Source organism: Rhinolophus hipposideros (assembly GCF_964194185.1).
Source record: "Rhinolophus hipposideros genome assembly, contig: HAP1_SCAFFOLD_173, whole genome shotgun sequence".
In the NCBI taxonomy this organism is placed as follows: Eukaryota; Metazoa; Chordata; class Mammalia; order Chiroptera; family Rhinolophidae; genus Rhinolophus; species Rhinolophus hipposideros.
The window spans coordinates 1-142,681 of NW_027668831.1; the positions used below are offsets into that span (position 1 = coordinate 1).

Below are 142,681 nucleotides of genomic sequence, written 5' to 3' on the forward strand. Positions count from 1 at the left end.
AGATCAATAAATTGGAAAAGATGATCCAAAAATTAACCCTCATATATACAGTCAAGTGATTTTTGACAAGGGTGCCGAAAAATCCAGTTGGGCATGAACAGTCTTTTGAACTAACGATACTGGGTCAACTGGATATCCACATGCAAAAGAAAAATTAAACCTCTACATCATACCATATATAAAATTATTTCAAAAGGTAAAACCAAAACTATAAAAGCTTTGAAGAAGCTTCATGTCTTCATGACTGGAGTTGGCAATTGTGTCTTAGATATGACAGTACCAAACAAAAGTAGATAACTGGACTTCATTAAAATAAAAAATAAAAAACTTTATGCTTTAAAGGACACCATTGAAAAACTGAAAAGGCAAGCTAATGAAAGGGAGAAATATTTGAAAATCCTATATCTGATAAGCGATTTGTATCTAGAATATATAAAGAATTCTTACAATTCAACAAGAAAAAGACGAACCCATTTTAATGGGCAATGGAATTGAATCATCAGTTCTTCAAAGAAGTTATACAAATGGACAATAAGTATGTGAAAAGATAGCTCAGCATCATTAGTCATCAGAAAATACATCAAAACCACAATATGGAGCAGAGAGTTCACTAGTGGTTCCCTAGGGCTAGGAAGAGTGGGAAGGGCAGACTGGCACACAGTGAAGGCTAACAGTACACAGATACTTTCCAGCGTGATGAAAATGTTGTAAAACTGATTGTGATGATGACTGCGTAAAGCTTTGAATACACTAAAAGCCACTGCACTGCATACTTTAAATGAGTGAACTGTATGCTATGTTCATTACATCTCATTGAAGCTGTTACGAAAGAAAGGAAGGAAGGAAGGAAGGAAGGAAGAACGGAAGGAAGGAAGGAAGGAAGGAAGGAAGGAAGGAAGGAAGGAAGGAAGGAAGAGCAGTGCTGGAACCACCAGAGACCAGTAGCAGCAGCAGAAATACTTCTCCAGCCTCCACCCACAGCACAGTGCTACCAGGGCCACAGGGAACCAGGTGGGCTCAGTGGACTCAAGACAGGCTCTCCCTGACCACCCCCTTCCCCTGTTCCCTCCCACGGTGCTGGTGCCCAGAGTCCCTGGTGATCTGGATACAGCAGCAACACCCATCACCCTGGTCACCCAGGCCAGCACTCCCACACTCACAGCTAAGCCCCCACACCTGGACCCCCCAGGCTCAGGTAGCACCAGTGAGAGACAACAGAAACTGTGCTATTGCATCAGCTACTGAAAAGCAAAACAGAGACGTCTAATTATCTAGCTGCTGAATTGCTCGAATCAAAATGTACATAAATTAGAAAGTGTTCACTATTTCAAATGAGCCTGCAGAAGAACAAGCTATCCAGCAGCATGAACAACCAAGGTGACATGGTAACACTGAGAGAAGATGACACTTCTCCAGAAACCAAGTCAAAGTCATGAAGATTGTGATCTCTGTGACCGAGATTTCAAAACAGCAGTCATGAAGAATCTCAATGAGATACAAGAAAACTCACAAGGCAGTTCAACGAGTTCAGGAGTAAAATTAACGAACAGAAGGAGTACTTTATCTAAGATATGAAAACTATAAAAAAGGTCCAAACAGAAATCCTGGAGCTGAATGAAGAACTTAAGAAATGAGATCAAAAATGGACATTTTAATAACAATATTACACAAAGAAAACAAGTTGCTATTAAAGATGCCATATCATTGCCACCTCAGTCATCAATTATTCAAGTGATGCCAAAATGTAGATATTGGAGTATTACGCAGCCATAAAGAAAAAAGAAATCTTACCATCTGCAACAACATGGATGGATCTAGAGAACATTATGTTAAGCGAAATAAGTCAGAAAGAGAAAGACAAGTACCATATGATCTCACTTATATGCGGAATGTAAAGAAAAGAATAAGTGAATGAACTAATCAGAAACAGTTCTGGGGACAAAGAGGAAAAAGCTGAAGGTTGTTAGATGGGTGGGGGGGGTGGGGATAAGGGGGAAGGTGAGGAGATTAGAAAACAGTCGGTAACCACAAAATGGCCTCAGGGTTTTTGAAAAATAATTTCGGGAACGTAATCAATAATGTTGTAAAGATTTTGTAGGGTATCTGATGGACACAGGTCCCATCTGGGAGACCACCTCAGGGAAGATGTAGATGCTTGATCAATGTACTACTGTACACCCAAAGCGGAACAATAATGAATGCCAACTATAATTTTATATATATAATGTGAAGGCTCAGTGCAAGGTCGGAGGGATAGTGAAAGGGGAAATGGGGGAGGGGGGGTTCACAGTGTGAGGGATATAAATGATGAACGTCTAAGTATTACCTTGTCTTGTGCACCTGAAACTAATTAAATTAAATTCTAGAGCTACAACTTCCATTTCTTTTTAATCTCCTTAAATCTCCATTTAAAAGAAAAGATGTACAGATATAAGTGAACTTCATTTTAAAAATTCAAATATTTGCTCAATTTACCTCTTTAGAAAATGTACTGTTGCTTAGCAAGATATTTTATTTTATTATTACTTTTTAAGCAAAACAGTTTAACTCATCAAAATAAAAAATGCTATAAGTAAAATAGAAATTAAGGATGTACTATTATGTACAAAGAGAACAACTTTTAACTTAGAAAGAACAAATTAATCTTTTCAGTGTTACAAGTTTGCAGAATTCATAACAAGGATTTACCTCGGTTTCATGGAAATAAGAAACATCAACATATAGTGAGTGAATGTCAATCATTCACTTACGCTTAGGGGTGGCAAAACTGGGCTGTAGGACAACTAAAATTGTTATAAACCATCGCCAAATTAAAACCAATGCAGAAGTAAGCCAAAGCATCTCAAAGCATACCATTCGTTGTTAGGCAATAACATTTCATTTGTAAAATCTAATTGAAAAGCAGCTTTTCCAGAAATTTAAAATGTGTCAGTCAATTACATTTATTGAATACAGTTAATGACAGTTAGCTCTTAAAACATGGGAGATGCAGGGACTTACAAAAGATTGTAAAATTTCTGTCTCCTTCCTACATTAGCACACATAATTATGCCTTTCACATTGTGTGCATTAGTCAATGAAACAACTCAGAATCTCACCAAGTTAAGAACAAGAATTATATCGGACAACTGAAACCCAAAGGAAAGAAGATAACTAACCTTCATGAAGTAGGTGAACGTGTCATTATTATTAGAAGTCTGTGGGGTTGACCTAGGAATCACTGACTGTTCTCTTGGAGCGAGATTTCCTCGAGGTAGGAACCCATCACTTATCCTTCCAATACAAGGTGGCAGCAGGACAGGCCTCCCAGGAGCGCGGCTGAGTAAAGTGTTCCGTGGTGTCTTCATGAGAAGCTGGGTTCTCATCTCTGCCAGCGTATCATTAGCACTGTGAAGATTGTAAGAACAAAGGCTTAGTATTTTATTTTTCCTGAATGACTTGCATTTTTTTCAAGTTGCCATAATAAATAGTAAATAAATTTCCCATTAAACAGCATTTTAACATTGAAAATGCGTCAGGGCAGACCTACCATGCACAAGGATAGCTTTCAAATTATCCTAAACAAGCACATGTGTTTCTATGGGGATGCCAGACTAAGAAGAAATTCAAAGTAGGGAGGGGAGGACACGGGCTATCAGTGACATCCACGGCTTCACAGATAATACTTGCTGCCTTCTGCAATGGCTGAACCAATAAGATTCTTGAGGATTGCCATGAGACATACATAGCAAACGAGTTTAGAATTTTTTAAAAATCCCACCAAGATATTTTCAAGCCTTTGCAGTCACCGCCCTTGTGTAATGCGCTCATTACCCTGAGGACTGAGGTGTCATGTAGAACAACAGCCTCTGGGGGAGAAGGAGGGAGCCTGGTTGGTGATCCTACTGAATGAAACCTCTCCGCAGGCATGTAGCTTAGAATATAACACTGTGACCAAGGCGCTGGGCGTGGGCTCTGCCCTTTCTGTCTTCCACACACCCCCTCAGGCTCACCACATTATCTTTTTAGCCACTTCTTGGGTTATACTACCCTCACCCCTACGTTGTTAACCCTCTGCTATATTTCACAAATATGCCTTTGTGGACATCAGAAAGACTAGAAAGAAGAGCTTGTCTGAAAGCGACCTCTAGAGATAATAACACAGAGCACAATGGAGACAGTACATGTACCAAGTGCCAGAATATGCAGAGTACTTAACCCTTTGGGTTTAAGTTGTTATCTTATAATAAATAGTTACCTCATTAAAAACTATTTAGGGGAATTCTGACAAGCAATTTTATAATAAATAGCGTTGTCTAAATCATAAAGCTTCAAAAACACTTTGCTTAAAGACTGGTAGATCAGATTAACTCTATGAAAACCGCGAGAAGGAAAAATACAATCATGTAAAACCAAAAATGGAGAGAGATGCAAATGTCCTGAACTAACTAACATTTTAAAAGTAATTTATTCACTAACATCATTTTCCAAAATTATACTATTTAGTAAGCTTTCATTTCCTATCAATCTCAGGAATCTGCCTGGACAAAAATTATACTTTAGAGGCAAATTAATGAGCTCGATTGATTTTCTCTGACTCTGGACTTACTTGTTTAGTTTGTTTTCCAATGATGTTATAAGTTTTAATTCTTCTAGGTAGAGGTGTTTACATTCTTCCAATTCTATTTTACAAGAAGTTTTCACTTTGAAGAGTTCAGATTCCAGACGTTTAATTCTGAGTTCCATGTCACTTATGGAAGCGCCAACATGGTCATTTAACGGGTGTAGGTTTTTTTGAGATGCTGCTGGTTCCTAAAGCCAACGGAAAGGATACATTTTAAAAATAATTATAAACTGAATAATTACAGTCTATTTGTATTCTTTAGTTTTAAGTCAATGATTTGGACGGCAATTTAAATGTGAAAAAAGCTGAAGTTTAAAATATTTATCATCAATACGGAATAAAATAAATCTGAATCATGAAAATATTTTGAATCATCTCATCTAACTATTCCAATAAGAGAATCAATATTAAATTTTAAAAATTGAACAATATGACTGAATATGACCAGCACGATGCTCTAACCATGGAGCCAACTGGCCACCCCACAGATGGAGACATTCTGAAGATGCAGTTTCCAGTTTTGCTTTGAGAGCATCATTCTGAATGAGTAAGATAGTATGATTTCGTTACGAAGGAAGTTGACTGAGAATAGTCTAACCCCAAACCAGTATCAACTTGTGAAATAAACTCAGTTGCCATAAAATGTCATCGATACTGTAGTAGATCCTTAGATTGTGGAAACTTGAATTACTCAGAATGAAGAACAAAGAGAAAAGCACCAGGAGACTCAAAAATGTATCCTTTATTGTCATCGACTTTGCCACACAACATCTGTACTTGATTTTCTACGATTTCCTGAATGATTGGTTCATGTTTTTCTTCTATAAAATGACTGTAAGTCACCTCTGAGTTGATAGTCTCTCACCTGTTCCCCATTTTAACTCTCCATAATTTCTTACGAAGTTGTAGGGAGTTACAAGTAACTCATCTTGAGATAGTTAGGCCTCCGTCAGCTACAAAAGTTTCATGGTAATTTGAATTGCTTTCAAGAAGAAATGATTCCCAAGGTTAAGGAGAAATCACATCTCACACTGTGAATGTTTAGTGAGATGATCGCTACATTTTTTTCAACAACAAAAAAGTGTCTTAATTCGATAATGCTATCTTGTAATCCTCTCTTTCCACAATATACAAGAACATCCTAAACAGCAATAATAACAACAAATCTGCTGGGATTGCAGTGATACTGAGTTGGGTAGAACTACTTTCCTGTAGATACAATGCTTATTTGGTAAGATGAGGAGAGTGGATGGATGTAGTGTTTTTAAAACATGGCTACAAATTCTTGACATTTCTCCATGAAATTTCCTCCCTTTTAATATGTGCTGGCCTTAGGAAGTAACTGGATTCTAGTGCATGGAATAGGGCAGAACTGCTGTGAGAATGCTATGCCTGCGGCAGAAAATGTGATACAGCTTCCATCTGACTTTCTCTCGGGAAGCTCGCCCTGAGAACCCAGCCAGCATGTTGTGCAGATGAAGAAGCCCAGGACACACAGTGAGGCCTCCTACAGATGTTCGCGCTGAGACGGCCCCAGTGGGCGTCCCGGCCAAAACCCCGCTTCAACTGCTACACGTGTGTGTAACAGCCTTTAGATGATTCTCATTCGCAGCTTCATGGCAACGCAGCTGATGCCAAGTGGAACAGAAATAAGCTAGTCTCACTGAGCTTCACTCAACTGCATTACTGATGAACAAAACAGATGCTGTTTTGAGCCACTAGCTTTTGAGTTGGTTTCTTGAGCAGCAATGAACAATTGGCATTGATACTGATATTCAAAATGCTGTGAGGCCACAAAGAAAAGCAATCTAAAACCTGTAGGAGTGCCTTTCCACCAGGAGGTAGGTGGAACCCGAAAGGATGTGGAGAAGAATGAGAACGACACCCACAAGAGCCTCCAAGAGACGGTTATTGGGGGCTTGCGGGCCCCTAAAGAGGCTGGCCACAAAGACTTCTCAGCTAGTGAAGAAAATGGGTCTGACATCCGGATGAAAGGGGACTCTTGCTGTGAAGTAACCAAGTAAAATCCATGAGATACATGAGCTAACGAAAGACTTTGAACTGTAAAGGAACCAGGACTTATTGTGTTCAAATGTGTTTCCCATTTACAGCCTCTCCCACATGCCCTGTTGTCAAATCATGCTAAAATAAAGAAATGGCTTCTGAGTGAAGATCAAATTCGCTGTGCTCCCAGGAAGACATGATCTACGGATGAGGACAAGACTGTAAAGCCTTCCTCAAGACTTCGAAAGTGTTAAGGTGGGGCCTTAAATTCCTGGAAGGCTCTTCAGAGGAAAAGAATTTTAAAGGCATGGTCCTACAACAGCTACAGGAAGCCCAAGAGCTTATCTCAAAACAATGTATGACGGTGGCTTTTCTAATGGCACGAACCCCAATAAACTCTCACGCAACTCCAAGTTTTTAGGATAATCAAGTAGCAAAAAACCACCTTGTTACCTTGGACTAATAAAAACCAAGAGAGTGAAAAATAAGAGGAGGCCTGTGGGTCTTAGGCATTTGGGTGGAGGAATGACGCTGAGGGAAGAGCTGCAAGCACAGGTCATTTCTTATGAAAAGGACAGAACAAAGAGCTCACAGGGGACAGCAAAGGGCCATGGAGAAGCATTGGCATGATTAGGACTAAGTCCTAATCAAAGAACGGACAGCACACATCAGGCTGTATTTCAGAATTGCTATGGACCAACGTGCCTTCCACTTTCTATTTCTGCAGGGGAAACTTCAGCAGTCGAGCAGAATGTTGGGTGTGTGGGTGGTAGATAACTTGTCTCTTCCTTTCTCATGTTTTCATATTGAAAGGAATTGTCCTCAAGGGGCTTTATCCTAGAAACGAAAACCCAGGCCCTTCATCCCCATTTGCACCAGACTAAGATGGTAAAATCTTAGATTCGGACCTGAGCCTGACGCCATTAAATTGAGACTTGTGGCGAGTATTGTGTAGGGATGAGTGTATTTTCCATGTGGGGGGAATATAAAAAATTGTGGCCAGTGGAAAGATCAAGGTGGTTTTTAAATGTGTCCGTAAATTTTGAAATATTCATTGCATAAAACCACTAGAATATGGGTCAACATTAGTGACTTGCTCCTAATGAACAGAATATGTTGAAAGACATTCCGTGTGAATTCCAAGACTCCTTCACAAAGGGCAACACAGCTCCTGTTGGTTATGTCTCTGAGGATCTGAACCTTGGAATCCAGCCCCGTGTTGTGGGGAGGCTCGGGCCACAATGCGAGCCGGGTGTTCAGGTGTAGGTGTTCCTGCCGTCTGCTCCAGCTAGAGAGCCGACCAACAGTAGGCACCAACTACCGGATACATTGCTGTACAAACTTTCAAATGATTCCAGCCTCCAGCCATCGAGCTGCCCCAATTGGAGCTGAGGGGAACGGAGACAGATGGCCCTGGCCACACTCTTCTTAAGTATGGATCTGTGAGTCAAATAACTGTTGTTTATTTCAACCACTCCATTGGAGAGTTAAGGAAAAAATAGGCACACCTTCTGGATTAAAAAAAGAGATAATAGTAAAAGTAACTTTTAAGTTATTAATTACAGATATCTTCTTTTATTGCACTTTGCTGTATTGTATTTTGCAACTATGTTTTACAAATTGAAAGCTTTGGACAATCATGCATTTAGCAAGTGTATGAATACCACTTTTCCGACAAAGTAGGATTACGTTTGGCAGTTTAGCAATGAAGTACTTTTTAATTAAGGTATGTACACTGTTTATTTAGACATAATGTTACCACACACTTAATAGACTACAGACTAGTGTAAAATAAATTTATATGCACAATTCTTGTGATTCACTTTATTGGGTTACTAGTGTATTGCTGTGGTTGGAACCAAATCTGCAATATCTCCGAGGTATGCCTTTAGTCTCCTTTATAGTGGAATCTAAGTAATGTGGAGATTGACTTATTAATGACACACAATGCTAAAGAGAAGAAGCAGTGAATACAAGAAAGGCATAAGAAGTTTCTCAAGGGTTCCCTTCAATGACAGCTAGGCAGGTAGGCATCTTTAGAAGCTTCCCTCAACGTACAGGATTAGGAAGACTGGCAAGGAGACATATGATTTCTAGTATGATAGTTGTAAAACTAGAAATAGCCAGTTAATAACCAAAATCAAACCTTTTTCCTGATTTCCATTCCCTAAAATTCTAAAAGAGATAGGCAGCTTTCAATATTTATTCATCAATCTAGTACTCAATCTTCACTTCCTTTTCCTCGCTGAGGAAATGGAGTGCAGTATGGAATCATTTTTAATCTCAGTAGTAAAACAATCATAGTGTCCTCTGGCACTATTTAAATACAATCTCTCCTTTACCGTACTTCAAGCTTGTTTGTATGGGAAGGGAAGACCATGTCTTCTGTATCTTATACCGAAATGCTTCTCCGTATCACACAAAAAGGCTTTGACATTTCATAATTCACATCACGAATCTATTATTTGTTTCTGATTAATTACTTCCTGAATTTTAACAGCTGTACTCTTGAAATGTTTTCTTTGGATGGGATGAAATATTTATTCCATTAATTATATATGAAGCTAAAGGTACAACTATGCATCTCAATGTGTTTCTGAGAATGTAGGATCTATGCCAAGAACAAGATTGGCACCAGTGTTTCAGAAAAGAACCGGGTCAAACAGAATCTACTTTTCAATTGCAAGATGATGGATTAGAGAGATTTCTAAGAAGGAAAGCAGATGGTCCAGGTTTCATCTTCTCCTTCCTAGACAGTGAAATCTATGGAAGAGGCTATGGATTAGGAGATAGACAAAATGAAGAAAGTTGTCCACCAAGTATCAGATCCTATTACCGACATTTGATGGAAATGGGAGTGAAAGGGAGGCACTGGGTTAAAGATTAATGTTTTGAATGAAGAAAACAAAAGAAATGAGTCGACTTTGTAAGCCTAATATCCCATCATGTCATAAGGTCACCAAGGTCTGCGGGCCACAGGCTCCATCCAGAAGCAAAACATCTCCACAGAAGTGGAATTAAAGGTAGTCCCCTACATTGACATTTTATTATTCCATAAGGCATCTGGTAATATGCAAGATGACTGGGGAAGTGTTCTCATAACATTTGATTTGGTAATGGCGTAAGGACAGATCTATAGATCAATGAATCAAAATTAAGGATCCGAAAATTAACCTCATATGTAGAGCCGAGTGATTTTTGACAAGGGTGCTAAAAAATCCAATTGGATGTGAATAGTCTTTTGAGCAAATGATACTGGGTCAACTGGATATCCACATGCAAAAGAAAAAATTAGAGCTCTACATCATACCAGATATAAAAATTATCTCAAAATGTAAAAGCTAAAATTATAAAAGCTTAGAAGAAAGCATAGGTATATGTCTTCATGAAAGAGTTCGTAATTGAGTGTTTAAAAAAATAGATTAACTGGACTCCATTAAAATAAAATGTTTCTGTGCTTTAAAGGATACCATTGAAAGACTAAAAAGGCAAGCTAATGAAAGGGAGAAATATTTGAAAATCCTATATCTCATAAGCGATTTGTATCCAGGATATATAAAGAACTCTTACAATTCAACAAGAAAGAGACAGTGCAATTTTAAAAGGGCAAAGGAATCGAAACAACAGTTTTTCAAAGAAGTTATACAAATGGATAATAAGCATGGGAAAAGATTGCTCAGCATCATTAGTCATCAGAAAAAACTACATCAAAACCACAATATGGAGCAGCGAGTTCACTAGTGGTTCCCTAGGGCTAAGAAGAGTGGGAAGGGCAGACTGGCACACGGTGAAGGCTAACAGCACACAGATACTTTCCAGGGTGATGAAAATGTTGTAAAACTGATTGTGATGATGACTGCATAAAGCTTTGAATACACTAAAAGTCACTGCACTGCATACTTTAAATGATGGAACTGCATGCTATGTTCATTATATCTCAATGAAGATTGGAGCCAGTGCTTTGGGGTCATGCAACGGTGTCCTTCTTGGCTTTAGATCACTAGCCAGGGTTGAGACATAGGAGTGGTAACAGTATGCCCTTTTATAGAAAAATGATATAGAAAATAAGCTATATTTTTCACTGCTTGAGTCTGTACAATTAAGAGAGAAATCAATATTGTACTGCTCAAAGCATTGAGTGGTTTATATTTCCCCAAATTAAGTGATTTCTGGGTCCCAAACGGATTACAAATTACCTTCTGTTTTAACCTAGTCATCTGAATAGCCATTTCAGATTGATTGGGTTCTAAATCTCCAAGGAAACTAACCTGTCCATTTTGACTGTCATGTAGCATCCTTGTATTCTGAAAGAGGGTCTTCAGTCTGCAGAATTGTAGAAAACGAGTAAGTCAAATTCTTTAAGAGTAAATGTTTAGTAATTATTTAAAGAGATGATATGTCTATCATACAAAATAAACAAATCTATAAATTATGATCCTCTCCTATTTGTTCCAGTATAAGAGTTTGAAAGCATACTAATTAAATTATAATCTTAGGTAAGTAACATAAAACAATTGTGATACATATGATACAGACTTCATATTGTAAAAATGTAAGGCTCTTATAATTAAAGTATTATTAATATCCACTTAAGATTGTTAGTATCAAACATATTAAATATCAGCTATAAACCAGAGATTAGTATCCAAGGTGAAGAAGAAAAGTATAATATATGTGGATGTTTTGAAAAGACACCAAAATACCATTCGGTGCCTACTGACCACAGTCTACCAGAAGAAAAGAAAGTACGTACCAACAAGAGATCATTCAAAATAGAAAGAGAAATCGGAAAGAAAAATCTGAAGTCTGAGTGGAGGGGAAAGGAAAGGGGCAGGGCTTTAGAAGAAAGGAAATTGGAGAGATAATGTGTCACAGTCTCTTCGAGTCTGTTTTACGAAGAGATCTTTGCTAGCACAAAGTTAACAAAATGAGAAGAATACAAAACAATGCAGAGAAAGACAGTGACATGGGAGAAAAAACACTGAGGAGAATCAGAGAAAAAACTTCATTCAGTAAGCAGCAAGTAAACAGAAAGCAAGCCACGTGCGGGCTTCCCAGACGTTGGGAAAGATTCCATTATTATCTGAGTGAGATGATTACTCATCTCATTCTTTTTTAAGTCATACATATGGTTTGGTATGTATGACATATTTTATAACTGAAAAAAAAGTAGAAAGAACATAGAAGCCAAATCAATAACAATTCTGATGTTGTTAAACAATACCACAGATAGGTTTTTAGACATTAAACTGTTAGAATGCTGAAGGGAAGAACACTACCAAAAGAAGGAAAGATCACCAAAGAGAGCACAGACATCCTGCAGAAATAAAGATTCAAGGGAGACCAGGAAGAGTGCAGTTGACAGTATATGCAAAAGACACGGTCATTATAGTTTTAGGAATCATTCAAGAGTAGGTATAATATTTTGGCATTCACACAAGTTTGTGCTGTGAGTTTCTGATGTAAATTCGTAAGTAGGATAACTTGTTTAATTATGAAAATTACAGGTATGAAATACATTTGTACTTAGGTTTTCATAAAGTAAGAATTATAATGAAATAGTAATTAATGGTTGACATGATCTGAAATATTAAAACCTTACCTGGTAACCTCTGTCTCTAATTCATCATTTTTCTTCTTTTGTTGATTCATATTATATTGCAGAGATTCTAACTTCTCATAGTACTTTAATTGTTCCTTTTCATCCTCAGACTTTGAAAAACATTTTTAAAGAAAGTTAATTTTAAAAATCTAGAGACTCACTCTTCTTTCTTTAAAATATGATTCCTCATGAGCTCATGAGTAATATGTGTACACAGGTGTATAAAATGTAGTTGTAGACCTGATGCCAATAAGGACAGAGTTCAAAAACAATGACATTTCTTAAAGCAGCTGAAATGGATTTTACAGTGTCATCATTGGTTTCCTGGAATTTAAATTGCCAAACTTTCTTAAAAACAGAGGCTTTTACATGTAAAAATACTAAGTGTTAAAGAATAGATTTAAATAGTGGTTCTCTTTACATTTTAGTTTCAAGAAATGCTCCCAGAGACATTTTCATCAACATTTCAAGATTTTACAGGGTTTATGGAATCACATTTTCGTATGATAATCTTTGAAAACTTCCTGTGCAGTCCCCCTTACATTGTGATAATCTGACATGAGCATCAGATGAAGACTCTCATTCTCTGTAAGCGTTCTTCCATAGGTTTCAATTTCTCCTTTTCTAGTAAATATTTTTCTCTTTAAAGTTTATCTTCTCTATATTATGTAAAAACATAACTTTTTCTTGATTCCTGTAACTTTTTCTGTCATCCTGTTTTTCTCCTTAGACTCTAACCCTCTTTAATATGTGGTCTCATCCCCAGGTCCATATTTTCGCCACTTAATCTCTTCTTTTACATGAGAGCCTGACTTTCTGTCCTTATAATTGCGCGAAAACATTTTTCAGGGTCATCTCTTTTAGTCCTTGTCCTGCTTTACTTCTCAGCAGCAACTGATAAGGATGCCCACACCCTTTCTATAGTCTTCTCAGCCCAACTCATCTCTAAACAGCAGTCCTGGTGGTCAGGCCTTGACCCTTTTCTCTTCCTCTTTTTAAATGCTCTCAGTTCCTTACATCCCAGTGCTTCAAACCACATTCCCTCATCTACAGTGGCAGCCTTGACCCCTTTACTGAGGTCATCTGTACTTTCCTTTTTCCCCTGGAGCTCCTCATAGACAGTGTCCCTCAACCACACACTCATACACCATGACTTGCTGTGGATCAGCTCATCTGGTACATTTCATGGGGATTCTTATCACTGTGACTGTGAACATAGCGTTATTTTCAGATCTTGGCAGCTCCTCACCCTTAGGATGTTGACCAGCATACTTTGTCCTGTTTTTCTCTCAGAATGCATACGTTTTTCATAAGGTTCACATTATCTACTATTCGCCTTTCCATTTTTGTTTGCTCTATTGAATAACTTCCTATTCCTTGGGACCTGACCTGACCTATGGAAGTGTTCTGAAATTCCTTTCGCAAGTACACTCCACCATCTTGTTTGAAGGCTTAAGTCAGTTGGAGCTATCCTTTCTTCCCAGTCCAGATGCTTCCTCTCACATTGTGTGAATCAAATATCTTAACCCAGGTACTATCTCACCTGGGGGGCTATTGATCGAATTCGTTGAAACCTGTCGTAATTAAACTTTTGATTTACAGGGTAGACCTTATGGTGGCTGATAATTCTGTCGAGATCCTAATTACTTCCCCTAGGAACCTATCGTCCCTCATTATTTTGGTATAAGCTTCATCAGTTTTGGGTGTGCTTACAAATTTTTCAATTTTTTGACATTCAATATTATTTTATATTAATTTTAGGTGTACAGCATAGTGGTTAGAATTTAAGTAATTTAACAAATTGATTCCCCTGACTCATCCAGTACCCACCTGGCACTATACATAGTTATTGTCATAGTATTAACTATATTCCCTATGCTTTACATTACATCCCCGTGACTATTTAGTAACTACCAATTTGTACTTTTTAACCCCTTCACCTTTTCCACCCTGCTCCTAACTCCTCTCCCACCTATCACCCTAAATTACCTAGTACTCATCTGATGCCATGTGTTGTTATTGCAATATCATTAATACATTCCTTGTACTATACCCTGGATCCCCATGACTACTTTGTAACAACCAATTTGTACTTTTTAATCTCTCCCCTTTTAACCCACTTCACAAACCCCCTTCCAGCTGGCAACCAACAAAATGTTCTTTGTATGTATGAACTTTTTTCTGTTTGTTTGTTCTGTTCTTCAATTCCACTTAGAAGCACAGTCACAGTGCATCTTTCTCGGTCTGACACACTCCACTCAGCACTGTACCCTCCAGGTCCATCCACACCGCCACAGATGGCCAGAGCCCATTTCCTTCTGTGGCCAAGCAATATTCCATTGCATACATGTATCATCTCTTCTTTATCCATTCATCCATTGATAGGCTGCATGCCCATCTTGGCCATTGTAAAGAATCCTGCAGTGAACATATTGATGTACACATCGCCTCGAATTGGCATTTTTCGGTTTCTTTGGATAAATTCTCTGAAGTGGGATATCTGGGTCATTCTTCAACTCTTGTGATAGCCTTTGTTTAAAAGTCTATATTGTGTGATACAAGTATTGCTCCCTCGGCTTTTTAAATTTTATTTTGTTTTCATGAAATATCCCTTTATTTTCAGTCTCTGTGTCTTTTGATCTGAAGCAAGTCTGTTGTAGGGAGCATATGTAAGGATCTTATTTTCTTATCCTTTCAGCCACCCTGTGTTTTGATTGGAGAATTTAATCTATTTACACATAAAGTAATTGTGCATAGATATGTAGTTACTGCTATTTTATGATTGATATTTTTGTTCTTCCTTTTTTGTTACTTTTAAAGAAGTCCCTCTAATATTCCTTGTAATACTGGTTTGGTACTGATGAACTCCTTCAGTTTTTTTTTTTTTTTCCTCCAGAAAGCTCTTGATCTGTCCTATGATACTAAATTATAGCTTTGCTGGGTAAAGAAATCTTAGTTGTAGGCATGTCTTTCATCACTTTGAATATTTTGTGCCAATCCCTTCTGGCCTACAAAGTTGCTCTTGAGAAATCACCTGCTAGTCTTATGGGTGCTCCTTTACAGGTTACTAACCGCTTTTTTCTTGCTGTTTTAAAAAGTCTTTATTTGCCTATAAACTTTGGCATTTAATTATGACGTATCTTGGTATGGGCCTGTTTGGGCTCATCTTCTTTGAAATTCTGGGCTTATATGTCCATTTCCTTTACCAAGTTAGGGAAGTTCTCAGTCATTATCAAGTACATTTCGAATTCCTTCATTTCTTCTTCTCGTAGTACCCCATATGATAATGTTGGTATGCTTGACATTCTCAGAGGTCCCTTAAACTGTCCTCATATTTTGGATTCTTTTTGCTGTTCTGACTGGGTATTCTCTGCTACCGTATCTTCTAAATCACTCATTCGATTCTCTGCTTCATCTAGTCAGTTTTCATTCCCTCTAAGACATTCGCTTTTTCAGTTATTTTATTCTTTACTTATGACTGGTTCATTTTTATGTTTTCTATCTTCATTTTTATGTTTCCTATGTCTTAGTGGAAGTTCTTCTTGAGGTCCCTGAGCATCCTAATAACCAGTGTTTTGAACTCTGCATCTGATAGATTGCTTGTCTCTATCTTGCTCAGTATTTTTCTGGCGGTTTCTTCTGTTCTTTTAGTTGGCATGTTTCTTTGACTCCCCATGTTGGCTCCCTCCTTCTGAATGTTTCTGTGTATGAGGTAGGACTGCTGTGTCTCCCAGGCCTATCTGAGTGGCCTTATATAGTAGGTGTCCTGTGGGGCCGTGCGGCACAGCCTCCTTGTTACCCAGAGCCGGGGGCGGCAGCTCTGCCCCTTGTGTGAGTTCTCTGTGCTCTCCTGTTGTAGTGCAGCCTTGGCTGCTGTTTGCATGTCAATGGGAGGGATTGATGCTCAGACTGTGTGGTTGTGAGGACTGACCACGACTACAGTGGAGGAGCTGTTTTTGCAGGGGCTGCCCCTATAGAGCAGGATTTGCTTTAGCAGGGCACTGGTGTCTGCCCTGTGTACACTTTGGTTGTGTCTTTCTGGGAGGCACCAGAGCGGTGATGCTCCTGCTCTGTCCAAAGATGGCCACCAGGTATGTCAGCCCTAGGGACTCCTAGAAGTGGCCCACCCCCAGGCCTAGTTCAGCCGCAGCCTATGTCCTGCAGAGGGCCACCTAGCTTGACCACAAAGCAGGATGCAGATGGCGCCACCTGCACCGGCTTTGGAGGTGCCTCAAGAGTTCCAGTTATGAACCATAGCCAGCTTCCATTAGTGCCATCTTGGGTCTACACAGCAAGAAGTAAAGGACAGCTGAGGCCACATAACGCTTGTTTAGGTTTTGTGAACCTTTGAGAGATTTTAGGCAAGTCTGCAGCATGAGCCAAGACAGGATGTTTTTTTTTTTGGAAAAGTCACTGGAAGAAGCTTGGGTTGGCTCTCAAGTTAGGTGGGGCAGGTTCTCAGGGAATCACCAGGGTGGGTGGACAGTGTTAGCCAGGTTGATGTAGACTCAAGAGATGGAGGCCGTCTATGTCTCACACTGCAACAGGTGATGGATCAGTACAGAAACAATGGATTCCACAAGCACCTCTGTGTGGGAAGAAGCTCCCCTCCAGCCATCACCCTAAAGGCAAAAAACTTAGTTCCTCCCCTTATATCCCTGAACTACTGCCCAGTGTTAGAGTTCAGGGCAAATGAATCTGTCAGTTAGTAAGCCCATTCCAAGCCCTATAAAAGAATCAACTGGGACTCTAGCCACCCTTTTCATCTCACCCAACCAGAATGACCAGTGGTTTCCACAGCCAGAAGCTATGGGGACATCTCTCTCTAGCATTGGAATCCTGGGCTAGGATGCCTGGTGTGGAGCTGGGACGTCTCACACCCCTAGTGGACCTCGACAAGCAAGATATCCCTCTAGACTTCTGACAGTCGCACAAGGGTCTGGCATCAGCTCGTTCTGTTTTTCTGCTCCTCCTACCAGTCTCGAGGTGACTTCTTCTGTATGTCCCTAGAGGTAGGACGACTTTGGTTGAGCTAGACTTCAGGTGATGCTCAGTGATGATTGTTCTGTAGTTTAGTTGTAATTTTGATGTGGTCGTGAGAGGAGGCAAGCATGGCATTTACCTACTCTGCTATCTTGACCACAAATCCCCAATTTTTCAATTTTTGATGCCTTAATATAATAGATTTCTCTATAAAGCTGTGATGTGACAACTCATGGAACTCACATTCATGTAAGACTCCTTATCAACACATTATCATGTCACTCATATGAAAAGTATGTTAGCAACATAATGTGACTTAATTGACAAGAAGTCTAGACAAAAATTTTTTTTCAAAGTTTCTTTGGCCACAAGAAGGACCATCAGAACAATCTTCTGTTTCCCTTGATGGGCATGACTGTCTAATGAAATTGCTTAGACCTGGCTACTGTGACTGAAAGACACCAGCTGGAAGGTACATCTATGTCATTGGTCCACCTCAGGGGTCACAATGCGATCTTATGATGAGAAATCCTAGGGAGCCTCTCCTACAGAGGACAGGAGGATGGCAGAGGAATGTTGCTCTGCTTAGGAAAGATAGTGACACGTTTTTCACTGTCCATCAGGAAATTGTCATCCTGGATGACACATCAATCTTTTCTGACATCGAACTGTTCAATCTTTAAAAGCGTATGATTAACTCAAGTGAGTGGAAAAAGATTAGTTTCTAAACTTGCAAAGCTAGAAGCACTATGTTACTATGTAAGGACTTGATTGGGCATTCATTTCTACTTTTACACTGGCATCTCTTTTCTTTTTCAAAATCCAACAAGGAGAAAAGTATATTCTTTTCAGGAAACATTTGCCTAATGACCCAGTATTCGTTAATGATGAAGAAAACAAATTAGAACATTAAAAGTAATTCATTCTCCAAATCTCACTAAAGGGTTTAGATTTCAAGGGAAATTTAGAATTCTGGATCAAATCATTACTCAAATGCCTGGACTCAAACAGATATTTGTAGTCCGATGTTTGTGGCAGCATAAATAGCAATAGCCAACAGTTGGAAAAACCCAAATGTTGGACAAACGAAAGGATAATTGAAACATGGTGTATGTCAAATGTTGCCTTTAGACTATCACAATCTTTTTCTATAAAAATCTTACTACAAAAATCATTAATTTTATGAACTGAGATTTCTTTCTCTGTGGAGAGGAATTACGTTACTCCCAGCAAGTAGTATCAACATGAATACAGTACTTTTATTAATGAGACTGTTCTTATTGTCTAAAATATCCTTATATGGTACTATGACAGACATAGAAATTCCTTTGCAGTATGACAGAAATGAAGAGATTCACTTACCAAACTTGTACCTGACAGGTGCCTGTGAAGTTGTTCGATTATGCCCATTAGCTTTTGAATTATCAGTATTAGGTCAGTATTTTCAGCTTCAAGCCTAAAGTGAATATTTTGACATAATTATTCTCACACATTGACTTTAAAGCATACCACATAATCACTGAACAAATATCTATGGTGCAACTACATAAAATCTTACAATTTGAAAAGCGCATGATTTGGCAATTGTGCTATTTTTCTAGTTGTGAATTTTGCATAATGTGCAAAATTAGAGATAATGTACACAAATTATTCTTTTCAAGGTAGCTCAAAGCTGACATTTTGACCCAGCTTCACACTCATGTGTTTATTGTTATAACTGATCTAATGGTCATACTACACTACACATCTGCTTTATAAATACTCAAGTTATTTTCTGTGCTGCTTTAACTTATACTTTTGCACGTGATCTTGCATCTTCTCAGTGCATCGTGCATCCTCTGGATGTCGAGCTCCTGCTTCTTGCAGCTAAAATAAAGAAAAAGTTATGTTTACTGATGATCTATGACATCTGACAATTAAGTTCGCAAACCTGTTGCAATGATGTTGCTCCCCTTTTTTTATATATATGTGAGGGACTGTTCATTATGAATTTCTACCAACTGGACACACAGTTAACCAAGTTTACTCTTTGGAATTGCTTAAAAGATTGTGTGAAAAAGTTAAGACGACCTGAACTTTTAGCCAACGACTCATTGCTCTTGCATCACGACAATGCACCAGCTCACAGGGCACTGTGTCTGAGGGAGTTTTTAGCCTGTAAACAAATAACTGTATTGCAATACCCTCCCTACTCACCTGATCTGGTCCCCAGTGACTAAATATGTCATTATCCAAAGATAAAGAAAATATGGAAAGGAAGACTATTTGATGACATTCAGGACATCAAGGGTAATATGATGACAGCAATGATGGCCATTCCAGAAAAAGAGTTCCAGAAGTGCTTTGAACTGTGAACTAGGCGGTGGCATTGGTGCAGAGCTTCCCAAAGGGAGCTTTGTGACCGCAGTGATAGTCAGCAACGAGGTATGGAGCACTTTTTCTTGAATGAGTTCTCACAATTATCATACCTTGTGGTACAAATACCCAAGAAATCAAACATACTGTATTCCAAGCATCCCATCAACTCTAATTTTAAATATTCACATAAGTGAATTACCAGGCTAGTCCAGTGATTATGAAAGTTAACAGGCTACTCTTGGGGGCAGTCAGATAGTCATGGAATAGTTTGAGGGGCAGTAACTAAATAAGAGCCCAAATGCCTGGGTTTTTATCCCAAGTCCACCAGTTATTAGCTGGGTGACCTTGAGCAAAATACTTAAATTTTTTGGGTCTCAGTTTCTTCATGTATAAAATGAGACAATAGTGGCATCTACCTCACTGGGATATTGGGAAGATTAAATTAGGGAACATATGTAATAGAAAAGGACATGGCACACAGTAAAATCAAAGGGTTTGCAGTTAGCATTATTGTTGCTGTATTTTAGGTTCTAATAAAATTTGATATTTTACACAGATGGGATGCGAATGGAAGTGGTCTCTTACACCAGTTACACTGAAATCATTCATCAAACTATCAGCAATGTCAAAAAATGGGGAGCATTAAGCCCAGAATATAACCCCAGTACTAAAATCCTTTTACCAATTCCAAGAGCCAACAGTACATTTTCTCTGCTTGTAATAATGTATACGTTCCTATGTACACTCAGTGTAGTCCATAATGAGTATGGACTACAATGCAAATACCACCTCCTGGATTGAGCATACAATTTATATGACCGTGAGAGGCAGGGTAAAGCCACTGATATGGAAATAACGGACTCTAGTGCTAAAGCCAACTTTCCAAATCAATTCCTTCCCAGCAACTGGTTCTGTGGGGATGTGTCAGAACTCAGAGGAGCAGATGGAAGCAGCACGCTCTGGCAGATCAGAAAAGCCGTCCTCCGAGCTGTAGTTAGAATGTGCTATCGACCTGTACACCCTGGCTGGCTGCAGACAGGAAGGGCTGGCTCCCTTTTATTTTAGTTTTTTATTTTTATGGACAGGGGGAACATGAGCATTTCACTGAACAATTTTCTATTGGAGATGTGCTTTCAGTTTTATATATAATTGTGAGAAATATTTTCAGAATAAAAGTTTAATTATATCAATGTCTCCAAGGGGAAGTATTGGTTTGGTATAAAATATTTAATTTTATCCTAACAACTGTTGAAGAAAACATTTTCAATTTATGCAAGGATAGGTGCCATCACATCAAATACTATTTCCCCTTAGACAAACTTATACTTAGAAAGACAGAATTCTCTCTCATGAAAAATTGAAACTATGTCAAATTTAGGGCTTGATTGCTCTGCACAGACTATCCGACAAGTGCTGAGGAACACGGGTTCAATGAGAGTTCAAACAGTCAGAGAAAGCTTCATGGAGAGGCCAGATTGGGAGCCAGAAATCCGGGGGCAGGGAAATCAAAACACTGGCTCCCACCATAACTTGTAAACTCGTGTTCATAGCAGAATTATTAACAGCCAAAAAGTGGAAACAACACAAAGTTCCATCAGCTGATGAATGGGTAAGTATTTTGTCCACAAGGTGAAGCAACATTGGGCAATAGGAAGAAATAGCTCACAACTGATGTGTGCTACAACACGGTGGAACCCTGGAAACGTGATGTTACGTGAAAGAAGCGAGTCACAAGGGACCTCACATCGTGTGATTCCATTTACATGAAATATCCAAAGTAGGCAAATCTACAGAGACAGAAAGTAGATTGGTGGTTGCCTGAGGCTGGGAGAGACAGGAAGATAGGGTGACAGCTAAGGGATGTGGGGTTTCTTTTGGGGGTAATGGAAATGTTCTATAATTGTGGTGATAGTTCCACATCTCTCTGAATGTAACAAGAGATATTGAATTGTATATTTTAAATGGTGAAATATGATATGGGGATTGCATCCCAATGAAGATTAAAAAACACACAAATATAGTGAATCTGGATTATTTTCTTAATTCTCTATTGTGGGTGTGCATACTATAATGATCAACATATTTCTACACTTTTACAATATTTCAAAAATGAAAACAAAATGAAGGAAATGCCTACTTCAACTGGTTTGTATACTGAACTTTCTGTACAAGTTAGTTTGAAGTCCATGAAATATATACCAATGCTGTAACCATTTACAAAAGTGATGATAAGAAATAAGACAAATTTCTGAATCGTTCTAGTAAGCATTATCTTCTGATTTTAAATGGCTGCTTCATCCTGGTAATGGAGATATCACTACAAAATATTGTTTAGTAGGAAGAAAGTCTCTCGATTTCTATGAGGAATGCTGCCTATTTCTCAACGTTACCAAGGGTATAGATATAAGAAAAAACATACGTTGCAAATAGCAGGATGGAAGCCAGAGTTTAAGGAAGAAGTGCATTATAAAGATAATAAAATTATAATAAATTAATTACACCGAAAACACAAAAGAAAGCTGCCCTTGAAAATCAGGGTCTTAAAACACTTTATATTAATCAACTATAGATGAACTGTTGACAGGTTACATTTCACACATACCTGACTCCTGATATGCTCTAATGTCTTGAAATCCTGTGTCTCAGCTTCTGAATTCATACGGTAACGTGATCTATCCTCCAGTGAAGCCTCTGACATAGACAGTTTTTTTGTGGAGTCAGGTAGCTCTTGTTGAAATCGTCTCCCAAGCATCTAGAAAGATGATTCTGTTAGTGATCTTATAATCACATCTATTAAATTATGTTAAAATTTGCTAACTCTAACATATTAATATAATATGTAACTCGAAAAAGATCACCCCATGCATCAGTTCACCTTGTTTTCTTCTTTTGGACACAATTCTGTCTACTGAATCTGGGTAACACACAGAAGGTGTTATCCTGCTGCCCACTCACTATTACGAAGGTTACTTGAACAACAGATTCAGCCCCACTCTCCACTTCCCCTGATGAAGCCGCAGAGCTTAACAATCTACTGACATCTCAAGGGGAAATTGGTATGTCGGTGGGACTAGCGGTCGTCAAGTATACATTGTGGAATGTTTTCCCCCTTTTTTTATCACAGGCTTAAATTGACTTCACAGGTCCTCACATATGCAGTCCACTGCTCACAACCTTCCAACAGATTCCTGTATCTTAGAAGAAAAGCAAACTCATTCCAGTGGTCTTCATGGCCTGGACCTCCCTTCCTGCTACACATGAATCCTGCCTCCCCTCACTCGTCTGAAAATGGAGACCCAGTGCCAAATTAATAAATCAGAGACTGCTAAATTCTCTTTGAAATGGACAAACTTATGTCCAAATGATAGTAAATGGGCCTTGCGATGAGAAAAATGAATTTGTAAAAATATTCAAGGACAATTATAGATAGCAATGGGAAGATTAAATCAAGTAGAGTTTTGATAAAACTCCTCACATTTGTCCCAAATTATGATTTAATGAAAAATTAGCTGCCTTTAAAGAGGTCACAGGTCCTAAGAATACATTATTTGAGACTGAAATAGTTCCAATTTATATCAAATTGACATGAATAAAAACAAAATTATACCAACTAAAATGTGGAAGAAACTACTGAGGGAAAGGGACAGCATCTACACTTCAGTTCATGTGGGAAATCTAGAATTAACTCTCTAGGTAATCCACTTAATTGAACCTCTATCTCTAAAAACTCAGTTTGCATAGGAGCATTTCCATTTATCTGCTTCATAATGGTATTACAATGTGGTAACAGAAAGATGAAAATTATTATTGTAGCAGTATAAGACTAAATCATTCATATCAATATGTATCTAATAACAATTTATACCTTAAAATTTCATAGTCAACACAATGCCTTTACTCAAAGTAAAGCACCTCACAGGTCTAAGTTTTGTTTGCTGGATACAATGTATGCTTTTAAGCTGTTAGAGCAAATACATTTGTAATCTATATATTTTTAATATTCTGCTAGATTCAACATTTAGCCATCATCAAATATTTGAACATTGAATTTTCTTTCAGGAAATGTGAAAACTATCTTTCTGGATACTTACCTCTCTTTCTGATTTATCGTTTTCATACTGGCACATTCTTCCTTTCAAGTGATTCAATTTGCTGACTAACTCCTTAGGGCTCTCTTTCACCACTGGATCTTGTTTTTCACATTCAGCTTGACGCACTGTTCTAAGCCCCTGAAGCTGCTCTTCAATATTCATTCCTGACTTTTCATTATTGTCACTTTTGTGGAATGCATCATCCAGTTGCCTTCGAAGAAGCATGTTTCCACTCTGTAGGTCAGATCTTTCCTCCTTTAGGGATTCCAGCTTTCCAGTATACGGGTTCAATTTTTCTGGTTCCCTTTGATTCATGTGTTCAATTTCCTCCTCTTGACACTGAGTTTGGTTTAGGTCTTTCAGTACAGGTTCAGAAACCAATGTCCTTTCTCTGACATCATATCTTGCGTGAGGGAGCTCAGTGTCTAAGCTATTGGATTTACTTCCAGCTTTAGGAAGTTGCTGAGAATGAATCTCACTGTTTTCTTTTAGGTTACACATAGCAAACCCGATGTTGTCCACGAAATGCAAGCATTTATCTCTTAATTCCTGGAAAGAATTTTGTAGGGGTCTTAATTGCTTACTAAACTCATGATGATGGTCGGATTCCGCTTCTGTTTTCAATCTTTCTTTGCTTTGTCTTTCATTCTCCAGTTGAGAGTTCAGCATTGTATTCTCAGCTGTTGGGACATTAAGCTGTCTGTTATATTCAAATACTGTTTCTGTTAGCGTTTCGTCATTCTGTTTTATTGTCTTTTGAAGACGGTCCTTCTTTTCTTTTACATTTGCAGTGTCCTCAAAGTATTTTTTTTCCATTTCCTGCTTCTGAGTTATGAGTGTGTCCCTTTGTAGTCTTAGTATGGCGATTTCATCCTGCAACACGTGATTTTCATGCAACATGTCTTTTGCTTTTTCGTAACTCTCAGAATCCTAAGTAAAACAAAGGAGACTTGTAGCTAGCACTCAATGAAATGACATATCATGATATCCTCTGAAATTAAAGAAGAACCTAAGTGTTTATATAATGAAAAGGTTGCAGTACGTGGATATCCCACTGTAAAAATACAATGCTGAATCCAAACCTCCAACTTTATACGAGCATAAATTCCCCAAAGTTAAAAAAATAATAATATAAGATGCTGAATCCATGAAAGTGAAAAAGAGAATTTTAAAATCATCAGAGAATTTTAAGAGTCTCAGAACTGGAAAGGCAGCAAACCCAGAAGGCATCAAATAGAAGATTAAGAAGTCTGACTACATTTTAAAATAGAGGTCACCGTGTGAATATACACCTATCCCACAGTAAGAGTATTCACTCTGCATACATTTGGACTGATTACATTTCCTAGAATTTTTTTTCCCAAGAATACTCAAAAGATATTCTACTTTTCTAATATTTTCAGAGTCAGTTGTAAGATGAAATCTACTAATCACTGATAAATCTAGGCATTACGCTAAGCACTTCTTTATACATCAATGAACTCTTCGTTATCACAATTTCAAATAGAATGATTACAAAGATGAGCAAGTTCAGGATTTTTTCCCAGGACTTTGGACTCTACAATAGGGTGCTTGCTGCTCTTCTAGTGTAAATATATAAATTCAAAAGAAGCCTTAGATTTCAAAAAAAACTCAGGGTAAATAGGCTAAAAATTATAGAGCTCTTCTTAGAAAATAGAAAATTATTGTTAGAAAATATTTGCTGCTGCTTAAGTGTTGTTTCCTTTTCATAATGTTTAAAGGAGAAATAAATGAGAAATAGGGGAAAACACACTGACTTCTTTGAATAAAACACTCACCAATAAATTATCACTAAGTATGCATCATGGCATACAATTTTCTTCAAAAGTTCCTAGCACTGAAATAGGACTCTACTTGGAACAAATTGTTCCTTTTCTCAAAAGTAGGAGAATGAGATCTAAAAGATGGTCTCTGCACTGGCTATACTTCTACTCCTTAAAAACAGCGGAAGTGAAAACTGACCTCTCTACTAATACAGCAAGGGGATGAAATCACTGCCTCAAATTGAAACTTCTGTTATTAGTAACAATAGTTTTGAGATTGTAGAAAGCTCATCGATCCCTGTAAAAAGTATTGAAAACCTCCCCTTTAGATGACACATTGGGAACGTCACTACTTGACTGTTGGACATAAAAGGATTTCAATCAAGAATATCATTTATTGCAATGGACCAAAAATGTCACTCTCCCTAAAATACACACACACACACACACACACACACACACACACACACACACACTTTTAAAATCCTCTACAATTCCCATATGTACAACATTGGTTTTTAAAATATGTACATACACACATATTTGAAAATGACTAAACAAAATACCTCAGAATTCATTTTCTTAAGATTTATTTCTGTCTCCTTTTGTTGTTGAAGGCAATTGGTCAGAACTGTGTCATGTAATATTTTGTTGTCCTGTTCTCGGGAAAGTGGCCTCTGAGTGTTGTTTTCCTCTTGTACAACCTAGAGAATCGAATATGAACAAAGAAAAATTAGAATATAACTAAAATTTAACTGTTAAAAATCTTAATCTACGTTTACTTACTCCCAAATTATCGGACTTTAATTAGAAAGTGAAAAATAACTTGCCTTAGTCTAAATTAGAAGAAAAACATGAATCCGCAAAACTAATTTTGTCACTGTTTGAACTAAACAATTGGTTATATGTTAAATCCACCCAAAAAATGAAACAGTAGATGATTTTTAATGTCACAGAGGCTTTCTCATTTAAAATAGTTCACCTCACCATGTCTTAAATAGTGAGCCCCTACAGTGAATTTAAGAATATCTTTTAAAGATTAATAACTGGAGAATAGGCAAACTTTAATTAGAAGCCCACATCATTAACATCAATCAGTAAGAGAAGTAAATTCCTAAATATTAATTCACATTATACACTATGAGTGTTACACATCGTGTTATACATTGATATAATTATCTGTTGCATCCAATTCTAACTTATTCAATACCCACTAGTAAGAGCAGACAAAAAATTAAATCATATTTACTGATTTCCTACACTGAAAGAAAAGATATTAGAAAGTTACTGTTTGTGTCCTAACAACCAAAGGTCCCATCCTGAGAAGATGTGATTCTCTTAAAAAGCAGTTGAGTTGAGTGCATGACCCCATTCTCTCCCTGAATGTAGACGCAGAGTCCATTACACAGAGGTCACAAGGAAGAATCCATCTCTAACCTTGGCCTTAGTGACCAGCCATACGGAACTGCACATTTTGAACCCCTGAAAATCATGACTCCTTTCACGTGAGCCTGAATCAGTGGCCATCATTTTTACATGGTTCATAATTTCAACTGTCTCATCATGTGATTCAGTATTTGATGTTACTTTCTTTTTTATTTAAGGGAGTTATAAAAATTAAAGGAGCAAACAACATTCAGGACTTTATTATTATTTTTTTTGCCTCAATCCAAAGATAAAGTTGAGCTATGAATATCTATAGATTCTAACAACATTTTAAGTTTTGTAACTAGTTCAAATGTTATAAATATCATTCAGTTATGACCTTTTGACTCTAAAAGGCTAGCATGGAAGGTAATTTCAATTGGACTCTATTATATTATTAAAGCACAGAAAACCATATTATACTAGAAATTTAAAATTAAATTTCACATACATGTGTGTAGTTCTTTTCGTTTCCATCAAGCCTCGCTTGTCCTTCCTCTGATGTCATTCCTAGGTGTTGTCCTGCTGACAAATCTATGTATTAGTTAAAACGAACTACTTAGAACAATTAGATAAAAGCTATAATCTTTATAAATACAGAAAATAACATCTTATCAACTGAGACTTCAAATTAAGCGTCATCTTTTCCTGAATATTTACTTTACTTAAGAAATACTTCTAATTAGCTAACACTTCTAATTAGCTAACAAACCATTTGGGAAATATGAGATGTCACAAAGTGAAAGGCATACAAACATGTCAAAAATTCATCCACAAATTCATTCAATGAACATCGATAGAAAAACAATCAGAAAAAAACCCTACAATTTAGAAATGCAGTACAAACACATCGAGTTGCACTATATACTCTGTTCTCTACCTCGTAATATACCTTTTGAACAACACCCTAAGATTCAACTGCAATGTCATTCATTGTTTCCAGAATGACTTACTTCTGATGCATTTATCAGTGTACACCCTTCCTTATATCTGAAATGTTTTCCTCTACTATTCTGAAAATTTCTTTTCACCTTTGAGGATTCAGCACTGGGGTTTAAGGAAGAAGACAGAGAAGAGGAGACAGACTGCGGACACAGCTGAGATTCCCATCACTGCTGGGAAAGTCAATTCTAAAATATATAAAGCCATAGAAAATCCAAGAAATATTTGATTGTTGGTTTCGGAAGGTGCTTTTTCATTTACAATACATACAGTTTTAACTGATACTTTTGAATTCAGAATATAAAACTAAAGCTAAGAAACTATGTTTTGTTTCACTAGGCAACCTTTAGATCTTTATGAAGTTTTCCCATCTGGTCCTAATGTTCTAAGTATAATTCTGCTGCCCACTCCCCAGAGTATGCTAAATACTAGCCTAAAGGAAATCACGCTTTCACCTCATTCTCTTTCTTATTTCCATATGTTATTGTGGTTCAGGAAGAATGCCAATGTCTTGCTAAAAGTCATTCTGTTTGGCTGTTAAGTTCCATAAACAGAGTAAACATGAAGTAGATTTTGCCACAAAATGACTATTGGAAAGTCAGAACTACGATCAACCTACATAGAGGTGGGCTAGAGTTGAACACTTTCTGTTTCTTTATTTCCTTCTTTGCTTTCTCTGTTTTCTGGTAGCTGTGATTCACTCAAGTCATGGAGCCTATAATTACATAACAGAAACACACCTACAATCTGAGTCTCTAGTTTATCTATTACGGTCATCTGTCCAAACTCTGTGGATGCTGACAGAGTTTTGCTCATGGAGTGTGATGCAAATGGCCTTTTATCACCAACTTTCCAATCCCTGCATCTTTGACCAGTTTCATGATTGGAGGTCAAAGAAGTAGAATCCCAATCTGAATTCTGGGATTAAGTTTTCATTTATCAGGATGTAAAAATAACACAAAGTTGACTATCTTGTAAAACTTCCTTTTTCAGAGAAGCAGTCACACGTCCTCTTTTCCCCCAAACACACTATTCCTTCAGAATACATTTTATTTTAGGTGTCCTACACTTGCCATTTACATAGGTAAGTTTAATTAACTATTGTCACGCAGCAATTTCTATTACATAATGTGTTTCCAATTAAATATTTCCTTCTTAATAGTTAAGATGGTGCAGGGTATGCTTTTTTTTGTTACTGTCAAAAGTTATGTGTAACCACTTAAGTTTAAATATGCATGACAAACATGGGTTTACAAAAACTTTTAATGAATCGTACTACTTCAAATAAAAAACTATTTATTATAAGAAAATGGTCTTTTCTAAATGCTCCAATATCTTCAGAATTCGTTTTTAAACCTTAGATAAATAGATATTCATATGACAAATTACAGTCCTGGGCGACCTTATTGTTTCCAAGGAAAAATGGGATCAAACTGGGTCCCCATGAGCTCCAAAGAGTACAGGGCACCATGAGACAGAAAACAAATACATAACAAAACATTTTCCTTTTGCTTTTTAAACACAATCTCAGCTTAAATCTATGAGACAAGTGAAAGAAAACCACAACAACTGTAGAAGTGAAGCTTTAAAGCCTCTTTTATCACTTCACATCCAGGAAGCCCGTACATCATTTAAAACGGTGGTTTCCAATGTCATGTGAGAATCCGTGAAGTCCCAAGGTCTGTCAGTCGAGGGGCCCGAAAAGGTCAAAGCTATTTTCACAGAAAGACTGAATGTCATTTGCCATTTTCACTCTCATTCTCTTCTAAGTGTACAGTAGAGTTTTCCACAGCCGTGATATCACAGCTCTGATGGTGACATCATAGCTCTATGGTTACTGGGTCGTAGCTCCAATGGCTCACGCAATGCATGACTGTGTGTGCTCGTATTTTAAATTGTTCAGTTTTTATTTCTAATATTGTAACTTTCTATGGAGACTACCGACTTAAAAATATTCTTTGGAATTCTCAATAATTTTTAATAGCATAAAAGCATCCCAAGGCACAAAAGCTTCAGAATGCCTTTTTTCAAAGATTGTGTCTACCAAATATTCATTATCATTAATTACTTCTCCCATTTTTAATAATCGAAGACACCATAGGCGCACGTACACACATAGCCAGTGTCTGCTCAGCAGAACATCTGGTTGGCTTAAGACCATCAGTGTCACAACACTAAGAGGAAGTAAAGTTAAAACACAAATGACATGGTAGCAACTGAGGCTTACTTGGGTAAACGTCAAAATTCAAATGACCATTTGAAACGCTGGAAGTATCTTCCAGTTTGATTATTAACCTCTGAGAACCCCTATTAAGTACAGGGGTTCCAAACTGGGACATTTAGGATATCGAAACAAGAGGAGAAACATTTTAGTGAAGTCACCCTTTTAAAATCTTGTTTTCTTATTCCTGTCGATGTCTTTTTTCTCAAACATCGATACCAACAATGACATCACGTTGTTTATGTGAAATACTTCAATTAAATTTGTAACAAAGGAAAGTAAGTCTGAATAGAAGACTGTGAGCACGTCAAATGTCCTTGCGTACTCCTTCCCAAAATTAAATTGGTATTACACAGTGTACCTGGTCTGAAGGGTTGCACATCGTCCATTCCTACAGCTCTGTTAGGAACAGGATCTTCCACTTCAATGCTCGGCTGAAGGGGTTAGGAAACAAGATGATTAGTAATTAATGGACACTTCACACCATCTCTAGTTAATAATTCAGGATGAAAATGTTAAAGTTATCACCTCCAAGAAAAGGATTTTTTGAAAAATATGTGTTTAAGCATATATTAGGTTCGTGCAAACGTAATTGCAGATTTGCAATTTTTTTTAACCTTTTAAACCTCAATTACTTTCACAACAACCTAATACTTTGATAAGTGTACTTGATATAACTGTTAAATATTTCTAATGACAGATTTGTTTTTTAGTGTTAAAACAAGATACTTGCTTGACATGGTAAGAACCCTTGGTGTATGTCCAGTTGAGTTTAGACAGAACATTTTAGAACCTACTTCATCTATGTCAACAAGAGCTAGGAAAAACCGAACTCTTATTGGACAAAAAATTTGATAGAAAAACATGATTGAACCAAGTGGCAAAGAGATAAGAAAAACTTTTCATTAAATTGTGTTTCAATAAATGATAGGGAAAATGTTATATATAGTTATGCAACTTTTCAAAAAAGTATAATAATTTCTAATCAGGGAAAAATAAGAACATTTATTTATTATAGTCATCTGAAATGTACCAGACACTTACTATGCACATTTTATTTCTTTTCCACCCAAAACAACAAATATGAAAACAGTTTGATGATGGTTACCCCACTTCCTGCTTGGTGGCCATTCCAAGACATTAGAATGAAATGATGAACAGATGTGATCCATTGTTGTCTCTGCCCAGCAGGTTTTGCTCCTAGATCTTCACATGACTGGCTCCTTCTCATGCTTCACTTGGCCGTTTTTGTCACCCTCAGAAAGATCTTTCCTGACCACCGAAACTGCACTCCCACTCCTATTCCAACTACAACCGTGCCCCCCCCCATGACAATATTCTCTAACCCAGCATTCTCCATTCTCTTTAAATGACCCAGATATAGTGACTTACAATGGACTGTTCATTTGTTTTTCTGCTCCTACAGCTACAGCTGAACCCCTGAACTTCCCCATTCAGTGTCTAACTGCCCAGCACAAAGCTGGTATCTAACTAGAAATTTACTCAAGGTGAAACACTGAGCTCGCACCAACAGAGCCTCAAGTACCGAAACACTACACATCTACAGGGTATCGCCTATCACAGTCTCCTGAAGTTTAGCATCCCCCAGATTAGAAATCCACATGCCCCTTCTAACTTTTCCACTCTATTCTTGACACTACTGCCATTTGATTGTCCTTCAGGTTTACAGAAAGTGTCCTCACCATTTAGTAAGTCACTACGGCCCACTGTGATCATTGATTTTATATTTCTATAGCTCCCTTTACACTTCGCAAAGTGTTTTCACATTTGTTACCACATTAGTTCATTCCACATACTGAAAGGTAGGCATAAGTACCATTACGACAAATGAGGTCACTGACATCCGACAGGTTAAAAAGAAGTTTCCCCAAGATCCCACAGCTAGTAAGTGACCGATCCAGGATTCTAGTGTGTTCTTATCGTCAAACACAGTGCCTACACCAGTAGGCTGCAGTTGCCTATATCAGAGGATCACACCTTTCTTATATCTTTCAACAGCTGTCATCTCACATTGGCTCATCATTACATTGTACTTCTAGTACTACGAGTACGGTCGCCATCAAGTTACTCAATGCTTGCTATTTTAACTGAACACGACAGTTGTTACATATTAAAGCAGCACTCAGCCAAATTGTTGTTAGTGTAATCCAACATATTATTAGTATTCACCAGGCTTTTCCTACTGTAGAAAATGTCCTTGCGGACCTATTTGACAATACAAATATAATGATACTTTGATATCCCAGACATTATGTTTCCTAGTTCCAAGTTACAAACAAACCCTACTATCCAAATTCTTTCTGAATTTCATTAGGATATTTACACATCCACAAAAACCACAAAGTCATGCATTTGGGCATAGTTCGAACTGGAATAACTTTAATTTTTAGGTAAAGTTAACTTCACAACCCAAACCGATTCCTTATGACTTGGAAGCCTACGTGTTTTATACTATTCCCAGGATTCTGTAGCTATTGAGTTACCCATCCAGGATTCCATTCTGTTCTTTCCTCAAACACAGTGTCTAGACCAGTAGGCTGCAGTTGCCTGTATCAGAAGATCACACCTTTCTTATCTCTTTCCACAGCTGTCACCTCGCATCAGCTCATCATTACTTTGTACTTCTATTACTACAAGTATGGTTGCCATCAAGACACTCAATGCATGCTATTTTAACTGAACAAGACAGTTGTCCTGTATTAAAACAGCGCTCAGCTGATTACTGTTAGTATAATCCTACGTATTATTACTATTCACTATGGTCTTTTTTCATTGGAACGGTTTCTTGCAGATCTATTCGACATTACAAATATAATAATACTTTGATGTCCCAGGCATTATCTTTTCAAGTTCCAAATTATTAAAAAATAAACACCCTACAATCCAAAATCTTTCTTTCTGACTCATTAGGACATTTGCGCATCTACAAAAACCACAGAGTCATGCATTTGGGCATAGGTTGACCGGGAATAATTCTTTAGCTTTTAGGTGAACTTAACTTCACAACCCAAACTGATTCCTTATGACTTGGAAGCCTTAGTGTTTTATGCTATTCCACACTGACTTTCTTAAGTGACACTTGCAAGTTAGCAGAATTGTACTACGCTGTCTTATTATATTACGCACATAGCTAGTTTATTCATTATAGGATAAACCATAAAAAATGATTTGTATGAGGAAATGCAGAGGCGAGAAAGTAAAGTCAAAGCATACCTTTTTCATTTTAACATCACTCAATGGTGATATTTAAAATAGTAATGATAATAATAATAGTGTAAGACAGTACCTCAGAATCCCAAGGTGATTCTTCATCTTCATCTTGTCCTAATCCTAATGATGACTTTATAACTATAAAATGTAGTCACAGGTACATTAATGTGAACATATATTACTATGCATTTTAAGTACACATTCAGTCGTGCTTATTTCCATAAAAGTAATAGCAGAAAAGAATTCAGGGGAACGAAGCATTTGCAAGAAGAAGCAGTTGTTAGTAGTGGGGATACTTTTGCCCAAAAGATAGGAAAAAATGCTTAAAAGAAATGAATATCACATTTGGATCGACACATGTTAGATTTCTTTATAGCAGAGCTTAAGCTAGAAAGAATTCATAGATAGTCACTAAATTACCACTTATATTATTCTGGTGTGCTCCATCAACACAAGTCAAATTACCATTGTTTGCTTGGTCTTGTGGAGCACTTTCAATAATATCCACACGATTTTCTCTTTTTCGAATGGCTGGCTTGGTTGCTTCTTTCTATTAAAAAAAGAAAGAAAAAAGAAAAGAAAAACCCAACTTCAGAAAACATCCTATTCATTTACTCATTGACTCACTCACTCAGTCCATCCGTAGGTAAGACAAGAAAACTTTACTGTAGCCGTCATAGGCACAGACCCAGGGGAAGCTGGAAATAGAAATGAAACATTTTGTCCTACATTCTAGTAGGAGTATAATACATGAAAAATAACAACAGAAAAGTACCGCTCTCCACTTCGACACCTGACGTGAATAAAGTATAGTAAGGGCACAAAAGAGACGACAATCCGTTGTATAAGGGAAGCTCAGCAGATACTGCAAAGATAGGGCTGCATCTTGAAAGTTATACAAGGTGCTGAGGGAAGGCATGAAGGGGATTCCAGAAGGGCAGCAGGAGCAAAAGCCGGAGGTGTGAAACAACATATTGTAAGTGAGGGCAGCAAAGGAATGAGGTAAGCCTGGAACTCTGAGAAAGGGATGGAGAGACAACTGCAGAATCAGAACCAAATCAAAGAAGGCACATGTTATGCTAGCAGATGAATTCTACCCTCACGTAATGGGGAGTCACTCAGGAAGCAGAGGTGTTGCATCATCACAATTCTAGTTTACAACAGCCACTCGGGCTGCAATTTATGATATTGAGGACTTCCGTTTCTTTCTAGGATCCTATCCATCAGCCTGTCTTGTGTCACAGCATAGCCTCTCCCCGGTGCCTCCAAACCCACAAAGGCAGCTGCCAACAATAGGTCACTTTGTAGCTTCCCCTAGGTGGCTCCTGGTTGGGCACAACAGCAGCTGACTTGGGCCTGCCCCACAGCCCCTCCCAAGAGGCCCCAAATCCAACACACCTGGGGATCAGTTTCAGCAACACCAGAACATCACCAAAATAGCTCCATAATGACACGCCCAATCCATGGACTGAGCAGACACGGGAGCCCTGCTACAGCCGATCTCACTCTGTGGGGTCAGCCCACACACAGGGGTTCATCTACTGTAGTCACAGCCAGTCGTCCTGAGGGTCAATTCCACACCCAGATGTGCCAACAGCAATAAGGCTCAAGTACAACAGGAGGGCACACACCACCCACACGAGCTTCTGGAGCACCCGGCTCAGGTGACCGGGGAGACTGTACCACTGGGCCCCACACGACACCTGGTATGTAAGGCAATACTGTCAAGACGAGGAGAATTAGCAGATCTACAGAATACAGAGAAACAAACACAGAGAGGCAGTGAAAAAAGGAGAGAAAGAAACATTTCTCTAATGAAAGAACAGGATAAAACTCTAGAAAAAGAGGTAAACCAAACGGAGACAAGCAATATACCAGATACAGAGTTCAAAATACTGATTATAGGGATGCTAGATGAAATTAGGGGAAGAATAGACAAAGTAAGTAAAACTTCAACGGAGAGACAGCAAACATAAAAAGGACACAGAAATCGTTTAAAAAAAGTCTGAAATGAAAAATACAATATCTGAAATGAATAATTTATAGATGGAATCAGCACCACATTTGGTGAAGCAGAGGTTCAATAGTGATTTGGTAGACAAGGTAGCACAAACACCCAATCAGAACAGAGAAAAAATGAATATAAAAATATAAATAAAACAGAAAGTGCTTTAAGGGATGTCTGAGACAATATCAGGTGTAACAACATACGTAAGGCTATCTAAAGGAGAAGAGAGAGAGAGAGCAGGAATTGAAAACCTATTGGAATACACAATGATGGAAACCTTTCCTAACCTGGAGAAGGAGATAGACACACAAGCGTAGGAAACACAAAGAGTTCCAAACAAAATGAACCCAAACAGGTCCACACCAAAACATATCATAATTAAAATTCCAAAGGGTTAGGACATGGAGAGAATATTAAAACCATCAAGAGAAAAGTAGTTAGTCACGTACAATGGAGATCTCATAAGACTGTCAGGTGATCTCTCAAGAGAAAATTTGCAGGTCAGAAGAGATTGGCAAGAAATATTGAAAGTGATGAAAAGCAATAATCTACAACCAAGATTACTATTACTGCATCCGGCCAGGCTCTCATTTCGAATCAAAGGAGAGGTAAAGACTTGCCAGAGAAAAAGATGATGGCATCAGCACCAACAAACCAGTATCAAGAAATGTGAAACGAGGACTTGAAAAAAGAAGTAGAAGTAGAAAGAGGAAGAGGAGGAGGAGGAGGAAGAGGAGGAGGAGGAGGAGGAGGAGGAGGAGGAGAAATATGAATAATAAAATGGCAATAATTACATACGTATAAAAATTACTTTAAATGTAAATAGGTTAAATGTTTCAGTCAAGACATAAGGTGGCAGAATGGATAGGACTACAAGAGCCATATATATGACATCAAACTCAAAAATTTTTGCACAGTAATAGAAACCATCAACAAAATGAAAACACAACCAGATGAATGGGAGAAGGTATCCAAAACACATAAGGAACTCATAAAACGTAACACCAAAAGACAATGCAATTACAAAATGAGAAGAGTACTTGAATAGACTTTTCTCCAAAGAGGTCACACAGATAGCCAAGAGACATACGAAAACACGCTCAGTGCCACTAATCATCAGAGCGATGCAAATTAAAAGCACAATGAGCTACCACCTCACACCTGTCAGAATGGCCGTCATCAATAAATCAACAAACAACCAATGTTGATGAGGATGTGAAGGGAAGCCCCGTGCACTGTTGGTGGGACTGCAAATCTGACCAGACACAATGGAAAACAATATGGAAGCTCCTCAAAAATTTGAAAATAGAACTACCAGGTGGCATAGCAATCCCACTTCTGAGTTTTTCTCCGCAGAAATCCCAAACACTGATTTGAAACATGTATGCATCTGTATGGTTATATTTACATAATTTACAATACTCCAGATAAAGAAATAACTGAAGTATCCATCGTAGTGGATAAAGAAGAAGTGGTACATATACACAACAACATACTACTTGGCTGTAAACAAAGAACAAAATCTTACCATTTGCGACAATGTGCGTGGACCTAGAGGGTATTATTCGAAGTGAAAAAAGTCAGATAGAGAAAGGCAAACACCACATGATTTCACCTATTGGTGATATGTAAAAAAAAAATAAATGAACATAGAAAAAAGAAACAAACTCATAGGTGCAGAGAACTAACTGATCGTTGCTCAGAGGGAAGAGTATTGGGGAACAAACTGAAAAGGTTAAAGGGTTAAGAAGTACAAATTGGCAGTTATAAAATAGTCATGTAGATGTCAAGTACAGCACAAAGATATAGTAAATAACACTGTAATAACTAAGTATGGTGTCAGGTATACCACACTAATCAGGGTACCACTTTACACATTATAGAAATGCCTAACTACTATGCTGTACACCTGAGGCTGACATCATTGAATGTCAACTATAACAGAAATGAAAAATTTTACATTTAAACTAAAAACTTTCTGAAATTTGATATTTTATTATGTAGTTTTTAAGAATCACTGCTTTTCACCAGAGTAAAGAAAGGATCCTGTCTTTTGCAGACACGGCTCCTTTCTTTACTTTGGTCAATGCATCATGGTCAATGGGCATAAAATCTCACGGACATGTTTTTATAGGGAGCAGCTAAGAGCATCATCAGCTTTGGAGCCAAGTGGATTTTGCATCAAACCCTCAAACTTCTCCCTGGCTACTGCAAGACATGCTGCCTAGATTGCCTTGGACTCCATTTCCTTATCTCTGAACATGAGGATTCCCTTCCTTGACAAAGCTATTCTGAGGATTAAATCAGATCATGCTTGTTACAGAATAGGTACAGAACAAGTGTTGATTTTACTATGGAGTATTTCAGCATATCAGTTAAATGAAAATCTGTGTCGCTCTTGCTTATACGGGCACAGGGGCCCACGCATCAAAAACCATGTAATCAAACACGCCATTAAAACACTAAACTTGAAAAAAAAAAAAAGAATCTCTGCTTTTCAAATTGGTTATTATTTTATACAAAACATATACTCTTCAATTAGATAAAGACATTTAAAATATTCACAATGCAATGATTTAGAACATAGTGGAATCCCTTTGTAATATGGGTTTTGAGATAGACAACATGAATTCTAAACTTTCAAAACTTCTACTATTATTTTAAGTCTAAATGATGAACCTGGTATACCGGAAACTAATATAAAATAATATGGAATGTCCACGGGATGTAAGTGAAAAAATAATGGAGAAAACACTCCCTCCTAACAAGTATACCATACCAACATACATAGCGTAAAAAAATAAAACTATATGTCATATGCTATATAGTTTTAAAACTGAAAGGTATCAGGAAGAATTCATGACTGTTACAATGAGTACCTGATCCATTAAAGATTCCATTTAGGCACGAGTATGATAAAAGTCAGGCTGGTATAACGTAAAAGTCACATTAAGAATCCTTACCTTTAACCAAATTGCATATCTCCGTCACTGTGGGAAAACTCCCTATAGAATTTTACTATCACAATACATTTCCCAGACCCTTCTTTTCTCAGCTCCCAACTTCGATACTTACTAAAGTTAAAAGAACAACAACAAAACAACGAAGCATCAAATGGTCATATGTTATCAAATGGTTCACCTTGACCAATTTTCCATAACAAACATAAAACAATGATAGGTGGAGCACTACTAAATTTTACAACTCGGCGCTACACAAAACTAAATTAAGAGCACAACAGTTAATTTCACACAGGAGCCTTTTACCTTGGTACCAACATCGAAGAGTCCATCGTCTGACGTAGACCATGAATCATCACTGCCAGGTTTCCAGGAAAGACTTCCGGGGAAAGATACACAACAGACACAAGTGAGTTCATTTCTTTACAAAGGCAGCAACAACAACAACAAAAGGAGTACAATTCAGCTATCTGCATATGAAATGAAGTTTCTTGATACGATTAAAATTTAGATGATGTTCTAGAAAAGCTATCAGTTATCTATTGCTGCCTCCACCACTCCCAACTCGTGCAATATTTAATGAAGATACACTCTAAGTTTCCATAACAAAAAACGACAGCAAACATGTTGGCAACACCTGAGAGTACCTTGTTTTCACCAAAGTCCTGAAGGCTGAATTGAAAACGCAATTAATAGCTGACAATAGGAACCTGAACTGGGACAAAAGCAATGACCTAAATCAAGATAGAATGATACACTGAGCCTTCTCCACGGTCTGTCCCTGGTTCAAAGATTAATCTGTGTGGGTCAAAAACGGCAGTCTTGCTTCTTTAACATAGAAAGCAGTTACTAAACTTATCCCATTCCTTGTTTTCACTCAAAAACACTACAGTGAGGTCCCTGAAATGCATGAAATGTTTGCAACTTACATGTACAAAAGTCAAAGAACAAATATGTACGTTGTTAGCCTCCCCACTCCCAGATCACTTGTCCGCAAAGCTTCCTGGCAATCTCCAACCTTGAAAACTTCAGCCTACGAAGGCATAGACTCCTGAAACAAGGTTGGGCTCAAATGACCCACAGTAGGAGTTCTCTATTTCCCTGTTCCTGGAAAACAAGCTAAATGGAGCCTCAGTCATCCACTCCCAACACAGGCACGTTACCACCTACCCAACTCCATTACTGGTTTCACAATCAGTCCTCCCTCTGCCCAACCCTCCATCTCCATGGGAAGGACATCAGCGCGTTGGGCAAAGAGGTAGAGGTGACAAGACACCTGCCGTGGTGTCTTGTGCTGATCTATGTAGTTCAGCAATCTCCAGTGCCTTTGGACTCAAGGGGACCCCCTCTGTAATTTCGGGTGCAGGTGGATGATACCACATTCCTACTTGCTATAAAGAGAATGTTTCCAGAGGCTCAAAGGTTTAATATGTTTTCATACAAACCTTAAATTTTGCTGGTTCCTCCAATTCAACAAACAAAACAGCAGCAACCTGTTCAGGCAGGACGCCCTTGAGCCCCTTATTTTAATCTGCTTTTTTAGACAACTACCAACATCCTGTGTCCTTCCTTCCTGTAATTTCTCTTTACCTTGTCATACCCTAACATTCTGATCTCTTTTCCCTCATCTGATCTCTATCTAATCTCTGCTCTAAGAGCCTTATTCCTATCCCAACCTGTGTTGTTCCTCTTGAAACGTGGATTCCCCTGCTAATTCCATTCTTAGCCTCTTCCATTGCATTCACTAGACCTTTCCATAATTAAAACACTCACCCAAAGGATGATAAAGAAGGAAGTGTACTGGGCTTAGAAACCTATACTAATCTCATTTCATCACTCACTGTACTCAAAGAAGTCACTTCAATCTCTTACAGTTCAAACTCCTCATGTGATCAACCACTTGACCAAAACATTAATGGCAGCATGAAATACTAGGGGGTGTTTTGAATAATTAATTGATAACATTCATTCAACACCTGGAATTCTATGTACTTTTGATTCTGTCAAGAAAAATGGAGAATACTTAGCTGGCAGAAGTGGAAAAAAATAACACAACAACAGCAACAAAACTACCCCGAGTAAAGCAGAGAAAAAGGTAAAAAATCAAGAAAAGTCATGGAAGAAGGAAGAAAGACTCTGGAAAAAGAGAAAAAACTTCCTAGAACAAGGTAAAGGTATTAGCCAGAAGGAAAACACAGTCTGAGGAGTCAGTAAGTAGAGAAGTCAATTAGAAATATCCTCTCAATTTGTGCTGAATTAACACAACAGTGTATACATAGATGATCTTCACTTACAGAACAACAATTCGTCCCAAGAAGGGTACATCGCATTATACCTGAAAACATTTATCTGATTAGGTCTTGCTTATGTACAACCTGTGGTTCTGTGGCCACAGCGAACTGACATCTGCCCTCAACACTGATGGTGAAAACAAGGTTCTCGTGACTGCTGCAATTGTCAAGTACATTAAGACAAAAGCTTGGGCTAACTGGGCTTGATAGGAAACTTCTAAATCAGCATTAAGGCATCACTAAACGGGACTCTCTGAGGCCACCTGACGTGCACCTGAATCTTGAATCCAGACCTGTCCAGGCACTTCTCAGTACAGGCTGAGGGACAAGAGAACGGACTTGGGAAGCCAAGCAGGCTGAAGGTCACATCACGGGTTAGCCACTTGGTAACTATGGAACCAAGTGTCAATTAATCCACCTCCTGGAACCACACTCCTCTAATGAATAAAAACAGCCGAACAGCACAGCTACTTTGCAAATCAACTGTGCCGATGACCTGGGATAACCAATGGTAGGCACATAGTATAGGGTCTAGCCCAGAGCAGAACACTCATTAAAGCTTACTGGCTTCTCTCCGCAGTCTCTTAGTTAACATGCAATTTTAGAAATCCATAAAATCCTACCTGCTTGCAGGGTCGCATTGAGAACACTCATCCACTGTTAAAAGAAAAAAAATTCAAATACATTGTAAATACACAATAGAAAAACACAGAACTTTGAAAGCGTCAGATTCAAGTGATGTAAAAATATTTGTTTGGGAACACCCCTGAAGACTATAGTAGAGTGAATGTTACTGATACAACTGGTGGGCAATTAATACATGAAGAACTTTTACTTCCTCTGCTGTATATCTGTGTGTGTGTGTGTATATATTTATATTTATATATTTATATACATACACATATACACAGATATATATATATATATATATATATATATATATATATATATATATATATATATATATACATATATACATATGTACCTATATATGTGTGCATGTATGCATATATACTCCCCAGGGTACGTGAAATACTAGTCTAAATGGATTCACCCTTTCTCCTTATTCCCTTTCTTATTTCCTTATGTTACTCTGATTGAGGAAGAATGCCAATGTCTTGCTAAAACTTATTCCATTTGGCTGTGAGTTGCGTAAACATAAAGCAGATTTTGCTACAAAATGACTATAGGAAATTCATAACTACGATCAACCTACACAGAGGTGGGCTAGGGTTGAACTCTTTCTGTTTTTTTTTATTTCCTTCTTTGCTTTCTCTGTTTTCTTGTAGCTGTGATTCACACAATTCATGGAGGGAAGAATTATGTAAGAGGAACACACCTACAACCTGCGTCTTTCGTTTGTCTATTACGGGCATCTGTCCAAACTCTGTGGGTGCTGACAGAGGTCTCATTGAGTGTGTGGCAAATGGCCTTTTATCACCAAATTTCGAATCCCCGGATATTTGACAAGTTCCATGATTGAAAGTCAAAGAAGTAGAATCCCAGCTGGAAAAATCTGAAAATAAAATTTTCGTTTATGAGGAGGTAAAAATAACACAAAGTTGACCATATTGTAAAACTTCCTTCTTCAGAGAAGCAGTCCCACGTCCTCCTTTCTCCCAAACACTCTACTCCTTCAGAGCTCATTTTATTTTAGGTGTCCTATACTTGCCATTCACGTAAGTTAAGTTGAATTAACTATTGTCACTCAGCAATTTCTGTTATATAATGTGGTTCCAATTAAAGCTTTTCTTCTTATTACTTAACATGGTGCTGTGTGTGACATTTTTTGTCATTATCAAAAGTTATGTCTAACCGCTTATCTTAATTTTAAATATGTGTGACAAACATGGATTTAAAAAACTTTCATTGAATGGTACAATTCCAAATAAGAAACTACTTATTACAAGAAAATGGTCTTTTCTAAATGCCCCAATATCTTCAGAATTCATTTTTAAGCCTTAGATAAACAGATATTCACATGACAAATTACAGTCCTGGGCGACCTTATTGTTTACAAAGAAAAATGGGATCAAACGAGGTCCCCATGAGCTCCAAAGAGTACAGGGTACCATGAGACAGAAAATGAATATATAACAAAAGTATTTTCCTTTTGTTTTTTTAAACAATATTCTCAGCTTAAAACTTTTTAAGACAAGTGAAAGAAAAACACAATTGTAGAAGTGAAGCTTTAAAGCCTCTTTTATCACTTCACATCCAGGAAGCCCGTACATCATTTAAAACGGTGGTTTCCAATGTCATGTGAGAATCCGTGAAGTCCCAAGGTCTGTCAGTCGAGGGGCCCGAAAAGGTCAAAGCTATTTTCACAGAAAGACTGAATGTCATTTGCCATTTTCACTCTCATTCTCTTCTAAGTGTACAGTAGAGCTTTCCACAGCCGTGATATCACAGCTCTGATGGTGACATCATAGCTCTATGGTTACTGGGTCGTAGCTCCAATGGCTCACGGAATGCATGACAGTGTGTGCTCGTATTTTAAATTGTTCAGTTTTTATTTCTAATATTGTAACTATCTATGGAGACTACCGACTTAAAAATATTCTTTGGAATTCTCAATAATTTTTAATAGCATAAAAGCATCCCAAGGCACAAAAGCTTCAGAATTCCTTTTTTCAAAGATTGTGTCTACCAAATATTCATTATCATTAATTACTTCTCCCATTTTTAATAATCGAAGACACCATAGGCGCACGTACACACATAGCCAGTGTCTGCTCAGCAGAACATCTGGTTGGCTTAAGACCATCAGTGTCACAACACTAAGAGGAAGTAAAGTTAAAACACAAATGACATGGTAGCAACTGAGGCTTACTTGGGTAAACGTCAAAATTCAAATGACCATTTGAAACGCTGGAAGTATCTTCCAGTTTGATTATTAACCTCTGAGAACCCCTATTAAGTACAGGGGTTCCAAACTGGGACATTTAGGATATCGAAACAAGAGGAGAAACATTTTAGTGAAGTCACCCTTTTAAAATCTTGTTTTCTTATTCCTGTCGATGTCTTTTTTCTCAAACATCGATACCAACAATGACATCACGTTGTTTATGTGAAATACTTCAATTAAATTTGTAACAAAGGAAAGTAAGTCTGAATAGAAGACTGTGAGCACGTCAAATGTCCTTGCGTACTCCTTCCCAAAATTAAATTGGTATTACACAGTGTACCTGGTCTGAAGGGTTGCACATCGTCCATTCCTACAGCTCTGTTAGGAACAGGATCTTCCACTTCAATGCTCGGCTGAAGGGGTTAGGAAACAAGATGATTAGTAATTAATGGACACTTCACACCATCTCTAGTTAATAATTCAGGATGAAAATGTTAAAGTTATCACCTCCAAGAAAAGGATTTTTTGAAAAATATGTGTTTAAGCATATATTAGGTTCGTGCAAACGTAATTGCAGATTTGCAATTTTTTTTAACCTTTTAAACCTCAATTACTTTCACAACAACCTAATACTTTGATAAGTGTACTTGATATAACTGTTAAATATTTCTAATGACAGATTTGTTTTTTAGTGTTAAAACAAGATACTTGCTTGACATGGTAAGAACCCTTGGTGTATGTCCAGTTGAGTTTAGACAGAACATTTTAGAACCTACTTCATCTATGTCAACAAGAGCTAGGAAAAACCGAACTCTTATTGGACAAAAAATTTGATAGAAAAACATGATTGAACCAAGTGGCAAAGAGATAAGAAAAACTTTTCATTAAATTGTGTTTCAATAAATGATAGGAAAAATGTTATATATAGTTATGCAACTTTTCAAAAAAGTATAATAATTTCTAATCAGGGAAAAATAAGAACATTTATTTATTATAGTCATCTGAAATGTACCAGACACTTACTATGCACATTTTATTTCTTTTCCACCCAAAACAACAAATATGAAAACAGTTTGATGATGGTTACCCCACTTCCTGCTTGGTGGCCATTCCAAGACATTAGAATGAAATGATGAACAGATGTGATCCATTGTTGTTCATGCCCAGCAGGTTTTGCTCCTAGATCTTCACATGACTGGCTCCTTCTCATGCTTCACTTGGCCGTTTTTGTCACCCTCAGAAAGATCTTTCCTGACCACCGAAACTGCACTCCCACTCCTATTCCAACTACAACCATGCCCCCCCCATGACAATATTCTCTAACCCAGCATTCTCCATTCTCTTTAAATGACCCAGATATAGTGACTTACAATGGACTGTTGTTCACTTGTTTTTCTGCTCCTACAGCTACAGCTGAACCCCTGAACTTCCCTATTCATTGTCTAACTGCCCAGCACAAAGCTGGTATCTAACTAGAAATTTACTCAAGGTGAAACACTGAGCTCGCACCAACAGAGCCTCAAGTACCGAAACACTACACATCTACAGGGTATCGCCTATCACAGTCTCCTGAAGTTTAGCATCCCCCAGATTAGAAATTCACATGCTTCTGACTTTTCCACTCTGTTCTTAACACTACTGCCATTTGATTGTCCTTCAGGTTTACAGAAAGTGTCCTCACCATTTAGTAAGTCACTACGGCCCACTGTGATCATTGATTTTATATTTCTATAGCTCCCTTTACACTTCACAAAGTGTTTTCACATTTGTTACCACATTAGTTCATTCCACATACTGAAAGGTAGGCATAAGTACCATTACGACAAATGAGGTCACTGACATCCGACAGGTTAAAAAGAAGTTTCCCCAAGATCCCACAGCTAGTAAGTGACCGATCCAGGATTCTAGTGTGTTCTTATCGTCAAACACAGTGCCTACACCAGTAGGCTGCAGTTGCCTATATCAGAGGATCACACCTTTCTTATATCTTTCAACAGCTGTCATCTCACATTGGCTCATCATTACATTGTACTTCTAGTACTACGAGTACGGTCGCCATCAAGTTACTCAATGCTTCCTATTTTAACTGAACACGACAGTTGTTACATATTAAAGCAGCACTCAGCCAAATTGTTGTTAGTGTAATCCAACATATTATTAGTATTCACCAGGCTTTTCCTACTGTAGAAAATGTCCTTGCGGACCTATTTGACAATACAAATATAATGATACTTTGATATCCCAGACATTATGTTTCCTAGTTCCAAGTTACAAACAAACCCTACTATCCAAATTCTTTCTGAATTTCATTAGGATATTTACACATCCACAAAAACCACAAAGTCATGCATTTGGGCATAGTTCGAACTGGAATAACTTTAATTTTTAGGTAAAGTTAACTTCACAACCCAAACCGGTTCCTTATGACTTGGAAGCCTACGTGTTTTATACTATTCCCAAGATTCTGTAGCTATTGAGTTACCCATCCAGGATTCCATTCTGTTCTTTCCTCAAACACAGTGTCTAGACCAGTAGGCTGCAGTTGCCTGTATCAGAAGATCACACCTTTCTTATCTCTTTCCACAGCTGTCACCTCGCATCAGCTCATCATTACTTTGTACTTCTATTACTACAAGTATGGTTGCCATCAAGACACTCAATGCATGCTATTTTAACTGAACAAGACAGTTGTCCTGTATTAAAACAGCGCTCAGCTGATTACTGTTAGTATAATCCTACGTATTATTACTATTCACTATGGTCTTTTTTCATTGGAACGGTTTCTTGCAGATCTATTCGACATTACAAATATAATAATACTTTGATGTCCCAGGCATTATCTTTTCAAGTTCCAAATTATTAAAAAAAAAACACCCTACAAACCAATTTCTTTCTTTCTGACTCATTAGGACATTTGCACATCTACAAAAACCACAGAGTCATGCATTTGGGCATAGGTTGACTGGGAATAATTCTTTAGCTTTTAGGTGAACTTAACTTCACAACCCAAACTGATTCCTTATGACTTGGAAGCCTTAGTGTTTTATGCTTTTCCACACTGACTTCCTTAAGTGACACTTGCAAGTTAGCAGAATTGTACTACGCTGTCTTATTATATTACGCACATAGCTAGTTTATTCATTATAGGATAAACCATAAAAAATGATTTGTATGAGGAAATGCAGAGGCGAGAAAGTAAAGTCAAAGCATACCTTTTTCATTTTAACATCACTCAATGGTGATATTTAAAATAGTAATGATAATAATAATAGTGTAAGACAGTACCTCAGAATCCCAAGGTGATTCTTCATCTTCATCTTGTCCTAATCCTAATGATGACTTTATAACTATAAAATGTAGTCACAGGTACATTAATGTGAACATATATTACTATGCATTTTAAGTACACATTCAGTCGTGCTTATTTCCATAAAAGTAATAGCAGAAAAGAATTCAGGGGAACGAAGCATTTGCAAGAAGAAGCAGCTGTTAGTAGTGGGGATACTTTTGCCCAAAAGATAGGAAAAAATGCTTAAAAGAAATGAATATCACATTTGGATCGACACATGTTAGATTTCTTTATAGCAGAGCTTAAGCTAGAAAGAATTCATAGATAGTCACTAAATTACCACTTATATTATTCTGGTGTGCTCCATCAACACAAGTCAAATTACCATTGTTTGCTTGGTCTTGTGGAGCACTTTCAATAATATCCACACGATTTTCTCTTTTTCGAATTGCTGGCTTGGTTGCTTCTTTCTATTAAAAAAAGAAAGAAAAAAAAGAAAAGAAAAACCCAACTTCAGAAAACATCCTATTCATTTACTCATTGACTCACTCACTCAGTCAATCCGTAGGTAAGACAAGAAAACTTTACTGTAGCCGTCATAGCCAGACCCAGGGGAAGCTGGAAATAGAAATGAAACATTTTGTCCTACATTCTAGTAGGAGTAGAGATATTATAATACATGAAAAATAACAACAGAAAAGTACCGCTCTCCACTTCCACACCTGAAGTGAATAAAGTATAGTAAGGGCACAAAAGAGACGACAATCCGTTTTATCAGGGAAGCTCAGCAGATACTGCAAAGATAGGGCTGCATCTTGAAAGTTATACAAGGTGCTGAGGGAAGGCATGAAGGGGATTCCACAAGGGCAGCAGGAGCAAAAGCCTGAGGTGTGAAACAACATGTTGTAAGTGAGGGCAGCAAAGGAATGAGGTAAGCCTGGAACTCTGAGAATGGGATAGAGACAACTGCAGAATCAGAACCAAATCAAAGAAGGCACATGTCATGCTAGCAGATGAATTCTACCCTCACGTAATGGGGAGTCACTCAGGAAGCAGAGGTGTTGCATCTTCACAATTCTAGTTTACAACAGCCACTCGGGCTGCAATTTATGATATTGAGGACTTCCGTTTCTTTCTAGGATCCTATCCATCAGCCTGTCTTGTGTCACAGCATAGCCTCTCCCCGGTGCCTCCAAAACCACAAAGGCAGCTGCCAACAATAGGTCACTTTGTAGCTTCCCCTAGGTGGCTCCCGGTTGGGCACAAGCAGCAGCTGGCTTGGGCCTGCCCCACAGCCCCTCCCAAGAGGCCCCAAATCCAACACACCTGGGGATCAGTTTCAGCAACACCAGAACATCACCAAAATAGCTCCATAATGACACGCCCAAGCCATGGACTGAGCAGACACCGGAGCCCTGCTACAGCCGATCTCACTCTGTGGGGTCAGCCCACACACAGGGGTTCATCTACTGTAGTCACAGCCAGTCGTCCTGAGGGTCAATTCCACACCCAGATGTGCCAACAGCAATAAGGCTCAAGTACAACAGGAGGGCACACACCACCCACACGAGCTTCTGGAGCACCCGGCTCAGGTGACCGGGGAGACTGTACCACTGGGCCCCACACGACACCTGGTATGTAAGGCAATACTGTCAAGACGAGGAGAATTAGCAGATCTACAGAATACAGGAAAACAAACACAGAGAGGCAGTGAAAAAAGAAGAGAGAAAGAAACATTTCTCTAATGAAAGAACAGGATAAAACTCTAGAAAAAGAGGTAAACCAAACGGAGACAAGCAATATACCAGATACAGAGTTCAAAATACTGGTTATAGGGATGCCAGATGAAATTAGGGGAAGAATAGACAAAGTAAGTAAAACTTCAACGGAGAGACAGCAAACATAAAAAGGACATAGAAATCGTTTAAAAAAAGTCTGAAATGAAAAATACAATATCTGAAATGAATAATTTATAGATGGAATCAGCACCACATTTGGTGAAGCAGAGGTTCAATAGTGATTTGGTAGACAAGGTAGCACAAACACCCAATCAGAACAGAAAAAAAATGAATATAAATAAAAATAAATAAATAAAACAGAAAGTGCTTTAAGGGATGTCTGGGACAATATCAGGTGTAACAACATCCGTAAGGCTATCTAAAGGAGAAGAGAGAGAGAGAGCAGGAATTGAAAACCTATTGGAATACACAATGATGGAAACCTTTCCTAACCTGGAGAAGGAGATAGACACACAAGCGTAGGAAACACAAAGAGTTCCAAACAAAATGAACCCAAACAGGTCCACACCAAAACATATCATAATTAAAATTCCAAAGGGTTAGGACATGGAGAGAATATTAAAACCATCAAGAGAAAAGTAGTTAGTCACGTACAGTGGAGATCTCATAAGACTGTCAGGTGATCTCTCAAGAGAAAATTTGCAGGTCAGAAGAGATTGGCAAGAAATATTGAAAGTGATGAAAAGCAATAATCTACAACCAAGATTACTATTACTGCATCCGGCCAGGCTCTCATTTCGAATCAAAGGAGAGGTAAAGACTTGCCAGAGAAAAAGATGATTGCATCAGCACCAACAAACCAGTATCAAGAAATGTGAAACGAGGACTTGAAAAAAGAAGTAGAAGTAGAAAGAGGAAGAGGAGGAGGAAGAGGAGGAGGAGGAGGAGGAGGAGGAGGAGGAGGAGGAGGAGGAGAAGAAATATGAATAATAAAATGGCAATAATTACATACGTATAAAAATTACTTTAAATGTAAATAGGTTAAATGTTTCAGTCAAGACATAAGGTGGCAGAATGGATAGGACTACAAGAGCCATATATATGACATCAAACTCAAAAATTTTTGCACAGTAATAGAAACCATCAACAAAATGAAAACACGACCAGATGAATGGGAGAAGATATCCAAAACACATAAGGAACTCATAACACCACTCGTAACACCAAAAGACAATGCAATTACAAAATGAGAAGAGTACTTGAATAGACTTTTCTCCAAAGAGGTCACACAGATAGCCAAGAGACATACGAAAACATGCTCAGTGCCACTAATCATCAGAGCGATGCAAATTAAAAGCACAATGAGCTACCACCTCACACCTGTCCGAATGGCCGTCATCAATAAATCAACAAACAACCAATGTTGATGAGGATGTGAAGGGAAGCCCCGTGCACTGTTGGTGGGACTGCAAATCTGACCAGACACAATGGAAAACAATATGGAAGCTCCTCAAAAATTTGAAAACAGAACTACCAGGTGGCATAGCAATCCCACTTCTGGGTTTTTCTCCGCAGAAATCCCAAACACTGATTTGAAACATGTATGCATCTGTATGGTTATATTTACATAATTTACAATACTCCAGATAAAGAAATAACTGAAGTATCCATCGTAGTGGATAAAGAAGAAGTGGTACATATACACAACAACATACTACTTGGCTGTAAACAAAGAACAAAATCTTACCATTTGCGACAATGTGCGTGGACCTAGAGGGTATTATTCGAAGTGAAAAAAGTCAGATAGAGAAAGGCAAACACCACATGATTTCACCTATTGGTGATATGTAAAAAAAAATAAATGAACATAGAAAAAAGAAACAAACTCATAGGTGCAGAGAACTAACTGATCGTTGCTCAGAGGGAAGAGTATCGGGGAACAAACTGAAAAGGTTAAAGGGTTAAGAAGTACAAATTGGCAGTTATAAAATAGTCATGTAGATGTCAAGTACAGCACAAAGATATAGTAAATAACACTGTAATAACTAAGTATGGTGTCAGGTATACCACACTAATCAGGGTACCACTTTACACATTATAGAAATGCCTAACCACTATGCTGTACACCTGAGGCTGACATCATTGAATGTCAACTGTAACAGAAATGAAAAATTTTACATTTAAACTAAAAACTTTCTGAAATTTGATATTTTATTATGTAGTTTTTAAGAATCACTGCTTTTCACCAGAGTAAAGAAAGGATCCTGTCTTTTGCAGACACGGCTCCTTTCTTTACTTTGGTCAATGCATCATGGTCAATGGGCATAAAATCTCACGGACATGTTTTTATAGGGAGCAGCTAAGAGCATCATCAGCTTTGGAGCCAAGTGGATTTTGCATCAAAACCTGGCTACTGCAAGACATGCTGCCTAGATTGCCTTGGACTCCATTTCCTTATCTCTGAACATGAGGATTCCCTTCCTTGACAAAGCTATTCTGAGGATTAAATCAGATCATGCTTGTTACAGAATAGGTACAGAACAAGTGTTGATTTGACTATGGAGTATTTCAGCATATCAGTTAAATGAAAATCTGTGTCGCTCTTGCTTATACGGGCGCAGGGGCCCACGCATCAAAAACCATGTAATCAAACACGCCATTAAAACACTAAACTTGAAAAAAAAAAGAATCTCTGCTTTTCAAATTGGTTATTATTTTATACAAAACATATACTCTTCAATTAGATAAAGACATTTAAAATATTCACAATGCAATGATTTAGAACATAGTGGAATCCCTTTGTAATATGGGTTTTGAGATAGACAACATGAATTCTAAACTTTCAAAACTTCTACTATTATTTTAAGTCTAAATGATGAACCTGGTATATGGGAAACTAATATAAAATAATATGGAATGTCCACGGGATGTAAGTGAAAAAATAATGGAGAAAACACTCCCTCCTAACAAGTATACCCTACCAACATACAAAGCGTAAAAAAATAAAACTATATGTCATATGCTATATAGTTTTAAAACTGAAAGGTATCAGGAAGAATTCATGACTGTTACAATGAGTACCTGATCCATTAAAGATTTCATTTCGGGACGAGTATGATAAAAGTCAGGCTGGTATAACGTAAAAGTCACATTAAGAATCCTTACCTTTAACCAAATTGCATATCTCCGTCACTGTGGGAAAACTCCCTATAGAATTTTACTATCACTATACATTTCCCAGACCCTTCTTCTTTCAGCTCCCAACTTCGATACTTACTAAAGTTAAAAGAACAACAACAAAACAACGAAGCATCAAATGGTCATATGTTATCAAATGGTTCACCTTGACCAATTTTCCATAACAAACATAAAACAATGATAGGTGGAGCACTACTAAATTTTACAACTCGGCGCTACACAAAACTATATTAAGAGCACAACAGTTAATTTCACACAGGAGCCTTTTACCTTGGTACCAACATCGAAGAGTCCATCGTCTGACGTAGACCATGAATCATCACTGCCAGGTTTCCAGGAAAGACTTCCGGGGAAAGATACACAACAGACACAAGTGAGTTCATTTCTTTACAAAGGCAGCAACAACAACAACAAAAAAAGTACAATTCAGCTATCTGCATATGAAATGAAGTTTCTTGATATGATTAAAATTTAGAGGATGTTCTAGAAAAGCTATCAGTTATCTATTGCTGCCTCCACCACTCCCAACTCGTGCAATATTTAATGAAGAGACACTCTAAGTTTCCATAACAAAGAATGACAGCAAACATGTTGGCAACACCTGAGAGTACCTTGTTTTCACCAAAAGTCCTGAAGGCTGAATTGAAATTGCAATTAATAGCTGACAATAGGAACCTGAACTGGGACAAAAGCAATGACCTAAATCAAGGTAGAACGATACACTGAGCCTTCTCCACGGTCTGTCCCTGGTTCAAAGATTAATCTGTGTGGGTCAAAAACGGCAGTCTTGCTTCTTTAACATAGAAAGCAGTTACTAAACTTACCCCATTCCTTGTTTTCACTCAAAAACACTACAGTGAGGTCTCTGAAATGCATGAAATGTTTGCAACTTACATGTACAAAAGTCAAAGAACAAATATGTACGTTGTTAGCCTCCCCACTCCCAGATCACTTGTCCGCAAAGCTTCCTGGCAATCTCCAACCTTGAAAACTTCAGCCTACGAAGGCATAGACTCCTGAAACAAGGTTGGGCTCAAATGACCCACAGTAGGAGTTCTCTATTTCCCTGTTCCTGGAAAACAAGCTAAATGGAGCCTCAGTCATCCACTCCCAACAGAGGCATGTTACCACCTATCCAACTCCATTACTGGTTTCACAATCAGTCCTCCCTCTGCCCAACCCTCCATCTCCATGGGAAGGACATCAGCGCGTTGGGCAAAGAGGTAGAGGTGACTAGACACCTGCCGTGGGCCATAGATCTATGTAGTTCAGCAATCTCCAGTGCCTTTGGACTCAAGGGGACCCCCTCTGTAATTTCGGGTGCAGGTGGATGATACCACATTCCTACTTGCTATAAAGAGAATGTTTCCAGAGGCTCAAAGGTTTAATATGTTTTCATACAAACCTTAAATTTTGCTGGTTCCTCCAATTCAACAAACAAAACAGCAGCAACCTGTTCAGGCAGGACGCCCTTGAGCCCCTTATTTTAATCTGCTTTTTTAGACAACTACCAACATCCTGTGTCCTTCCTTCCTGTAATTTCTCTTTACCTTGTCATACCCTCCCATTCTGATCTCTTTTCCCTCATCTGATCTCTATCTAATCTCTGCTCTAAGAGCCTTATTCCTATCCCAACCTGTGTTGTTCCTCTTGAAATGTAGATTCCCCTGCTAATTCCATTCTTAGCCTCTTCCATTGCATTCACTAGAGCTTTCCATAATTAAAACACTCACCCAAAGGATGATAAAGAAGGAAGTGTACTGGGCTTAGAAACCTATACTAATCTCATTTCATCACTCACTGTACTCAAAGAAGTCACTTCAATCTCTTACAGTTCAAACTCCTCATGTGATCAACCACTTGACCAAAACATTAATGGCAGCATGAAGTACTAGGGGGTGTTTTGAATAATTAATTGATAACATTCATTCAACACCTGGAATTCTATGTACTTTTGATTCTGTCAAGAAAAATGGAGAATACTTAGCTGGCAGAAGTGGAAAAAAATAACACAACAACAGCAACAAAACTACCCCGAGTAAAGCAGAGAAAAAGGTAAAAAATCAAGAAAAGTCATGGAAGAAGGAAGAAAGACTCTGGAAAAAGAGAAAAAACTTCCTAGAACAAGGTAAAGGTATTAGCCAGAAGGAAAACACAGTCTGAGGAGTCAGTAAGTAGAGAAGTCAATTAGAAATATCCTCTCAATTTGTGCTGAATTAGCACAACAGTCTATACATAGATGATCTTCACTTACAGAACAACAATTCGTCCCAAGAAGGGTACATCGCATTATACCTGAAAACATTTATCTGATTAGGTCTTGCTTATGTACAACCTGTGGTTCTGTGGCCACAGCGAACTGACATCTGCCCTCAACACTGATGGTGAAAACAAGGTTCTCGTGACTGCTGCAATTGTCAAGTACATTAAGACAAAAGCTTGGGCTAACTGGGCTTGATAGGAAACTTCTAAATCAGCATTAAGGCATCACTAAACGGGACTCTCTGAGGCCACCTGACGTGCACCTGAATCTTGAATCCAGACCTGTCCAGGCACTTCTCAGTACAGGCTGAGGGACAAGAGAACGGACTTGGGAAGCCAAGCAGGCTGAAGGTCACATCACGGGTCAGCCACTTGGTAACTATGGAACCAAGTGTCAATTAATCCACCTCCTGGAACCACACTCCTCTAATGAATAAAAACGGCCGAACAGCACAGCTACTTTGCAAATCTACTGTGCCGACGACCTGGGATAACCAATGTTAGGCACATAGTATAGGGTCTAGCCCAGAGCAGAACACTCATTAAAGCTTACTGGCTTCTCTCCGCAGTCTCTTAGTTAACATGCAATTTTAGAAATCCATAAAATCCTACCTGCTTGCAGGGTCGCATTGAGAACACTCATCCACTGTTAAAAGAAAAAAAATTCAAATACATTGTAAATACACAATAGAAAAACACAGAACTTTGAAAGCGTCAGATTCAAGTGATGTAAAAATATTTGTTTGGGAACACCCCTGAAGACTATAGTAGAGTGAATGTTACTGATACAACTGGTGGGCAATTAATACATGAAGAACTTTTACTTCCTCTGCTGTATATCTGTGTGTGTGTGTGTGTGTGTATATTTATATTTATATATTTATATACATACACATATACACAGATATATATATATATATATATATATATATATATATATACACATATATACATATGTACCTATATATGTGTGCATGTATGCATATATACTCCCCAGGGTACGTGAAATACTAGTCTAAATGGATTCACCCTTTCTCCTTATTCCCTTTCTTATTTCCTTATGTTACTCTGATTGAGGAAGAATGCCAATGTCTTGCTAAAACTTATTCCATTTGGCTGTGAGTTGCGTAAACATAAAGCAGATTTTGCTACAAAATGACTATAGGAAATTCATAACTACGATCAACCTACACAGAGGTGGGCTAGGGTTGAACTCTTTCTGTTTTTTTTATTTCCTTCTTTGCTTTCTCTGTTTTCTTGTAGCTGTGATTCACACAATTCATGGAGGGAAGAATTATGTAAGAGGAACACACCTACAACCTGCGTCTTTCGTTTGTCTATTACGGGCATCTGTCCAAACTCTGTGGGTGCTGACAGAGGTCTCATTGAGTGTGTGGCAAATGGCCTTTTATCACCAAATTTCGAATCCCCGGATATTTGACAAGTTCCATGATTGAAAGTCAAAGAAGTAGAATCCCAGCTGGAAAAATCTGAAAATAAAATTTTCGTTTATGAGGAGGTAAAAATAACACAAAGTTGACCATATTGTAAAACTTCCTTCTTCAGAGAAGCAGTCCCACGTCCTCCTTTCTCCCAAACACTCTACTCCTTCAGAGCTCATTTTATTTTAGGTGTCCTATACTTGCCATTCACGTAAGTTAAGTTGAATTAACTATTGTCACTCAGCAATTTCTGTTATATAATGTGGTTCCAATTAAAGCTTTTCTTCTTATTACTTAACATGGTGCTGTGTGTGACATTTTTTGTCATTATCAAAAGTTATGTCTAACCGCTTATCTTAATTTTAAATATGTGTGACAAACATGGATTTAAAAAACTTTCATTGAATGGTACAATTCCAAATAAGAAACTACTTATTACAAGAAAATGGTCTTTTCTAAATACCCCAATATCTTCAGAATTCATTTTTAAGCCTTAGATAAACAGATATTCACATGACAAATTACAGTCCTGGGCGACCTTATTGTTTACAAGGAAAAATGGGATCAAACGAGGTCCCCATGAGCTCCAAAGAGTACAGGGTACCATGAGACAGAAAATGAATATATAACAAAAGTATTTTCCTTTTGTTTTTTTAAACAATATTCTCAGCTTAAAACTTTTTAAGACAAGTGAAAGAAAAACACAATTGTAGAAGTGAAGCTTTAAAGCCTCTTTTATCACTTCACATCCAGGAAGCCCGTACATCATTTAAAACGGTGGTTTCCAATGTCATGTGAGAATCCGTGAAGTCCCAAGGTCTGTCAGTCGAGGGGCCCGAAAAGGTCAAAGCTATTTTCACAGAAAGACTGAATGTCATTTGCCATTTTCACTCTCATTCTCTTCTAAGTGTACAGTAGAGCTTTCCACAGCCGTGATATCACAGCTCTGATGGTGACATCATAGCTCTATGGTTACTGGGTCGTAGCTCCAATGGCTCACGGAATGCATGACTGTGTGTGCTCCTATTTTAAATTGTTCAGTTTTTATTTCCAATATTGTAACTATCTATGGAGACTACCGACTTAAAAATATTCTTTGGAATTCTCAATAATTTTTAATAGCATAAAAGCATCCCAAGGCACAAAAGCTTCAGAATTGTTATTTTCAAAGATTGTGTCTACCAAATATTCATTACCATTAATTACTTCTCCCATTTTTAATAATCGAAGACACCATAGGCGCACGTACACACATAGCCAGTGTCTGCTCAGCAGAACATCTGGTTTTAAGACCATCAGTGTTACAACACTAAGAGGAAGTAAAGTTAAAAAGAATTGTCATGGTAGCAACTGGAGATTACTTGGGTAAATGTTAAAATTCAAATGACCATTTGAAAACGCTGGAAAAATCTTCCAGTGTGATCATTGGTAACCCGTATTAAGTACAGGGATTCCAAACTGGGACATTTAGGGTATCGAACAAACGGAGAACTATCTTAGTGAAGTCACCGTTTTAAAATCTCATTTTCTTATTCCTGTGAATACCTTTTCATCAAACACCGATACTAACAATGACATCACGTTATTTATGTCAAATCCTTCCATTAAATTTGTAACAAAAAAAAAGGAATGAGGAAGAGAAGACTGCAAGCATGTCACATGTCCTTGCGTACTCCTTCCCAAAATTAAATTGGTATTACAAAGTGTACCTGGTCTGAAGGGTTGCACATCGTCCATTCCTATAGGTTTGTACGGAACAGGATCTTCCACTTCAATGCTCGGCTGAAGGGGTTAGGAAACAACATGATTAGTAACTAATGGACACTTCATGCAATCTCTAGTTAACAATTCAGGATAACAATATTAATGTTATAATCTCCAAGAAAAGGACTTTTTGAAAAATATGTATTTAAGCAAATATTAGTTTGGTACAAGTGATAGTGCAGTTTGTGCAATTTTTTTTAAACGTTGTAAACCGCAATTACTCTTGCACCGAACTAATACCTTGAAAAGTGTATTTCCTATAACTTGAAATATTTCTAATGATACATTCTTTTTGTTTGTTTGTTTTTTTAGTGTTAAAACAAGATACTTGCTTGACATGGTAAGAAACCTTGGTGTATGTCCTGTTGAGTGTAAACAGAACATTTTAGAACCTACTTCATCTAGGTCAACAAGAGCTTGGAAAAACCAAACTCTTATTTGATAAAAATTTTGATAGGAAAAATGATTAAATAGAATGACAAAGTTGTAAGAAAAGCTTTTTGTTAAATTATATTTAAATAAACAATAGGAAAAACATTATATATAGTTATGCAACTTTTCAAAAAAGTTTAATAAATTCTAATCAGGAAAAGATAAGAACATTTATTTACTAACCATCTCAAATATACCGGGCATCTGCCATGCACAGTTTATTTCTTTTCCACACAAACAACAAATATAAAAATGGTTTGATGCTGGTTAGCCCTCTTCCTGCTTCCTGACCATTCCAAGACACTAGAATAAAATGATGAACCCACACGATCCATTGCTGTCCCTGCCCAGCAGGTTTCGCTCCTAGACCTTCAAATGACTGGCTCCTTCTCATGCTTCACGTGGCAGTATCCCACACAGACATTTACTTCAGGTCAAAACACTGAGCTCACACCAACAGAGCCTCAAGTACCGAAACACTACACATCAACAGGGTATCGCCTATCACAGTCTCCTGAAGTTTAGCATCCCCCAGATTAGAAATCCACATGCCCCTTCTAACTTTTCCACTCTATTCTTGACACTACTGCCATTTGATTGTCCTTCAGGTTTACAAAAAGTGTCCCCACCATTTGGTAAGTCACTACCGCCCACTGTGATCATTGATTTTACATTTCTATAGCTCCCTTTACACTTCGCAAAGTGTTTTCACATTTGTTACCACATTAGTTCATTTCACACCCTGAAAGGTAGGCATAAGTACCTTTATGATGAATGAGGTCACTGACATCCAACAGATTAAAAAGAAGTTTCCCCCAGATCCCACAGCTAGTAAGTGACCTATCCAGGGTTCTAGTGTGTTCTTATCTTCAAACACAGTGTCTACACCAGTAGGCAGCAGTTGCCTATATCAGAAGATCACACTCCTCCTCTCTCTTTTCACAGCTGTCATCTCACATTGGCTCATCATTACTTTGTACTTCTATTACTACAAGCATGGTTGCCATCAAGATACTCAATGCATGCTATTTTAACTGAACAGGGCAGTTGTTGTGTATTAAAGCAGCACTCGGCCGATTGTTGTTAGTATGATCCTACATAGTATTACTATTAACAATGCTCTTCCTTCCCTGGAAAAGTTCCTTGCAGATCTATTGCAGAATACAAATACAATAATACTTGCATATAGCAGGCATTATCTTTTCAAGTTCCAAGGTATAAAAAACCCTAAATTCCAAATTCTTTCTTTCTGAATCTCATTAGGACATTTACACAACCATAAAAACCACAGAATCATGCATTTGGACATACTTCAAGCTGGAATAATGCTTTAGCTTTTAGGTGAACTTAACTTCAGAACCCAACTGATTCCTTATGACTTGGAAGCCTTCTTGTTTTATACTATTCTACACCGACCGCCTTAAGTGAACCTTGCAAGTTAGCAGAATTGTACTACGCTGTCTCATTATATTAAGCACATATGTATTTTATTAATTATAGGCTAAACCATAAGAAAATAATTTAGGTGGGGAAATGCAGAGGTGAGAAAGTATAGTCAAAGCATACCTTTTACGTTTTAACATCACTGAATGGTGATATTTAAAATAATAATGATAAAAAATGACAGTACCTCAGAATCCCAACATGATTTCACAGCTCCTTTTCCGAATCTTAATGCTGATATTTTAACTATAAAATGTAGTCACAGAACATTAATATGAACATATATCACTACGAATTTTAAATACACATTCAAAAATATTTCCATAAAAGTAATAGCAGAAAAGAATTTCGGGGGGCCGAAGCATTTGCAAGAAGAAGCAGTTGTTAGTAGTGGGGATACTTTTGCAAAAAAGATAGGAAGAAATGCTTATAAGAAATGAAAATCACAGTTGGATCTACACGTGTTAGATTTGTGTATAGCAGCACTTAAGCTAGAAAGAATTCATAGATAGTCACTAAATTATCACTTGTATTATTTTGGTATGCTCCATCAACACAAGTCAAGATATCAGTTTTTGTTTGCTCTTGTGGAGCACTTTCAATAATATCCACACCATTTTCTCTTTTTCCAGTTGCCGGCTTGGTTGCTTCTTTCTATTAAAAAAAAGAAAAGAAAAACCCAACTTCAGCAAACATCATATTCATTTACTCGTTCACTCGCTCACTCAGTCCTTCTGTCAGTAAGACAACAAACCGCTATCGTAGCCATCGAATCATAGGCATAGACCCAGGGGAAGCTGGAAATAGAAATGAAAGATTTTGTCCTATATTCTAGTAGGGGTCGATATATTACAATTCGTGAAAACAATCAGAAAGGAAAGTACCACTCTCCAGTTCTACACCTCAGATGAAGAAAGTAGAGTACGGGCACAAAAGAAACAACAATCAGTTGTACCAGATGCTGCAAAAATAGGGCAGCATCTTGAAAGACATACGAGGTACTGAGGGAAACCATGAAGGAGAGTCCAGAAAGGGCAGCGGGCGCAAAAGCCTGCGTATAAAATAACATATTGTAGGTGAGGGCAGAAGAAGAATGGGGTTAGCCTGGAACTCTGAGAAAGGGATGGAGAGACAACTGCAGAATCAGAACCAAATCAAAGAAGGCGCATGTCATGCTAGCAGATGAATTCTACACTCACGTAATGGGGAGTCACTCAGGAAGCAGAGGTGTTGCATCATCACAATTCTAGTTTACAACAGCCACTCGGGCTGCAATTTATGATATTGAGGACTTCCGTTTCTTTCTAGGATCCTATCCATCAGCCTGTCTTGCTTCACAACATAGCGCCTCGCAGGTGCCTACAAACTCACAAACGCAGCTATCCATAGCAGGTCACTTTGTAGCTTCCCCTAGGTGGCTCCCGGTTGGGCACAAGCAGCAGCTGACCTGGGCCTGCCCCACAGCCCCTCCCAAGAGGCCCCAAATCCAACACACCTTGGACCAGCTTCAAGTGACACCAGAACATCACCAAATTAGCTTCACAAATGACACGCCCAAGCCATGGACTGAGCAGACACCGGAGCCCTGCTACAGCCGATCTCACTCTGTGGGGTCAGCCCACACACAAAGGTTCATCTACTGTAGTCACAGCCAGTCGTCCTGAGGGTCAATTCCACACCCAGATGTGCCAACAGCAATAAGGCTCAAGTACAACAGGAGGGCACACACCACCCACACGAGCTTCTGGAGCACCCGGCTCAGGTGACCGGGGAGACTGTACCACTGGGCCCCATGCGACACCTGGTATGTAAGGCAATACTGTCAAGATGAGGAGAATTAGCAATCTACAGAATACAGAGAAACAACAATAAAGATGCAGTGAAAAAAGAAGACAGAAAGAAACATTTCTCTAACGAAAGACCAGGAAAAAACTCTAGAGAAAGAACTAAACACAAGAACTAATGGACACAAGCTATCTACCAGACACAGAGTTCAAAATACTACTTCTAAGGACGCTCAGTGAACTTTGGGGAAAAATAGATAAACGTTGTAACACTTCAACCGAGACAGCAAACATAAAAAATGGACATGGAAATCATTAACAAAACTCAACTATGAAAAATACAACATCTGAAAAGAGTAATTAATAGATGGAATCGGCACCAGATTTGGTTGAGGCAGACGTTCAAATCAGTGATTTGGAAGACAAGATAGCAGAAAACACACAATCAGAACAGAAGAAAAAGATATGAAAAATGATTATGAGTAAAAAAAAAAGAGAGAGAGAATACTTTAAGGGACTTCTGGGACAAGATAAAGTGTAACAGAACTCGTAGGGCTATCAAAAGGAGAAGAGAGAGACAGAAAGGAATTGAAAACCTATTTGAGTAAATAATGACGGAAATCTTCCCTAACGTGTTGAAGGAAACACAAGTGTAGGAAACACAGAGAGTTCCAAACAAAATAAAGTCAAACAGGCCCACACCAAGACATACCAGAATTAAAACGCCAAAAGGTAAAGACACAGAGAGAATATTAAAACCAGCAAGAGAAAAGCAGTTAGTTATATACAAGGGAGCTCGCATAAGACTGTCAGGTGATCTCTCAAAAGTAAATCTGAAGGCCAGAGGAATGGGCAAGAAATATAGAAATGTGATGAAACGCAATAATTTACAACCAAGAGCACTGTATCCGGCAAGGCTCTCATTTAGAATCAAACGAGAGGTAAAGAGCTTGCCAGAGAAAAAGGAGGTGATGCAGTTCAGCCCCAGGAAACCACTATTACAAGAAATGTAAAACCACGACTAGAAAAAAAAGGAGGAGGAGAAGTAGGAGGAGGAGGAGGAAGAGAAGGAGGAGAAGACGGAAAAAGAGCAGGAGGAAGAGCAGGAGGAGGAGAAGAAAAGTGAATAATAAAATGCCAATAACTATGTACCTACAAATAATTACTTTAAATGTAAATAGATTAAATGCTCCAGAAAGGACATAAGGTAGCTGAATGGTTAAGAATGCAAGACCCATATACACGACAATCAAACTACAAAATTTCTGCACAGCAAAGGAAACCAACAACAACATGAAGTCACGAGCGGGTGAATGGAGAAGATATTTGCCAATGATATATTTGATAAAGGGTTGACATCCAAAACATATAAGGAACTCATAAACCTTAACACCAAAAGACAAACAATGCGATTACAAAATGAGAAGAGTACCTGAATAGACTTTTCTCCAAAGAGGTCACACAGATAGCCAAGAAACATACGAAAACATGCTCCGTGTCACTAATCATCAGAGCAATGCAAATTAAAAACACAATGAGCTACCACCTCACAACTGTCAGAATGGCCATCATCCATGAATCAACAAGCAACAAGTGTTGTTGAGGATGTGAAGAAAAGAGTCCTTGTGCACTGTTGGTGAGACTGCAAATCCAAGCAGACAATGGAAAACAATATGGAAGTTCCTCAAAAATTTAGAAATAGAAGTACCATGTGGCACAGCAGTCCCTCTTCTGGGTTTTCCTCCACAGAAACACAAAACACTAATTTGAAAAGCAATATGCATTTCTATGGTTGTTGCCGCATTATTTTCAATAGTCCAGATAAGAAAGTAACCAAAGGATCCATCATCTTGGATAAAGAAGAAGTGGGACATATATATAACAAAATACTACTTGTCTGTAATAAACAATAAGTACTTATCGTTTGTGACATGTGTGGGCCTAGAGGGTATTATTCTAAGTGATAAAAGTCAGATAGAGAAAGACAAATACCACCTGATTTCACGTATTGGTGATATGCAAAAAATAAAAAATAAATGAACATAGAAAAGAGAAACAAACTTATAGATGCAGAGAACTAACTGATCGTTGCCCGGTTCGAGAATTGTTGGGGGAATGCTTGAAATGGAAAAAGGATTAAGAAGTACAAAGTGGCAGTTATAAAATAGTCATGAAGATGTCAAGCACAGCACAGAGAATACAGTAAATAACATTGTAATAACTAAGTACGGTGTCAGGGATACCACACTAATCGGGGTACCAGTTTACACATTATATAAATGCCTACCCACTATGCTGTATACTTGAGGCTGACATCATGGAATGTCAACTATAACAGAAATGAAAAATTTTACATTTAAGAAGCGAAACTAAAAACCTTCTGAAATTTGACATTTTAGTATATGGTTTAAGAACCTCTGCTTCTAAAATTAGTTATTATTTTAAGCAAAACATGTACTCTTCAATTAGATGAAGACAGTTAAATATATTCATAATGTAATGATTGAGGACATAGTGGAATCCCTTTGTAATATGGGTTTTGAGATAGAGAACTTGAGTTCTAAATTTTCAAAGTTTCTATTATTTTAGTCTAAATGATGAACCCAGAATACCTGAAACTAATATAAAATAATATTGAATGTCAACTGAATATAACTTAAAAAAAGAAAAAAAAAACATAGAGAAAACACTCACGCCTACCAACTATGTGATACCAAAATACAAAGTGTAATAAAATAAAAACTATATATTACATGCTACATAGTTTTAAAAACTGAAATGTATCAGGAAGATTTCATGACTATTACAATAAGTAAATGAATCCATTACAGATTTCACGTAGGCACGAGTATTATAAAAGACCCACTGATGTAATGTAAAAGTCACATTAAGATTCCTTACCCTTAACCAAATTGCATAGCTCCATCACTGTGGGAAACCTCCCAATAAAATTTAACTATCACTATGTATTTCCCAGCCCCTTCTTTTTTTCAGTCACCATGTTCAATACTTCCTAAAGTTAAGGGGAAAAAAGAAAGAGTGATGTCGTGAAAATGGCAGTGTGAGGTGTGCCTCTTGAAATCTTCCCTGGAATTTACAACAAGTTGAACAACTATCACTCCACAAAGGACTCCCTGTGCAGCAGACCGGCTAGACTAAGGGGCGTACTACTGCAATAGCCTACAGGTGGACAAATTGCTCGAGCGGTGGAGGAGAGAAGGGAGAAGTGCGGAGACGGGGCCATGCAGGCTCAGGACCCAGACCTAGCTTAGTGCTCCGAGCTCCCTGAGTCCCGGAACTAGTACAGCTACAGAAGAGGAAAGAACTCGTGCTACTAGGGCTCCGCTTATGGCCCACAGGGCTGAGAGGACAGCATATAACACAGCTGAACCCAACGTTAATGGCAGAGACCTCAGAGCAAAGACTGAGGGAAGAAGGATGAAAACAGTGGTAAGCCCTCACTGCAGAGTAAAGAATGGAAGACTCAGACACTGAGACTAGCTGCCCCCTCCCAACCCTCCCAGAGCTCGACCCGCCCCCACCTGCCCAGTGCTAGAAGCAGAACAGTAGCAGTGTCAGATCAAAAGAACAGAATATTTGCAGTTCTGAGAACTGTGGTCTGCAGTCAAGGACTCACAGCCCAAGTACTTCCAGCAAAGAGGAGGGAGCTGTGGAAGCAGGACCCGCTGAGGTGGTTGTCACCACCATTGCTCTGGGCCATCTCTCACAACCCACCGGTGCCACCCCTGTCCCCACCTATCTGGGTGGACCCCTGCAGGAATAAACAGAACTGCTGAAATGCAGGGGCTCTGAATCTGGTGCAGGAAGAGCTTTGGAACTTCAGAAGTTCTCCGCATTTCCCCACGGAGGCAGGGCCTTGTGACCCCAGCGAACTGTTCACAGAGGAGACGCCCGCCTTCCAGGGAATCCCACCACTGTGTGAGAAGCCGGAATAGCGCACAGAAAACATAACACTACAGTGTGAGACAGAACAAACGGCTGCAGTCGCACAGAAAATAAAACATTATCCCAAAACCTACTGGAAAGCAAAAGAAAGACCTCTTTCTATCAACCTGTTGCACAACCCACTCCTATAGATGTCTAGGAAGAGAAATAATAAATCATCAATTGCCATGAATAGCCATGGCAACAACACAGCTCAGAAAGAAATTGAAAAGTCTCCAGAAAATAAACTTAAAGATATGGAAATATGTGACTTAAATGACAGAGAATTCAAGATTACAGTTCTGAAAAAACTCAATGAGATGCAAGAAAACACAGACAGGCAGTTTAATGAATTCAGAAACATAATCAAGAACAAAATGAGTATTTTACAAAAGAGACTGAAATTTTAAAAAAGAACCAAATAGAATTTCTGGAGATTAAGAAATCAAAAGAAATGACAAATGAAACAGCCAGTTTAGGTCGTAGAGTTGACCAGATGGAGGAAAGAATCGGTGACATCGAAGCTAGAAATCTGGAAATCACAGGGATGGAAGAAGAAAGAGACTTGAGACTTAAAAGAAATGAAAGAACTCTACAAGAACTTTCTGACTCCATCAGAAAGAGCAATATAAGAATAATGGGCATACCAGAAGGGGAAGAAAGAGAGAAGGGAACAGAGAATATATGCGAACAAGTAGTCGATAAGAACTTCCCAAACTTATGGAAAGAACTGGATCCTTAAATCCAACAAACAAATGGAACACCTAATTATCTCAACCCCAACAGGCCTTCTCCAAGGCACATTATATTGAAGCTGTCAAAAATCAATGACAAAGAAAGAATCCTCAAGGCAGCCAGGGAAAAGAAGATGGTAACCTACAAAGGAAAGCCCATTAGATTGTCATCAGATTTCTTTAGCAGAAACTCTACGAGGCAGGAGGGAGTGGAACCAAATATTCAAACTATTGAAAGAGAGAAATGATGAGCCAAGAATAATATATCCAGCAAAAACATCTTTTAGATATGAAGGAGAAATAAAGACCTTTCCAGACATACAGAAGCTGAGAGAATTTTCTAATACACGACCTACACTACAAGAAATGCTGAAGGAGGCTATTCGACCACCATCAACAGGGACAATTTGTGGCAACCAAAACATAAAAGTGGGGAGAGTAAAGGTCTGAACCGGAAAATGGGAATGGAGAAAGTAAGCATGCTGAAGAAAATGGAATACTCTAAATATCAAACTTTCTTTTACATAAACTTAATGGTAACCACTCAAAAAAAATCCAGAACTGAAATACATAATGTAATAAAAGAAGAAACAGAGGGAAAAATCATAGAATACCACCACATAGAAATAAGAGACAACAACGAAAAGGCAAAGAAACAATGGAGACACAGTCTTACCAGAAAAGAAAAGATAGAATGATAGGAAATCCTCACATATCAATAATCACCCCAAATGTAAATGGATTGAACTCACCAATAGAAAGGCACAGAGTAGCTGATTGGATCAAAAAACGAAACCCAACCATATGCTGCCTCCAAGAGGCACATCTCAGCTACAAGGACAAACATAGACTCAACGTGAAAGGATGGAAATTGACACTCCAAGCAAATGGTATCCAGAGAAAGTCAGGTGTAACCATACTGATTGATATCAGATGAAACAGACTTCAGGATAAAAAAGGTAACAAGAGACAAAGATGGACATTTCATAGTGATGAAGGGGACTATACAACAAGAAGACATAACAGTCATCAATATTTCTGCCCCCAATCAGGGAGCACCAAGATATACCAAGAAACTACTAACAGAACTAAAGGGAGAAATTGACCAAAACACAATTATACTAGGGGACTTAAATACATCATTGACAGCTATGGATAGATCATTCAAACAAAATAAATAAATAAATAGCAGCCCTAAATGACACATTAGATGAACTAGACATAATTGACATTTATAGAGCACTTCATCCTAAAACATCAGACTAAACATTCTTTTCGAGTGTACATGGAACATTCTCAAAGATAAATCATCTATTGGGACATAAAACTAGCCTCAGCAAATTTAAGAAGACTGAAATCATACCAAACATATTCTCTGATCACAAGGCTTTGAAATTGGATATCAACTGCAAAAAGAAAGCAGGAAAAACCACTAATACATAGAGATTAAACAACATACTTTTAAAGAACGACCTGGTCAAAGAAGAAATAAGAGGATAGATCAAAAGATACACAGAAGAGTGACATCATAGGAATGGCAGCAGCGAAGAGTGACATCATAGGAATGGCAGCAGCGAAGAGTGACATCATAGGAATGGCAGCACTCTTCTATGTATCTTTTGATCTATCCTCTTATTTCTTCTTTGACCAGGTCAATGGACTCTGCTCATCACACAGAAAAGGTAAGAGACTCGTTCGAGGATTACTTGAAGGTGGGCAAATTGGGCGAGCAGGGGAAGACAGAAGGGGGCGGAGTGGCGACCTCAGCCCGCATCTGCGGCTGTGGAGACACAGAGGATCCCAGGACAGAACAGAGACCACAAGAGCCAAGACATAGGCTCTTTCCCTGCATCCCACAGCTGATCTCTCCTGCCAAGAGAGCAGCATATCCAGCATTTGAGGCAGTCACCTCAGCTGAGACCTCCAGCTGGGCCCTAGGTCGGACAAAGGACATGATCAACACACCTGGGCCCCTCCGCCCACTCTCCCAATCCTACCCCTGCCTTTCCAGAGACTCACGCTGGCCCCTGAGCTGAAGAGCAGTGTCAGTTTACAGAGGAGTCAGAGCACTCAGGATCTGGGAGGACCCGGTTTGCAGCTCTGACTCAGGGAAGAGGCTGGGAAGAGTGTGACGCTACTGGGTTGGGAGAGAGAAGACTCCTCCATCTCCAGCTCTCACCTTTTCTGGCCTGCCTAGGGCAGGGCAATTACAACTGCGGAGGCACTCCCAGGGATCAGCAGTAGGCGGCAGACGCAGCTCTGGGCTTTCATCAACTCAGAAATCTCCTGCCCTCCACACACACATAGGGAAGAAGTACCCTAAGACTCAGGAGACCTGGGCACAGGGCTGGCTGTGTTACTCTCAGTGCGCATATGTGCAGGCAAGAGAGGAAAATGCACTGACTTTGTAAAAACTGACATCCAGAATTTATGGCACCACACATCTAAAACTGCCGTCCCAGGGTCACTCTGGGCACCAGGTGAGCGTCTCTGCCTGCCCAAGACGCAGAGGACTCTTTGGTACAGGAGAGGACAACCTGGAGATTACTTGGTAGGCTTAAGCAAAGACTGACGCTGCTTTTTTTGTTTTGTTTTGTTTGTGTATTTTTGATATTTTTGCCGGTGTTGAGTGTGGGTTATCAGTTGTTTTTACATGGGTGTATTTGTTTTTTCTTTGCTGTTGGTGTTGCTGTTGTGCTGGGTGATTTGCTTTGTTCTGAAATTGCTCTATACCAGGGCCCAGCTCAAGAGGCACAAGATTCAAAACACCCTGAGGCCGACTCCAGACCAAGTTAGAGTATTATCGGGTTTGACCTACAAGTGACACACCCAGAAGGAATTCTCTACAGGCACAAGAGCCCATAGGGGCCAAGCCTCATGTGAGCAGTCAACCCTCACTCAGCAGAACTACCACTGTGGGCAGAGCCAAGATTCACAACTAGGCAGCCTAGGAGTCAATCCCACCTACTGACCAGCCAAAAGCAATTAAAGATCAACTTTAACAGGACAATATACACAAAACGAGAGTCACCTTTGGTGCACACGCAGAGGAGAAGAAGGAAGTCATGCAAGTCAAATATAAAGGACGCATACTACGTAAGATAACCAATAAAAACAAAGACCCATAAGGGACCTACCTAATACATCAAAGCAAACACAGAGAGTCAGCCAGAATGGGGAAACAAAGAAACATGTCCCAAATAAAAGAACAGAAGAAACCTCCAGAATTGGAACCAAATGAAATACAGGTAACCAACCTGTCAGAGACAGAGTTCAGAACACTGATGATAAGAATACTGAAGGGGTTTAGTGACGACATAAAGAAGGATGGAGAAATCATAATGAACAACCAGTTAGAACTAAGGAATACAATAACTGAAATAAAGAACCCATTTGAAGGAATTACAGCAGGCTAGATGAAGCAGAGGATCGAATCAGCGACATGAAGACAAGTCAGCAGAGATCACCCACATGGAACAACAAAAAGAAAAAAGAGTAAAAAACAACGAAAATGGCTTAAGAGTCCTCTGGGATAACATCAAGCGCAACAACATGCGCATCACAGGAATACCAGAAGGTGAAGAAAGGAAGCAAGGGATCGAGAACATATTTGAAGTTATAATGTCTGAAAACTTCCCTAACCTGGTGAAGGAAACCGACGTATAACTCCAGGAAGTGCAGAGAGTTCCAACCAGGATAAACCCAAACAGGCCCACACCAAGACACATTACAGTTAACACAGTAAAGATTAAAGACAAAGACAGAATCCTAAAAGCAGCAAGAGAAAGATAGCAAGTTAAATACAAGGGAACTCCTGTAAGACTATCAAATGACTTTTCTACAGAAACATTGCAGGCCAGGAGGGAGGGGCAGGAGGTACTCACAATGATGAAAAACAAGGGCCTACAACCTAGATTGCTTTATCCAGCAAGGCTATCATTTAAAATTGAAGGAGAGATAAAGAGCTTCCCAGAAAAGAATAAGCTAAAGGAATTTATTACCACTAAGGCAGCATCGCAGGAAATATTAAAAGGGCTTCTGTAAACAGAAGAAAGATGAAAACAATCTAACGACAAATTTAAAAATGGCAATAACTATGTACCTATCAATAATCACTTTAAATGCAAACGGATTATATGCTCCAATCAAGAGACATAGGGTGGCTGAGTGGATAAGAAAGCAAGACCCTTGTATATGCTGTATACAAGAGACTCACCTCAGATCAAAAGACACACACAGGCTGAAAGTGACGGCTTGGAGTAAGATATTTCATGCAAACAGAAATGAGAAAAAAGCTGGAGTTGCAATACTTATATCTGACAAAATAGACTTTAAACTGAAGAATATATTAAAAGACAAAGATGGGCACTATACATAATAAAGGAATTGGTCCGACAAGAGTACATAACCCTAGTAAACATCTATGCACCCAACATAGGAGCACCTAAATATATAAAACAGATATTTACTGACATAGTGACAGAACTCAACAGTAATATTATCATAGTAGGGGACTTCAACACACCTCTGACAAGGGACAGGTATTCCAGACAGAAAATCAATATGGAAACAATGGCCTTAAATGACACATTGGACCATTTGTATTTAATCAACATTTTCAGAGAATTTCACCCCAAAGCTGCAGAATACACGTTCTTCTCAAGCACACACGGGACATTTTCCAAGGTACACCACGTGTTAGGCCAGAAAACAAGTCTTGATTAATGTAAGAAAATTGAAATCATACCAATTGTCTTCTCTGACCACAGCGCTATAAAATCAGAAATCAACTACAGGAAAAAAACTGGAAGACAGACAAATTCATGGAGCCTGAATAACATGTTACTAAATAACGAATGGATCAACAATGAGATCAAGGAAGAAATCAAAACATGTCTCGAGACAAATGAAAATCAAACCATGACAAACCAAATCTATGGGATGCAGCGAAAACAGTCCTAGGAGGGAAATTCACAGCATTGCAGGCCTACCTAAAGAAACAAAAAAATCACTAATCAACAGTTTATTTTCACACTTAAGGGATCAGGACAAAGAACAGCAAAATAACCGCAAAGGGAGTACAAAGAGGGACATAATAAAGGTCAGAGCGGAAATAAATGAAATAGAAACCAGAAAAACAATAAAAAACATCAATGAATCCAAGAGTTGTTTTTTAGACAAAATAAACAAAGTCAACAAACCTTTAGCCAGACTTATCAAAAAGAGAGAGAGAGAGGACCCAAATTAATAAAATCAGAAATGAAAGAGGAGAAGTGACAACAGACACCACAGAAATACAAAAATATTTAAGAAATTACTATCAGCATCTATATGCCAACAAATTAGACAATCTGGAAGAAATGGAAAATTTTCTAGAAGCATACATCCTTCCAAGGCTAACTCAAGAAGAAACGGAAAACCTGAATAGACTGATTACCACCAGGGAAGTTGAATCAGTAATCAACAAGTTCCCAACAAACAAAAGTGCTGGACCAGATGGCTTTACAGGTGAATTTTACAAAACATTCAAAAAAGAATTATCACCTATTCTCCTCAAGCTATTCCAAAAAATTCAGAAGGAGGGAAGGCTCCCAAAACCTTTTTACGAGGCCACTATCACTCTGATCCCCAAATCAGACAAAGACACTACAAAAAACACACAAACAAACAAAAAACTATAGGCCTGTATCTCTAAAGAACATAGATGCAAAAACCCTCAACAAAATATTACTGAACACAATTATGCAATACATTAAAAAAATCATACACTATGATCAAGGGGGATTCATTCCTGGTATGCAAGGGTGGTTCAACATCCGCAAATCAATTAACATGATACACCACATTAACAAAATAAAAAATAAAAATCATATGATCATATCAATTAGATGCAGAAAAAGCATTGGACAAAATCCAGCAGCCATTTATGATAAAAACTCTTAAGAAAATGGGAATAGAGAGACCATATCTCAACATAATAGAGACCATATATGATAAACCCACAGCTAACATCACACTCAACGGGGAAAAGCTAAAATAGTCCCCTTAAGATCAGGAACAAGGCAAGGTTTCCCACTTTCTCCACTTCTATTCAACATAGTGCTGGAACTTCTAGCCACAGCAATCAGACGAGAAAAATAAATAAAAGGCATCCAAATTGGTAAGGAGGAAGTAAAATAGTTATTATATGCAGATGACATGATACTATATAGAGAGAACCCTAAAGACTCCACCAAAAAACCATTAGAACTGATAAATGTATTTAGTAAAGTAGCAGGATACAAAATTAATATTCAGAAATCAGTTGCATGTGTATATACCAATAATAAAGTATCAGGAGAAATTAAGAAAAGAATCCCATTTACAATTGCTTCAAAGACTATAAAATACCTGGGAATAAATTTAATGAAAGAAGTAAAACATCTATACTCAGAAAATTATAAGACACTGAAGAAAGAAATTAAAGAGGATACAAATAGATGGAAGCACATAATATGCTCATGGATAAGAAGAATTAATAGAGTGAAAATGTCCATACTGCCTAAGGCAACATACGAATTCAACGCAATTTCTATCATATTACCAAGGATGGTTTTCACAAGAATAGAACGTATAATCCTGAAATTTATATGGAACCATAAAAGATCCTGGTTGGCCTCGGCAATCTTGAGAAATAGGAATAAAGTGGGAGGTATAACGATACCTGACATCAAATTATACTACAAGGCTACAGTAATCAAAACACCACGATACTGGTATAAAAACAGATACATTGATCAATGGAACACAATAGAGAGCCCAGCAATAAATCCATGCCTATATTGTCATTCAATCTATGACAATGGAAGCAAGAATTTATGGTGGGGTAAAGACAGTCTATTCAACAAATGGTGTTGGCGAAACCTGGACAGACACATGCAAAAGAATGAAGCTGGACCACTTCCTTACACGATATACAAGAATAAATTCAAAATGCATTAAAGACATAAGTGTAAGATCTGAAACCATAAAATTTCTAGAAGAAAATATAGGAAGAAACTTTATAGACATTACCTGGAGTAAGATTTTTACTGATACATCCTCTCAGCCAAGAGAAGTAAGAGAAAAAATAATCATGTGGGATCACATCAAACTAAAAAGTTTTTTCACAGCAAAGGAAACCATCAATAAAACAAAAAGGGATCCTACTGTATGGGAAAAGATATTTGCCAATGATATATCTGATAAGGGATTAATATCACAAATCTATAAAAAACTTACTCAACTCAACTCCAAAAAAACAAACAACCCAATTAAAAAATGGGCAGAGGACTTGAGGAGACATTTTTCTAAAAAGGACATACAGAAGGCAAGAAGACATATGAAGAAATGCTCAACCTCACTAATCATCAGAGAAATGCAAATAAAAACCACAATGAGATACCACCTCACCCCAGTCAAAATGGCTATCATCAATAAATCAACAAACAACAAATGCGGGCGGGGATGTGGAGAAAAGGGAACGCTAGTGCACTGTTGGTGGGATTGCAGATTAGTGCAGCCACTATGGAAAACAGTATGGAGGTATCTCAGGAATCTGAAGATAGAACTACCCTATGATCCAGTAATCCCACTCCTAGGCATCTACCCGGAGAAATCCAAAGCTCCAATTCAAAAATCTGTATGCACTCCTATGTTTATTGCAGCACTTTACACAATAGCCAAGATACAGAAACAACCGAAATGCCCATCGGTCGATGACTGGATTAAGAAGCTGTGGTACATTTATACAATGGAGTACTACGCAGCCATAAAGAAAAAAGAAATCTTATCATTTGCAACAACATGGATGGATCTAGAGAACATTATGTTAAGTGAAATAAGTCAGAAAGAGAAAGACAAGTACCATATGATCTCACTTATATGCAGAATCTAAAGAAAAGAATATGTGTATGAACTAATCAGAAACAGTTTTGGGGACACAAAAAACCGAGAGTTGTTAGATGGGCAGGGGGGAGGGGGTTGGGGATGGGGGGAAGGGTGAAGGGATTGGGGGGCGGCTGGTGACCACAGGATGGCCTCAGGGTTTTTTGAGAATTACTTTGGGGAACTTATTCAATAGTGTTTGGGGATTTTGTTGGGTGTCCGATGGACATGTGTCCTGTTTGGGAGACCACCTCAGGGATGCTGTGGATGCCTGGTCATGGCATTGTACACCAGAGACTGGACATTAATGAATGCCAACTATAATTTTATGTGTATAATGTGATGGCTCGGTGTGAGGTCGGGGTGGTGGTGGATGGGGGGAGGGGGGTTCACGGTGTGAGGGATGTAAAAATAAAATAAAATAAAATAAAACTATAAAAAAATAAAAAAAAATAAAACAAAAAGGGATCCTACTGAATGGAGAAGATATTTGCCAATGATATATCTGATAAGGGGTTAATATCCCATATTTATAAAATGTCTCAGTCAACTCAACTCCAAAATAACAAACAACCCAATTAAAAAATGTGCAGAGGACATGGAGAGTAATTTTTTTAAAAAGGACATACAGATGGGAAACAGACATATGAAAAAATGCTCAACTTCACTAATCATTAGAGAAATGCAAATAAAAACCGCAATGAGATACAACCTCACCCAAGTCAAAATGGCTTTCATCAACAAATCAACAAACAACAAGTGCTGGCCTGGATGTGGAGAAAAGGGAACGCTTATGCACTGTTGGTGGGATTGCAGATTGGTGCAGCCACTATGGAAAACAGTATGGAGGTATCTCAAAAATCTGAGAATGGAACTACCCTATGACCCAGCAATTCCACTCCTAGGTATCTATCAGGAGAAATCCAAAACTCTAATTCAAAAAAATTTATACACCCCTATCTTTATTGCAGCACTATACACAATAGCCAAAACATGGAAACAACCGAAATGCCCATTGGTAAACGATTGGATTAAGAAACCGTTACAGTTATACAATGGAGTATTTCACAGCCACGAAGAAGAATGAAATCTTACCATGCAACAATATGGATGGACGTAGAGAACATTATATTAAGTGAAATAAGTCAGACAGAGAAAGACAAATACCATATGATCTCATATGGGGAATCTAAAGAAAATAATAAATGAATGAACTAATCAGAAACAGTCTCAAAGACACAGAGGAAAAACTGAGGGTTGCTAGATGAGGGGGTGGGGATAAGGGGGAAAGTCACGGGATCAGAATGAACAGTTGGTAACCACAAGAGTGCCACGGGGATACGAGAGTCAATTTGGGGAATGTAATCAATAATTTCGTAAAGATTTTGTAGGGTATCCAATGGATACTTGTCTCATTAGGGAGACCACCTCAGGGATGATGTAGATGGCTGATCACTGCACTGTACACCTGAAGCTGAATAATGAATGTCAAGTACAATTTACATGTACATATAATACATATACATATTTTATATAAAAATATATATATACATACTATATATATATATCTTATATAAATATATATATTACATATATATTACATATAGTTACAAGAAGCGGAGTACAGCATTAGGAATAGAGACAGTGGAAATGTAATGGCTGTGTGAGATGTCAGAGAGGCAGTGGAGGGGGGAGGGGGTTATGACTGTGTGAGGGATATAAATGATACATGTCTAGCTATTACATTGTTTTGTGCACCGGAAACGAATAAAAGAATGTGAAAAACAGAAAAAAAACAGTAAACTGGAAAGGGAACAATGAAAAGCTTCAAAAAAAAAATAAAAAAACAAAAACTATCTTACAGAAGAAAAAAAAGATACATAGAAACAAAGGAAAATGAAAATACATCCTACCAAAATTTTGGGGATGCAGCGAAAGCAGTTTTAAGAGGGAAATTTATATCATTACAGGCCTATCTCAAGAAATAAGAAAAATCCCAAATAGATAACCTCATCTTTACATCTTATGGAGCTAGAAAAAGAAGAACAAATGAAACTGAATGTCAGCAGCAGAAAGAAAACAATAAAAATCAGAGCAGAACTAAATGAAACAGAGAACAAAAAGAGAATAGAAAAAATTAATGTGACAAAGAGCTGGTTCTTTGAAAAGATTAATACAATTGACAAATCCTTGGTAGACTCAGTAAGATAAAAAAAGACTAATAAAATCAGAAATGAGAAGGGAAGTTATCACGGACGCCACCGAAACACAAAGCATCATCCAGGAATACTATGAGGGACTACATGCCACCAAATTCAATAACCTAGAAGAAATGGACAGGTCCTTGGAAACATATAGCCTTCCTAGGCTGAATCATAAAGAACTGGAAAATCTAAATAGATCGATCACCACTAAGGAAATTGAATCAGTCATCCAAAACCTTCCCAGAAGCAAAAGTCCACGACCAGATGGCTTCACTAGTGAATTCCACCAAATCTACAAAGAGGATATAATACCTGTCCTACTCAAACTCTTCCAAAAAATTGAAGAAGAGACAATACTCCCTAAATCATTTTATGAGGCCAACATTACCGATACCAAAACCTGGTAAGGATAACACAAAAAAAGAAAACTACAGACTATTATCTCTGATGAATGCAGATGCAAAAATCCTAAGAAAAATGCTAACAAATCGAATGCAACAATATGCTAAAAAGATTATTCATCATGACCAAGCAGATTCATCCCAGGTGCACAAGGATGGCTCAACATTCAGAAATCCATCAATGTGATTCATCCCATAAACAAAATAAAGGACAAAAATCATATGATTATATCAATTGATGCAGAAAAAGCATTTGACAAGATACAACATCCATTTATGATTGGATCACTTAATAAAATAGGTATAGAAGTAAAATACTTGAACATAATAAAGGGCATATATGACAAACCCTCAGCTAATCTCATAATTCATGATGAAAAACTGAAGCCCTTTTCTCTACGTTCAGGAACACCGCAGGGCTGTCCCCTATCACCTCTGCTTTTAAGCATAGTGTTGGAAGTCCTCGCCAGAGCAATCAGGCAAGACAAATAAGTAAAAGGCATCCAAATTGGGAATGAAGAAATTAAATTGTCACTCTTTGCAGATGACATGATGCTATATATAGAAAACCCTAAAACTCCACCAAAAAGCCATTGAAAACAATCGACAAATACAGTAAAGTTGCCGGCTACAAAATCAATGTACAAAAGTCCATTGTATTCCTATATACTAACAATGAAATCTCAGAAAAAGAAAGCAAAAGAACAATTCCTTTTGCAATTGCAAGAAAAAGTATAAAACACCTAGGATTAAACTTAACCAAGGATGTGAAGGATTTATACGCTGAAAACTATAAGACATTTTTAAAAGAAATTGAAGAAGACACAAAGAAATGGATAGACATTCCATGCTCATGGATTGGAACAAGCTACATAGTTAAAATGCCCGTATTACCAAAACAATATACAGATTTAATGCAATCTCCATCAAAATCCCAATAGCACATTTTAAAAAATAGAACAAAAAAATCATCAGATTTGTATCGAACCACAAAAGACATCAACAGCCAAAGGAATCCTAAGCAAAAAGAACAATGCTGGAGGTATCACACTCCCTGACTTTAGCTTGTACTAAAGGGCAATAATAATCAAAACAACATGGTATGGGCAGAAAAACAGACACATAGACCAATGGAATAGAATTGAGATCCCAGAAATAAACCCACATAAATATGGACAGACAATTTTTGACAAAGAAGCAAAAAGCATACAATGGAGAAAAGACAGCTCCTTCGATAAATGGTGCTGGTAGAATTGGAAAACCACATGCAAAAGAATGAAACAGGGCTGAAATCTGTCACCGTGTACCAAAATTAATTCAAAATGGATCAAAGACTTAAGCATAAAACCTGAAATAATAAACTGCATAGAAGAAAACATAGTTACTAAACTTATGGACCTTGGGTTCAAAGAGCATTTTATGAATTTTATGACTCCAAAGGCAATGGAAGTAAATGCTAAAATAAATGAATGGGACTATATGAAACTTAAAAGCTTCTGCACAGCAAAAGAAACCATCGATAAAATAAAGAGACAACCAACTGAATGGGTGAAAAAGTTTGCAAACAGTGCCTCCGATAAGGGGCTAATATCCAAAATATACAAGGAACTCATGCAACTCAACACACAAAAAAACAAACAACCCAATTGAAAAATGGGCAGAGGACCTGAAGAGACATTTCTCCAAAGAGGACTTACAAATGGCAAATAGACATATGAAAAAATGCTCCACATTACTAATCATCAGAGAAATGCAAATAAAAACCACAATGAGATATCACCTCACCCCATTCAGAATGGCTATCATCAACAAGACAAATAGTAACAAGTGTTGGAGAGGCTGTGGAGAAAAAGGAACCCTCATACACTGTTGGGGGGAATGCTGGCTGGTGCAGCCGCTATGGAAGGCAGTGTGGAGGTTCCTCAAGAAATTACAAATAGAATTACCACATGACCCAGCAATCTCTCTCCTGGGTATCTACTCAAATAATCTGAAAACTTTGAATCATAAAGACAAGTGTGCTCCAATGTTCATTGCAGCTTTACTTACGGTGGGTAAGACAACGGAAACAACCAAAACGTCCTTCGATAGATGAATGGATAAAGAAGTTGTGGTACATATAAATAATGGAATAGTATTCGGTGGTAAGTAAAGATGAAATAGGACTATTGCTAAATGGGGTCTAATGGGGTGATGGAAAGAGAACTGGCTGGCTGGTGACCACACAATGTGAGATATAGATAATATATTACAGAATTGTACACCTGAAATCCATGTCACTTTATTAACAATTGCACCCCAATAAACTTTAATTTAAAGGAAAAAAACCCTCAAGTGGTGATATATTATAAAATGGTTCACAGTGACACATTTTCCATTACAAACATAAAACAATGGTAGGGGGAACACTATTAAATTTTACAAGTGCTACACAAAACTAAATTCAGAGTAAAAAAGTTAATTTCACACAGGAGCCTTTTACCTTGGTACCAACATCCAAGAGTCCATCGTCTGATATAGCCCGTGAATCATTCCTGCCAGGTTTCCAGGAAAGACTTTAGGGTAAAAATACACAACAAAAACAGTGAGTGCATTCCTTTACAAAAACAACAAACACAAAGGGAGCAAAATTCAGCTATCTGCATAGGAAATGAAGTTTCTTGATATGATTAAAATTTAGACGATGTTCTAGAAAAGCTATCAGTTATCTATTGCTGCCTCCACCACTCCCAACTCGTGCAATATTTAATGAAGAGACACTCTAAGTTTCCATAACAAAGAATGACAGCAAACATGTTGGCAACACCTGAGAGTACCTTGTTTTCACCAAAAGTCCTGAAGGCTGAATTGAAAACGCAATTAATAGCTGACAATAGGAACGTGAACTGGGACAAAAGCAATGACCTAAATCAAGGTAGAACGATACACTAACCCTTCTCCATGGTCTGTCCCTGGTTCAAAGATTAATCTGTGTGGGTCAAAAACGGCAGTCTTGCTTCTTTAACATAGAAAGCAGTTACTAAACTTACCCCATTCCTTGTTTTCACTCAAAAACACTACAGTGAGGTCCCTGAAATGCATGAAATGTTTGCAGCTTACATGTACAAAAGTCAAAGAACAAATATGTACGTTGTTAGCCTCCCCACTCCCAGATCACTTGTCCGCACAGCTTGCTGGCAATCTCCAAACTTGAAAACTTCAGCCTACGAAGGCATAGACTCCTGAAACAAGGTTGGGCTCAAATGACCCACAGTAGGAGTTCTCTATTTCGCTGTTCCTGGAAAACAAGCTAAATGGAGCCTCAGTCATCCACTCCCAACACAGGCATGTTACCACCTACCCAACTCCATTACTGTTTTCACAGTAATGCCCAACCCTCCATCTCCATGGGAAGGACATCAGCGCGTTGGGCAAAGAGGTGGAGGTGACGAGACACCTGCTGTGGGCCATAGATCTATGTAGTTCAGCAATCTCCAGTGCCTTTGGACTCAAGGGGACCCCCTCTGTAATTCCGGGTGCAGGTGGAAGATACCACATTCCTACTTGCTATAAAGAGAGTGTTTCCAAAGGCTCAAAGGTTTAATATGTTTTCACACAAACCTTAAATTTTCCTGGTTCCTCCAATTCAACAAGCAAAACTACTTAGACAACTACCAACATCCTGTGTCCTTCCTTCCTGTAATTTCTCTTTACCTTGTCATACCCTACCATTCTGATCTCTTTTCCCTCATCTGATGTCTAATCTCTGCTCTAAGAGCCTTATTCCTATCCCAACCTGTGTTGTTCCTATTGAAACGTGGATTCCCCTGCTAATTCCATTCTTAGCCTCTTCCATTGCATTCACTAGACCTTTCCATAATTAAAACACTCACCCAAAGGATGATAAAGAAGGAAGTGTACTGGGCTTAGAAACCTATACTAATCTCATTTCATCACTCACTGTAGTCAAATAAGTCACTTCAATCTCTGGGAGTTCAAACTCCTCATGTGATCAACCACTTGACCAAAACATTAATGGCAGCATGAAGTACTAGGGGTGTTTGCAATAATTAATTGATAACATTCCTTCAACACCTGGAATTCTATGTATTTTTGGTTCTGTCTATAAAAATGGAGAATACTTAGCTGGCAGAAGTGGAAAAAAATAACAGCAACAAAACTACCCCGAGTAAAGCAGAGAAAAAGGTAAAAAATCAAGAAAAGTCATGGAAGAAGGAAGAAAGACTAGAAAAAAAGAAAAAACTTCCTAGAATGAGGGAAGCGTACTAGCTTAAATGGAAACACAGTAATGGGAGTCAGTAAGTAGAAAAATCAATGAAAAATATCCTCTCAATTTGTGCTGAATTAACACAACAGTGTATACATAGATGATCTTCACTTACAGAACAACGATTCGTCCCAAGAAGGGTACATCGCATTATCCCTGAAAACATTTATCTGATTAGGTCTTGCTTATGTACAACCTGTGGTTCTGTGGCCACAGCGAACTGACATCTGCCCTCAACACTGATGGTGAAAACAAGGTTCTCGTGACTGCTGCAATTGTCAAGTACATTAAGACAGAGCTTGGGCTAACTGGGCTTGATAGGAAACTTCTAAATCAGCACTAAGGCATCACTAAACGGGACTCTCTGAGGCCACCTGACTTGTACCTGAATCTTGAATCCAGTCCTGTCCAGGCACTTCTCAGTATAGGCTGAGGGACAAGAGAACGGACTTGGGAAACCAAGCAGGCTGAAGGTCACATCACATGTCAGCCACTTGGTAACTATGGAATCAGGGTTAAATTAATCCACCTCCTGGAACCATACTCCTCTAATGAATAAAAACGGCCGAACGGCACAGCTACTTTGCAAATCTACTGTGCCGACGACCTGGGATAACCAATGTTAGGCACATAGTATAGGGTCTAGCCCAGAGCAGAACACTCATTAAAGCTTACTGGCTTCTCTCCGCAGTCTCTTAGTTAACATGCAATTTTAGAAATCCATAAAATCCTACCTGCTTGCATGGTCGCATTGAGAACACTCATCCACTGTTAAAAGAAAAAAATTCAAATACATTGTAAATACACAATAGAAAAACACAGAACTTTGAAAGCATCAGACTGAAGTGATGAAAAAATATTTCTTTGGGAACACCCCTGAAGACTATAGTAGAGTGAATGTTACTGATACAACTGGTGGGCAATTAATACATGAAGAACTTTTACTTCCTCTCCTATATATATGTGTGTATATATATTCATATTTATATATTCATACATATATACGTACACATATGTATGTACATGCATGTACTTATGCATGTTTGTATGTATTATACATTTATATCTAATGAGAGAAAAATAAACGTGATGTGCAATCATTTGATAGCTACAAGTCAAGTGCTACTTACAATGATTGTAATCCTTACCAAACCCATCGGAGTGAACGAAAATGGTATCAGTAGTAAAATCACTATCATAAACTAACACGGTCCAATTTAAATAGCATGATTTTTCTGCACTTCTGTCATGAAGAGCAGTTAGAAGAGAGTCCACTTGTTTTGCTCTGACACAGTACCGCTGTGCCGCTCTTCAGTCAAGGGTGTTCAGTTTAGGATGAAACACCCTGTCATTAGCAGCTTAGTCAAAGGCAGTCTGCTTTGCAGCACGGCAAAACACAGGAAACAGACTCTTTCTGGCCCTCTCTCCAGTGCAGGATAAGTATGAAAGACTTTGCGATTCCAGTTTTATCAAGTCTAACCCCTGAGACTGTTTCCCTCCATTGCTGGAGAATCTATCCGGCTCACCTCATAGAGCAGGAAGGTCCAAAGAGTTATTGCTGTACAGCAGCGTGTGATGCCATTTTTCTCATCCCTCCCCATAGTGGCAAATGTGTATAGAAATCATGGTTTTTTACCTTGTAAGTCATATGTCATCAAATCCTAAGCCGATGAATAACAGCAAACAAACAAACACCCCCCCCCAAAAAGACAAAGAGGTTATCTTGAATAACTACCTTCAATGACCCTGGAGTTTTAAGTTTTTAAACAGTCAAAAAGATGGCCACTGTATGATTCCAACTATATGATATTCAGAAAAAAACAAAACTATGAAGCAGTAGAAAGACGTGTGGCTTCCGGAGGTTAGGGAGAAGGGAGGGCTGAGGAAACGCCACAGAGGGTATCTAGTAGTGGATCTAGTCTGGGTGAGACTGGAAGGGGGGAGACCTGTCATTATACGTTTGTCAAACCCCACAGATTGGACCACAGCAAGAGTGAACTCTAACGTCAAGTGTGTGCTGTGAGTGGTCATGCTGAGTCAGTGCAGTTCATGGGTCGTCGTGAATGTACCACCCGCGGGCAGGGTGTCAACAGTGAGGGAGGCTCTGTGTGGACGGGGACATGGGTTTTGAGGGAACTTTCTCTACTCTCCACTCAATTTTGCCCTGAACCTAAACCTGCTCTAAAAACGAAGGCTTACTAATTAAAAAAAAAAAAAGTTTTCCACTGAACCTGCTATTACCAGATATGAACACATTAATGCTATTTTCAAAATACAGTCACCTTGAAAATGAATATAAAGATCCAGTATCAGAATATGATTATTCACCCAACCGAATGAAGCATATGAAAAGCCATAAACAAAGCAAGTGATTTTTGGAATACTTACACAAGAAAATCACTGATAAACGTGACTGAACATCTCGCATTAGCATGCTGAATAGGGATGCCAAGTGAATCAAAATGGAATCGTCCCTGTACTTACAGGACAACTTTGATTCTCATTGTAAATCAAAAATCATTGTGCTGATTTTATTCAAAAGCTATATTGAAACATTAATCACACAAAAAGATTGTAATTGCCATGGTTATTGCCATAGTAATGTATGTACAATACCTTTGAAATACTCACGAAAAGGCAAAAAAGTAACCAGCACTGCAATTTTTAATGGATGATACAACCAAAACCAGTACCAAGGCACGTCACCATATTACTTGCTATTAAAATAAAATTTTAAGCTACACCAAAAATTAAGTCATGCCTATAACTGCTGTGCAGAAAAGATTTCATACAGCAGGCCTGACTGCTATCCTTTGAAAGTCCTGCTTGAATGGCTGGCCCTTGGCTGGTATCTGGAAACCTGCATATGGGGAGGGTTCCCACCATTCCCTAACTAAGTGTGGCTCACCGTGCCTGAAATGCTTGTACGAACAAGGTGGTTCATGCTGGACACTCGCTTTCCTTCTGGGAATCAGGAATGTTAGCACCTGCTAGGGGGACGCTGCCTATGTGACTGGCGTGCCATGAAAGCACTCCATGAAGGCACTGAGTCTAATGAGACTCCGGTACCACTAGACAGCATTTCACATGTGGTGCCAGAATTTAACAGTGGGGAATTAAGCACATCCTGCTAACTCCACAGGACATGCGTCTTAGAAACTTGCGCCTGGTTCCCTCCTGTCAGACACTGTCACATACACCTTTTCTCTTTGCTGATTTTGCTCTCACTGTAATAAATCACAGGCATTAGTACAGCTATAGGCTGAGTCTTGTAAAGTGCTCTAGTGAATAACCAAACCTAGGGGTGGTGTTAAGAATCTCTAATAAATGGCATTATATGAAATTTTCATTCTTTGGGTTGATGCTTTCTACATGATTAAGGTCAGAAGGTGATTTTGCAGATTACCTATCATTAAATTTGTTTTTTTTTTATTCTTCTTTTGCAGATTCCTGTAGAGCTAGATATATTTGAATAAAGGCATAAAGAGGATAAATGAAATGATGTCAGAAAATACTGTAAAACAAGCAACCATCCTATTTTAATCAGAATAAAAAATAAAACATCCTAATGACAACATGTTCTATCAGTTCCTATATAGCAAATGAAGAGATCACACTGTCAATTTTCTACAACTAGGTAGGGTTTATGTCCTTTTTATAAGAGTTATGAATCAATCAAGTAACTGGGATAATTACAGAAAAACATATAACTATCACTTGTAGTATAATAATGTACACTGATTATAGAGTTCCTTTGCTTTCTAAACCTCTTTATTGCTTATAAAACTAAAAACATAGCTCTAGTATGAAAAAGCAGTGGTTAACAGAATATGTGAAAAGGAAACAAAAAATTATATCCATGTAGGATGAGTTACCCATGGATATACCAAGAAACTCAACATTCAGAGGAAAAAAACGTGTCTTCCCTATTGACCTGCTGTTCTTCTCTCTCCATCTGATAATGTCCTAGTCACTCTTCTCATGTCCCATTGAAATGCTAGTGCACATTCTGGAAACCTAGGAATCATCTTAGTTTTCTCACTCCCCACTAACTTTTTACATTCAATCATCACTAAATTGTATTAACCATAACACTCTCCAGGCTCTGCTTTATTTTTCCACAGCCACTGCCCTAGTCAAACAGGGGCTCTTAGCAGATGGCTTTCACAGGGGGAAGAAATGAAACACCACCGACTCTTATTGTTGCTTCCTAAATGAATAGGATTTATTTTCAGCAAAACAAATGAGAAAGACATTAGCCAGCAAAGACCAACATGTTAAATTGAATAAATTAACCTTCCTGACTTTTTTTTCTTTCAAAATGGATGGGTGAAAAATATCACAATGGACTGATACTAGTCCAAGGAAGTAAAAGCTTCCTTTGTCTGCCACTTATTTTCATGTGCTTTTCTTCAATCTATCCTCTATGTGAGGGGCCAGCAAACTCCAACCTGCCATCAATTTTTGTAAATAAAGCTTTACTGTAGCACAGTCTTGCCTATTCAGTTGGCCCACGACTGCTTTCACACCATGATGGCAGATTTGAGTAGGTATGACAGAGACCACATGGCCTAAAATCAGGCCCTTTACAGAATAAGCTTGCTGGTCCCTGCTTTATACCACAACCAGAGTGTCCGAATGCCGTCTCATCTTGTTCCTAGTCTGCTCAAAACTCTCCCATGATCCCTGCAGTAACCATTGCTGAGTCCCTGCCCACTTGCCATTTCTTCATCTTCATTCTCACTGGAGAACCACAATGCTGTGTGGATATTTACTGTCCCAATACACAAAGAACATGGCCTCTCTCCAGCTCCACAAAGAAAAATGATTATACTAAGCTAATCACAGTGACTGCTTTACCCCTAACTGCTGTGGGAACCAGCATGTGCTGTACCCTAGCCTGGAAATGTTAAGGGATATACTGGCAGCCTCTCAGTCTTCTTCCTATTTAAAAGAATCACATAGCTGAACATCACCGTTTATCAGGGAAACAGATATCAAAACCACAGAGCAATACCACCTCATTACTCTCAGATGGCTACCATCAAAATGGCACCATATAACAAATGTCGGCAAGGAAGTGGAGGAAAGGAAAAACAGAGCCTGCACTGTTTTTGGATTTGTAAATTGTTATATTCACTGGGGGAAACAGTATGGAGATTCCTCAAAATATCAGAAATAGAACTGCCATGAGATCTTGCAATTCTACTTCTGGGTATTTGTCCAACAAAAAACAAAACAGTAATTTGAAAAGACATCTGCACCTCTATGTTCACTGCAGCAGTATATATAATAGCCAGGATATGGAAGCAACATAGGCGTCCTTCGATAGATGAATGCATAAAGAGGATTTGATATGTGTGTGAGGTGTGTGTGTGTGTGTGTGTGTGTATACAGTAATACTATAACTGATATTAGAATAATTAACTCATCCTTAATATAACTGATATAATAATAACTCATCCATAAAAGATGAAATCTTGCCCTTTGTAACAATGTGGAAGTTCCTAGAGGTATTATGTTAAGTGAAAGAAGACAGAAAAAGACAAATACCTTATGATCTCATTTATATGTGGAACCTAGAAAAGCAAAACAAACAAAACAGAAACAGACCCATAGCTACAAAAAAGCAACTTGATTTTTCCCAGATGAAAGGGAGTTGAAGAGATGAACGAAAAAGAAAGTGAATGAGAAGTACAAACTTCCAGTGATGAAATATCTAAGCCACAGGGATGTAGTTAACAGCACAGGGAAAATATCAATAATATTACAGTCACTTTGAAGGGTGATAGATGCTTACTAGACATATTGTGGTGATAACCTCGCAAGGTATATCAGTGTCAAATCACTATGTTGTACACCTGAACTGATATAATGTGGTATGCCAACTATATACCACAGAAACGCAGTCCTTCAGCCTTTGGATATTGTCCTGTGAGAATATGATGCTTGGAGCCGTTGCTAATTAACCAGCCAGCAAATGAGACTTAAACAAAACACTGACAACCTCACAACTGAAACAGGGACAACAACAGGCAACTCATGGCATCACAGAACCACCAAAACCATCCTGGTGCCTCCTGTTGTAACCACTGTTAATTAGGTCACCTATTACCTGCAGCTAAACTATTCTAACTGATATATTTCCCAAGGCCTACAGGATAAGAGCAACTCCTTTCTCTAGAACTAAAGACTTTCTTAAGCTCGCCTTACCTAGGTGTTCACCACCTTCTCAACCATTCCCACAGCACGCTTTTTATACCATCAAAACTGAACTGCTTGTAAATCCTGCGAAGTTCACTGTGTATCTTAGCCTATGTCTGCAGTTCCTTCTGCCAAACCTGTAATCTTGATTATTGTTTCCCCTGCCCAACACGGTCCTGCCTCTTTATCTGGCCAACTCCCACTCACACTGCATACTTCCCTTAAATCCTACCCAGGTTTTTACAACCGAAATCATCATCATGGACATAAAGTGTCTGGCCCACGAGATCTGACAATTAGGTTCACGAAGTCATCCTAGAAAAAGTGCTGCATACCTCATTGCTGAATATCACTATGGTCACATTCTAAGTACTGCCCTTGGGAAGCTGTGCACCGATGCTAGTGCCTAGTCCACCCTTCAAAGCAATTTTGGAACTCTTTTTCTGGAATGGCCATCAGAGCTGTTGTTGTATTACTCTTGATGTCCCGAATGTCATCAAAATGTCTTTCTTTCAGTATTTCCTTTATCTTCGGGTAAAGAAAGAAGTCATTGGGGACCAGATCAGGTGAGTAGGGTGAGTATATCAATACAGTTATTTGTTTACTGGCTAAACACTCCCTCACAGACAGCGCCGTGTGAGCTGGTGCATTGTCGTGATGCAACAGCCATGAATAGTGGGCCAAAGGTTGAGGTTGTTTTCTTCTAACATTTTCATGCAGTCTTTTCAGAACTTCCAAAAACTAAACATGCTTAACTGTTTGTCCAGTTGGTACAAATTTATAATGAATAATCTCTCTGATATCAAAACAGGTTAGCAAAATTGTTTTGATTCTTGATTTGGACTGGAAGAACTTTTTTGGTCATGGAGAATTGGCTGACGTCCATTGTGCACTTTGATGCTTTATTTTAGAATCGTATTGGTATACCCAGGTTTCATCACCAGTGAAAACACGGCTCAAAACATTGTCTTGCCTCTCCAAAAGGTCTTGGCAACCTTTGACTCTCCTTTGCTTTTGTTCATCGGTGAGCCCCTTTGGATCTATTTTTGCACACACCTTTCTCATGCCAAGATTTTCAGTTAAAATTTTCCTAACTGTTTCTGTATCGATGTTTACTTGGTCTGCTATGCTTCTCACAGTCAGCCAATGATTTTGACTCACAATTCAATGAATTTTTGCAATGTTTTCCTCAGTTCTGGTCAATTCTGGCCACCATGACGTCTCTTCATCAGTGACACAATCTTTCCCCTCAGAAAAATGTTTAATCCATTTGTTCATGGCCGTTTTCTTCATGACATTATCCCCATGAACCTGGACTAACATGTTCCTGATTTCACTTCCACTCTTGCCAAGTTTAACAAGAAATTTAATGTTTGATCATAGCTCTGATTCAAGCTCAGACAGCCTCGCAATGGCACACAAAAACATGCAACAACAACGAGCAAGACACTGCCACTCAGCAAGACACAGCCACACATCAACACAAACACAACTCTGAGACACTGATATACCAAGGTTATGAAACCTTACTGAGCTGTTTGTACAGTGCTGCCAATGTAAGCGCACGGTGGCAAGTTCTCAAACTTAATTGTCAGATCTGATACTACACACCGAATAACAAACAATAATGATAATTATAAGCTCTCAGTGGGCTCTGGCACCTAGTAAGCACTGTGTAAAGTATAATAAATAATAAAAATGACAATAATAAGAACACGCCCTTGGAGGTAGGGACTGTGGTTTTAAAATGCTTGTCTTCTACAACATCAAAATAACACTTAGTGCCTAAAAGACACCTGATGGTTACACAGCAAATGGCTGCAGAGGCAAATAAATAAATAAATGAAAAGATCGCCCTTGAAAATTCTGTTTTAAGAAACCATAGAAATAAACCAGGGACAGCTCTAAAGTCTTAGGGGCACATTAAAGATCAAATTCCGTTTCATCTCTGTGTTTCCTATAACTTGCAAAACCACCGACACAAGTGCTTTGATAGAGGTCTACTAAGTTAAAGGGGTCCTCGGGCATTTCAGATTGCACAGTGCACAAGGTGCCACATTCAGTGAGTAGAATAGCGTTTTTGTCATTGTGAAACTTTTCTGTACTTTTATTATAATCTTTTGAGTCCTAAGTTAGGCTATGGGAACATTTATTATGATTATCTTTTGACTAGTGGCTACAGAGCATATTGTTCTAGAGAAATTACACTGTCATGACAACTATCCAACTAACAGAAGAAAACATCTTCTAATGAGGTCAACATGTCTCACTCTGTTTTGACTTATGAGGAAAAAAGGTGATAATAGTGAGACCTTGTTGGCATATCCACATGGAAAATAACCCATGCTTCTCAACAAGGCACAGCTTTACTGACTTGTATCAGTAGATACGTTTTAAAAACAGTCTCACTGCGATTCCTTCACACTGGCTAAGTTTTGCAGCTCTTATTGTTTGCCATTTGTTTGTGGGACTAGGAAGGTATTGTTGAGTTCCTAGTTTTAGTTACATTATGGTGAGACAAACCACAATGTAATAACAAGAATTCAATCACTACATGTAATCCATTTGCTGTAAAATTTAAACAAATATTTATTTTTACAAGTCCAACTTATTGACCAACTTATAAGGTGATTATAGAAGCAACATACAACATACTAATTTAAAAATCATTTTTCTTATTTACATAAATATCATATGGGATTGTAGGGGTCATGACTAGATAAATGAGTTTCTTTTCTCTCAGATTTTAAATTACCTACAATTAACTTTTATAATAATTCTGAATACTAGACTATGAAGAAAGACATTAACTAACAAAGAAAAAATATACATGCAATATACACATTTTTTTAACAGCTCTTTCAATAGCAAAACTTTCTTAGTCTTACTGTATGTCTGGTAGGACCACAAAGAATACTTCACCATTAAGAGTCTTACCTCGACTGTTACTGTCAGAAGACGTTTTACATCTCCTTTCCTTTTTATAATCAGAAATTAGTTGGGCGTTGCTATGTATAAAAGAGGTGAGAATATTACTGTTTTAATACTGACAGGAAAACATTTATCAAAACATGGAATTCTTAGAGTATTTCAGGTAATGTCTGAGCTAATATAAAAACTTGAATTATCCCATACGCTTCAATTTTGTAAGTTCTAAAGACAAACAAATAAAGAAACAAAAACTCATAGACACAGACAACAGTTCAGTGGTTGTCAGAGAGTAAGTGGAAGAGGGGATAGTAGAAAAGGGTAAAGGGGGTCAAACATATGGTGACAGAAGGAGAACTGACTCTGGGTGGTCAACACACAATGTGATATATAGACAATATATTAAAGAATTGTACGTTTGAAACCTATGTAATTTTACCCCTATTGTCACCCCTATGTCACCCCTATAAATTTAAGTTAAACCCCTATGTCACCCCTGTAAATTTAAGTTAAAAAAACCCATAGTAAGTTGCACAAAATGTTTCTTAAGCATGTGATTAAAGAAGACAAAAGAGCAAGGTGAACCAGTCATGCTGAGGGCAGCATAGTTCAGTCAGTTAATTAGAATTAGCAGGGGCGAGAGTTGAGAACTCAGAAATCCTAGTTCTATAGCCCACAAGATCCGTTTTCGGGGAAGTCACCGCTGTTAGGCTCAGAGCTTTCCTCTACAAACCAAGCATCTCACTGCCTTATTTTACAGGTTGTCAGAGGATCAAATAGGTAATACAGCAAAATGGTAAGGCAATGGAATAAGTATTTTTGAGCTTTAGTTTTTGAAATTATTTTGGAATTCCAAATAAACCTAATGTGTGCTTTTCATAGGTTCTATTTAACATTCAAATGTTGCAGTTTACAGAAAATGTTTTTAATTTTGGTTATCAGCTACTCTCTTTGTGGTTTGTAATTCAGTACATCTCAGCTATTATGTAATTTGTAATTAAATGCGTTTAGAAATATGTTACCTCAATAAGGTAGATAACATAACTGCCCCTATTATCGTAGCTAATCACACCAGTGGCAGAAAAGTCACAGAAGTCAAGACCTGGCTTGGACTACTTCCGTCTCATGTCTACCTCCTGAAACTCTGACCTCTCAGATCTTTCTAACCTTCCTAGGCATCCCCAGTTGACTTGGAAGATAGAACACATGCACACTCATGAGGCGTGGAAGGGGTGCAGCTATTCTAACACCAAGTAACCTCCTTTAGATCCAGAGCTTTCTGTTTACTGGCTTCCGTGTCAGGCAAAACTTTAAATACTCTGAAACCTGAGGGAGAGTCAAGTCACTGGCCAGATTTTCATTATTTTGGAAAACAGATCACTGAGCCTCATCTTAACTAAGGAATCACAGGCAACTTAGTGTCTACTACTCTGGGAAAGGCGTATGGGACCTTCCAGGACCTAAGGAAAGATACTCCATGGGATAGCAAGTGGCCTTGGGGTACAGATCTGGTAACAGGAGAAAGGAAAGTCTGATCTTTTCCTGCAGCATTACTGGCACCTCTCTGACAGCTCAGAAAGTTCCAACTAACATGTGCCGGCAGAAGACACAACAAGACACTCAAAAGGGTAAGTCATTATGAGGTTTGGGCTAAGATGTGGGCCCCGCATAGTTTTTCAGTGTTGGGGAAGGCTGTGTGTGGCTAAAGCTAGAAGTCCAGACTCCCGGGACAGGGAGCTGGTGCTCTGGAATAGGAGCTAAGGATGTAAGCGAGCATCTGCATGTCAAGTTAAAAATATCGCCACTTTGAAGTCCAAGTGTGGAAAACCATGGACACAGAGGACTCGGGATCAGCAAGGGAACCTTGGAGCATAGGGAGTCATGACGACAGGACCGTTTCTATAGCAACCGTGCAGCAACACAATCGATGGAAACCAATGAATGACCAGAATGACCTTCCTTCCCTCTCCATCTAACTTGTGAAAGAGGATGGTCCCCCTTGGACTTAGGGAACACTCTGGCTTCTTGAAAAATTCAAGAGGGGAGCATAGCCAATAGCCTCCAGAAAATAGAGAATTTCCTGCTAAACTGTACAATTTACACCCCCAAATAACTAGTTGGAAAAGTCAGAGAAGAGACATTATTGGTACCTGAAACACAGGGGTTATGCTTGGAATGAAATGGAGAACGTGGGGATCCCTAAAGATAAAGGTCTTCAAAGTTCTGGGATAAGGAATCTGTCCCTTCGCTACGTCTCACACGTCTGACTGTTTGTTTTCTGGCTGAGGATGTCTACTAACTCACTGCCATCCCCCCCCTGCCTGACCCCAGTTAGGACGTCTCACCTGTTCCCTAAGAAGTAACAGTGAAAGTGTCTGGAAGCCCAGTTTGTTGATAACTACCATTTCAATGTACACACTTACTCCGTCAAACCCTTAGATAAAGCATATTCTTCAGCAGTCCTTCCAATGTCATCTTGAGCAAAGACATCTGCACCTGCCTGAAGCAGAAGCCGGACTGTATTTGAGGACTTATTCTTTGCAGCAAGCATGAGGGCTGTTCTGAAATAACGGAGAGACAACTTCACCCTTAGGAACTTAAATTACGTAAACAGCAACATTGAGAGACTTTACCAAGTTCAATATATTGCTTATCTGTATAGAATTGACCATTTACATGCTTAAGTGTTCATCTTTGTAAATTATGTCCAAATTGTGTCTAAAATGAAGGGACATAAAAACAACAACAAAAAAAAAGCCTCTTGCTCCACTTGGGTATTACCTAGAAGGTGCTAATTTAAAGTTCTCTAATAGACAAGTAACTCTGCTGAGGTCACTTATCTGAAGTAGGTGAAGATTTCAATAAAGAATTTCCCATTTCTTCCTTAGTCTTATATATGGTACATCCAAAGTCAGCTAGAAGTCAGGCAAGTTAAAGCTACTTGGCAGGCTCAAAACAATAATATTAGTACTAATTCTAGTAAACATTGTCATCATTGAGTTAACGGTGCTCATAAGCATGTGCTGGGCACTGAATCACATGCCAGGTCAAGACACACGACCATACTTGAAGGAGATATTATTTCCCTCGTTTCCACATCGGGAAACATGTTTGGTGATGACAGTAATGTTCCCATGGTCACACACGTGACACATAGGAAAGCTGAGCATTGAAGCCAGTCTTGAGTGAACTGAAAGCCCATCTCTTTTTTAATCACCCATCCATGACTTGTTTCATTAAAGAAGAAGTTTATTCAGTTAATGCTGTCTTTCTCCCTTCTACCCATACCAATTAAAAATGATAAAAAAAACCATCAAAATAGACTAGAAACGAAAAAGGATAAAAACTGAGGAATATCTGGTAGTAGTAATACACAGTCACTTAGGGCAAACCCTATAACATCAGTATTCCTTGAAGAAAACAATTTAAAGCAGTCATCCAAACAACAAAATCAACTCCTATTTACGTTTAACGTGCATCTTTTAAGGAAACCTGAATACACAGTAGAGGTTAAAAAGAACTGTCAGAGAGACTAAATCCAATATTGTATCATAAACTAAGTTAGAGTCCATACTATACAAAACTAGTAAAGTTACTGTGAAAACCCTTTAGCTAATATAATACCATGTGACCAAAAACTGCAATGACAAATGACATCAGTCGATATCATAAATGAATATGAATCCTGTAGGCTACGGTTCTTCCTGTTCACCAGGCAGAATAATTGCTTTTCTACCTAACTGACGATGTGCTGATATTTTTCACTTTGAAATTATAGGTTAATCCTCTTCTTCTTAATTTAATCTTTCTGACTTGAGTAACTGTTACCGCTCTAAAACAGTTCTAAGTTAAAAAAAAAGAACAAACAAATGTACCTTTTCCACTTATCAACTGCATGTATGTTTGCATGTCTCTCGAGTAAAAATTCCACCATTTTCCAGCGGTCCTTATACACAGCAAATAAAAGTGGTGTAAAATCAAACTGTAAAACAGAGAAAACAATTTATAGCTTAAAAAGCTAGATAGTTCTAAATTGAATTTGAAAACTCATAAAAGATCCTCTAAACTTGAACATACACTAGAGAAAGTAAATAAAAAGTAGCCCTCTGTGTTGTCATCTGCTGCTCCTTCCCTTTAAAATATCCTCCTCCTTCCTCTCTAACAGATGGACTTCCACCTCATTCTACAGAACTCCCTTCAAACACTGACAGCCCTGGTGCCAAGAACTTTGCTCCCATCACAATCTCTATCGCACTATACTGCAGTTATTTTATCGTTCCCCACCTGAACCCAGAGCTTTCTGAGGGCAGGGGCTATTCTTCATCCCTGTATCTCCAAGTTCGAAAACATAGACGTAAATGCTTTAAGTCGTTTTATTGAATTGATAACCTAAATAATTATTTCTGGGGTAGTGTTTGTTACATTATATTCCAAAGAATATGTACTTTAGCAGAAATTAATTACTGTGCCCCAGTAGGAATATTCCAGAAAGATCACCGGTATTTGAGAAATATAAAACTGTGCTTTATATGGCTATTACTAAAGAAGTGTTTCAGGTCGCTTAATCCCGATTTGACAATACTTTTCTGTGGCAAACATTAACATCTGAAGTATCATAGAATTTCAGGGATACAGTTTGGAGAGCTTTCCAACAGAAGTGAAGGTTTTCTGCAGTTTATACAAACTTGCTTGCTTCTCTTCTATCCATGTTCTCAGGATCCCAGATGTCAACTTCAGGCTCTCCTGCTCCAAAAGGGTCACTAAGGAAATGGACTCTAAATTAAAAAGAGTTAGGCTTCAAATGACCTTTGATTGCTTATCACTAAATGGTCCATGGGTTTTCTCCCATTATAAGACGATGGGATTTTATCTTGGCTGTTGGTAAGCTCAATGTGAAATTTTATTCTCAGTTGCAAGGATAATCTTGGGACCCCAATGCCTATCTACTTTTTGAAAAAATCTGTTTTTTATTCTGTTTCTATTTTAATTGCTACTTAAAATTATTTTATAGCTCAGGCAAAATATAACTCCGAAATAAAACATCATGGCTTATCAGTTAACGTTTTAATACTGATCTATATGGATGATTTTTAGCATCATGAAAGTGACTAAATCACTTGCATTTTTAAGGAACCACGTTGAGGAGGATGATAGAATACTGCCTGGACTATGCATAACATCTACAACTATAACCATCATTGACCTCATAAGACTTAAAGACATTTCAATGGGTATGATTATTTATAGGACGTATAATGATAAAGGAAGTGTTTTGTTTTTTGTTTTTTTTAAAAGAAAAACAACTTAGGAATTCTAGCTTGAAAAACTCAGTCTCATTCTAAGGTGATTAATACAGAATACGTATAATAAATCAATATAGACTGTCTTGAAAATCTTGAAGCGTTTATCAAAATATTCTATAAAACAGGAATCGCACACTCCAGTGCTTACGGAGGCAAAGAAGGTGACCCAAGTAAGTGAAGAAGCCAGGTGGGGACAGTAGCACACTAGGGAACACATGTCTCATATAAGAGGCGCAGCCTCGCCACAGGACACCCATCTGTAGTCAGGGCTCAAGGGGACCAGGCTTGATTCTTTAGGAGAAGCTTGACATCCTTATTTCTTCATGAGTCTCCAAAACTTTCGATGTTCACTCAACATATGGAGGTAAACTAAACATATCAAGGAGCCATAATTAGTCCGTGGCCCACTTGGGATGTTTTATCTGCTGTTTCCAAACGTTTGTGTATAATGTGAATATTTGTATGTAAAATCTTTCTGTTTTTTAGTATCATATGCTTCATTAAAAAACTGGGCCCCAACATGCAATAAAACTGTCATTTAGACTCATTACACCCACTTCAAGAATTTTTCCCATTCTTATTCAAACCATAATCTATTTGTATTCATTTTTCAGATTGTTAATCCAATGGACAATTACATTATAGGACTGCTGACACTAAATTATTGACACTTCCCATCTGTATTGCTACTAACTTCATGGGATTTCATGTTTAAACCTACCATCGTGATTATGCCACGGCTCTATGAATTTCACAGACATACTGAGAGAATTTATCACACACTTTCGATCATTGCAGCATCATTTACGGTGGCCAAGGAGTGGAGACAACCAAACTGTCCTTCAACAGATGATTGGATAAAAAAGATGTGGTATGCATACACAATGGCATACTACTCTGCCATAGAAAAAATAAAATGCTGCCCTTTGGGACAACACGGATGGACCATGACATTATTATGCTATGCAACACAAATCGGACAGAAAAAGTCGAGGACCATCCGACTTCACTCATATGAGGGATATTAAACTGAAAGCAACAGACGAACAAGACAAGGAAACAAAAACTGATAGACACAGACAACAGTTCAGTGGTGACCAGAACGTAAGGGGGGGACGGTGGATAGTAGAGAAGGGTAAGGGGGGGTCAAACATACAGTGAAGGCAGGAGAACTGACTCTGGATGGTGAGCACATACTATGACATACAGATGACGCATTATAGAAATGTACACTTGAAACCCATTTAAATACAATAACCATTGTCATCCCAATAAATTTAATTAAAAACAAAGAAAAGAAAACTGGAGATTTACAGAACAACAGGCAAAAAAAGTAGGTTCACAATTTCCTATTACTGCAGGAAAACCCTGCGTGCAGTAAGCATTTGTTGATCTAACAACCTGAGCACAAACAAACATGCAAAACTCTTAAAGGGCCCGATTCTATGCATTAGGAGACCACCCATCAGCAAATTTCTAAAGATTCTCTGAGCACCAGTGAATGACTGATGGCTGAAAGGAAAAAGGTTTTCTTCTTTAAGCCAGCAGGTACCGCCAATGATATTTCCTTCCACTTCTCGAGCCCAGAGGTACAGACAGTTCAAAAGTCAGGCGAAGAGTGTTGGGAAGGAGAGAGCTGAAGGAGAATCACCTCTCACACTCCACCTCTTCTAGAGATTTCTTAAGTATTTGAGATCTGCGAATTGATACATTGCACTAGTAGTTCTTAACCAAGAGTTGTATCAGAATCTCAGGGAGATATTTCTAAACAACACATGTCCAGGCCTTATTAGCTTTCCATAGTCAAAACCTTCAGGAAGAGCCTAGCTTGTAAATGGTTTCCAAGTTCCTAGGGTGACTGTGATTCGCCAGCAGAATTCTAGCCGAGAACTAGTCCGGGAGACGATCCCTTCGGTCTCTTCTCTAGCCTAAGTCACCAATTTCCTCTGACATTGACGATTAGGCCAAATAAAAGTGGAAGAGACATGTCACTTATGAAAACCACACTTAATTTCCTGGGTAGGAGTGGAAACGGGATTAACAATTAAAATGCAACTTGATTTCATTATTGCTAAACCCCTTACTTCTCATGGGACAGTCTACATTTCACAGCAGAGTTTAGACTCTTCCCTAGGTGGCTCTTTCTGCCAGAACAGATGACATGTCACTTAATTGTCTGTCCTTCCCTCCTTTCCCACTTAATTGCCGCCTGTTCACTGCAATCTGGTGGATTCGGAGCCTTCCCAGATGTGGTCTCAGGGAAGTTTAAAACTCACTAACTCTCTCTCAAAACTAAGGATTATTATCCCCCAAAACTGAAGAGGACCTTGACTAAGCACATAAACTGAAGAAAAACAAAAATAAAAAGCCTCTTTTTATTAATTAAACTTATTGGGGTGACACTGGTTAGTAAAATTACGTTGGTTACAAGTGTCATTTCTATGATACAGCATCTGTATGTCGCATTGTGTGCTCACCACCAGAGTCAGTTCTCCTTCCACCACCATATGTTTGACCCCTTTTTCCTCATCTATCTCCCCTCCCCCCTTTACCCTCTGGCAAATATTGAACTGCTGTCTGTGTCCATGAGGTTTTGAAAAACCTCTTCTTGTTATTTCCCTTCAATAGCCAAATTTCCAAATTGCCCTGCATATTTCTGATGGTTATTTCCTTTCCCTTTCCTTTTTCCCTCTTAGGCTTTAGCCAATGAGTACTAAATAGCTTTATATAAATCGTTTGTTTATAAAAAAAAAAAAAATTGTCAACAGCGGGAAGATTTCTATGATATTGTAAAATGCTTTTTTGTTTGTTTGAGTTTTAAGGTAAAGCCAATTTCAAAGGCAAATTTTGCCTTCCTACATTGTTTTGCATTAATTGGAAAACAACTCGGACGTGAAAAAACACTTAAAAAAGGAAGTGTTGCCTGTAACAAGTTTTGTTTTCACACGTAATTTGTCGTAAGTGCATAAAAGAGAGCTGTGCCCTCTACTGCTACTTTAGAGGTATCATCACGTAAAGTAAAATTTTAGAAAATTAAGTTCCAACTGTTTGCATTCAGGGAACGCTTGAGCTTCCAAAAATGTAAAATTGACCCTTCCTCTGTCAACCAAGGGCATTCCTGCTGGGGTTGCAGTGGCGAGCAGTGATGTACGTCCAGGAACAAAAAGGGGTGAACGCGTCCCCATCACCTGCTCCCTCTGTACACCTAAAACCTGCCCAGCACCTCCACAAGGCTGAGCAGGAGCCCCACTCCGAGGTGGAGACCTCAAGGGGGGCCGTGGCTGGCAGAGTGGCTAGGAACGCAGGTGGATGCCCTTGCTGGATGTCCAAACGTGACTGGCCTTCCTGCCCTAATCTTCAGAATCCCCGAGGCCTGGGGTGCTCAGGGCCAGTGTCCTGCTGCTTCCCCTCCCTACCTGCACACCCCCAGCTCCCTGGCGGGACCCAGGCTCCACTCCTCCTCCCACCCACCCCCAGGAACACCCATCTCTTAGGCCCTGCCCTGCAGCAGCCACCCCCACATACTTCCCTCCCCCGGGGTCTTCAGTCCTTGGTGTGAGTGAACCTGGCACCGACTCCTAAGCAGTAACAGGACTCTTACAGGACAGAACTGGGCCCTTTCTGTGGCCACCCCATTTCCCCTTCCTGACTTGGCTTTGGACTTGTTTCTATGGCGACAGGGCCAGGTGTACAGCATGCTGTATATATCGACTAGAAATAAAATGCTTGTGGCTGAAACACATGTATTACAAATATTGTGTAAATACAGTCTGTGGATCTATACCTCATTGGTTGCTTCCATGTCTGCCTGGTGTTGCAGCAGCAGTTCAGCTATCGCGGTGTTGTGCCCCATGGCCGCGTAGTGGAGAGCCGTGTTGTCACGGAAGTCCTTCACATGTGGATCCGCTCCATGCTGTAGTAGGATTGTTGCACACTCCTCTTCCTGGCACTCCACGGCCTGTCAGGATACGTCATTAAATGAACGGTAAATTATGGGAATTCAAAGTAAGCATTCCACAAGTTTCCACAATTAGTTATAGTTGATTGAAACTATTTCATTTTTATTCTAAATAGTTAAATAAAATCCATCTCCTGTTGACAGACCTGGCTACCACATACCTTTATTAGAGCTGTCTTGTTTCTGTTGTCACCGAAATTCATCTGGCATTTTTTCTCTGCTAGAAGAGTCACCACTTCCTCATGGCCAAAGGCGCAGGCCAAATGGAGAGCAGTCCTATGAGGGTGAGAGGACATTTAGGACATTACAGGGCACTGTCTCAAACATGCAGCTCTGCACGCAATTGTAAACATGACGCGCCACTCCAATGCCTTCAGAACCAACATGGAGTTTTCTTCTGCACAAAGTACAATATTCACGAGCTCTTGTTACTCGCCACACTAAGGACAGAGCAGCCTATGTGACTACAGAGAGCATGCCCTGGGGAATCAGCTCAACTCGGGTCTGATCCTAATTTAACTCGACCACTTATTAGCTGTCCCTTAGCCTTTGTGTGCCTCCATTTCCTCATCAACAAAATGGGGATAAAAACTGTAGTTAACATCACAGGACACTGTTGTGGGCTTACATGGGAATCTATGCAAAGTGTTTACTTAGGTTCCTAGCACAAAACACACAGCTCAATAACTCTTTGGTAATATTATCAGAATCATTACCATCACTACTACTTTAAAAGACAACATTTCAATTAAGTAAAATGATATCATTCCACCTACTTTGCAGCTGTGTTTTAAGGATTAAGAAAGAACACTGTATTTCAGTGATTCTAAGATGCTTCTTTTCTCATATTTTAACACCTCTGACTCTGGAAGGCAATGTATAATTCAGAATGCCTTGAAAGTATAGTTGGAGCATTTAAATAATTTCTTACTGGTATTTACAAGAACGGGCATCCTACCACCCTAACGTGAAGTGAAATAATGGAAACACACCAGACCTTCCTCCGTAGTTCTCATCATAAGTTGGCATCTAAATAAATGTTCATTCTTAAGAGCATCATGGGGAAAGAGGACTAACATCACCAAGAAATTCTTGTTTTGATTTTCAAGAAACCTGAAGCCAAAAGAGACTCAGCATTCAAGTGACTAGGGATGGCTCCTTTCATTGACTGTTTTGATTCATAGATTACATGAAAATCGGATGATTTCCAGTGATCGATACTCGTATTTAATACTATTGTACACTAGCTAAACAGCAAGTTTGGTCACTGTTCACAATGTCCTAACTGGAGAAATCCTTTTGTTTGAAACGAGGGAGGAAAAGCTTCAATGGATATTAGGTACTAATACTTCCATTTACAATTTTTCATTTCGCTCCTACTGGGCAACATAAAGTTTTTAAGGATGAAGAGGGCCTGAGAGATAGATTCTGAGAGTCCCGAGTAGACTGTGTCTGCTCCATAACAGGTATTCAGTGTATATCTGATGAATAAATGCATTGAAAGAAGGGATAACTACAGCTGGAGAGTTCAATGTTTTTAAACAAAATGTTTATAGTAATGCAGTACTTCTGCAATAGTAATAATCACTTATATGTGCTATTTTTGATTTCCATAAAGACAGAACCAAAATGATGAATCAAAAATCATTTAATATTATAGGTAGTGAAGCTCTATATAATAAAAAAATAAGTGTGTACAGAAATATAGATACATGAACTTCTACCAGCACAGATAAAAAGACTGCCTTTACTTTTGAAGAGGCTAAAAGTTGCCAGAAAATACCAATCTTTAAAAAAAAAATTTGGACATAGAAGTGAGAAATTGTTTTAATCTGTACAAGATGCATATTCCTGGGAATAATGAAATATTACCTGGGATTACTTTATTAATAACAAGCTGTTACTAGAATTCCTGTATATGTTCAGTGTAGAGATCAGATTTTTTAAAAAAGAAAATGTCACAGTACAAACACTCAGATATCAAGTTTGCACATATTTTTGGCTAAAATAACATCATAGTCTGTGTGTGTCTATATAATCAAAGGAATGCTTTCTCCTTTTCCAATCTACCAAAGTACATCTTTGCATGTAAACATGTATGTATTATCCATACCACCTTCAATGGTCTCAGGTAATTCCACCCTACAGACGCACTGCAATTTATTTACGAAATCCGCTGATGTGAATTTTTCACAAGACATTGATATTGTAAGCAGTGCTGAGAAAAGCAAATTGTATGTGATTTATCTAATTATTTCATAAAGATATTTTAGTGCTTGAAATTGATGGGTAAAGGGAATATACATTTTTAAATGTGGTACTTATCACCAAACTGCCTCTTTGAAAAGTCAGAAGCAACTTAAATTTGAAGCAGCTGTACAAGTACCATGGTTCCTCATCTTCTCAACCTTTGAGGATGGAAAAGAAGTTTTCATTTCTTTTGCAACTTTAATTCCTTTTTTTTTTTTACCTAGGACACTAAGTATTGGTCACTTATAGATACACAGAAAGAACTTGGTCAAATTCAAAATTCGACTGCTTTTTTTCTGTTGATTTCAGACACTTCTCTATAAAACAAAGATACACTTTTCCCTGATATGTGTATGCTGTACATAATTTACAAGTACCTTTTCTTGTGCTTTGTTAGTATTATTATCTGATATACAGAGACTATTGATTTCTTATATTGCTCAACCAACCTTCTGAACTCTTGGTTTTTTTGAAGTCTTCGCCAACATAAAAAAATGTATAAATAGGAATTTCTGTTTTCTTCTGGTACTTTCCTCATTTCGTGTATTTATAGTTTTTAATCTACAGTACATCTGGATCTTATTTTTGTGATATGAAAATCTAACGAATTTTCTCCAAATACTTAACAGGTATTTTTCCATCATTCATGAGTAATTCATATTTTCTACTAACCCTAAATGTCATCACTATGAAGCTCTAACATCCTGCATATATTAGGGTGTTTGGGCATTTTCTGCTATATTCCAATCATTTATCTCTCTTTTCAGCTCTTAGTAAAGAAATTGTGGCAATACAGCACCCGTTGACACCTAGAAGGGCAAATCTTCGTCTACTATACAGAATGATTCTTAATTTTATCACTACAATCAAAGAGCATGTGCAACCCAAAACTTTTAAAACCCTGAGAGTTTAGTTGGCTTATGGAAAACTGATAACTAGAGGAAGAGCACACACGGTGAGAAAACGAGTCTTCCTAGCCAAGACCACAGGCATCTTCCACTGGAAGCTTCCCTTCTAAGGCCCCTCAATAAACACCATACATACATGGGTGGACACTGATGTAAAACGGATACTGGGTTTTAGCTGAAGAACTTTTAGCCCACAAGTCGCTCTATTATGGGAATTAGTTTTCTCATTACGGACTTTTCTATAGTGTTTAACAATGTGGTCTAAAACTGTGCACATCAAAAGTAAAATGCTGCATATACTTCTTTTCATTTCTATTACTGATATTTAGTTAAATTGGTTTAACATTGTCAGTAAAGTGCTTTATAAGGGGAATTATGAGTGACGGGACCTTGAGAGTTTGTCCTGGTGCTCACCACGTGGGCCTGGGCCCTGGCCCCCAGGTAAGGGCCCCGCCCAGGCTGCGCTCCTCCCGGGGAGCCCGGCAGGTGGGCCCCTCTCCCAGGCCCCCGCCGCCTCCGGCCCGTGCCCAGCGGCCCCCCAGGCCCGCTCACCTCTTCTGCCGGTCTCTGTCGTTCAGTCTCTCTGGATGGAGCGAGAGCAGCTTCTGCACTCCGGCCACGTCGCCCCTGGAGGCAGCTCTGTGGATTTTTTGGAGATCTTTGTCTCGGATGCAGTACCCGGACTCCGAGGTGACCCCACCTCCGGTCTCAGGCTGCCAGCCACCACCATCGCTCTGGGGTCTCCTTCGGAAACCCAAGCCGGACCTGACCTTCAGAATCCCTAAGCCAATGAACCTCCTCATGGCCAAGCCACGGGCTTCAGAACCTCCTCCGCACTTCTCACGCCTGTTTTCTCCGCGCCCAGCCAACAGTAGCCTCTAGAGCAGCCAACTCCAGTCGCCACAGTATCCCCGCAGGACAGCAAGGCGGTTTGGAATCTCTCTGCCCAGAACGGCCGTCGCCAAGCAACGGTGCACGGGGCAGAGGCCGAGGGCTGCGCGTGCGCACAGAGCCCCGTGGCCAAGGTCAAGGGCACCCGGAGCCCACGTGCAAGGCCCAGGCGCCTCAAGCTTCAGAGGTGGCCTGTGGGCAGCGCTGAGTTCCATTCGGACCTCGGTGGGCGCTGGCCCAGGCTTCTGCTGGGTCGTCTGAGCAAAATGAAATAGGAAATTTCATTTCCTGAATTAAGAAAGCAGATATGTAACAGGCAGAGAACTTGGGGGAAGCAAAAACCATAAATGAGAGAAGAAAAAATACCTTTATGTACCCTAAAACTGAAATGTATTAATTTCGATTTATAAAACACAAAAGCATTTAAAAGCTTGATTTCCCAGAGAAAACTCTTGTATTTTTTTTTGGGGGGGTGAAAATTGCTTTAATCAAGATATTTCACTGAATTATAAAAATATGATACTTTGTGTTTTTGATTTTTGGAGCCTAACCCCTTTTGTAGGAGCTCTTGTTTCGCATAACACGGCAGTTTTAGGGCCCTGGCAGCCGTGCCGCACGGGGGCCACCTGTGCACCACACGTCACAGGGGTGTGGCCTGCCTCTGAGGCCTCCGTGGCGCGGTTCTCCCGTGGGGATCCCGCTGACAGCGACAGCACCTCCGAGGGTGCCCTTCGCGGGCCTGTTACCTCCAATGACCGCGGAGCCATGTCCGTCCGCTCTGACCCAGGGCTCGCCCCCATCTGTCGGTCCAGAACGACCTACAGTAGAAAAAGGCAGAACGACAGGGGGGTGGAAAGGCGGACTTTTGAAAATCCACAAACAGTTGAAAGCAGACAATCGCAGCCATAGAAATGAACGAGAGCCGAGGCACTGAGACTGGAAAGGGCAGAGAAGGGGAAGGCGGACCCACAGAGGACTTCGGGGAGCCTCGGGACGCAGAGCGGCTGGCAGGCCGCGGGCGGAGGGCCACGCACCTGCGCCACCTGCGGGCGGCCGGGTCGCCGCGCGCCGGGGCTCCGGGCCCCGCCCCCGGGCACAGCGGGACGCGGCCACCTGTCCGCGGACGGCGACTGGGCCCGGGCGGCCGGGGAGCAGCGCCGCCTTCAGCGGGGTGGCGGGGCCGAAGCGCACGGCGGAGAGGCAGCCGGTGAAGCCCCCGCGCCGGCTCGCAGCGTGTCCGGGTCCGCGCCGGGGGGGCTCTGCGGGCCAAGAAGAGGGCACACACGTGAGGCGGGGCCGCGGGCGGGGCCGCGGGCAGGGACCTCTCTGCGAAGCCTGGGCGCGGCCTTCCTCGGGAGACGCGACAGGGCCCCCTGTGGCCTCGGCCGAGGACCCGCGGGACGGCCTGCCCGCCGCCAACTGCACTTTCCCCAGCGGCGTTCACCGTGACAAACCAATGAAATCCCCCGCCACTTCCGTTTTCAAATGATCATTAAAGTGGGCAACCTAAATGAGCAAACTAAACAGAAACAGTCTCAGAGATATAGAGGAAAAACCGAGGGTTGCCAGATGCTGGGGGGTGGGGGTGGGGGAGAAGCCGAGGGGACCAGAAAGTGCAAATCAGTAGCCACAACATTGCCACGGGGATACATACGAAAGACACTTTGGGGAATGTAATCAACAATGCCGTGAAAACCCTGCAAGCGGCAGACGGGCACCCGTCCCATCAGACAGACCGCCCCACGGACGGTGTAGACGCCCGACCCCTGCAGTGTACACCCGAGGCTGAACAATACTGAATGTCAACCACAATTTAACACATATATAGCCACAGGATGTGGAGTACAGCATAGGGAATAGTCAGTGGTACTGTAACAGCTATGAACACTGCCACAGGGGTAGTACATTGGGGGCTTATCACTTTGTGAGGGAAACTCTTGTATTTTGAAACGTTTTATTTTCAACCTCAATATCTATCACCTTAGACCCAAAAATCTTCTTTAAAAATTGGAGTATACTTTGTACTTATCTGCTTTTTGAATAAGGCCTGTGAAACTAGAAATCTCTTTCTCTTTTCAGTATATATGTTAAGAAAGAAAGGAAATTTGCTGTTTTGCCTCAGGATTTCACCAATTTATTCAGTCTAGAATGGCCAAAAAAGATCCACATTTCCAATCCTTTCTTTAGTTGGTATTATATTCACTTGTCAATTTGTGACAACTGGACCAGTATTATTATAGCCGGTTTGATTTTCAAACACCTTTTTAAAAACCCACCTTAAATTTGTCACTTAAATCCTTCAGTTGTCTTTCCAAAGGTGAGTTTGCATTAAGTTAATCAGTTCATAACTAACCACACTACTGACTGTTCATTTTTTGGCAGTGTCTACACACTTGTCTGTACAATTATTTTGCCAATATTTGAGTATTTAATCATTTTTTGTCATTATAAAACTGAGTGGGAAATATAAAAATGAATTTACCAACACCCAGAAGCACAGATCATACAGACATAATACAATTATTAAACTTAGACATGATTAGGCATTCTGAGAAACATCCCGTACCCCCTTCTTAGTCCCCTTCCCTCCCGCAAGCCCTCTGCCAGCAGCCTTTCCTCCAGCCCCCAACGCCCAAGCCCCGGTCTGTCTGCAGGCGCAGGCCTGCCTAGGCCTTGGGCGGCTTTCTCCAGCCAAGGACGTGCTTGGCACCTCGGGACCCAGCCCAGGGGACGACTATCGCTCTGCCTGCACCTGGGCCCCGAGTCAGAGCCTCGGGGTGTCGCCGGACACCGGACCAAGGGGAAGGCCACCCGCCCCACCCCACCGGAAAGATCTGTCTCCGCTGGACAGCACCGCGACCCCTCCCCGCCCCCCTTTCATCTCCCAGGAGCGCCAGGCGCCCTCCCTTCCTGCCTGCCTCGGTGGCCCCGCCCCCAGCACCAAAAGAGCTGGACAAAACGGCGAAAATAGGGAGCGCACGTGCCCTCGGGTTCCAGGAGAGACCACCACAGGGAAAAGCAGGCAGGCGGGCATGCACACAACCCACACAAGGAGGGTGCCTGGGACTGCTCCTCTCCTCCCGCATGCGGGACCCCGGGGCTCGGAGCCCGGCGGCAATCCGCGGACCCTGGAGGCCTGCCCCGGGGTCCCACGGTGACTGACAGCGCCCGGGCACTGCATCCGCAACGGAGCCCAGCCCCAGGCACCACGGCACTCCTGTGGGGAAGCTGCCACTTCAACTCAGCCTCAGTGCCTCTGTCCCAGTCGGTGTCCCATCCTGTGCGTCCGTCTCCCCTCCTCCCCAACTCCCAACACCTGTCTGTCTGTCTTCTGCCACCTCCAGGGAAGTGGTAGCGGCCCCGTGGAGCCACAGATGGCGCAAAGGGGCCGCGCTGCGGGCAAGGAGTAAAAGGAAGTCCACCCAGGCGACGTTTGCAGGAGGCGGGGAGCAGTCGAGAGGCGGGGCCCTGGCGGAGCCGGCCAGCGGGGAGATGCTCCGAATGGGAGCAGCCCGGCAGCCTGGTTCGCGCTCACCATGCAGGGCGGTCCGCCGATCTTGTGGCGCCAGGAGCCTACTCCCAGCGTCTATGGCCACAGCGGCTTGAACGCGCCCGATCTCCTCTGATCTGGGAAGCAGAGCAGGGTCGGGCCTGGTTAGTACTTGGATGGGGTCCGCCCCGGAATACCGCGTGCCCTAGGCTTTGGCCCGCCACTCCTTTTGCGGCCGCCCCGCCCCTCGTCCTTCGGGAGTGGCCCAGCCCGCCTAATAAACCCACGCCAGGGGTGGCGCTTGAGAGGCTGGAGGGTTAGGGGGAGAGGAATGGGTGGCGCCACACAGCACTACAATCTCGCTGCATCGGCCCCACGCCAGGCCCTTCGGCCCGGGCTCCCCCCCCTCCCCGCACCCCCTTCTTAGTCCCCTTCCCTCCCGCAAGCCCTCTGCCAGCAGCCTTTCGTCCCGCCCCCAACGCCCAAGCCCCGGTGTGTCTGCAGGCGCAGGCCTGCTTAGGCCTTGGGCGGCTCTCTCCATCCAAGGACGTTCTTGGCACCTCGGGACACAGCCCAGGGGACGACTATCTCTCTGCCTGCACCTGGGCCCCGAGACAGAGACTCGGGGTGTCGCGGGACACCGGACCAAGGGGAAGGCCACCCGCCCCACCCCACCGGAAAGATCTGTCTCCGCTGGACAGCACCGCGACCCCTCCCCGCCCCCCTTTCATCTCCCAGGAGCGCCAGGCGCCCTCCCTTCCCGCCTGCCTCGGTGGCCCCGCCCCCAGCACCAAAAGAGCTGGACAAAACGGCGAAAATAGGGAGCGCACGTGCCCTCGGGTTCCAGGAGAGACCACCACAGGGAAAAGCAGGCAGGCGGGCATGCACACAACCCACACAAGGAGGGTGCCTGGGACTGCTCCTCTCCTCCCGCATGCGGGACCCCGGGGATCGGAGCCCGGCGGCAATCCGCGGACCCTGGAGGCCTGCCCCGGGGTCCCACGGTGACTGACAGCGCCCGGGCACTGCATCCGTAACGGAGCCCAGCCCCAGGCACCACGGCACTCCTGTGGGGAAGCTGCCACTTCAACTCAGCCTCAGTGCCTCTGTCCCAGTCGGTGTCTCATCCTGTGCGTCCGTCTCCCCTCCTCCCCAACTCCCAACACCTGTCTGTCTGTCTTCTGCCACCTCCAGGGAAGTGGTAGCGGCCCCGTGGAGCCACAGATGGCGCTAAGGGGCCGCGCTGCGGGCAAGGAGTAAAAGGAAGTCCACCCAGGCGACGTTTGCAGGAGGCGGGGAGCAGTCGAGAGGCGGGGCCCTGGCGGAGCCCGCCAGCGGGGAGATGCTCCGAATGGGAGCAGCCCGGCAGCCTGGTTCGCGCTCACCATGCAGGGCGGTCCGCCGATCTTGTGGCGCCAGGAGCCTACTCCCAGCGTCTATGGCCACAGCGGCTTGAACGCGCCCGATCTCCTCTGATCTGGGAAGCGAAGCAGGGTCGGGCCTGGTTAGTACTTGGATGGGGTCCGCCCCGGAATACCGCGTGCCCTAGGCTTTGGCCCGCCACTCCTTTGGCGGCCGCCCTGTCCCTAGTCCTTAGGGAGTGGCCCAGCGCGCCTAATAAACCCACGCCAGGGGTGGCGCTTGGGAGGCTGGAGGGTTAGGGGGAGAGGAATGGGTGGCGCCACACAGCACTACAATCTCGCTGCATCGGCCCCACGCCAGGCCCTTCGGCCCGGGCTTTCCCGCCCCCGGAACCCCGTTCTTAGTCCCCTTCCCTCCCGCAAGCACTCTGCCAGCAGCCTTTCGTCCCGCCCCCAACGCCCAAGCCCTGGTCTGTCTGCAGGCGCAGGCCTGCCTAGGCCTTAGGGGGCTTTCTCCAGCCAAGGAAGTCCTTGGCACCTCGGGACCCAGCCCAGGGGACGAGTATCGCTCTGCCTGCACCTGGGCCCCGAGACAGAGACTCAGGGTGTCGCCGGACACCGGACCAAGGGGAAGGCCACCCGCCCCACCCCACCGGAAAGATCTGTCTCCGCTGGACAGCACCGCGACCCCTCCCCGCCCCCCTTTCATCTCCCAGGAGCGCCAGGCGCCCTCCCTTCCCGCCTGCCTCGGTGGCCCCGCCCCCAGCACCAAAAGAGCTGGACAAAACGGCGAAAATAGGGAGCGCACGTGCCCTCGGGTTCCAGGAGAGACCACCACAGGGAACAGCAGGCAGGCGGGCATGCACACAACCCACACAAGGAGGGTGTCTGGGGACGCTCCTCTCCTCCCGCATGCGGAACCCCGGGGCTCGGAGCCCGGCTGCAATCCCCGGACCATGGATGCCTGCCCCGGAGTCCCAGGGTGACTGCCAGCGTCCGGGCACTGCATCCGCAACGGAGCCCAGCCCCGGGTACCATGGCACTCCTGTGGGGAAGCTTCCACTTCAACTCAGCCTCAGTGCGTTGTCCCAGTCGGTGTCCCATCCTGTGCGTCCCTCCCACCTCCTCCCCAACTCCCAACCCCTGACTGTCTGTCTTCTGCCACCTCCAGGGAAGTGGTAGAGGCCCCGTGGAGCCTCAGATGGCGCGAAGGGGCCTCGCTGCGGGCAAGGAGTAAAAGGCAGTCCACCAAGGCGACCTTTGGAGGAGGCGGGGAGCAGGCGGGAGGCGTGGCCCTGGCTAAGCCGGCCAGCAGGGAGATGCTCCGGATGGGAGCAGCCCGGCAGCCTGGTTCGCGCTCACCACAAAGGGCGTTCCGCCGCTCTTGTGGCCCCGGGAGCCTACTCCCAGCGTCTATGGCCACAGCGGCTTGAACGCGCCCGATCTCCTCTGATCTGGGAAGCGAAGCAGGGTCGGGCCTGGTTAGTACTTGGATGGGGTCCGCCCCGGAATACCGGGTGCCCTAGGCTTTGGCCCGCAACTCCTTTTGCGGCCGCCCCACCCCTCGTCCTTCGGGAGTGGCCCAGCCCGCCTAATAAACCCATGCCAGGGGTGCCGCTGGGGGGGCTGGAGGGCAGGGGGAGAGGAATGGGTGGCGCCACATAGCACTACAATCTCGCTGCATCGGCCCCACGCCAGAACCTTCCGCCCGGGCTCTCCCCTCCCGTACCCCCTTCTTAGTCCCCTTCCCTCCCGCAAGCCCTCTGCCAGCCACCTTTGGTCCCACCCCAACGCCCAAGCCCCGGTCTGTCTGCAGGCGCAGGCCTGCCTAGGCCTTAGGCGGCTTTCTCCAGCCAAGGACGTGCTTGGCACCTCGGGACCCAGCCCAGGGGACGACTATCGCTCTGCCTGCACCTGGGCCCCGAGACAGAGACTCGGGGTGTTGCCGGACACCGGACCAAGGGGAAGGCCACCCGCCCCACCCCACCGGAAAGATCTGTCTCCGCTGGACAGCACCGCGACCCCTCCCCGCCCCCCTTTCATCTCCCAGGAGCGCCAGGCGCCCTCCCTTCCCACCTGCCTCGGTGGCCCCGCCCCCAGCACCAAAAGAGCTTGACAAAACGGCGAAAATAGGGAGCGCACGTGCCCTCGGGTTCCAGGAGAGACCACCACAGGGAAAAGCAGGCAGGCGGGCATGCACACAACCCACACAAGGAGGGTGCCTGGGGCTGCCCCTCTCCTCCCGCATGCGGGACCCAGTGCGGGCTCGGAGCCCGGCGGCAATCCGCGGACCCTGGATGCCTGCCCCGGGGTCCCACGGTGACTGCCAGCGTCCGGGCACTGCCTCTGTAACGGAGCCCAGCCCCGGGCACCATGGCACTCCTGTGGGGAAGCTGCCACTTCAACTCAGCCTCAGCGCGTCTGTCCCAGTCGGTGTCCCATCCTGTGCGTCCCTCCCCCCTCCTCCCCAACTCCCAACCCCTGACTCTCTGTCTTCTGCCACCTCCAGGGAAGTGGTAGAGGCCCCGTGGAGCCTCAGATGGCGCGAAGGGGTCTCGCTGCGGGCAAGGAGTGAAAGGCAGTCCACCCAGGCGACGTTTGGAGGAGGCGGGGAGCAGGCGGGAGGCGTGGCCCTGGCTAAGCCGGCCAGCAGAGAGATGCTCTGGATGGGAGCAGCCCTGCAGCCTGGTTCGCGCTCACCACACAGGGCGGTCCGCCGCTCTTGTGGCCCAGGGAGCCTACTCCCAGCGTCTATGGCCACAGCGGCTTGAACGCGCCCGATCTCCTCTGATCTGGGAAGCGAAGCAGGGTCGGGCCTGGTTAGTACGTGGATGGGGTCCGCCCCGCAATACCGGGTACCCTAGGCTTTGGCCCGCCACTCCTTTGGCGGCCGCCCTGTCCCTAGTCCTTAGGGAGTGGCCCAGCGCGCCTAATAAACCCACGCCAGGGGTGGCGCTTGGGATGCTGGAGGGTTAGGGGGAGAGGAATGGGTGGCGCCACACAGCACTACAATCTCGCTGCATCGGCCCCAGGCCAGGCCCTTCGGCCCGGGCTCCCCGCCACACACCCCGTTCTTAGACCCCTTCCCTCCCGCAAGCCCTCTGCCAGCAGCCTTCGTCCCGCCCCCAACGCCCAAGCCCTGGTTTGTCTGCATGCACAGGCCTGCCTCGGCCTTGGGCGGCTTTCTCCAGCCAAGGACGTGCTTGTCACCTCGGGACCCAGTCCAGGGGACGACTATCGCTCTGCCTGCACCTGGGCCCCGAGACAGAGACTCGGGGTGTCGCCGGACACCGGACCAAGGGGAAGGCCACCCGCCCCACCCCACCGGAAAGATCTGTCTCCGCTGGACAGCACCGCGACCCCTCCCCGCCCCCCTTTCATCTCCCAGGAGCGCCATGCGCCCTCCCTTCCCGCCTGCCTCGGTGGCCCCGCCCCCAGCACCAAAAGAGCTGGATAAAACGGCGAAAATAGGGAGCGCACGTGCCCTCGGGTTCCAGGAGAGACCACCACAGGGAAAAGCAGGCAGGCGGGCATGCACACAACCCACACTAGGAGGGTGTCTGGGACTGCTCCTCTCCTCCCGCATTCGGGACCCCGGGGCTCGGAGCCCGTCTGCAATCCGCGGACCCTGGAGGCCTGCTTCGGGGTCCCACGGTGACTGCCAGCGCCCGGGCACTGCCTCCGTATCGGAGCCCAGCCCCGGGCACCACCGCACTCCGGTGGGGAAGCTGCCACTTCAACTCAGCCTCAGAGCGTCTGTCCCAGTCGGTGTCCCTTCCAGTGCGTCCGTCCCCCCTCCTCCCCAACTCCCAACCCCTGTCTGTCTGTCTTCTGCCACCTCCAGGGAAGTGGTAGAGGCCCCGTGGAGCCTCAGATGGCGCTAAGGGGCCTCGCTGCCGGCAAGGAATAAAAGGAAGTCCATCCAGGCGGCGTTTTGTCGAGGCGGGGAGCAGGCGGGAGGCGGGCCCTGGCGGAGCCGGCCAGCGGGGAGATGCTCCGGATGGGAGCAGCCCGGCAGCCTGGTTCGCGCTCACCATACAGGGCGGTCCGCCGATCTTGTGGCGCCGGGAGCCTACTCCCAGCGTCTATGGCCACAGCGGCTTGAACGCGCCCGATCTCCTCTGATCTGGGAAGCGAAGCAGGGTCGGGCCTGGTTAGTACTTGGATGGGGTCCGCCCCAGAATACCTGGTGCCCTAGGATTTGGCCCGCCACTCCTTTTACGGCCGCCCCACCCACGTCCTTCAGGAGTGGCCCAGCCCGCCTAATAAACCCACGCCAGGGGTGGCGCTGGGGGGGCTGGAGGGCAGGGGGAGAGGAATGGGTGGCGCCACACAGCACTACAATCTCGCTGTATTGGCCCCACGCCAGAACCTTCCGCCCGGGCTCCCCCCTCCCGTACCCCCTTCTTAGTCCCCTTCCCTCCCGCAAGCCCTCTGCCAGCAGCCTTTCGTCCCGCCCCCAATGCCCAAGCCCAGGTCTGTCTGCAGGCGCAGGCCTGCCTCGGCCTTGGGCTGCTTTCTCCAGCCAAGGACGTCCTTGGCACCTCGGGACCCAGCACAGGGGACGACTATCGCTCTGCCTGCACCTGGGCCCCGAGACAGAGGCTCGGGGTGTCGCCGGACACCGGACCAAGGGGAAGGCCACCCGCCCCACCCCACCGAATAGATCTGTCTCCGCTGGACAGCACCGCGACCCCTCCCCGCCCCCTTTCATCTCCCAGGAGCGCCAGGCGCCCTCCCTTCCGGCCTGCCTCGGTGGCCCCGCGCCCAGCACCAAAAGAGCTGGACAAAACGGCGAAAATAGGGAGCGCACGTGCCCTCAGGTTCCAGGAGAGACCACCACAGGGAAAAGCAGAAAGGCGGGCATGCACACAACCCACACAAGGAGGGTATCTGGGGACGCTCCTCTCCTCCCGCATGCCGGACCCCGGGCGGGGCTCGGAGCCCCGCTGCAATCCGCGGACCCTGGAGGCCTGCCCCGGGTTCCCACGGTGACTGCCAGCGTCTGGGCACTGCATCCGCAACGGATCCAAGCCCCGGGCACCACGGCACTCCTGTGGGGAAGCTGCCACTTCAACTCAGCCTCAGTGCGTCTGTCCCACTCGGTGTCCCATCCAGTGCGTCCGTCCCCCCTCCTCCCCAAATCCCAACCCCTGTCTGTCTGTCTTCTGCCACCTCCAGGGAAGTGGTAGAGGCCCCGTGGAGCCTCAGATGGCGCGAAGGCGCCTCGCTGCGGGCAAGGAGTAAAAGGCAGTCCACCCAGGGGACGTTTGGAGGAGGCGGGCAGCAGGCGGGAGGCGGGGCCCTGGCGGAGGCGGCCAGAGGGGAGATGCTCCGGATGGGAGCAGCACTGCAGCCTGGTTCGCGCTCACCACACAGGGCGGTCCGCCGCTCTTGTGGCGCCGGGAGCCTGCTCCCAGCGTCTATGGCCACAGCGGCTTGAACGCGCCCGATCTCCTCTGATCTGGGAAGCGAAGCAGGGTCGAGCCTGGTTAGTACTTGGATGGGGTCCGCCCCGGAATACCTGGTGCCCTAGGCTTTGGCCCGCAACTCCTTTTGCGGCCGCCCCACCCCTCGTCCTTCGGGAGTGGCTCAGCCCGCCTAATAAACCGACGCCAGGGGTGGCGCTGGGGGGGCTGGAGGGCAGGGGGAGAGGAAAGGGTGGCGCCACACAGCACTACAATCTCGCTGCATCGGCCCCACGCCAGGCCCTTCGGCCCGGGCTTTCCCGCCCCCCCGCACCCCGTTCTTAGTCCCCTTCCCTCCCGCAAGCCCTCTGCCAGCAGCCTTTGGTCCCGCCCCCAACGCCCAAGCCATGGTCTGTCTGCAGGCGCAGGCCTGCCTAGGCCTTGGGCGGCATTCTCCAGCCAAGGACGTCCTTGGCACCTCGGGACCCAGCCCAGGGGACGACTATCGCTCTGCCTGCACCTGGGCCCCGAGACAGAGACACAGGGTGTCGCCGGACACCGGACCAAGGAGAAGGCCACCCGCCCCACCCCACCGGAAAGATCTGTCTCCGCTGGACAGCACCGCGACCCCTCCCCGCCCCCCTTTCATCTCCCAGGAGCGCCAGGCGCCCTCCCTTCCAGCCTGCCTCGGTGGCCCCGCGCCCAGCACCAAAAGAGCTGGACAAAACGGCGAAAATCGGGAGCGCACGTGCCCTCGGGTTCCAGGAGAGACCACCACAGGGAAAAGCAGAAAGGCGGGCATGCACACAACCCACACAAGGAGGGTATCTGGGGACGCTCCTCCTCCCGCATGCCGGACCCCGGGCGGGGCTCGGAGCCCCGCTGCAATCCGCGGACCCTGGAGGCCTGCCCCGGGATCCCACGGTGACTGACAGCGCCCTGGCACTGCATCCGCAACGGAGCCCAGCCCCGGGCACCACGGCACTCCTGTGGGGAAGCTGCCACTTCAACTCAGCCTCAGTGCCTCTGTCCCAGTCGGTGTCCCATCCTGTGCGTCCGTCTCCCCTCCTCCCCAACTACCAACACCTGTCTGTCTGTCTTCTGCCACTTCGAGGGAAGGGGTAGCGGCCCCGTGGAGCCACAGATTGCGCTAAGGGGCCTCGCTGCGGGCAAGGAGTAAAAGTAAGTCCACCCAGGCGACGTTTGCAGGAGGCGGGGAGCAGTCGGGAGGCGGGGCCCTGGCGGAGCCGGCCAGCGGGGAGATGCTCCGGATGGGAGCAGCCCGGCAACCTGGTTCGCGCTCATCATACAGGACGGTCCGCCGATCTTGTGGCGCCGGGAGCCTGCTCCCAGCGTCTTTGGCCACAGCGGCTTGAACGCACCCGATCTCCTCTGATCTGGGAAGCGAAGCAGGGTCGGGCCTGGTTAGTACTTGGATGGGGTCCGCCCCGGAATACCGGGTGCCCTAGGCTTTGGCCCGCCACTCCTTTTGCGGCCGCCCCGCCCCTCGTCCTTCTGGAGTGGCCCAGCCCGCCTAATAAACCCACGCCAGGGGTGGCACTTGAGAAGCTGGAGGGTTAGGGGGAGAGGAATGGGTGGCGCCACACAGCACTACAATCTCGCTGCATCGGCCCCACGCCGGAACCTTCCGCCCGGGCTCTCCCCTCCCGTACCCCCTTCTTAGTCCCCTTCCCTCCCGCAAGCCCTCTGCCAGCCACCTTTGGTCCCACCCCAACGCCCAAGCCCCCGTCTGTCTGCAGGCGCAGGCCTGCCTAGGCCTTAGGCGGCTTTCTCCAGCCAAGGACGTGCTTGGCACCTCGGGACCCAGCCCAGGGGACGACTATCGCTCTGCCTGCACCTGGGCCCCGAGACAGAGACTCGGGGTGTTGCCGGACACCGGACCAAGGGGAAGGCCACCCGCCCCACCCCACCGGAAAGATCTGTCTCCGCTGGACAGCACCGCGACCCCTCCCCGCCCCCCTTTCATCTCCCAGGAGCGCAAGGCGCCCTCCCGTCCCACCTGCCTCGGTGGCCCCGCCCCCAGCACCAAAAGAGCTGGACAAAACGGCGAAAATAGGGAGCGCACGTGCCCTCGGGTTCCAGGAGAGACCACCACAGGGAAAAGCAGGCAGGCGGGCATGCACACAACCCACACAAGGAGGGTGCCTGGGGCTGCCCCTCTCCTCCCGCATGCGGGACCCCGTGCGGGCTCGGAGCCCTGCGGCAATCCGCGGACCATGGATGCCTGCCCCGGAGTCCCACGGTGACTGCCAGCGTCCGGGCACTGCATCCGCAACGGAGCCCAGCCCCGGGCACCATGGCACTCCTGTGGGGAAGCTGCCACTTCAACTCAGCCTCAGTGCGTCTGTCCCAGTCGGTGTCCCATCCTGTGCGTCCCTCCCCCCTCTTCCCCCCTCCCAACCCCTGACTGTCTTCTGCCACCTCCAGGGAAGTGGTAGAGGCCCCGTGGAGCCTCAGATGGCGCGAAGGGGCCTCGCTGCGGGCAAGGAGTAAAAGGCAGTCCACCAAGGCGACCTTTGGAGGAGGCGGGGAGCAGGCGGGAGGCGTGGCCCTGGCGGAGCCGGCCAGCGGGGAGATGCTCCGGATGGGAGCAGCCCGGCAGCCTGGTTCGCGCTCACCACAAAGGGCGGTCCGCCGCTCTTGTGGCCCCGGGAGCCTACTCCCAGCGTCTATGGCCACAGCGGCTTGAACGGGCCCGATCTCCTCTGATCTGGGAAGCGAAGCAGGGTCGGGCCTGGTTAGTACTTGGATGGGGTCCGCCCCGGAATACCGGGTGCCCTAGGCTTTGGCCCGCAACTCCTTTTGCGGCCGCCCCACCCCTCGTCCTTCGGGAGTGGCCCAGCCCGCCTAATAAACCCATGCCAGGGGTGGCGCTGGGGGGGCTGGAGGGCAGGGGGAGAGGAATGGGTGGCGCCACACAGCACTACAATCTCGCTGCATCGGCCCCACGCCAGAACCTTCCGCCCGGGCTCTCCCCTCCCGTACCCCCTTCTTAGTCCCCTTCCCTCCCGCAAGCCCTCTGCCAGCCACCTTTGGTCCCGCCCCCAAAGCCCAAGCCCAGGTCTGTCTGCAGGCGCAGGCCTGCCTAGGCCTTAGGCGGCTTTCTCCAGCCAAGGACGTGCTTGGCACCTCGGGACCCAGCCCAGGGGACGACTATCGCTCTGCCTGCACCTGGGCCCCGAGACAGAGACTCGGGGTGTCGCCGGACACCGGACCAAGGGGAAGGCCACCCGCCCCACCCCACCGGAAAGATCTGTCTCCGCTGGACAGCACCGCGACCCCTCCCCGCCCCCCTTTCATCTCCCAGGAGCGCCAGGCGCCCTCCCTTCCCACCTGCCTCGGTGGCCCCGCCCCCAGCACCAAAAGAGCTGGACAAAACGGCGAAAATAGGGAGCGCACGTGCCCTCGGGTTCCAGGAGAGACCACCACAGGGAAAAGCAGGCAGGCGGGCATGCACACAACCCACACAAGGAGGGTGTCTGGGACTGCTCCTCTCCTCCCGCATTCGGGACCCCGGGGCTCGGAGCCCGGCTGCAATCCGCGGACCCTGGAGGCCTGCCCCGGGGTCCCACGGTGACTGACAGCGCCCTGGCACTGCCTCCGTAACGGAGCCCAGCCCCGGGCACCACCGCACTCCGGTGGGGAAGCTGCCACTTCAACTCAGCCTCCGAGCGTCTGTCCCAGTCGGTGTCCCATCCAGTGCGTCTGTCCCCCCTCCTCCCCAACTCCCAACCCCTGTCTGTCTGTCTTCTGCCACCTCCAGGGAAGTGGTAGAGGCCCCTGGAGCCTCAGATGGCGCTAAGGGGCCTCGCTGCGGGCAAGGAATAAAAGGAAGTCCATCCAGGCGGCGTTTTGTCGAGGCGGGGAGCAGGCGGGAGGCGGGCCCTGGCGGAGCCGGCCAGCGGGGAGATGCTCCGGATGAGAGCAGCCCGGCAGCCTGGTTCGCGCTCACCATACAGGGCGGTCCGCCGATCTTGTGGCGCCGGGAGCCTACTCCCAGCGTCTATGGCCACAGCGGCTTGAACGCGCCCGATCTCCTCTGATCTGGGAAGCGAAGCAGGGTCGGGCCTGGTTAGTATTTGGATGGGGTCCGCCCGGAATACCGGGTGCCCTAGGCTTTGGCCCGCCACTCCTTTGGCAGCCGCCCTGTCCCTAGTCCTTAGGGAGTGGCCCAGCGCGCCTAATAAACCCACGCCAGGGGTGGCGCTAGGGAGGCTGGAGGGTTATGGGGAGAGGAATGGGTGGCGCCACACAGCACTACAATCTCGCTGCATCGGCCACAGGCCAGGCCCTTCGGCCCGGGCTTTCCCGACCCCCCGCACCCCGTTCTTAGTCCCCTTCCCTCCCGCAAGCCCTCTGCCAGCAGCCTTTCGTCCCGCCCCCAACGCCCAAGCCCGGGTCTGTCTGCAGGCACAGGACTGCCTAGGCCTTGGGCGGCTTTCTCCAGCCAAGGACGTGCTTGGCACCTCGGGACCCAGCCCAGGGGACGACTATCGCTCTGCCTGCACCTGGGCCCCGAGACAGAGACTCGGGGTTTCGCCGGACACGGGACCAAGGGGAAGGCCACCCGCCCCACCCCACCGGAAAGAGGTGTCTTAGCTGGACAGCAACGCGACCCCTCCCCGCCCCCCTTTCTTGTCCAAGGAGCACCAGGCGCCCTCCCTTCCCGCCTGCCTCGGTGGCCCCGCCCCCAGCACCAAAAGAGCTGGACAAAACGGCGAAAATAGGGAGCGCACGTGCCCTCGGGTTCCAGGAGAGACCAGCACAGGGGAAAAGCAGGCAGGCGGGCATGCACACAACCCACACAAGAAGGGTGCCTGGGGCCGCTCCTCTCCTCCCGCATGCGGGACCCCTGGCGGGGCTCGGAGCCCGGCGGCAATCCACGGACCCTGGAGGCCTGCCCCGGGGTCCCACGGTGAGTGCCAGCGCCCGGGCACTGCCTCCGTAACGGAGCCCAGCCCCGGGCACCACCGCACTCCTGTGGGGAAGCTGCCACTTCAACTCAGCCTCAGTGCCTCTGTCCCAGTCGGTGTCCCATCCTGTGCGTCAGTCCCCCCTCCTCCCCAACTCCCAACCCCTGTCTGTCTGTCTTCTGCCACCTCCAGGGAAGTGGTAGAGGCCCCGTGGAGTCTCGGATGGCGCGAAGGGGCCTCGCTGCGGGCAAGGAGGAAAAGGCAGTCCACCCAGGCGGCGTTTTGAGGAGGCGGGGAGCTGGCGGGAGGCGGGGCCCTGGCGGAGCCGGCCAGCGGGGAGATGCTCCGGACGGGAGAAGCCCGGCAGCCTGGTTCGCGCTCACCACGCAGGCCGGTCCGCTGCTCATTATTCTTTTTATTTTATTTATTTATTTATTTATTTATTTATTAATTTATTTATTAGTTTCAGGTGTACAAAACAAGGTAATACTTAGACGTTCATCATTTATATCCCTCATACTGTGAACACCCCACCCCCATCCACTATCCCTCCGACCTCATACGGAACCATCACATTATATATATAAAATTATTGTTGGCATTCATTAATGTTTAGCTTCTGGTGTACAATGCCATGATCAGGTATCCACTGTATCCCTGAGGTGGTCTCCCAAATAGGACGCATGTCCATCGGATACCCAACAAAATCTTTACAACATTATAGAATACCTTCCCCAAATTAATTTTCAAAAAAACCCTGAGGCCATCTTGTGGTTACCAGCTGCTTCCAAATCCCTTCACCTTTCCCCTTATGGCCAACCCCCTCCCACACACCCATCTAACCACTCTCGGTTTTTTGTCTGCGTCCCCAAAACTGTCTCTGATTAGTTCATTCACATAGTCTTTTCTTTAGATTCCATATATAAGTGAGATCATATGGTACTTGTCTTTCTCTTTCTGACTTATTTCACTTAACATAATGCTCTCTAGATCCATCCATGTTGCTGCAAATGATAAGATTTCTTTCTTCTTCATGGCTGCGTAATACTCCATTGTATAAATGTACCACAGCTTCTTAATCCAGTCATCTACCGATGGGCATTTTGGTTGTTTCCATATCTTGGCTATTGTGTAAAGTGCTGCAATAAACATAGGAGTGCATACAGATTTTTGAATTGGAGTTTTGGATTTCTCCGGGTAGATGCCTAGGAGTGGAATTACTGGATCATAGGGGAGTTCCATTTTCAGATTCCTGAGATACCTCCATACTGTTTTCCATAGTGGCTGCACTAATCTGCAGTCCCACCAACAGTGCACTAGCGTTCCCTTTTCTCCACATCCGCGCCAGCATTTGTTGTTTGTTGATTTATTGATAATAGCCATTTTGACTGGAGTGAGGTGGTATCTCATTGTGGTTTTTATTTGCATTTCTCTGCTGGTTAGTGAGGTTGAGCATTTCTTCATATGTCTTCTTGCCTTCTGTATGTCCTTTTTAGAGAAATGTCTCCCCAAGTCCTCTGCCCATTTTTTAATTGGGTGGTTTGTTTTTTTGGAGTTGAGTTGAGTAAGTTTTTTATAGATTTGTGATATTAATCCCTTATCAGATATATCATTGGCAAATATCTTTTCCCATACAGTAGGATCCCTTTTTGTTTTATTGATGGTTTCCTTTGCTGTGAAAAAACTTTTCAGTTTGATGTCATCACACATGTTTATTTTTTCTCTTACTTCGCTCGCGCGAGGGGATATATCAGTAAAAATCTTACTCCGGGTAATGTCCATGAAGTTTCTTCCCATATTTTCTTCTAGATATTTTATGGTTGTGGCGCGGTGGCCTGCTCCCAGCGTCTGTGGCCACAGCACCTTGAACGCGCCCGATGTCCTCTGATCTGGGAAGCTAAGCAGGGTCGGGCCTGGTCAGTACTTGGATGGGGGACCGCCCGGGAATACCGGGTGCCCTCTGCTTCCGACCGCCACTCCTTTTGCGGCCGCCCCGGCCCTCGTCCTTCGGGAGTGGCCCAGCCCGCCTAATAAACCCACGCCAGGGGTGGCACTTGAGAAGCTGGAGGGTTAGGGGGAGAGGAATGGGTGGCGCCACACAGCACTACAATCTCGCTGCATCGGCCCCACGCCGGAACCTTCCGCCCGGGCTCTCCCCTCCCGTACCCCCTTCTTAGTCCCCTTCCCTCCCGCAAGCCCTCTGCCAGCCACCTTTGGTCCCACCCCAACGCCCAAGCCCCCGTCTGTCTGCAGGCGCAGGCCTGCCTAGGCCTTAGGCGGCTTTCTCCAGCCAAGGACGTGCTTGGCACCTCGGGACCCAGCCCAGGGGACGACTATCGCTCTGCCTGCACCTGGGCCCCGAGACAGAGACTCGGGGTGTTGCCGGACACCGGACCAAGGGGAAGGCCACCCGCCCCACCCCACCGGAAAGATCTGTCTCCGCTGGACAGCACCGCGACCCCTCCCCGCCCCCCTTTCATCTCCCAGGAGCGCAAGGCGCCCTCCCGTCCCACCTGCCTCGGTGGCCCCGCCCCCAGCACCAAAAGAGCTGGACAAAACGGCGAAAATAGGGAGCGCACGTGCCCTCGGGTTCCAGGAGAGACCACCACAGGGAAAAGCAGGCAGGCGGGCATGCACACAACCCACACAAGGAGGGTGCCTGGGGCTGCCCCTCTCCTCCCGCATGCGGGACCCCGTGCGGGCTCGGAGCCCTGCGGCAATCCGCGGACCATGGATGCCTGCCCCGGAGTCCCACGGTGACTGCCAGCGTCCGGGCACTGCATCCGCAACGGAGCCCAGCCCCGGGCACCATGGCACTCCTGTGGGGAAGCTGCCACTTCAACTCAGCCTCAGTGCGTCTGTCCCAGTCGGTGTCCCATCCTGTGCGTCCCTCCCCCCTCTTCCCCCCTCCCAACCCCTGACTGTCTTCTGCCACCTCCAGGGAAGTGGTAGAGGCCCCGTGGAGCCTCAGATGGCGCGAAGGGGCCTCGCTGCGGGCAAGGAGTAAAAGGCAGTCCACCAAGGCGACCTTTGGAGGAGGCGGGGAGCAGGCGGGAGGCGTGGCCCTGGCGGAGCCGGCCAGCGGGGAGATGCTCCGGATGGGAGCAGCCCGGCAGCCTGGTTCGCGCTCACCACAAAGGGCGGTCCGCCGCTCTTGTGGCCCCGGGAGCCTACTCCCAGCGTCTATGGCCACAGCGGCTTGAACGGGCCCGATCTCCTCTGATCTGGGAAGCGAAGCAGGGTCGGGCCTGGTTAGTACTTGGATGGGGTCCGCCCCGGAATACCGGGTGCCCTAGGCTTTGGCCCGCAACTCCTTTTGCGGCCGCCCCACCCCTCGTCCTTCGGGAGTGGCCCAGCCCGCCTAATAAACCCATGCCAGGGGTGGCGCTGGGGGGGCTGGAGGGCAGGGGGAGAGGAATGGGTGGCGCCACACAGCACTACAATCTCGCTGCATCGGCCCCACGCCAGAACCTTCCGCCCGGGCTCTCCCCTCCCGTACCCCCTTCTTAGTCCCCTTCCCTCCCGCAAGCCCTCTGCCAGCCACCTTTGGTCCCGCCCCCAAAGCCCAAGCCCAGGTCTGTCTGCAGGCGCAGGCCTGCCTAGGCCTTAGGCGGCTTTCTCCAGCCAAGGACGTGCTTGGCACCTCGGGACCCAGCCCAGGGGACGACTATCGCTCTGCCTGCACCTGGGCCCCGAGACAGAGACTCGGGGTGTCGCCGGACACCGGACCAAGGGGAAGGCCACCCGCCCCACCCCACCGGAAAGATCTGTCTCCGCTGGACAGCACCGCGACCCCTCCCCGCCCCCCTTTCATCTCCCAGGAGCGCCAGGCGCCCTCCCTTCCCACCTGCCTCGGTGGCCCCGCCCCCAGCACCAAAAGAGCTGGACAAAACGGCGAAAATAGGGAGCGCACGTGCCCTCGGGTTCCAGGAGAGACCACCACAGGGAAAAGCAGGCAGGCGGGCATGCACACAACCCACACAAGGAGGGTGTCTGGGACTGCTCCTCTCCTCCCGCATTCGGGACCCCGGGGCTCGGAGCCCGGCTGCAATCCGCGGACCCTGGAGGCCTGCCCCGGGGTCCCACGGTGACTGACAGCGCCCTGGCACTGCCTCCGTAACGGAGCCCAGCCCCGGGCACCACCGCACTCCGGTGGGGAAGCTGCCACTTCAACTCAGCCTCCGAGCGTCTGTCCCAGTCGGTGTCCCATCCAGTGCGTCTGTCCCCCCTCCTCCCCAACTCCCAACCCCTGTCTGTCTGTCTTCTGCCACCTCCAGGGAAGTGGTAGAGGCCCCTGGAGCCTCAGATGGCGCTAAGGGGCCTCGCTGCGGGCAAGGAATAAAAGGAAGTCCATCCAGGCGGCGTTTTGTCGAGGCGGGGAGCAGGCGGGAGGCGGGCCCTGGCGGAGCCGGCCAGCGGGGAGATGCTCCGGATGAGAGCAGCCCGGCAGCCTGGTTCGCGCTCACCATACAGGGCGGTCCGCCGATCTTGTGGCGCCGGGAGCCTACTCCCAGCGTCTATGGCCACAGCGGCTTGAACGCGCCCGATCTCCTCTGATCTGGGAAGCGAAGCAGGGTCGGGCCTGGTTAGTATTTGGATGGGGTCCGCCCGGAATACCGGGTGCCCTAGGCTTTGGCCCGCCACTCCTTTGGCAGCCGCCCTGTCCCTAGTCCTTAGGGAGTGGCCCAGCGCGCCTAATAAACCCACGCCAGGGGTGGCGCTAGGGAGGCTGGAGGGTTATGGGGAGAGGAATGGGTGGCGCCACACAGCACTACAATCTCGCTGCATCGGCCACAGGCCAGGCCCTTCGGCCCGGGCTTTCCCGACCCCCCGCACCCCGTTCTTAGTCCCCTTCCCTCCCGCAAGCCCTCTGCCAGCAGCCTTTCGTCCCGCCCCCAACGCCCAAGCCCGGGTCTGTCTGCAGGCACAGGACTGCCTAGGCCTTGGGCGGCTTTCTCCAGCCAAGGACGTGCTTGGCACCTCGGGACCCAGCCCAGGGGACGACTATCGCTCTGCCTGCACCTGGGCCCCGAGACAGAGACTCGGGGTTTCGCCGGACACGGGACCAAGGGGAAGGCCACCCGCCCCACCCCACCGGAAAGAGGTGTCTTAGCTGGACAGCAACGCGACCCCTCCCCGCCCCCCTTTCTTGTCCAAGGAGCACCAGGCGCCCTCCCTTCCCGCCTGCCTCGGTGGCCCCGCCCCCAGCACCAAAAGAGCTGGACAAAACGGCGAAAATAGGGAGCGCACGTGCCCTCGGGTTCCAGGAGAGACCAGCACAGGGGAAAAGCAGGCAGGCGGGCATGCACACAACCCACACAAGAAGGGTGCCTGGGGCCGCTCCTCTCCTCCCGCATGCGGGACCCCTGGCGGGGCTCGGAGCCCGGCGGCAATCCACGGACCCTGGAGGCCTGCCCCGGGGTCCCACGGTGAGTGCCAGCGCCCGGGCACTGCCTCCGTAACGGAGCCCAGCCCCGGGCACCACCGCACTCCTGTGGGGAAGCTGCCACTTCAACTCAGCCTCAGTGCCTCTGTCCCAATCGGTGTCCCATCCTGTGCGTCAGTCCCCCCTCCTCCCCAACTCCCAACCCCTGTCTGTCTGTCTTCTGCCACCTCCAGGGAAGTGGTAGAGGCCCCGTGGAGTCTCGGATGGCGCGAAGGGGCCTCGCTGCGGGCAAGGAGGAAAAGGCAGTCCACCCAGGCGGCGTTTTGAGGAGGCGGGGAGCTGGCGGGAGGCGGGGCCCTGGCGGAGCCGGCCAGCGGGGAGATGCTCCGGACGGGAGAAGCCCGGCAGCCTGGTTCGCGCTCACCACGCAGGCCGGTCCGCTGCTCATTATTCTTTTTATTTTATTTATTTATTTATTTATTTATTTATTAATTTATTTATTAGTTTCAGGTGTACAAAACAAGGTAATACTTAGACGTTCATCATTTATATCCCTCATACTGTGAACACCCCACCCCCATCCACTATCCCTCCGACCTCATACTGAACCATCACATTATATATATAAAATTATTGTTGGCATTCATTAATGTTTAGCTTCTGGTGTACAATGCCATGATCAGGTATCCACTGTATCCCTGAGGTGGTCTCCCAAATAGGACGCATGTCCATCGGATACCCAACAAAATCTTTACAACATTATAGAATACCTTCCCCAAATTAATTTTCAAAAAAACCCTGAGGCCATCTTGTGGTTACCAGCTGCTTCCAAATCCCTTCACCTTTCCCCTTATGGCCAACCCCCTCCCACACACCCATCTAACCACTCTCGGTTTTTTGTCTGCGTCCCCAAAACTGTCTCTGATTAGTTCATTCACATAGTCTTTTCTTTAGATTCCATATATAAGTGAGATCATATGGTACTTGTCTTTCTCTTTCTGACTTATTTCACTTAACATAATGCTCTCTAGATCCATCCATGTTGCTGCAAATGATAAGATTTCTTTCTTCTTCATGGCTGCGTAATACTCCATTGTATAAATGTACCACAGCTTCTTAATCCAGTCATCTACCGATGGGCATTTTGGTTGTTTCCATATCTTGGCTATTGTGTAAAGTGCTGCAATAAACATAGGAGTGCATACAGATTTTTGAATTGGAGTTTTGGATTTCTCCGGGTAGATGCCTAGGAGTGGAATTACTGGATCATAGGGGAGTTCCATTTTCAGATTCCTGAGATACCTCCATACTGTTTTCCATAGTGGCTGCACTAATCTGCAGTCCCACCAACAGTGCACTAGCGTTCCCTTTTCTCCACATCCGCGCCAGCATTTGTTGTTTGTTGATTTATTGATAATAGCCATTTTGACTGGAGTGAGGTGGTATCTCATTGTGGTTTTTATTTGCATTTCTCTGCTGGTTAGTGAGGTTGAGCATTTCTTCATATGTCTTCTTGCCTTCTGTATGTCCTTTTTAGAGAAATGTCTCCCCAAGTCCTCTGCCCATTTTTTAATTGGGTGGTTTGTTTTTTTGGAGTTGAGTTGAGTAAGTTTTTTATAGATTTGTGATATTAATCCCTTATCAGATATATCATTGGCAAATATCTTTTCCCATACAGTAGGATCCCTTTTTGTTTTATTGATGGTTTCCTTTGCTGTGAGAAAACTTTTCAGTTTGATGTCATCACACATGTTTATTTTTTCTCTTACTTCGCTCGCGCGAGGGGATATATCAGTAAAAATCTTACTCCGGGTAATGTCCATGAAGTTTCTTCCCATATTTTCTTCTAGATATTTTATGGTTGTGGCGCGGTGGCCTGCTCCCAGCGTCTGTGGCCACAGCACCTTGAACGCGCCCGATGTCCTCTGATCTGGGAAGCTAAGCAGGGTCGGGCCTGGTCAGTACTTGGATGGGGGACCGCCCGGGAATACCGGGTGCCCTCTGCTTCCGACCGCCACTCCTTTTGCGGCCGCCCCGGCCCTCGTCCTTCGGGAGTGGCCCAGCCCGCCTAATAAACCCAGGCCAGGGGTGGCGCTGGGGGGGCTAGTGGGCAGGGGGAGAGGAATGGGTGGCGCCACACAGCACTACAATCTCGCTGCCCCGGCCCCACGCCAGGCCCTTCGGCCCGGGCTCCCCCCTCCCCCCCACCACCTTCTTAGTCCCCTTCCCTCCCGCAAGCCGTCTGCCAGCAGCCCTTCGCCCCGCCCCCAAGGCCCAAGCCCCGATCTGCCTGCAGGCGCAGGCCTGCCTCGGCCTTGGGCGGCTTTCTCCAGCCAGGGACGTGCTGGTGCTTGACACCTCGGGACCCAGCCCAGGGCACGACCATCGCTCTGCCTGCCCCTGGGCCCCTAGACAGAGACTCCGGGTGTCGCCCGACACCGGACCAAGGGGAACGCCACCAGCCCCACCCCACCGGATAGCTCCGTCTCTGATGGCCGGCACTGCGACCCCTCCCCGCCCCCCTTTCATCTCCCCGGAGCACCAGGCGCCCTCCGTTCCCGCAGAACTCGGTGGCCCCACCCACAGCACCAAAAGAGCAGGGACAAACCGGCAGGAGTTGGGAGCACACGTGCCCTCCGGCTCCAGGAGAGACCAGCACAGGGAAAAGCAGGCAGGCGGGCATGCACACAACCCATACGAGGAGGGTGCCTGGGGCCGCTCCTCTCCTCCCGCATGCGGGACCCCGGGCGGGGCTCGGAGCCCGGCGGCGATCCGCGGACCCTGGAGGCCTGCCCCGGGGTCCCACGGTGACTGCCAGCGCCCGGGCACTGCCTCCGTAACGGAGCCCAGCCCCGGGCACCACCGCACTCCTGTGGGGAAGCCGCCACTTCAACTCAGCCTCAGTGCCTCTGTCCCAGTCGGTGTCCCATCCTGTGTGTCAGTCCCCCCTCCTCCCCAACTCCCAACCCCTGTCTGTCTGTCTTCTGCCACCTCCAGGTAAGTGGTAGAGGCCCCGTGGAATCTCGGATGGCGCGAAGGGGCCTCGCTGCGAGCAAGGAGGAAAAGGCAGTCCACCCAGGCTGCGTTTTGAGGAGGCGGGGAGCAGGCGGGAGGCGGGGCCCTGGCGGAGCCGGCCAGCGGGGAGATGCTCCTGACGGGAGAAGCCCGGCAGCCTGGTTCGCACTCACCACGCAGGCTGGTCCGCTGCTCATTTTTTTTTTATTTTATTTATTTATTTATTTTTTTATTAGTTAATTTATTTATTAGTTTCAGGTGTACAAAACAAGGTAATACTTAGACGTTCATCATTTATATCCCTCATACTGTGAACCCCCCACCCCCATCCACTATCCCTCCGACCTCATACTGAACCATCACATTATATATATAAAATTATTGTTGGCATTCATTAATGTTTAGCTTCTGGTGTACAATGCCATGATCAGGTATCCACTGTATCCCTGAGGTGGTCTCCCAAATAGGACGCATGTCCATCGGATACCCAACAAAATCTTTACAACATTATAGAATACCTTCCCCAAATTAATTTTCAAAAAAACCCTGAGGCCATCTTGTGGTTACCAGCTGCTTCCAAATCCCTTCACCTTTCCCCTTATGGCCAACCCCCTCCCACACACCCATCTAACCACTCTCGGTTTTTTGTCTGCGTCCCCAAAACTGTCTCTGATTAGTTCATTCACATAGTCTTTTCTTTAGATTCCATATATAAGTGAGATCATATGGTACTTGTCTTTCTCTTTCTGACTTATTTCACTTAACATAATGCTCTCTAGATCCATCCATGTTGCTGCAAATGATAAGATTTCTTTCTTCTTCATGGCTGCGTAATACTCCATTGTATAAATGTACCACAGCTTCTTAATCCAGTCATCTACCGATGGGCATTTTGGTTGTTTCCATATCTTGGCTATTGTGTAAAGTGCTGCAATAAACATAGGAGTGCATACAGATTTTTGAATTGGAGTTTTGGATTTCTCCGGGTAGATGCCTAGGAGTGGAATTACTGGATCATAGGGGAGTTCCATTTTCAGATTCCTGAGATACCTCCATACTGTTTTCCATAGTGGCTGCACTAATCTGCAGTCCCACCAACAGTGCACTAGCGTTCCCTTTTCTCCACATCCGCGCCAGCATTTGTTGTTTGTTGATTTATTGATAATAGCCATTTTGACTGGAGTGAGGTGGTATCTCATTGTGGTTTTTATTTGCATTTCTCTGCTGGTTAGTGAGGTTGAGCATTTCTTCATATGTCTTCTTGCCTTCTGTATGTCCTTTTTAGAGAAATGTCTCCCCAAGTCCTCTGCCCATTTTTTAATTGGGTGGTTTGTTTTTTTGGAGTTGAGTTGAGTAAGTTTTTTATAGATTTGTGATATTAATCCCTTATCAGATATATCATTGGCAAATATCTTTTCCCATACAGTAGGATCCCTTTTTGTTTTATTGATGGTTTCCTTTGCTGTGAGAAAACTTTTCAGTTTGATGTCATCACACATGTTTATTTTTTCTCTTACTTCGCTCGCGCGAGGGGATATATCAGTAAAAATCTTACTCCGGGTAATGTCCATGAAGTTTCTTCCCATATTTTCTTCTAGATATTTTATGGTTGTGGCGCGGGGGCCTGCTCCCAGCGTCTGTGGCCACAGCACCTTGAACGCGCCCGATGTCCTCTGATCTGGGAAGCTAAGCAGGGTCGGGCCTGGTCAGTACTTGGATGGGGGACCGCCCGGGAATACCGGGTGCCCTCTGCTTCCGACCGCCACACCTTTTGCGGCCGCCCCGGCCCTCGTCCTTCGGGAGTGGCCCAGCCCGCCTAATAAACCCAGGCCAGGGGTGGCGCTGGGGGGGCTAGTGGGCAGGGGGAGAGGAATGGGTGGCGCCACACAGCACTACAATCTCGCTGCCCCGGCCCCACGCCAGGCCCTTCGGCCCGGGCTCTCCCCTCCCCCCCACCACCCTCTTAGTCCCCTTCCCTCCCGCAAGCCTTCTGCCAGCAGCCGTTCGCCCCGCCCCCAAGGCCCAAGCCCCGATCTGCCTGCAGGCGCAGGCCTGCCTCGGCCTTGGGCGGCTTTCTCCAGCCAGGGACGTGCTGGTGCTTGGCATCTCGGGACCGAGCCCAGGGCACGACCATCGCTCTGCCTGCCCCTGGGCCCCGAGACAGAGACTCCGGGTGTCGCCCGACACCGGACCAAGGGGAAGGCCACCCGCCCCACCCCACCGGATAGCTCCGTCTCTGATGGCCAGCACCGCGACCCCTCCCCGCCCCCCTTTCATCTCCCAGGAGCGCAGGGCGCCCTCCTTTCCCGCCCGCCTCGGTGGCCCCACACCCAGCACCAAAAGAGCCAGGACCGAATGGCATGAGTATGGAGCGCAGGTGCCCTCGGGCCCCAGGAGAGACCAGCACAGGGGAAAAGCAGGCAGGCGGGCATGCACACCACCCACATGAGGAGGGTGCCTGGGGCCGCTCCTCTCCTCCCGCATGCGGGACCCCAGGCGGGGCTCGGAGCCCGGCGGCGATCCGCGGACCCTGTAGGCCTGCCCCAGGGTCCCAGGGTGACTGCCAGCGCCGGGGCACTGCCTTTATAACGGAGGCCAGCACCGGGCACCACCGCAGTCTGGTGGGGAGGCAGCCACTTCTACTCAGACCTAGTGCGTCTGTACCAGTCGGTGTCCCATGCTGTGTGTCCGTCCTTCCTCCTCCCCAACTCCCAACCCTTGTTTGTCTGTCTTATTCCACCTCCAGGGAAGTGGTAGCGGCCCCATGTGCACTGAGTTGTGTGTGGGACACTGGCAGCAGTGCCTGGACCTTATTTACTATAATGAGAGGACGAGGCAGTGTTACTGCATATGGGGCCTGGGTCTGCAAACATCGCATCGCCCACTCCTCCCACTGCATGCCTCTTTTGTAACGGTGAGATTCGGGGAATGAATAACACACTCAGACTTAGCTAGTTTGCAGTGTGACTCACCGCAGAGCTCGCTATCTAGCCACCTGTAATTAAACCCAGTTTTTGATCCACCTGATATTCAGTTATTTTCTCTTTGTTTCTCCCCTCAATGATTAACTGTTTGTTCCGTTTCTCAAGTAAACCCATACCTCGTGAACTAACATCCTAACCTGGGACAGAGCAATTTCGTAATCCCCAGGCACCTGGACACTGGAATCCAATTTACAACTTCTTGCACTTTTTTACTGGTGATGCATTCGAGTCCCAGGCCGCTATGGCTAACTCCTAGTTTGGAGTCCGGACATATCTTTGTCTTCAAACAGACCAGACCCCAGGAAGGATGTCAGACCTCAAACCAGCCTGACCGACTCCTCCTTTCCTACGTAAGAAAAAGCTAACCCAAAGTTAGGTGCAGCTGTCCACCCTCAGACACTGGACTCTGTGCCGGCGACTCCCCCTCACCCCCAACCCCCCGTGTTTCTCTCTTTCTTACCAGAGGCAGCCGTCATTGTTGGACACTGCCATGGGCATTCTCTCTCTGCCCTAACTATCATAAAAGCTTCCTTTGTAGAGTCTGTGAATGCTTTCACCTTTTGTAAATTCCACGCCACAACACCTATCTGTCCACAGGGCTAACTTTAGAAATATGTGTATTTTTACAACGTGTACATTCTCGGTTATCCTGTCTTATTTAGGTTGTACGTGTCATTACATCTGATATTCATGTAACTACAGTGCGATGAAAAAGATTTCCGTAACAATATCCCCTGAAAAAATTACCTTGCTGAGTGGAATGACTTATATCTCACATTAGTGGGCGTTCATTCAGTTTATAAGACCTTTCAAACAAGTACACGTTTACTAAAGTAAGGTGCATAAAGGCCCAACTAGCATAAAAATAAGGATAAAGTTGAAATCAATACACTAACCATGGACATGATCATTTATTACTATCAAGTATTATGAACTGTACGTAATTGCAGCTGTTGTACTTTTAGACGACTGGCATATGTGAATTCCCCATGCACGTAGGTTAAAATTCAATTTTATCTTATTAACCCAATTCTTAATTTGATGATTAGCTCAGCTAGAAGAAGTTGTTCTTCTGGACAGAGAGAACAGTGCCTCAGGGACAGACAGAAGGAAAGGAAGGAAGATGATTTGTGAAACAAAGAAAAGGGAGATGAGATCACTCCTCAGAAATGCTACAGCTACAGCTAATTGTAAAGGGTTATAACACTATTAGCATTGCAGGCTGGGAAAAATCTCCACCCCTGTGTCCTCAGGACAGTTCCCACAAGGAAATCCCTCTTCCTGATGGGAGGGAGTGATCAGCAGAGACACACCCTGGGAACGCCCTGGAAACGCCCTAGGCTCCACCTGTGACTCCACTCCTGATTGTTTCCCACCCTCATTAAAATATAATCCTAAATTTTGTTTGTTTCAGCACAGTCGCTCTCCTCCTGTGCCTGTGCACTCCTGCATTTTGGGGATATATTTTCTTTTTAAAAACAAATCCTCCTCCTGCTTGCCTTTGTTCACGAGTTGTTCCTACATCCTGGAATGCCTTCCTGTGATGACTGACCTGCTCTCCAATAACACACTTACTAGGTCAGAGCAAAACAAATAATTGTGAAGCCCCCACAGTATTGGGGAAGCCTGCAAGGAGAATTAATGGCCATGGCACTGCTGGCTCCTGGCAACCACCGCAGCTGGCAAGGACGTCTGCCGCCAGAGGTAAGCGGTGTTTTTGTTCAAGCTGTGAGCCTTTCTGGTGTATGTATTTATGCAGGATTTGAGAGAATTTAGAAGTGCTGCACGTCCTTTTCCCCTCCTCTACAAGTAGACTGGCAGGAAAATATATTTGTGAACCTAGCTTCTCGAGAGTAGAGACTCACAGGTTTTCTTTTTTTTTAAAATGAAATTAAAATATATTTCTTGTGAAAATACAAGTTATTTTTACTAAAACCTAAAATAAAATATATGGTTCTATTATTGATAAATATTAGTAAAATATTAATTTGTATGAGGATGTAGGAAATTAGGGTATATTGATTCCATCGGGCTTGCAGCTTACAGTTCAGAAATAAAAATATGTAGTGTGCAAGACGTTCATTTTCGGTTAGTTTAGAAAATCTCCCTATTTCAAAAAACAGTTAAAACCTCGTTCAACATTGCTCAATCAAAATTATAATGGCACCAAAGTTCCCATCATCTTTGTGCATTTGGGAGGCTAAGAATTGATCTTTCCCCTCTTGAAGACTCAGGAATTTTTTCCCCTTTTCACTATCAAAGAAAACATAGTGTGTATGAGCCCCTCTCTTCTTGCTGTACCAATGGCAATGAATAGTGACGGAAATGGACTCACTATGTGGTTTTAGAAACAGTTATAAATTAGTTATTTGTCTTAAGGACTGCCTATCTATTTGAGACTGTGAGGGAGAGTTCTTTCAGGAGAGAAGAATCTTGTTGATTTTGAAGAACTAGGTCATGTAGGTTTGCCAAAATTAGTGAAGTATCCTAGTTATCAAATATATTTTTATTAGTTTCAGGTGCACAAGACAAAGTAATACTTAGACATTTATCATTTATATCCCTCACACTGTGTGAACCCTTCTCCCCCCATCCACTACCCCTCTGACATCGCACACAGCCATTACATTTCCACTGTCTCGATTCCTAATGCTGTACTCCACTTGTAAGTATATACATACATATATATACACATATCTATATATATAAAATTAGAGTTGGCATTCATTATTGTTCAGCTTCAGGTGTACAGTGCCGTGATCAGGCATCCACATCATCCCTGAGGTGGTCTCCCAAATGGGACACGTGTCCATCGGATACCCTACAAAATCTTTACAACATTATTGATTACATTCCCCAAATCAATTTTCAAAACCCCGTGGCCATCTTGTGGTTACCGACTGTTTTCTAATCCCCTCACCTTCCCCCTTATCCCCACCCCACCCATCTAGCAACCCTCAGTTTTTCCTCTTTGTCCCCAAAACTGTTTCTGATTAGTTCATTCACTTATTCTTTTCTTTAGATTCCATATATAAGTGAGATCATATGGTATTTGTCTTTCTCTGTCTGACTTATTTCACTTAACATAATGTTCTCTAGGTCCATTCCTGTTGTTGCAAATGGTAAGATTTCTTTCTTCTTTATGGCTGCGCAATACTCCATTGTATAAATGTACCACAGTTTCTTAATCCAGTCGTCTACCGATGGGCATTTCAGATGTTTCCATGTCTTGGCTATTGTGTAGAGTGCTGCAATAAGCATAGGAGTGCATAAAGATTTTTGAATTGGAGTTTTGGATTTCTCCGGATAGATACCTAAGAGTGGAATTACTGGATCATAGGGTAGTTCCATTTTCAGATTTTTGAGATACCTCCATACTGTTTTCCATAGTGGCTGCAGCAATTGCAATCCCACCAACAGTGCACAAGCGTTCCCTTTTCTCCACATCCGCGCCAGCACTTGTTGTTTGTTGATTTATTGATGATAGCCATTTTGACTGGGGTGAGGTGGTATCTCATTGTGGTTTTTATTTGCATTTCTCTGATGGTTAGTGAGGTTGAGCATTTCTTCATATGTCTGTTTGCCATCTGTATGCCCTTTTTAGAAAAATATCTCTTCAAGTCCTCTGCCCATTTTTAATTGGGTAGTTTGTTTTTTTGGAGTTGAGTTGAGTGTTTTTTTTATAAATTTGCGACATTAACCCCTTATCAGATATATCATTGGCAAATACCTTTTCCCATTCATTGGGATCCCTTTTTGTTTTATTGATGGTTTCCTTTGCTGGGAAAACACTCTTTAGTTTGATGTAATCCCACATGTTTATTTTTTCTCTTCCCTCTCATGAGGGGATATGTCCACAGGTTTTCTTTAATGAAGTGATCACTTCAATAGGGCCTGGAGGAAATGTGCGTGGGAAACCAGTTTGGCGAAAGTACTCACATGTGTACTCACCTGTGTGTTCAGATAAGAGAACACACCAGAGCTGGACCATGGACCCCAGATCCAGACCTCTAAATGGACCATTGTCCCACATAGCCAGACACTAGGGCCTGAGTAGGACACCTTACCAGGGACCCTGGACCCTAATCTCCAACCCTGACCCTCCCTTCCCGCCTTCCCTTCCAGAGATGGTCATTTTTTGTGTCTCTATGTCTCTTGTGTCATTGGTCCTGACAAGGAAATACCACAGTGACAGAAAGCCTTTGGCTTCCTTGGTCAAGCTGTCAAAAGGCTTTTTGGTTTGAGTAGCTATTAAAATCCTACCATCAGTGGCCAGAGTATGGATCCTTTGAATTGGAAAAACTTCTAAATTGGAAAATGTGTTAGAGAACTCTCATAACAAAGCTGTTTTTTTGGACCCTAGAGATAGACCACATGTTTAATACTAACGGATACAAGGAAATTTAACTATTCTTAAGATTTTGAATTAGTTCTTCAGCTTCTTGGGTCTTAATAGATGCTAATGTCAACATTAGATTTAAAATACGCAGAAGAGAAAATCAAGAGATGTGTAAGTGTTAAAAATCTTTACGGAGATTTAAGATTTTGAGAACTGGTATGTTGAAACTGGCTTGAAAGGATTTAATAACCAATCAGAAACCTGAGAAAAATGGAAGCTGATTCTTCAGTCCGATAGACGTGAGAAAGTCTCAGCATCACCCTGGACCCTCTGCTGAGTAGATCTGAAATGGAAACAGAGCCCACAACTGTCCCAGGCCCGCTGAGGTAAATAAAATAAAAATTTCAAAGGGGCAGTTTTAACAATACAAGCCTCCCCTTTCCAGCCTGGCTCCCCTTTCCCAGCCTCCTGAAAGACTATGAAGCACAAATAAAACCCTGAGCACAATCCCCTTAGCAGTAGACAGGAAGACTCCATGCAGGAGCCTCACAAAACTTTACCTGCCAGGTGTGTTTAGCTTTTCCCGAATTATGTGTAAATCTCCCATTTTTACGTCTAAAGCCTAAGAGCCAACTGCCACCTTTGTCTAAAATGTTATATTTACCTGATTTCTCCTCACTGTCTTTGGAATTTGTGTGTGTGTGTGTGAATTCTAGGTGCTCATAGATTACAATTCCTGGTCTCTGTCAGCAGTTGGACAGAAGATAGCAGGGGTGCGAGGCCTTTGTCTGCTTTCTGAATTTAGGTAGGCAGAAAAAGTATCTGTGCAGCTACTTCCTGCACCTAGAGACTCGAGGGTTTTCTGTATTCTTTCCTCCCTGAGATGTTCTTTATTCTTTCCTCCCAGAGATGTTCTTTGTTTCTTGTGTCTGTGTCTTGCGTATCCTTTGCCCTAAGAAGGAACTACCATGGGGACAGAACACAGGCACAGGCTCCAGTAAGACTGTCATTGGAGCCGGCCCCACTGGCTGGGGAGTTAAGTGTTTCTCTCCAGACCCGTGTCTGCAGAGACAAACTTTGCTGTGGGTCCCTCTCTAAAAGTCTCTTTAGGTTTTTCTTTCCTTCTTGTTCTGAGTCCTGGGAGCTTGGCTTTGTGACCAAGGAAGCTAATCCTCTTTGGTCCCCACCTTCGGCCAGGTGCACTTACTCCATTGCACCTGGTGGCCAGTGAGATAAGCTGGGGTTCCCAGTGCACCTCTGCCTGGCTGTGCCAGCTCCCAGGGGACTGTGTTCTGAGGGGCCTCTGCCCATAAGGGGCATCTGTCCCCCCCAGCCTTCCTTACCCTTTAGTGCTGGTCAGATCCCGGTCTAGTAGCACCTGCTCGGGGCCACAGATTAGTGGGTTTGGGGCTGGAGGTGCCTCACATTTTGTGGGAGACCTGAGACACTCTGTCCACCCCACCATCCCTACTGCCTATGTGATGAAGGTCTGTGCTTTGTCTGACTGTCTTTGGGGGTGACCCTTTGGCTCTGGGAGGGCTGCTTCCTCTGCACTCGGTGTGGAGGGGCCTCTGGCTTCCTGGCCTGAGCTGTAAAGAGGCTGCTTGGTGTCTCACTATTTAGACCTCACTGTCCACATCAAGACGATGGGTCCTTGGAATGGGGAAAACTTATAAATTTACATTGTGTTATAGAACTCTTGTGACAACCAGCTGTTTTCTTGGTAAAACATCGTGTGTGTTCTCTATAGTTGTTACTAACTCTGTTAATTTGTGATCTCTGTGTGAAACCAGTTTGTGTTTGTGTGTGGTAAGACGTTTTGTAGCTCCGTACGGTGTTACCAGTTTGTGATATTTGATTGGCTTGAACAAGTTAAATGATTATATAAAGTAAGAAATAAAATACAAACAAACAGAAATACTTTATGATCTGGTGAAATAGTTGATGTTAAAGCTGGTTTTAGTTTGGTTTGATTACACAGTCATGCGTTTGAAAATTATCAGCACAAAATACAATTTTTTCTAACTGGGTTTATAAAAATTAGTTATCTGTTAAAAATATGTCAAGAAAATAGCTTTGGTCATTACTGACTTTGAAATCTCAAACTTTTAACTACTATATCAAATAGGTACAATTAAAATAAAAGGTAAACTTTTAAGTGATAATTACATTGTATATATACATGGAAAAGATTTTCCAGGTGTCTTTGGTAATTGGAAATTATAAAGTTTTATCCTATAAATTAAATGATGCATCATTATTGAATGTCTAGAGCATTTCCAAGTAGCAGAATAATGACACACTAAGTACTGAACGTTGATTTATCAACTTTTTTGCTATTTATTGTAGATGAACTAAATATTTTTGGGTGTATTAGTAAACATGTCTTCTGCCACGTTAGAATTTTTGTGCTAAGAGGAAACATATTTCTAGAAGTTATGAAATATGTTCATAATTGCATCAAGCTAAAGAATCCTGGTGTAGCTGCAGGATTGGTCACTTAGTTTCCACTGCTGATTAAGATGGACATTGGAATTGTTTAAGTCTCTGCTATTGTGAAGAGCGCTTCTGTGGATTCATGTATCCACCTTTAACAACTGTTTTCAATTTGGGGGGTATATTTCTAGAAGTGGGTCTGTGGAGCCACATGGGCATTTTTTTGTGGGGTGGAAATTTCCAAGTGTTGTATGCAGAAGCCACACCATTGTAATTTTTCACGTTCAATGTTTAAGGGTTCTAATTTTTCTACAATGTTGCTGCTGTTTGTTAGTTTTAGTTTCTGGATTATAGCCCTTCTGGTACTATGTGAGGGGGTATCACATGTGGTTTTCATTTGCATTTGCATCAGGACTGAGGATGTGGAACATCTTACTGTGCTTGTTGACACTTTGCAGGTCTCATCTGGAGAAGGTTCTATTCAATTCTATTTTAAAATGTTAGTCATTTTCTTTTTTTGTTCTTGAGTTGTAAAAGTTCTTTGTCTCCTGGATAGCAGACTATTATTAGATATATAATGCGTACGTATTTGGTTCCATTTTATGGCGTGTCTTTTCGCTTTCTGGATTGCTTATTTTGATGCATGTATGTTTTTAATTTTGAGGAAGTCTAATTTATCTTTTTTTGTTGTTGTATGTGCTGTCATATCTAAGAAACCATCGCTAATCCAAGGTCATGAAAATGTATCTCCACGTTTTGTTTGAGAGTTTATACTTTTGCTGCCTGTATTTAAGCCCTTCATGTATTTTAAGTTTTGTGTGTGGTGTGAGGTTGGGGTCCAATTTCATTTCTCTTCATTTGGATGGTCATTTGCCCAGTACCATTTGTTGGAAAACCCTTCTTTCCCCAATGTCAGGGTGTCTGGCCTTTGTGGGTCTGGACATGGCCCTGCGACCACCTTCCTGCATGGGAGCAGTACAACTGCGGCTGAGTTTCTATTTGACGCCAACAGCATGGTAGGATATAACATGCGTGCATACATCCACCTGAAACCTTGACTCCGACGCCGAACGCCGAAACGTGGCCTCACCTCGCCTGTAACTACTCATCCTGAACGCATGAAATACCTAAATCATGTGGTGGGACAACTGGACATTTCATTACAGAAAGTTTCAGTTCAGAAACTGGTGGCAGTCCTCTCAAATATTGAAAGGGGTGAGGTCCTTAAAAGATGATAATTGATATTGATTGTGACAAGACTGCCAAAAATGACAGTCCACTCAGAGAAAAGGCTCAGAAAGGTCTCCAAAATGAAACTCGTTCTGTGTTCAGACAGATCACAGCTACAGTGGCATTCCTGCCACTATTGGAAGTTTCTTGTTCATTTGATCTACTGATTTATACAAATATTAGGTTGTGCCTGAAAAATGGGAAGAGTCAGGACTATAGTTGATCACCAATTGTGAGCAAGTCTGCCTTCCTGCCTCACTGCCATCATCCAGAGTAAATCGCATGGTGGCCTACAGACTCCCTGGTAATGCCTGAAGATGAGAACACTAACGTAAATCCTCAGATGTGCTTCTCCTGAAACCAAGTCAACTGTAGTTCATATATTTTATAGCTTAACTTTTAGATGGGGGAAAAGTTAACATACTTTACAGGACCGTGCGTGATTGTCCCATTTTGGGGGTATCTGTTTGGCTTTCGAGGGTGTTGCCACAATTTTTTGCAAACTGTTCGAAAAAGGGACCCAGCAGATTACTTTGGCCTTGTAATGATAATTCCTTGAAGGTGGTGACTGTAGATAGGAAAAGTTTTGGTATGAAACAAAATGCTATCCCAAGTCACACCCTTTCATCAAGTGACTTGACTCAGAATACAGATAGGGAAGTATTTAAAGATGAAACACAGTAAATGAACTCTGAACACTCAGAATCTTGGTTTAGGTCCTAAAGTATCTGATAATACATAGATAACAAAATATTGCCATTAAGTCCTTTTGCCATTTATTTCATTTGTATAGTAACCATACTGAAAAGAAATCTCCAACTATCGGATTGTAATTTATACAAATTACACTCACAAAACTAATATTTGTAGCGTTTAAATTCCGGTCATAGAGCACTTTTAAAAATGTCTTTCTGAGGGTGGCCTGTTAGCTCACTTGGTTAGAGCATGGTGCTGCTAACACCGAGGTTGCTGGTTAAATCCCCACATGGGCCACTGTGAGCTGCGCCCTCCTTACCAAAAAAAAAAAAAAGGAACAGAAAAAATAGAAAAAAAGCGTATTTCTGTGTTTCATAAATTAAAGCTGTAAATGACAATGATAAATTTAATGTGTATGTTAAAAAATAATCTACTGATTTAGACCGACGGGTTTATTTCTGGGTCCTCAATACAATTCCATTGATCTCTATGTATATCTCTATGCCAGTGTCACCATGTTTTCCTTACTGTGGCTTTGTACTAATTACGAATTACGTTTGGGAAGGGTGAGCCTCCAACCTGATTTTGTTTTTGAAGATCCTTATGGCTCTTTTCTTCCCTGGAAATTTGCTGTGAATATTAGGATCAGCTTGCACGTTTTTCCACAAAGGCCTTGGGGCCTTTTCACAGGAATGACACTGAATCCTTACATCGCATCTGTTCTGTTGCCATCCTAACAATTTCCATCACCATGAGATGGCCTCACGTTTATGTAGGTAGTTTCCTTTAATTTCTTTCAGCAAACAAAGACATTATGTTTTGTAATTTTCAGTGTGGAAGCCTTGCACTATTCCTAAGTATTTTATCAACGTTGATGTTATTTAAAATGGAATTGTGTTCTTAAATTCTTTTTTAGATTACTCCTTGCTAGCGTATACAAATAAAACAGATTCCTGTGTATTGATATTTTGTCATTCAACGTTGAATTACTTTACTAGTAATAATAATTTTTTTGTTGATTCTTTTGGAAGTTATGTATTTAAGATGTGACTTGTCATCTGTGAATAGACAGTTTCAGTTTTTCCTTTCACATAAAGAACATTACTACAACTCTATAAGGGACATAGATCTGTGTCTTCTGTTTTTGTGACCTACTTCTGATTTGACTGGTTAGGGGCTATTAGTGTCCTAACAGGGCTAGGGTTGGGGCTGAGGGGCAGTGTGGTGCTGAGTTAGGGGTTAAAGTGAAGATTGTGGGTTACAGTTTGGTTATGGTTTATGTGTAGTGTTTATGGCTACATGTATGTTATATGGTTTATGAGATTGATTATGGATTACATGTATGGTTTATGGCTATGTGTTTTTGGTTATAGTTTATAGTCACGGTTTATGGATATGGTTCATAGTTTGTGGTTTCTGGAGATAGTTTAGTATTACGTTGAGGGTTTAGGTTACGGTTTATGCTGTTGGTTATGGTTTATGGTTGTAAGGTTTTACGTTTATGTTAAGGTTTAGATTTAGGCTTAGGGCTAAGGGTTTAGTGTTTAGGTTTTACAGGTTAGGTGTTTGGTTTGGGGTTAGGGTTAGGGTTCAGTGATGTGGAATCTGTTGCTTTCCTGACCCAGCATCTGTTCTCTGGCCCCAGTCCAGCACCTCAGCTTCCAGGGAACTCAGTGGCTTCCAGTCCTACCTGACATATCAAAATCAAGACTTCCTGGGTGCAGGATATGAGGACACTGGGTAGGGATCGATCTCAGGGGAACTTCCAAACTGCTTTGTCCCCTTTCCTTCCCTGTCCCAGGAGAGGGAACTCCAGAGCAATGTGACGAGAATAAGTGGGAAGATGAGGTCCTGGATGGATCATTGCTTAGTATTTTCCTTATTTTAGGGTCCATTTTGTTCATGGAAATCACCCATTTCGACGCAATAGGTGTATCTTAACTTTAGTTTTACTTTCTCCTCTCTTTCCAGAATTGTTACAATCAACGTACACATGTTGATGCATGACGGTTCACTGAAGTCTGTATTTTATTCAGATTCCTGCTTTCAGGCCCAGTCTCAGTGCTGACACCTCTGTCTGTCAAAGCCCGCACCAGACAGGTTAGTGGTGACAGCTGGGGGTACCTGGTGAGTGAACTGGGGTGTTATGATAGGAAATGAGACCAGGAGAAGAACATGAGGCCTGATAAAGTCGCAACACTGTGCTGATGACAGAGACTTTCCTCTCCAGCCCCAGTGAAGCTGCTGGTGGTTGTAGGCACAGGAAGTGACGGGGTTAGACCCCACCTTAGTTAGAAAGATGGAGCTGGTCCCAGTGTGCAGGTTGCCCTGGACGAGGGAAGGACGGCAGCAGGGAGACCCGTGAGAAGAGCGGTGAGAGGCGCTCTGGCCTGAGCTGAGACAAGGGCCTTGAATTTGGAGATGAGCAGGGTTTGAAGACCAGGAAGGGGCTGTGGTGAGCGCTGCCCTGTGGACAAAGCTGGCACAGATGCCAGAGTCAGCACTCAGGGGACTGGCTGTGTGGACACCAACAGGAGAGCGCATTCTGCCACCAGGAGACTATCTGCTAATAGTCCTTCTATTTGCTCATAGATCCTTCCAGCCCATGGAGGTAGAGAAAGGACTGAGAAGGGAAGAGGGAGGGGGAGTGAGGGCCCATCTCTGTGGGGCAGGAGCTGACCTGCATCACCTCACTGATCTCACAGCCACCCTGAGAGGGAGCCGTTATCCCCACCTGACAGGTGAGGAGACTGACTTCCCATGTCTTTGTCTGAAGTCACACAGCTAGTGCTTGGAGGAGACAGAAGCCAGCTCTGCGCCTGTCTGAGGCTCACGCACCCCTCCATAGGGAAGGTGTCACCCCAGACTCCATTCTGAGCAGCCAGGAAGCTCTTGTCAGTTGTGACCTCAGAGGAAGGGAAGATGGGGAGAAGCTCCCTCATGTCAGATCCTTCCTTCCAGACAACCTCACAGCTAATAGCTCACCAATGGTCGACTACCTCCTAGCCATCAGCCTCATTCCGCAGATCCATGGGGAGTATGCACACTGCATTTTTCCCCGACCCCAAGACACTTCCTCGGTTTTTCTCACATTCCCTAAGCTCCAGGAAACTTGGTCCATCTCAAACACCTGAACCTGTCAGACGTTGACAAACTGGGAAAGAGCCTTGCCACCATCTTCTCACCACATCCACAGCAGCAATTGCTGGATCACCCCTCCTGCTTTCATTTGTCTCAGCTGCAAAAACTGCTGAACCCCCTGTCCTGCCACTCCACCCAGGCTCCGTGATATGGCACCTGATTTCCACTCCACCTCGTTTTGACTTTGTAACATCCTGCAGGAAAAACTCAGAGACTAACGAACTGTGATCTCTACCCTCTCCTCTTTTCCTCATTGCGTGAACCACACAACTCCAACCTCACTCCAGCCCCTTCTCTCTCCCTCCAAATCCTCTCCGTTATCTCTACCTTTCTCCTTATCTCTACTTGTCCATTTTAGAGCTCCTTTTCTTTGATTCCATCACCTGATTTTCAACCCAAGAAGACTTGAGTCCCATTATTGTCTTTATTATATGACTCTTCCCTCTCATAACACTTTGCCTACCATTACCCCTTATCTCTACCCGGCTCACAAGCTAATTCTTCATCTTCCACATATGCTTGCCTGCTCACCAATTGTACAGGGACTTACATCCTAGGTTTCCTTTCTCCAGATATTGGGATCACCCCCAATAGTCGATTTCTACCTCTCCCCACATATACTCTCATGCACCAAAGATGGTCGTTCTCCTAATCCACTTTTAGTGTCACTGAACATCTCTGTGGGAGTAACGAAAGGAACGTTACGCAGGGAGTAACGCAGGGCTAGGAGTCTCCTTACATGAATTTCAAACCCTGCCACAGGATCTCAGCCAGGCCCAGAATCACAGACACCACCTCAGGAACCAAGTGGCGATCCGAGTTTACAGCTAAGAGTGGCTCTTGATTTGTTCTCCTCATAGGGCCTTTAACTATTATCTTTTATGGTCCTAGCCTTTGGTCTTTGCCTCTTCCACCTTTTCACCCAATTCCTGCAGAGCCTACTCCAGGTGTGCACAAATGGAGCTGTCCATAAAATGCTTCACCTACAACAACATTACCAGCCCCTTCCACAATGTCTCCCTCCTCTCTCCACCTTCATTCAGCCTGAAGAAACTACAGACTAGAGACACGATGGCCTTTCTACATTTTAATAACAAACAAGTCTGGAAGGGTAGGTCTCTGAATGTTAGAGACCTTCATTTAATGTTAGGTCTCAGAGACCTTGACTTACAGACAGAGCCATGTTGGCTGACCTACACAAACAGAGCCATGCTTGTAACAACAAAAAATACCACAAAAGAGCTACTAGCTTGCTGTCATTCAACATTTCATGTTCAAACAATGCTATCCTGTCTGCACAGCCCCTATAAAAACCTCCTCATCCCCTCTTCAGGACTGGAAGTCTCCTTTAGACATGCAGTCCGGATTGTAGCCATCTTTTGCACAGCCAATATACTGTTGCTCTCTTACAATAAAGCTTCCTTAACTTGCCTGACTGTGTGCATTCCATTTCCAGCCAACCTATCAAAGAATACAAGTGATTCTCAAGTGACTTTTATATAAATCATGTTGTAATAACATTGGTTTGGAAAGTTTGGTTGAAATATGCTCTAGATTTGAGAGCTGAGGATTTTTCAATGTAAAGGAATATGCCCCGCAATGTTTGCCTTCAACTTAGAAAAGCAGTCTTTTCTTAGATAAGAGCTTATGAAATGAGCT

The 142,681-nt window shown here is 43.1% G+C and overlaps 2 protein-coding genes across 2 annotated transcripts; both read right to left on the bottom strand.

Annotated features, from left to right (window-relative positions):
• Nucleotides 1–18,987: 18,987 nt before the first annotated feature.
• LOC308495754 (ankyrin repeat domain-containing protein 26-like) lies at nt 18,988–58,199 on the bottom strand (the record flags this gene model as incomplete). Its single annotated transcript, XM_081080728.1, has 12 exons — nt 56,991–58,199; nt 55,153–55,329; nt 54,452–54,485; nt 51,848–51,920; nt 47,026–47,110; nt 46,637–46,698; nt 43,692–43,764; nt 27,302–27,372; nt 25,992–26,129; nt 23,642–24,571; nt 22,153–22,302; nt 18,988–19,058 (listed from the first exon to the last, which is right to left on the bottom strand). Coding segments are annotated over exons 1-12 (1,892 nt in total), but the record flags the coding sequence as incomplete, so codon positions are not given.
• LOC308495753 (uncharacterized protein) lies at nt 57,356–102,659 on the bottom strand. The gene is made up of 9 exons (XM_081080727.1): nt 102,264–102,659; nt 98,715–98,829; nt 98,380–98,553; nt 93,168–93,274; nt 91,716–91,853; nt 89,302–89,372; nt 80,895–80,928; nt 78,376–78,448; nt 57,356–59,574 (listed from the first exon to the last, which is right to left on the bottom strand). Exons 1-9 carry the CDS (start codon nt 102,512–102,514, stop codon nt 59,407–59,409), a joined length of 1,131 nt encoding a protein of 376 aa, XP_080936853.1. The 5' UTR covers nt 102,515–102,659; the 3' UTR covers nt 57,356–59,406.
• Nucleotides 102,660–142,681: the final 40,022 nt, after the last annotated feature.

Bases quoted from the DNA above. Each gene is read 5' to 3' on its own strand.
- LOC308495753 (XM_081080727.1), bottom strand. From the start codon at position 102,514: ATGAGGAGGTTCATTGGCTTAGGGATTCTGAAGGTCAGGTCCGGCTTG. The intron at 98,830-102,263 runs GTGAGCGGGCCT...TCACCCTCATAG, and splicing joins GACAGAGACCGGCAGAAGAG to GACTGCTCTCCATTTGGCCT. The intron at 89,373-91,715 runs GTAAGTGTGTAC...TTTTATACATAG, and splicing joins TTATCTAAGGGTTTGACGGA to CAACGCCCAACTAATTTCTG.